This window comes from Melanotaenia boesemani, chromosome 9 (genome assembly GCF_017639745.1).
Source record: "Melanotaenia boesemani isolate fMelBoe1 chromosome 9, fMelBoe1.pri, whole genome shotgun sequence".
NCBI classification, from domain to species: domain Eukaryota; kingdom Metazoa; phylum Chordata; class Actinopteri; order Atheriniformes; family Melanotaeniidae; genus Melanotaenia; species Melanotaenia boesemani.
In genome coordinates, this window is record NC_055690.1 from 33,559,411 (window position 1) to 33,700,545 (window position 141,135).

The 141,135-nt window shown below is 42.1% G+C and overlaps 2 protein-coding genes and 1 pseudogene across 5 annotated transcripts; 1 reads left to right on the forward strand and 2 right to left on the reverse strand.

Annotated features, from left to right (window-relative positions):
* Positions 1-24,148: 24,148 nt before the first annotated feature.
* Positions 24,149-50,799, reverse strand: LOC121646232. Of its 4 annotated transcripts, none has more exons than XM_041995134.1 (10): positions 50,695-50,799; positions 39,255-39,350; positions 38,339-38,448; positions 38,014-38,108; positions 34,611-34,827; positions 33,114-33,223; positions 32,767-32,878; positions 32,243-32,444; positions 25,028-25,354; positions 24,149-24,914 (listed from the first exon to the last, which is right to left on the reverse strand). In XM_041995134.1, exons 2-10 carry the CDS (start codon positions 39,326-39,328, stop codon positions 24,776-24,778), a joined length of 1,386 nt encoding a protein of 461 aa, XP_041851068.1. In that variant the 5' UTR covers positions 39,329-39,350; positions 50,695-50,799; the 3' UTR covers positions 24,149-24,775. The 4 variants fall into 4 exon arrangements, with proteins under 4 accessions (XP_041851068.1, XP_041851065.1, XP_041851067.1 ...); XM_041995131.1 differs by having other exon boundaries at positions 39,255-39,411; XM_041995133.1 differs by lacking the exon at positions 50,695-50,799 and adding an exon at positions 44,047-44,119 and having other exon boundaries at positions 39,255-39,354.
* Positions 50,800-52,338: 1,539 nt separating this feature from the next.
* On the forward strand, positions 52,339-83,328 carry LOC121645546 (annotated as a pseudogene).
* A 10,579-nt stretch (positions 83,329-93,907) lies between these two features.
* LOC121646236 lies at positions 93,908-114,818 on the reverse strand. Its single transcript, XM_041995137.1, has 11 exons — positions 114,810-114,818; positions 114,651-114,694; positions 105,058-105,160; positions 103,463-103,572; positions 103,090-103,184; positions 99,837-100,053; positions 97,704-97,813; positions 97,357-97,468; positions 96,576-96,777; positions 94,417-94,719; positions 93,908-94,312 (listed from the first exon to the last, which is right to left on the reverse strand). Exons 3-11 carry the CDS (start codon positions 105,129-105,131, stop codon positions 94,174-94,176), a joined length of 1,362 nt encoding a protein of 453 aa, XP_041851071.1. The 5' UTR covers positions 105,132-105,160; positions 114,651-114,694; positions 114,810-114,818; the 3' UTR covers positions 93,908-94,173.
* Positions 114,819-141,135: the final 26,317 nt, after the last annotated feature.

The following is a 141,135-nucleotide window of genomic DNA, read 5'->3' on the forward strand; positions in this document are numbered from 1 at the left end:
ATAAAACAAAGGAATTACAGATATTTAGAAATAGTAAAAGGCATCAACTCATAATCACAATAAAATAATAAATTACATTAAAATGATTAAAAGCAAGGTAAGTTAAATAAAGTTAACATGCAGATTTCATGCATAGGCATATGAGGAAACATTGACATTGACCCTACAAACCACAATGAGCTGTGAAAGGGGAGGATTTCTGTAAAATAAGAAAGTGAAATGCTCCTAGTTTCAGTTTTCAGTGATGGCAACACGTCTGTAAAAAGTAGTTCCAGGGTGATGTTCAGCATCTTGTAGCATCCTCTCTTCTTTTAACAACTGTCTGCCAACATCTGGGAAGTGAGGAGACAAGTTGCTTTTTATAAAAGTGGATTTGTAATTTCACCTCAAACATGGTATTTAACATTCTAGAATGCGCTGCTAGGTGGCAGCAGCAATTGTAGTAGCTCTGTTTTTAACTTGTGATTTTTTGCAATATAGCCGTCTTTTTTAAGACATCAGCTGTCAATCTGTGTCTGTTCGGGTAGATTTTTCGCGCTGGTCAGAGGCTGTGCTATACGGGAGATTTTTCTGAATATTTTTTCTTTTTTGCAAGACTTGTTATTGTGAGTCTCCATGGCAACGAGACTTGTTTACCATCGGGATCAACTGATAAAACTCTCCAAACTCAAGATTATCAGTGAAACAACACTTCAAATCCCAACGGAGTTGAAAAGAAAGAGAAGAGGATGCAGGGCAGGAGCGAGGCAGAGAGAAAAACGGTGGCGATTCAAACCGTTTCTTCCAACGGTTGTTATGGGAAACGTGAGATCGCTAGTTAACAAAATTGATGAACTTCAGGTGCTAACCAGGTCTCTTAAAGAATACAGAGAGTGCAGTATTATGTGCTTCACCGAGACATGGCTGCATGAACACATCCCAGACTGTAATGCGTCTGTACACGGCTTCAGGACGGTCCGTGCAGACCGCAATAAACAACTCAGCGGGAAGCTGAAGGGAGGTGGAATTGCGGTGCTGGTAAACCAGCGCTGGTGTCATCCTGAACATGTCACTGTTAAAGAGAAGATCTGCAAAAGAGACATTGAACTGCTAGCTGTGAGTCTCCGCCCGTATTATTTACACAGAGAGTTCACATGCGTTATTCTGGTAGCGGTATATATATTACCTGGTACCGCTCCAGACGCAGCCTGTGATGTCATTAACTCTGTAGTGGCCAGGCTTCAAACACAACATCCAAACGCATTTGTGGCGATCTCTGGAGATTTTAACAACATCTCCCTCTCTGCAACTCTACCAACTTTCCAACAGTTTGTCAGCTGCTCCACCAGAGAAAACAAAACGTTGGACTTATTTTATGCAAATATTAAAAATGCATACAGCTCCTTTGCCCTGCCACCTTTAGGAAGATCAGACCATAACCTAGTTCTTCTCTCCTCCTCCTACAAGCCCATCGTTCAGCAACAACCAGTCATTAGAAAGGCTATTAGAACCTGGTCTAATGAAGCTGAAGATGCTCTGAGAGGATGCTTCGAGGCTACAGACTGGAACGTCCTATGTGAACCTCATGGAGATGGCATCAATGCCTTGACTGAGTGTGTGACAGATTATATTAACTTCTGTGTGGACAGCACCGTTCCAACAAGAACAGTGAGGTGCTTCCCCAATAACAAACCCTGGATCACCAGTGACCTGAAAAAGCTGCTGAACATCAAAAAGAAAGCTTTTAGGGATGGAGACAGGGAGTTATTGAAGTCCACACAAAAACAACTTAAAACACAAATGAAGAAGTGCAAGGAGGACTACAGGAAGAAGTTGGAAAGTAAGCTTCAGAAAAACAATGTGAGGGATGTGTGGTCAGGAATGAAGAAGATCACTGGCTTCGGGATAAAGGAGGATCAGACTGATGGAGGTCTGGACAGAGCGAATGAACTGAACATGTTCTTCAATAGGTTTAGCTCACCTCCTGCTTCAACCCCAACTAGCCACACACCCTCCATGAGCCCACAGCTTTCCTGTCACACCTCCACTCTGTCACCCTGCAGCTCAGTCAAGGACCTGGACACAACCTCATCTCCCTCCACATCAGGACTTCCTGAAACCTCCTCTGCCTCCACCTCCACTCTGTCTGTCTCCTGTAACCAAGTCATGCAACAACTGGTGAAACTGAACCAGAACAAGGCTGCAGGTCCAGATGGTGTCAGTCCCAGAGTTCTCAAGACCTGCTCAAAACAGCTATGTCCGATTCTCCAGCACCTGTTCAACACCAGCCTGAGCCAGAGAAGAATCCCGGTGCTGTGGAAAACATCCTGCCTTGTTCCAGTGCCTAAAAAACCACAACCAGCTGAACCAAAAGACTACAGACCAGTCGCCCTGACATCTCACGTCATGAAAGTCCTGGAGAGACTCTTACTGGCTCACCTCAGCAAGCAGGTGAACACCTTTCAGGACCCATTACAGTTTGCATACCGTAATGGGCTTGGGGTTGAAGATGCCATCATATACCTGCTTCAGAGAGCCCACTCTCATCTGGACCAGTCAGGCAGCACTTTGAGGGTCATGTTCTTTGATTTCTCAAGTGCTTTTAATACGATTCAGCCTGCTCTGCTGTGTGAGAAGCTGCAGAAATTCCAGGTGGATCCCTCCACAACCACCTGGATTTACGACTACCTCACAAACAGACCACAGTTTGTGAGACTGAAAGGTTGTGTGTCTGAGATGGTGGTCAGCAGCACTGGAACACCACAAGGGACTGTACTTTCACCATTTCTATTCACGCTGTACACCTCAGACTTCCAGTACAACTCTGAGTTCTGTCATCTGCAGAAATACTCTGATGACTCAGCAGTTGTTGGGTGTATCAGTGATGGACAAGAAGCAGAGTACAGAGAACTGGTCGGTCAGTTTGTGAAATGGTGCGGTGACAATCATCTCATCTTGAATACCAAGAAAACAAAGGAGATGATTGTTGACTTCAGCAGGAACAAGAACACACATAGAAGTGTTTCCATCATGGGAGAGGAGGTGGAGGTGGTGGAGGAATACAAGTACCTTGGAGTTCAGCTGGACAACAGACTTGAGTGGAAAAGCAACACTGAGTACATTTACAAGAAAGGTCAGAGCAGACTCTACTTCTTAAGGAAGCTGAGATCTTTTAACGTCTGCACCAAAATGTTGCAAATGTTCTACAGGTCTGTTGTTGAAAGTGCAATCAGCTTTGCATCAATCTGCTGGGGCAGCGGCATCAGAACCAGAGACTTGAAAAGAATTAACAAACTGATCAAGAAAGCCGGTTCTGTGCTTGGAGTAACTCTGGAGCCGCTGGAGTTGATCATCAAAAAAAGAATTCTGTACAAGCTGACGAAGATAATGGAAGATCCTTCACACCCTCTACACAACGCCGTGACGAAACAACAGAGTGTGTTCAGTGGGAGGCTTGTTCAAGTCCGATGCAAGACAGAGAGATACAGAAGATCCTTCCTTCCAGCAGCTATCAGGCTGAAGAACAAAGCCCTTAATTAATTAATGTGATTGTTTTAAAAAAAAAAAAAAAAAAAAAAAAATACTACTACTACAATATTGAATTTCCCTTTGGGATTAATAAAGTATTTTCATTCATTCATTCATTCATGGTAATAACCATTAAAGTGACCTGGTTGGTCTCTCTTATTGTTCATAGCTGTGATTTTATTTATCCTGTTTTATTTATTATTAATGGATTGTGTGAATCTTTGTTTTGACATATGCCATTGATAGTCTAACAGACAGACAGACAGACAGACAGACAGACAGACAGACAGATAGATATATAGATAGATAGATGGATAGATAGTTGCAGGCAGTTGGATGTCCCATTTTTTTGCTTCTATGATGCTCCAGATGTTGTGTACTGGTGAAAGGTCTGGAGGCCAGTTCAGCAGCTGGACTCTTCTCCTGTGAAGCCATGCTGCTGTGATGGATGCAGGATGTGGTTTAGCATCGTCTTGCTGAAATCTGTCTGGATGGGAGCAGATGCTGCTCTAAAGCCTCCATGTACTTTTTAGCATTGATGGAGCTTCACAGATGGAAGTTGTCCACACCATAGGTACTAATGCAGCCCCATCCCATCAGAGATGCAGCTTTTCACCTGTCCACTGTTAACAAGCTGGATGCTCCCTCTCCCCTTTGGAAAGCATGGATGCCATGTCCTGCAGACTAGAAAGAATTTCACATTTTCATCCATCTGATAACAGGACAATTTTCCACTTGCCTCAGACCATTTTAAGTGAGCTTTGGTCCAGAGAACACAGTGGTGTTTCTGGATCCTGTTCACAACTGGCTTCTTCTTTGCATGATCGTTCACAATGAAATCCACAAATGCAGGTTAAAGCTCTGTGTTATTTCTGGAAGTAATGACTGAATCCATGCAGTGATTTTCAGTAGAGAATCCTGTCTGTTTTAATGCAGAAGATCACCAGCATCCAGCTTTGTCCCATGCACACAGAGATTCCTCCCGATTCTTTAAATTTTTTCATGAGATTATACACTTTAGATGGTAGAATCTTCAAAGTATTTACAATTTTACATTGAGGAACGCTGTTTTACAATTTTTAGAGCCAGTTTGTCTCAGATTGGTGAACCTCTGTCCATCTTCTGCCGGAGGGACTCTGCGCCTCTGGAATGCTCCTGACAGTCATGTTACTGACCTGTCAAATGCTCCTATAACATCTTGTTGGAGGAGCATGATTTTTATCATTTATCTTTCAGCTTTTTGTTTCCCTTGTTCCAGGTTTTTACAGATGTGTTGCTGCTGCCAGATTCACTATCAGCTCACACCCACTGTGTACTGCTCAGGGCAAAGCAGATAGGGGCGGTTTCAGCCGGTTGCAATCAAGCAAAGTGAGCTCAGCTGTGTCAGCTCCAGGTACTTTACCACACATGGTGCGCTGAAGCGTCAGCCATTGTGTCAGCCCACGTCGGGTTAAGACCACAAAGGGTAAAGACCTGCAAGTCTACCTGCGCGAGTCCACCGAGCAAGGGCACGTGCTTAAACCACCTCACAACTATACTAATGCACAATGTGCTTCAAACCCATCCCTGTCAGATATGGGTACAGACCAAGGCGTGTCACCCATAGACACCGCAATCCGCAAAACCTGTCCTTTCCAATGGCATGCACGTCAGCCACACCCTCTGTTACCTTTGGTCTCTGGAACTGTCAGTCTGCGGTGACAGAATTCATCAGTTCATTGATAAATCTCTCTGACATTCAGGTCCTAGCCCTGACTGAAACCTGGATCCGTCCAGAAAACACAGCTACACCAGCTGCCCTTTCTCTCAATGCAGAATTTACCCAAACACCTTGCTCAGCTGGACGAGGAGGTGGAATGGGCATTCTTATTTCTAAAAAGTGGACCTTTACTTCTGTCTGTCCTATGGCTAACTGCTCATCACTTGAGTATCACGCAGAAAAGGTCTCTACATCCATCACTGCATACATTCTGGTCATTTCCCGCCCTCCGGGTGGCAGTATAGATGAGTTTGTCTCTGAAATGGACATGATTCTCTCTGACATTCCTGATGATGGCACACCACTAATTGTCATGGGAGACATGAACATTCACATTTGCAAACCACAGGCAACTGACTTTCTGGCTCTCATCTACTCTTTCAATCTCAAACTGGTACAGACTCCTCCAACACACAAAGCTGGCAATACTCTTGACTTGGTGCTGACCAGAAACTGCTCCACAGCCAACCTGTCCGTCGCCCCGCTGCATCTCACAGACCACTTCCTGGTTAAATTCTCTGTCTTCCTTCCTCATGTCAATCAAGCGGCTCCAAAAATGGTGTCCTACTGCAGAAACTTGAGATCCCTCAGACCTACACAGCTGTCTGATGAGGTTTACTCTAACCTCCCTTCCCACTCAGACTTCTCCTTACTGTCTGTTAATGAGGCTACAGAAACACTCTGCTCCTCTCTCGCCTCCTCTCTGGACAAACTCTGTCCTCTGGTGTCAAAACCAGCCAGACAAACACTCCCAGTCCATGGCTCACAGAGGTTCTGAGGGAGCACAGAGCCGGACTCAGGGCTGCAGAAAGAAAGTGGCACAAATCAAAAGAGCACACTGACTTGTCTGAGTACCAGCAAAAACTTGAAACTTTCAGATCCAGCCTAAAGGCAGCCAAGATAGCCTTTTATCAGAACAAGATCCGCAATGCTCCCAACACACGACAACTGTTCATGGCGTTTAACTCTCTTCTATCTCCACCACCTGCTCAGCCTCCCACTGTGCTGACTGCAGAAATGTTTGCTTCCTACTTCACTGAAAAGGTCGTTACCATCAGTAACCAATTCACTGAGCCTGACCAACTCAGCCTTACCAAACCAGCTACTGGTGCCTCACTCTACTCCTTCCACTGTCTAAATGAGGACGAAGTCGCTAAACTTCTAGTCAGCTCAAAACCCACTACCTGTCCTCTTAATCCTGTTCCCTCTGACATCCTGCAGAGCATTTTACCTACAGTCAAAACTGCAGCAACTCATATTATCAACTCCTCTCTTAAATCCGGTGTCTTTCCTTCTGCCTTCAAGCAAGCTCGGGTTACCCCACTGCTGAAGAAACCCACACTCAACCAAGCCCAGGTTGAAAACTACCGGCGGGTCTCATTGCTCCCATTCATGTCTAAATTACTAGAGTCTTCAGTCAGGTCTCACAGTTCCTCCAAGACAACAACCTGTTTGATCCATATCAATCTGGCTATAGGCAAGGTCACTCTACTGAAACTGCTCTCCTGTCAGTTACTGATTCCCTACGGCTTGCCAGATCCACTGGTCAATCCTCAGTCCTTATACTGCTGGACCTGTCGGCTGCCTTTGACACGGTCAACCATCATATACTCTTCTCCACACTCTTGGAGCTTGGCATCTCAGGATTTGTCCTCTTGTGGTTTACGTCCTACCTCACAGGGAGATCATTCAAAGTATCTTGGCAAGGGGGAATGTCCAGATCACATGGGCTGACAACAGGGGTGCCTCAGGGCTCGGTGCTTGGCCCTCTTCTCTTTTCACTATACACCTCCTCACTCGGTGCAGTCATTAGCTCTCACGGTTTCTCCTACCACTGCTATGCAGATGACACTCAGCTTTTCCTTTCTTTCCCACCTGACGACACAACCGTCTCAATGTGAATATCAGCATGCCTTGCTGATATCTCCGCATGGATGAAGGATTGCCACCTTCAGCTAAATCTGTCTGAGACTGAGCTTATTGTCTTTCCAGCCAATCCTTCTTTACCGCCACAGATAAGTGTGCAGCTTGATTCAATCACACTTGTGCCTACCTCTTCTACCAGGAATCTTGGTGTCATGGTAGACAACCAGCAGACCTTTAAGGACCGTGTTGCCTCGGTTTCCCGGTCTTGCCGATTTGCTCTCTACAACATCAGGAAGATCAGACCCTACCTGACTGAACACACGACCCAGCTCCTGGTCAAGGCTCTGGTCATTTCACGCATTGACTACTGCAACTCCTTACTGGCTGGCCTGCCTGAATGCTCAGGTAAACCTCTGCATTTATGCCCAAGATGATATTGTGTGATGAAATCATACACTTATGCCCAAGTTGATATTGTGTGATGAAATCATGCACTTATGCCCAAGTTGATATTGTGTGATGAAATCATGCACTTATGCCCAAGTTGATATTGTGTGATGAAATCGTGATCTTGTATTTGAATAAAATGGCTTAAAAAAAAAAATAAAAAAACAAAAAAATCTATATATGCACTGCCTCTAGCACTACATGACAGCACCTGGGTCAAACTGGACTCAAAGCAGTCTGACTATCATTTAATTATGACGTCCCATCTTGTTTGAATTCATGCTTGTGTTGTTCTTACTCTCAAATGTAAGTCGCTTTGGATAAAAGCATCTGCTAGAAAATTCATTTCTCTCTCTTCCCATCAAAAAAAAACAAAAAAAACAAGGAAGCTTTGAGTTAGAACTCAGAATTAAATTCCTTGAGGGCACCTAACATGTCTCCCCAGAAGAACACATACTGAATAATATTAGGAAAGTTAAACTTAAATTTAACGAATTATATAAATCACAAATAAACACAACAAACGAGAATATTGATCAATTTCTTAGAAACATCAATCTTCCAAAAGTAAAACATGAAAATAAAATGGCCTTGGATTAATTTCTTTTTGTTTGTGAACTCCATGACATTCGCCAGCATATGGCCAACAATAAAGCCCCTGGTTTAGATTGTTATCCAGCAGAATTCTACAAAGAATTCTCAACAACGCTGGCAGCCACTTTCTACAATTTGATATTAGAACTCAAGGAAAAACAAAAAATACCTTCAACAACAACACAATAGAGGATGATCTCTCACAGTGGAGGTGCTTACCCATATCACCCATGGGGAGTGTTGCCACACTTAAAATGATACTTCTATCTAGAGTTAACTACCTGTTTTCAGTGATACCCAGTAAACCATCCTCCTGTTGGTTCATGTCACTGGACTCACACTCACTTATACAAATTTCTATGGAAAAACAAGCCATCATGTATCACTCTAAAATATTTACAACAGACTAAACAGATGCCACAGATGCACTTCACAGAGACCTGGCTGAACGACCTCACCCTGGACTCACTGGTACAGCTGGACAGATTTCATCTCGTCAGAGTGGACAGGAATACAAAGGAGAGTTTTGAGAAGAAGGGCAGGGGAATTGTGCTGTTTGTGAACAAGTGGTGTGAAGGAACAACGATGTATCTGGGATATTGAGCTGCTGGCCGTGAGCATCCGGCCCTACTCCCTGCCGAGGGAGTTTTCACACGTTATCACACTAACAGCCCAAACATGGATCCCCTGCAGTTTGCATACCAACCCGCATTGCGGTGGAGGATGCCGTCATCTACCTGCTGCAGAGATCCCTGTCTCCCCTGGAAGATGCTGGGAATACTGTAAGGATTCCCTTTTTTGACTTTGCCAGTACTTTCAACACTGTCCACCCCTCACTGCTGAGGGTGAAGATGGAGAGAGTGGGGGTCAGTGACGAGCTGGCTGCATGGGTCACCAACAACCTCACTGACAGATCCCAGTTTGTGAGGCTGCAGGACTGTGTGTCCGATGTGGTGGTCTGCAGCACTGGGGCCCCCCAGGGAACAGTCCTCTCGTTTTTCCATTTCACCCTGTACACATCGGACTTCACATACTCTACAGAAAGTTGCCACCTCCAGAAGTTCTCCGACGATACTGCCATTGTGGGATGTTTGTAAGACGGGAACAACTGTGAGTGCATGAAGGTCGATTCACCCCACAAGCTGACCGTGTTTGATTCTTTATTTTACTAACACAGGAATCCAATTGGGTCCAGGCTTGATCTCAGAACAACTGTCAGTAGTAGCAAAACTACAGCAAGGTGTCATGATCAGAAGGAGGACCCAAGGAGAGGAACACGCGGTAGGTTAGCGATGAGTGTTTATTTACAATAGTAGAATGTGCAGGCAGGTGAATCCTGTGTCAGGTGAGGTGTGAAGCAGGCAGGCAGGCTAGGCGAGGGACGGGCAGACAGGCTAGGCGAAGAGCGGGCAGACAGGCAGCACAAGTCCGGTGGATGATCCAGGGTGATGAGCCCTGGACAGAACAAGATACCGTTTAGAACACAGATAAAGGGTTTCAGACTTAGATCTGTGCCGAGCTGGTTACCACATGAGTAGTACGATCCAGCAAAGACTAGATGTGATTCAGGAGTCTTTATGCTGTCTTCTGATGAATCGGAACGAGCCTCAGCTGTGCAGCCTAGATTGAAGATGCCGCCTCTCCTCCAAATAAGGGAAGGAGCGGAAGCCTCACCAGTAAGTGCAGGATGCTGACACAAGGACTCTGAACGCATCATGGTATGGCTAATTTCTTAGCTTCAGTGACAGACTCAGACATCCAAGGTGTAGAACGAAGCTCTTTAAAGGAATAAAACATTTAGAACATATAATAGAAAAGGAAAACTTCTTGTCATTTGATATACTCACTTCACAACATGGCTCAAGATATGTGAAGACATGTTAACGTGGCTTAAATTTAATATACTTGCAAACGCCACACTGTGCCTACAAGGTAACTTGGGTGACATTAACCTTGTAATTAACTCTGCACACATAGTGTTCACGGTCTTATGAATTTCAAAGAAAACTATCCTTGTGAACTGGAAAACCATAATTAATCTGTGTATTCAGCAATTTAGGAATCTCTTTCTAGACCACATCAGTACTGAGACAATGTCTGCCTCCTCAAAGAATCAGTTAGCTGAATTTTACTTTCTCTGGTACCCTGTGATTTGCTCCATTATTTAGTGTGGGGGGAGGATTGTGACCTTGTCGCTTTGGGGGTTGGATATTGGTGGTGGTGCCTGGTGGCTGTGGGTCTTTGGTGGTTTCCTGTGGTGGGAATCTGGGCTGTTCTACTGTGGGGGCAGCTCCGTGTCATGCCCTGTCTGGGGTTGTGGAGGGTCTGTAGCTGGGGTCATCTTGTGCAGTTGGGGCGTGGCAGCTGGTGGGGCCTGGGTTGGTGGGTGTTGGCCCTGGGCTGGGTGGCTGGGCTGTTCTGAAGCAGGCTGGGTGGGGGTTCTGGGCTCTGGTGCCTGGGGGTGGCCCCCTTTCTTTGGGGTGGAGGGATCAGTCAGTGCCATAGGGTCTGAGTCTGCTCTGGTGTGCTGCCACAGGTTGGTGCATGCCCTGGTGTTTAGTTGTGGCCCTAATACCGAGGGTATGGCCCAGGGGCATGGGTGGTTTAGGGGTTTGAAGGGGTTTGAGTCAGGTGTGTTGAAGCAAGAAAAATTGAAAACCTGCCGGACAGCAGCCCTCAAGGACCAACTTTGGACACCCCTGTTCTAATGGTTTTTGTGAAGGGTTCACCAGTTTTCAACTGTGATCTATATTTCAGGAGTAGCAGGATGGTCTGAGTGGCTGAGAGGTGGGTGTGGTTTTGAAATGATGTTGCCATAGCATATATCCAGTAGGTTCTGCATTCTGGTTGGGCTTGTGATATATTGCTCTAAATTGGGCAGATGTGTTGTGATGTCACACCTGTTAAAATCCCTAAATATGAATACTGGCTGCTCTCCAGTCAGACTGACAGCTCTGATGTAGCTGTCAGTGATGTTCTCAGCAGCTAGGTTAAAGTCAGGCCCTGGGACATACACTAAGATCACGGTGATCTGGGAGAATTCTCTGGGCAGATATTGTGGTCTGAAATAATGTTTACGACTCTTGGTCTCTCTCACTGTAAGGTTTATTGCCCACTTGCTGTGTTCTTACTGTATCCCTGTCAAAGCGAATGATGTTCATCCAGGTGGACATCCACATCCTGAGAGAGCCATGTCTCTGGAACAGAACAAACTAGGTTGTTTATAATCCGGATCAGACTTCAGTAATGATGGAAGGTCGTTACTCTTGTTGGGATGTGATCGCACATTGGACAGGAGTGGCTACCCAGCAGATGGGGCCATCTAAGTGGCCTCGTTGGTGGCACCCTGTGGTGACTCGAGTCTCAGTTTTAATTACACTTAGTCATCACAACACAAGAAACACAAACAACTGTTGGGAAGGGGCATGCCATGAAGTACATGGTGCGAATAAGGGGAGGAAGGGGGGACTGGTTGATGGTGTCCTGGTTCTTGGGGTGTGGAGTTGGAACATTGGGGTAGGTTCTGGCCCATGCCGGATGGTCATCTGGGGGTCCTGGAACTCCTGATGACTGTCAACTTTGTTTTCCTGGAAAAGGTATGGGAAATTCTCTGTTGTGTTTCTGTACAGGTGTAGCAGGTGGTTGTCTGGTGTTAGGTTGGACTGAAGGGTTGTTGCTTCTATCTACTGTATCTTTGTCTCGTATTTGTTCTTTCTACTTTCCTTTTTACTGTTCTTTATTATTTTCCTTTTTTTCTGTCTCCTCTGGCCAGGTCCAGAAAGATGAAATAAATTCAATAATTCAAATGAATGAATGAATGAATGAATGAATGAATGAATGAATGAATGAATGAATAAAAGTAAATAAATACATACAAGATTTTCAAGAGGAGCCTTATACCCATGAAGCTCCCCTTGACAAAGCAAATTTGTTCGGCACAACACTTCAGTCAAACCATCATTCTACTGCTACCATGCTGGACAAGAGCAGTTTAAAAAAATGAAAAAAATGAAACTTCCACCTGTAAAGTCTGACCAATCACACCACAAGAAGTGTTTGTTGCTGCTCATGATTTTTAGTTTTCCAGGTGCCTCTACAAATTGTCGGTTGTGTTCTCTTAGAGACCTCTAGGGTGTTTTCTGTGTCTTTAAACGTGTAGCAGCTACCCTTCTCCCTTTTTCTATCTTTTCTCTTCCTATTTCTCCTCCATCCATCTTTTTCATGCTGTTTCTCCAGTTCAGTAGTTAGAGGCAAAAACATAATTTTAAATAATAATAAAGAATAACATTTATTCTCTCTGAACCGCTTAGTCCATTAAGGGTTGCGGGTAAGCTGGAGCCTATCCCAGCATTAACAGGTGAGAGGCAGGGCACATGCTGGACAGGTCACCAGTCCATCGCAGAGCCAACACATAGCGGACAAACAACCACTCACACACGCACTCACTCCTATGGAGAATTTAGAGTAATCAGTTAACCTAACATGCATGTCTTTGGATGTGGGAGGAAGCCGGAGTACACGGAGAGAACCCAGGCATACACGGGGAGAACATGCAAACTCCACACAGAAAGGCCGCCGCCCTCAAGGTTCGAACCTGCCCCCAGCCGAGTTTCGAACCAGCGACCTTCTTGCAAACCACCACACCACCGTCTAGCACATTTAAGATTCAAAGCAAGCCTCATATCCAAAAAGCTCATCTTGTTCATCAAATTAGTTCAGCACAATGAGACAGCCAGACCATCATTCTGCTGTCACGATGTTGGACAAGACAGGTTAAAAACAAAATAAAAAAAACAAAACAACTTATATTGTGGAGTATAAAATATGCAAATGTAGAGCCTTTTTTTGTCCTTTCACAGACTGTTCATGATAGTATAACACACCTGCCCAACAAACTGACTGCAGAACACCTCTTGTCACCTCATGTCCAATAAAATATTAGATATTTATTAAATAATATTAATTTGTGATGGCATTATGAAGCTTTTTCTGCTTTTATGAAGCCACTGACGTTTCTTGTTGGAGGTATTTTCTTGGTTTGTTTTCATCTAGATGAATTCAGTAAACTAAGACCTTACAAGAGAGCACACATAATAAAAGGAAAGAATTACAGCTACATGGTCAGATTTGGTGAAAATTGGACTCAACTGCAGTTCTATAAAAACGGCACATAAATGGAGACAGAAAGACGAGTTTATTGTCATCCAGACACTTGCATGCTTCATCCATGTCATTGATTCTGATGTCTAAACACATCTTAGCAGTGGAAAATGATGAACTGGGACAGAGTGGAAGATACTAACCTGCTTAGCAAAAAATAAAACACAACAGGAACTACTACTATTTAAAGAAAAAACAAAGATATGTCTGCCCCTCTTTCATGCCAAAAAATACATAAGTGAGGAAGGAGGGAGAAGTACTGAAGAGTCCTGCTTTACAACACATTCATAAATTTGAACTCATGTTAGTTGAAGATATTTCTTTTGCTGTAAGACATCTGTATAAAGAAGCAGTGCCCTAATGAGGCAAAATAAATCAGCTGCAGTTATTCTTAATTTCCACTAGATGTCAGTGTTGTTCTATTCTTTGCTTCTTTTAGACAAACTGACAGCATCGGACTCGTTCATATATTCTGATCTTAGTTTACTCTCCTTTGTGCCATCTTTGTGTATTTTTTTTCTTTATGCCTTCCCCCCTCTTTCTCTCTCATAAGCCCTTATTTTATCCTACCTATCCATGTATCCTTCCTGCTACTGTACATGCTACACCCACAGTTTTTGGCATTTCCTCTCCTTGCCAACCTTTGCTCTTTTTTTTCTGTCTCCATTTTGAGTCTCTTTGGTGCAGTAGGTTTATGTCACCCTACCTAAAGACTGCTGAGCAGTTAAACAAATGCAACAACTAGATGTTGTGAACACTGTAACCTTCAATACCAGAAGTAAAAGGGAAACATCTGACAGCTTGACAGATTCAGAACCTAACTGAAAGATGACAGGAAAAAAAGTTGTGTTTTCTTAAAGTTATACAGTACCTCACATAAGTGAGTACACCCCTCTCATTTTTACATATATTTCATTATATCGTTTCATGGAACAACACTATAGAAATTAAACTATGATATACAGGACACCAAACTATAAAAACTAAACTTTCATATTCTGTATGTCAAAGTTTAATTTCTATAGTGTTGTCCCATGAAAAGATAAAATGAAATATTAGCAAAAATGAGAAGTGTGTTCTCACTTCTGTGAGATACTTTATAAAATCTAATTAAAATTTAAACAGAAATTTACCCAGTCTGTGCAATGCAACAAGATTGGGTGCAGAACCTGTCTGGCATGAAAGAGCCTGGAGTTGTTCCAAGCTGAGCCTCCTTAAGGAGAGTTCCTGAGCCAGTCCAGACAAGGTTGTCATGTGACATGAGCAGGGAAGATCCAGGGTTTGTCAATGAGATGGAAGGAGGAAGACTGAGAGGAGAAAAAAACAGGGAGGGTAAGGAGTAAATTTACCAGTGAACGCTCGAAATCCAGCAGGATTTACTGAACGAAGCCTTAAAGCACAAAGACTAGCGCTCCGGAGTGTCGGCTTCAAAACAGTTGGAGCCTGTTGGCCCGTCAATCAATCAATTAATCAATCAGACTTTATTGTACACACCTTTTTATATGTAAAACAAAGGGGTTTACAAAATGCAAATGAAAAATAATAATAAAACCACAAATCACTCTTCCACTCCAATCACATTTGTGGGGATCATGAAAAGAAAAGAAAAAAAAAGATGTTCAAAAAATCCTAGATGCAGATAAAAAGCTCTTAGATCATTACAAACGTTTGTATGGGATGCAACAGAATAAAATCAGAAAAAAAACAATAAAACAAATATGCTAAAAAGTGAAACAATAAAATAAAACTAACTCAAAGCAGCACACCAACTGATGCCTTGATTTTTACACAATTTATGAGTAACGATATGGACGTCTTTAAACACATCAGATGTGATTGGATTGTTTATAAAAGGAGCATTCACTAAAGGTTCACTAAAGGTTTAGTCTTTCCAGAAAGAATGGGTCGTGGCTTGGTTTGGTTGAAACTCTATCATCTTTCTCAATGACAGATTGCAATGAACTTTGGTCTTTCAGGATCTACAGAGCAGGATGTTGGGAAAAGATTCAGGGAGTCTGGAGAAATGTCAAAGTGGAAAGGACAAGGACAGAAATCCCTGTTGGATGGTCCGGGGCCTTTGATCATGACACCATGATCAGACACATGTACTTAGGTGGACCAAGAGAGCCATTTTCACTCAGCATAGTTCATCACAGGATCGAGAACCAGAACCAAAAAAATGGATTACACAAGGATGACAGAAATGAACTCTGTGTATAAATAGTTTGCTGGACACCAGCTTATCTTAGATGGAGAGCAAGACCTGTACATTAGCATGCTTTGGTCCCCATGTTCCAAAAAACTGCTGAGACAGTGGGCATCAAGAGAAAACAAAACTGTTAAAGATGGATAATTCCTGAGTTAGTGACAGCCAGGTGGGAGCAATTAGGTAATCGGGACACTCAATGAACTTTCTACAGGGGATGGCATTTCACATCCTACAAAAAGCAGTGTGCAGGAATGTGAGGGAGTAGCAAGCAGTGGGGCAGAGGCAGGAGGTTTCTAGATGGGGGAGAGGTTTATTAATGGCTTGGTGGCTGGTTCCGGGATTGAGTGATCCAACGCTCTCTAAGTATACCTTGAAGGAACGTGTGTTCGCCTAGTGGCATGAGTGTGTTGGTGTTATCCCACTATACTGTGGCCTATGTCCTCTGAGTACTCCTGTTTTGTTTGACAGCAATTTTTGGCCTTGGAATCAGCTGGCAACATTTTGCCATGTAAATCGATCAACGTTGGAGATTCGTGGTTCTCTTCTCATGCATTGGTGACAACTGGGGCAGAACCTGGATACTGCGTGTGTCGTGTGGAATCCCCTGTAGACTCTGATGTCATGCCCAGGCAGGGTTTTCCCTCAAGCCTACACAGATTGGTCAGTGTCCAGAGGTGGAAATAAAAGTGCAAGGCAGGACCTTCCTCTGTATTCTGGACACAGGTGCTCAGGTAACCCTGTTCAGCCAGTCCTTGTTTCAGCACCATGTAAGGCAAAAGCAGGTCCATGCAGGCTGCAGAAATTGTTAGGTTCCACCAATGGACTGAACCTGACATATGTTGACTGTGCCATTCTGGATTTTAAAATTGGGGGGTGCTGGTGCCTGCTAAAGAGGTCGTTATAGTCGAGGACCTGTGCCTCAAGTCAGAATATGGGGTTTCTTGGCATAAATGTTATAGGTCATTTTTGGGGGAAGCTTTTCCAAGATGGACACCTAGGGTTGGCTGCATTTGAATGTATGCAGGTGTGGCGTTCTGGTCTTGCAAAGGGTCGGACAACACCACCCCGGGACTTTCACGAGGGGAAATGCACCAATGTGGTGAACTTACCACCAGGCACCCAGGTTCAATATGCACGAGGCAGAGACAGCAGTTCCAATAAACAGATGAATTTATTAAACAAAAAAAATATATATCAATTAAAATAACCAATAAAACCAAGGGAATAAATCAGGGCTGAGACCTACTTGGTTGGGGAGGGTCCAGACAAAACGAAAAGAAGGGGTCCCAGGAACACCACAAGTGAGGTTAAACAAACAAAAACAAGTTAAATCCACACGACACACAAAGGGGGCACCACCAACACCACTAGAGACACCAATCCACCACCAAAGGCTCAGCACCTGATAAAAGAAAGAAAACAGAGTTATAAAATACTCTCAATGAAACAAAGTCACTAAAAACCACTAAACCACTAAAAAAAGATGACCAAAAGGGCTGCCTCTTCTCTAAAACAGGCATGTGCACGCGTGCACACTAGCTCAGCTAATGGCTGTCAATGGAGGAAACCATTCTAAGTGGTCAGCTGACGGCATCAGTGTCCACAAAGTAGTCAACAGTTCCAGAAAAGCAAGACTTAGCCCCAGCGCATCCTCCCAATGAAGATCCTCCAAGATGACCGCGCCCGAGCAAGGCAAAGCACAATAAAGCGCAGCAAAGCAAAGCAGCAGCGGTCCCCAACAGACCAGATCCGGCACTGCACGGCCACTCCACAGCTCAAATCGGGTGATCCGGGATCAGCGTCAGGCGCCGTGTTGTTACACCGCTGTGTATAACCAACAATCCAGGGCTGCACGTGAGGCGAAGAAATCCACGAGTTATGCAGCATGCAGCATCAGCCTAAAGGATCCGTGAGCTCGATGAGGAGTGCACAGCCTGCAGCAATACCCAATGAGTCTCTGAGACAAAAACCAGAGTGAACAGCACTAGATGGACAATCAAACAGTTTGCAGCGACGGCTGCTAGCTTACCTGCACCATCCAGGAGGGGAACTTCTGATGACGTAAGCCCAGCCACCAGCAAGCGAGAGGCAGCCTGCACGCCCTGCTTGCCTTTTATATGATCACCCCCCCCCCCAGTAATTGGCCGACCAACATGGCAATCAATAACACACGTAACACACGTGTGTCCTGCTACACTGGCAAATACTGAAGGTAAGGCCTGGGAAAAGGATTTCGGGGTGTACCAGAATGTGCTGGCCAGAGGTCTCCTACAGGACTTTCAGGGACCTGCCCGATTGCAGGCACAAGACATGGTTGTCCTTGCTCACCAAACAGATACATTAGTATGGGCATGGGTTCCACAAGCAGCAGGACAGTCATATTGTTGCCTGGTGGAACATTTTTTTTGGGGGGGGGGGCTTTACAACCCACATTCCCATCCTGTGGAACTGTCCTCCTGCAGGCCTCTGGCCAGAGTTTCACAGATCAACCCCACTGATTTACAAAGCCAAAAGGAACTAGTTTGTGGCCAAAAAATGACAATGAGGTGGAAGTAGATGTCAAAGTGGGACCTTATCTTTAGCTAATTATTGATCAGTTATGGATTTTTGTTTTTTGCATGAGTTTGGCTATTGAAATGTGTGGTTTTTTTTTATGCTGGGTTTCATATTTTACTTGCTGTGTTACTAATTGCATGAGAGACACCTGGACATGATTGAGAACAGCTGATTTCAGCTAGGTCCCCACGCCCCCTGACTCTGGATTGGACAATGGGTTTAAGGAGCCTCTCTTAAGGACTGAAGGAGGATGAGCAAGGGGGATGCAGCAGTGGTGCAGAAGTGAAGGAGGACTGAACAGAGACAAAGCTGCACTACAGGCGGGATTGAAGGAGTAAGAGGGAGCTGCACGGACGGCAGGCAGAGAACCAGAGAAGCTGCAGGATTGGCCCAGGCTTTGAGGAGACCACTGCAATGCCTGTCACCAGCTAAGTAGAGGAAAGTGGAAGAGCTTGTGGATACCATAGGCGTGCAACCGCTTTCTTCCTCCTAGAAAACTGCACCAATTAAGTTACGCTTTCTCCTCCCCTTCCCACAGTGGTGTGTCGAGGATATCCAGCCGACAGGGTGATGACCACAGACCCAGGCCAGCTGGTCGAACTGGGTTGTCTCCACTGAGGAACATTAGGAGCACGCTGCAACATTTTCTGGATGCTTGCTAATTTTAGATCAAGGACAGAGGTTTTTTTTTTTTTTTAGTATTTTAGTTCACTGCCTCCACTTGTTTGGAGTTGGTTTTCTTTTTAAAGAGAAGCAATTTTATTAATAAAATTGTAAACCCCGCTCTGTGTACTCCAACAGTGGCAATCCTTTTTGCTGGTATTTAGAAGAACCCTCACACTATTGTGACAGTAGACATTTGTTCCATAAGTATGCACCCCAAGAGTGATCACCCTGCTCTTGACCTTCAAGGTGATGGGCTAGGTAAGGAACAGCAGAGTGAATTGATGGACTTGTTGCAGAAGTGGACTCATGTCTTTGCTTTCCACATGGAAGACTATAGACGAACTACTGCTGTATTGCACTCCATACCCACAAGGGATGCTCCACTGGTAAGATAACATTATAGGCCAGTTCCACCAAGCCTTTATTCAGAACTGCACAGTTTGCTGCAGGGGATGTGGCCAGGGGTGTAGTCAGGGGTGTAGTCATTGAAAGCTTGTGCCCTTGGGCTGCACGCCTTTTAACGAACACACAGACGGTTTTCACAAAGGTTGTCTGGTCCTTAGTCAGGACTGCCTGACTATAATGACTCACCACAGGATGGAGTGGGGCTCTGGTTTCTTAGCCTGCTTGACCCAATACACATAGGCCCTGATCTATTAACGCTTTGCGTGTACTAAAACAGGTGCAGACGGCTTTGCTCCGCTAAAATCGGCCCAAGCTTATCTATCAAAGCCGCAAACATGGAACTGCGTCAGTTATCCTGGCAAAACTGCGCCGCTCTCCACTTTGCGTTTCTGAAGCTACTGCATATGCATTATGGGCGTTCCGGCCAGAAAGTGCACATTAGTGGGAGGAGACTATACAAATAAATCTGGTTTGCGCAGCAGTGGGATTCATGTAGCCCGCAAATAGTTTGCGGTGTTTATGTTTGCTCTAAAAATAGCATTTCTGAAAACCAGGTGCTAATTGGCAAAACAGTATACGCGCAATGGCTGCAGTAATAATTTTAAGGAGGAGGCACAGACACCATGAAAGGCGACTAAGATAATGCATTTTTTTCTATTATATTAATATATTTAGAATGCCAGAGAAGAGGATTGTGGAGACGATCCAGCGTTGCAATATTAGAATTGCTGGATAAGTTTAAAGACTTTATCATGCCTGTCTTTTATTATTATTATTATTATTATTATTATTATTATTATCATTATTATTTCTTTATAGCTTTTAAACCTTTATTATTTCTTATTTGTTCCTTGCATGTTTTTATATGTACAATACCTTGGTTCCTAAAGGTTGTTGTTAGTGTGCCTTATAAATAAATTGAACTTGAATATGAAACTATATTGCAGCATTTCTGGTGACATTTAGATTCTTCCCCTCTAGCTCAGCTAGATTTTTGTTTGCCTCCTCCACTAATATTTCGACTTCAGTTGGCTCGAACTTCATTTTACGTTTTCGTCCACCTGGCTCTCCGGATCCCTCCATGACGAAGCAACAGCGCCGCTAAATCCTCATTTAAATACTGCTGTTTGCTCCGCAAATGATAACAGGAGCAGTCTTAATAGATCAGGCGCTAATCGTAGAAACATAACCAGAGCAAAACTGCGCAGCAAATGTTAAATAGCGCAGCAGTTTTGCCCTCGTCATAACTCAGCCCCATAATTGGCACTCAGCAGTCTGTGAGTCTTTACCATACTCTCCCAGTATACCCAAGACTTCGGGGCTTGTGCCATGTGCTGCCCTCATGCATGGCCAAAAGCCTGGTGGCAACATGTCCACACCTTGTGGCACTCTGAACTAGGCACAACCACCAGGTTTAAAACCTACCCTGTATCTGAGTCTTGGCTAAATCACACCAAGAATCAAAAAGGTCTAGGCTGTCCCATTCTTTCCCTAGCTTCTCCCCACTGGGGGTCAGGCTTGCCAAATCCAGCTGTTTTAAGAGCTTACCTTGCTCCTTTCACCACCTTACACTTAGGAATCTGTCCCCCTCTTTGTTTTTATCAATTGTTGATTTATTGTATTTCAAATGTGGATAAAGCCCCCAAACTGTCAGAAAAAAGATAATTTAGAAATATAAGGAAGGGGGTGCATATATAAGCTGAGGCCTCTGCCCCTACCTTTTGCTTGTGAACTAAGTTTACATTCGTGGTGGTGACCAAGAAATTTATATTAAGAGTTGGGGGGACTTTGTGTGTGTGTGTGTGCATGTGTGTGTATCAGAGAGAAAGTGTAGGCTTTATAAATAAAATGTGAGTGATTGAATCTTACTAACAATGATAGTGATACCTATCCTGGAGTGGGTCATGCCCAGCGGGCACCGAGCGTTTGACACCAGAAGCGAGAGCCTGCTCGGGGCTCGCCTCCCCGCCTCACCGGGTAAGTGAAAAATCGATAAGAGTAGTGGTATTTCACCGGCAGCCCGGGCCTCTCATGTCTCTTCACAGTGCCAGACCAGAGTCAAGCTCAACAGGGTCTTCTTTCCCCGCTGATTCTGCCAAGCCCGTTCCCTTGGCTGTGGTTTCACTAGATAGGAAGTAGGGAGTGGGAATCTCGTTCATCCATTCATGCGCATCACTAATTAGATGACGAGGCATTTGGCTACTTTGGGAGCCATGGCTTTTTTGGCTTAAGCGGTCCACCCTTAAGAGAGTCATAGTTACTCCCGCCGTTTACCCGCGCTTCATTGAATTTCTTCACTTTGACATTCAGAGCACTGAGCAGAAATCACATCGCGTCAACAACCACCGTGGGCCTTCGATGATGCTTTGTTTTAATTAAACAGTTGGATTCCCCTGGTCTAGACCAGTTCTAAGTCAGCTACTAGGCAACCTGCCTACTAGTGTCCCTGCTACTGCTCCTGCTACTAAAAGATTTATTTTTGTCCCCAGAGATAGGAACTGTCCCAGGTTTAAGGGGAAAGAGGGGCATAAGTTTAAGGGAGTGGCTGGAGGAAGCACAGGTGTACATTAGGACATGGCATTTATCAGTTTCTGAGCAGGCCTTTTTCTTGTTTTCATTTTGAAGGTGAGGCCAGAGAAGAAATTAAATACTGTTCCAGATCAGAGTGAGAGGACCCAGTTAAAATAATTTGTGCGTTAGAAGAGTTATATGGATGTTCAGATTCATATGTAGCTATGCAGGAGGCCGCCTTTTCTAGAAAACAGCACGAGGGAAAAACATTCTCAGCTGCTCTGTGGTAACTCGCAGCACTTTCTTTTTTATACTTTTTATTTTATTGGTTCTTTTCTTAAAATGAAACAAAAGGGTATACTTGGAAAACACTACAAAAAAACAAAACAAAAGGAGGGCACATCAGATGCTTGTAGTAAGGTGTTTCATGGCCAGTGATCTATAGATCTGAACAATTAGTAGCATCATCTACTCTTTTAATAAAGGTAGTCCATTTCTGCCATTTTCTGTAAAAGGATGCTCCACTGGTCCTCAGATTAAAAGTCAACTTTTCCATTGCACAAATTTATTCGTGAATACACCATATTGACCGTTTTTTAATCCCTAGTTTTTGCAATACTTGATAGAGAAATCTCCAGTTACAATACTTCATGCAAAGATTAGAGATGTAAATGAAAGGCAGCCATTTGGCACCAGAGTGAATTTGTCCAAACATAGGTCCTAGTTTTATCTGGACCAACCTTGAGGTCCACCATTAAATGATGATATTCATAATGCTGTTTCCTATTTTGTAAAATCTGATGAACTCAGAGTTGTCTTTACTTTTGTACAATAAAGTCAACAGCAAGATTTCTGCTAATTCGAGCAAAATCTTCTGAATCTTCATTCTTCGTGTTCTGTCTGTCACGGATTGGTTTGAAAATGTCAAAATTCCCTCCAATATAATAACCAATCAAATGTTTTGGAGAAAAGTGATCCCGTGTTTGGTTTTAGCAGGGTGGCGATGAGTTTCGCCCATCGCTGTCGTTGGTCGCGCCCCGTGTGTCGAGCCCATTAGTCTGCAGACCTACAAACACAGGCAAAAGCATCACATAAAAAGCACAGAAGCACATCATGTTAATAATTAGGGGCCTGTGATTTTTGGGGGATGGGATAATTTATCACTAATCCATTCATGAGCAGTCTGTGCTCAGACAATCAGACAAGTTCAGAGAATTAAAGACTCATAAATCCTTTATGATTAAGGGAGTACAATTATTCATGTTCAAAGGTAAGTACTGCTGGAAAACAAAAGACAGAGGCTGCTCGCCATCCTGGAATTTGCAGCTTATTTTGGTGTGATTAACTCTGTAGTATAAAGAATTAGAAAGGCTGAGGGAGATTAAGAATCTAAATTTACTTATAAATAAGAAATAAATTTAAGAGGTTTTTTTCATATTATTTCAAAGGAGAAATAGAGCAAGAGACTTCTTTATAGCAGTTTTAGAAAAGCACTGTAACATTGCTTATCGCCATTTCAAAGACTAGCAGTGTGTCAGTATTTCCGCTAAAAGTTTTTTTTTTTTTTTTTTAATCACAGATACAGATTTTTAAAAAAGCTTTTCAATATATTTAAATGCGCAGGAGCAGAGTTATCTGTTTAAGAAAGAAAAAGACGAGTGATGTTGAATGAGCTTTTCAGAATGAAGTGGGAAACGAGCATTAAGAAGCAGAGGTTTAATTTACAAGTACTCCATTATTATCCTTATATAAGCAGCAGATGAAACAAAACTTGTGTTAAAAAAAAAGATTTTTAAAGAAAAACTGACAAACTGGTGTTTTAATCATATTTAATTATTGCAAATCTTTGATGTACAAATCAAAGTGAGTGCTGTGCAAACAATATGCTCCACAGCAATCCTGGAGCACGAACCCAAGCCACAGGTACAGGCTCCAGCAGGCCAAGATCGGCAGCCGCCAACCCTGCCAGGCATTGGCCATCTGGGACGGCCAGAGAGAAGTGCCCAGGGCCCCAAGAGCCCAAAGGCACTGCCACGAGGCGACCCCAAACTGCAGGCTCTCACAGCCCCTGACAGGGCCGGACCCAGAGCTGTCCCCACCACAGAGCGGCCCGGTTCTTACCACGGGAAACCACCAAGAACCCACAACCACTAGTTACTCCCAGCCATTATTCAACCCCCAAAGCGACGAGGTCACAATCCTCCCCCTTTACTAAGTGATGGAGCTAATTACAGGGGACCAGAGGGAATGAAATTCAGCTAACTGGTTCTTTGAGGAGGCAGACATTGTCTCACCACAGATGTGATCTAGTAAGAGGTTCCTAAACTGGTGAATACACAGATTTTTTTTTTTGGTTTTCCAGTTCACAAGGATAGTTTTCTTTGCGATGCACAAGACTGTGAGGATCATGTGTGCAGAGTTATTTGCCATATTAATATCACCCAAGTCACCTAGTAGACACAGTGTGGGGTTTGCAGGAATATTACATTTAATCCATGTTGACATGTCTTCACATACCTGAAGCCAGAACCTGCAAACAGGTGTGCAGGACCCCAAGGCATGGAAGTACTTGTCAGTTGTGTTATTAGTGCAGTGTTAGCAAATATTTGATTGTGACAGACCCATCCTGAACATCTTTTATCCTGTATAATGAATTCTATGAAGAATTTTGAATTGTATTAGTTGCATGTTTGAATTCTTAATCATTTTAAAGGTGTTTAAACATATATGTGACCATTCATCTTTATTAATCCTTGAAAAAAGTCATTTGTTTCATCAATAGGAATACCCCTTCAAAGTACCTACAGATTGTACATGCCATGCTACCTGCTCTATAAAGACATCTGGACACTCTTTGGTTTAAATACTCACGAGAAGGCATGGGCTACACCATGATACACAACATAGAAGATATAAACTTAAAAGTAACATAAAATGCAAAGAAAAAACAGAAACAATAGCAATAAAATGATAAAACAATAAAACAAAAAAAAATAAAAACAAGAAACAAGAAAATCCACGAAAAGACGAGAAGCGGCAGTTCAAAACAAAGACTAATAATTGTTGAAGTACAGTTGTGTAAACACACATAAAGCCTAGCATATGCTGTTCTTTGGTAGAATTCCACTTTCTTTCAGCACCGTATTAACAGCTGGTACAAGGGGTGCGCTGTAACTCAGTAGTCGGCCATCATAAATCAGCTGGTCTGGTGTCAGCCCTACTGTTGACTGGACTCTAAACAGACAGAAGGCAGAGACACAGCAGTTAGAGTTGTGATGCAATGTGACAGAAAATTATTTAAAGCTACTTTACAGCTATCATGTTTCTTTTGAGAGGTATCAACACACCTTGTGTGGTACAGCCGTGCTATGTTCCTATCAACCACAGTACAGATGCCCTCTGGGCTTAGCACTCTGTGAACGGTCGGGGTGAACACAGCTCGGGGACTGACGATGAACTTGTAGTTGTCAAACCAACTCTGAGGACTGGCGGGCTCCTGGTACAGATGAGCCAGGATGTTCACCCCGGGTATGTTTTCCCAGCAGCCTTGTGGAGGCAGTGTTTGTGGGGCAGGAGGAGGCAGTGAGATGTGTTTGGGAAACGCGTTATTCTCAAACTTGTAACACTTGTCGAGGCCGTACTTTGTCTCTAGAAGTGGTAACAGCTCCAACCAGCTGGTGAGAGAAAGGTTTGGAGAGATAAAGCTTTTTAAAATAGCAATATGAAATTTTCCAACATTAAAACTGTGTTTCTGACTTGTTTGATTGACGAGTGACATTTATTATGTACATTCCTGCAGCTGTCATTGCACAGCAGTGTCCCAAGGCTGAGAAATGACACGTCTGGTGTTGTGCCGAAAAAAGCAACCCTGCTGTGAAAAGCACCCCTTTGTGAGAAGCGTAGTTGAAAGCACTTGCCTGTGGACGGCATGTAGATGTGCATACTGCTCATAATCACTACACTTTGTCCTTATCAAGCGCTGTGCTTGCATAATGACAAGAAAGATCTTGAATCTTATGGACACGAAGTTTTCTGCTTTTGTTGAGTGTGTAACAAACTTTAAGAACTCAACAACAGCAACCATTACCAGCCTGTTTAAATATTGTCCTTTTTGCAGGCTGTTGGGTGGGTGTGATAATTTTGTGCATGCGTATGTGTTAGGACTGACAGTCAAACGTTTGATCACCAATGTAATAGTAAAACTCACTGCAGTGATTTATTTTACATAGATCCTCTGATCTTTGCATTTTCAATAAAGCTTATTAAGAAATAGGCACAAATAAATAAACTAAACAAAATTACTTTAACAACAACTTTTAATAACAATATTACTGTTACAGATACAGATTTGATTAATAAAATTAAATAGACAAGTGTCTATGAAGTTTGCTGTGGCGAGTGTCAGAAGTGGTACCATCATGCATGTGTAAAGACACGTCTAGTGGATGAAGAGTATTCGAGCCATGCATGCAAGTAATGTTGGCCGTTGTTTCATGAAAGAGCAAGTTTTTATTTGCCTGGAAGTGCCAGCTTCCTGTGGACACCAGAGTTTTTGCTGGACCCACGTTAGTTTGGGTGTTTTGTGATCAAATCGGCCAATCAGGTAAATATAGTTTTAATGTGTTTTAGTTTTTATATTGTGGTTGTATTTGTAATGTATTTTGTCAGGTTGGGTTTAAAAATTGATTATTCAGTTTGAGTTTATTTAGATTAAATAAATCCAACATCGATTCAGAAAACTTGGAGATTGATTTTTTTTATATGTCCTCTTTTCCGGTAATGTGACCCAACTTTCACGTGACTTTTGAGGCTCTGTGAGACCTTAGCATTTACATAACCAATTTCCTGTGTTGCCTCCCTCCAAAATCAGCATTTCTAGCCAAGAAAATGTCAAATTAATATGTTTTTTTCAATAGTCTGGATTACATTCACCTGTAAAGTATTCAGCGTATTACGGCTGACATTAGCAGCTAAAGCTAAGACCGCAGGCTCTCATATTAGCAGCTAATGCAAAAATCGCAGGTGCCGCCACGTTACACAACAGGAAGGTTTTAAAATGGATCCAATATTCTTTGTAGGTTTTATTAACATCAGTGTGTTATCTGTTATCTGAACATTAGAATATTAGATTGACTCAACTGAATAAAACTGTTTCATCAGGACAAAACAGTTTAACTTTTGTGTGTGTGTGTGTGTGTGTGTGTGTGTGTGTGTGTGTCTTTTTTTTTTTTACATCACAGTATTTCTGTGAATTTGGGAAAATACCGTATTATGTTTTATATTATGATATTTCAGAAATCCATTTAGATGTGTCACATGAGATTGTTAAAGTAATGTGATTACTACCAGATAATTGATTTTGATTGTAAAGGCAGTCAGTGTTTTATACAAATGAGAACCTGAGAACGTCTTTAATATTCAAGAAAAATAAGTGGTTTTACAATTAGCTGAATGAATTGATATTGAATCAAAGCCCTCAGCAGGGACGGGTCTGAGAGGCACTGGGCTGCGTATAATGGGTGACTGGGCGTGTGAATTCAACGCTGCAGGTATATTGTTTTAATGTTTTAGAGATTAAGTTTAAATGTTCTTTTGGTTATGGTAATTTTGTGTTTTGTTTTGTTACAGTTGTCGTGCGTTGCCACCTGCTGTGCTTTTAGAGATTATTTGTAGGTTTTTTGTGTTTTGGTTAGTCCACGTCCAAGTCCTCATTGTTTTCTTTGATGCAGTTGTACGAGCGGATTAAACCATGCAGTGGACATGCATCAAGATCACTTATTGTTTTTGGTTTATGTTTTAATGTGTGATTTGTAAAGAAGAGAAAGGACTATGGTAGAAAATCACCAGGTTACCACCAGGTGGTATATTAATATTAAACTTAAAAAAAGAAATACTTTTTGTTTGTAAGAGGGAGGGGAGGGAGGGGTGGGAACCCAATGGGAAGAAGCAGTACAGGTAATGGATGGATAGATGCTCTATTAGGCCCGAGCACCAAAGGCAGTGCTAAGGCTTATTGAAACAACTCTGTTTTTTCCGTCTTCTTCTTCTTATTATTCTTCTCAATACTCAAATGCATTTTTGGGGACCTGACCATGCTCAAAAACTCACAAAATTTTGCGTACCCCCGGTACACATGTTCTAAATCGTCAGGCAAACAATAAATCCTCTCAGCCATTTTGGGTCAAAGTCGCCATCTTGGCATTTCACTCTTGCTTAAAATCTATCTCCTCCTAGAGATTTCATCGTACTATCATCAAAATTACTCAGGACATTCAGAAAGCATTTGTCTTTAAATTATTAAAAAAATTACAAAACATGAAAAACAAAATTGAAATAACTTCCACATAAAACAACGTATCTGAACCAAAATAGCCACATACGATGCCAGTCCCATCCTGAAGACATCTACATGTCAATAATCAGATTATGAATTGGCCACGCCCCCTGGCGACAGGAAGTCATGGTTTTAACAATAGAGTTTGATAATATTGAGTCCAGTAACTTCCTTTTAATTGACATTATTTAAGCTCCCGTGTCCGTCTGCAATGCTAAATGCATTTACTTATTGGAAAATAAGTTACAAATTACTGTGCTTTTGCTCTGTTTGTCTTTTACTAGGATAACTTTTTGACCAGTTGACAGTTTTTTAAACTAAAATACAGCTGTACACAAACTGTTCGAACAGCAAACAAAGTAGGTAAATACAGACAAATGTAAAATGTGGAACATTTAGCAGCAGAGGGACATTAGGAGAAGAGACACTGAGAGGAAAAAAATGTAACTTAAGGAAAGTAAAGTTTGTCAAAAAAGTGTTTGAAAGTTTTTCTCGTCTGTCTACATTGGAATACATGTATAGTCGACATGTTCTGTCGGACATCAGCAAAGACAAGATTTGCAACGTTTTGGACTACGAAACAACAGCGATGCTAAGGGAGCTTGGACTGCTCTGTAAGCTTGGAATCACACTGGACTTGTCTGCCACTCCTCCCCCAAAAAGGAGGTGTGTGAGGAAGCAGAAGAGGGGAAAGCATGGAGGTATCCGGGCTAGGCTAGCGGCTAATCCAACTCGCCCAGCCACACCATCTATCCTTCAGGCAAATGTACGATCATTGAACAATAAAATGGACCATATACAACTGTTGAGGTCAGCGAATCGGACAGTGTGTGCTTGTTTTCACTGAAACATGGCTGAACAACAACATTCTCGACTCCGCTATACAGTTGGAGCAGCTAAAATGCTACCGAGCGGACAGGGCCCTCGTAAACGGAGGAAAGACCAGTGGCAGCGAGGTCTGTGTTTACATCCATGATGCGTGGTGCCGTGACGCTATAATGTTAAGCCGACACTGTTCATCACTGGTGGAGTTTGTGATCATAAGGTGCTGTCCTTTCTATCTGCCCATGAAGTTTACTGTGAACTTACTAGTTGCAGTTTACATCCTTCCCACCAACAACAACAATAGGAGTGCAGCACTTAATGAACTGTACCAAGCCATCAGTAAACAACAGACAGCACACCCAGACGGCTTCACCATCCTTGCTGGAGATTTTAATCATGCTGATCTCAAGACGGTCCCTTCAAAATTTCACCAGCATGTTCATTTCCCCACAAGGAGAGACAATATTTTGGACCTGGTCTACACGTCACACAAAGGGGCATACAAAGCACCCCCTTCCCCCACATCAGATTCTCTGATCACTTTCCTGTTATGCTAATGCCAGCATACAGACAGAGAGTGAAAGTCACCAAACCAGTTCAGAAGCAGGTAAAAGTGTGGCCAGAGGGGCCTCCTCTGCTTTTCAAGACTGCTTTGACAACAGACTGGGAAATGTTTAAGCAGGCAGCCACTTACAACAACCATATAGACATTGAGGAGTACACAGACACTGTGATCTCCTACATCACCAAGTGCATCAGTGATGTGACCCACACAAAGAGCATCATCACACGGGCTAACCGGAAGCCATGGCCGACAGGGGATGTCCACAGGCTGCTGAAAGCCAGAAACAACACCTTCAGAGCCAGGGATGAATCTGGCCTGAGAACAGCAAGAGCCAACCTTTCCCCAGGCATCAGGAAAGCAAAACAGGAGTACACACACAAGATAACCTCCCACTTCAAAGACAGCAGAGACACACAGAGCCTATGGCACGGCATCCAGGCCTTCGTGGACTGCAAGCCTGCGCAACAGAACTGCTAGGGCAACACTTCTCTGCTCAACAACTTGAACAGCTTCTTTGCACACTTTGAAGCACAAAACAACACATGCCCACAGAAAACCCCACCCCCTCCACACGACCAGACTCAATGCCTGTCTGCCACCAGTGTGAAGAGGACACTCTCCACCATCAACACCCGGAAGGCAGCAGGTCCAGACAACATCCCTGGGCTAAACAACCCACAGAGGATGCATCCTGCTCTGCCCTCCACCCAGCCCTCACCCACCTGGACAAGAAAGACTCACATGTGAGATTGCTGTTCAAAGACGTTAGTTCTGCATTCAACATCATAATACCACAACAACTCATCTACAAACTGAACAAACTAGGCCTCAGTACCTCCCGCTGCAACTGGTTGCTGGCCTTCCTCAGTCAGAGATCACAAGCAGTATGTGTCAGCAACAACACCTCAAGATGCATCACACTGAGCACAGGGGCTCCCAAAGGCTGTGTGCTCAGTCCCCTGTTCTTCACCCTGCTGACACACAACTGCAAAACAACCTACAGCACAAATCACCTGGTGAAGTTTGTGGACAACACAACTCTGCTGGGTCTCATCACCAAGGGAGACGTGACTCACTACAGGAAAAATGTTGATCTTCTGACCACGTGGTGCAGAGACAACAACCTCTTCCTGAACGTCAGCAAGACCAAGGAGATTTGTTGTCAACTTCCACAGCGGCAACATCCAACACCCACCACTGGCCATCAATGGTGCTGCTGTGGAGAGAGTGAGCAGCACCAAATTCCTCTGGGTTCACATCAGTGAAAACCTCTCCTGGACTGCCAATACTGCATCACTGGTGAGGAAAGCAAAGTGGCGCCTCTACTTCTTGCGCAAACTCAAGCCATCACCCACTCTGGTGAACCACTTACCTCCCTGAGGATTTATACATCACCCGTCTCACCCGGAACGCGCACAATTTTAGCGATGCAAGCCACCCTGCATACAACCTGTTCAGCCTCCTGCCCTCTGGTAGGTGGTATAGGAGTCTCCGTTCCCATACCACCAGACTCACTAATAGCTTCTTCCACCAGGCAATTAGGATGCTCTCTCCCCTCTCTACCCTTGCTTGCTGGTACATGCTGTCAACCTTGTGTGACTATTTTACAGTTTAATAATGCAGTATATTTGTGGCCCCGGAAGCTGGTTCCCTTACAGTCACCACTCTCCTGGACTCTGGCTCCCTACGACGATTGCCTCCAGCTCTGAGGCCACCACTGCCCGACGCCTCTAAACATCTAATCCATCAATGGCAAAAACCTCACCCAGCGTGTCCTCCATCTTCAAACTCCACCTTTATCGTTTACCCCTGATTTCCACCGGGTGCATGCGCAGCACTTTACAGCTGCACCACGGTGTCCACTACTATTCGTGGCCATTTTAGTCAATGGTTTTGTTTCCACTGGGTGTACCGCAGTAGCGTCAGAAGCGTCCCAGAAGAACATTGTGGGACAGAGATTTCTGAGAGACACCAAAGTATAAGACATTACAGTAATCCAGCCATGTTGTTATGAAAGCATGAATTACTGTTTCAAAACGCTGCTTTGAAAGAATGTGCTTGGCCTTTGCCAGTTGCCTCAGCTGGAAAAGCTAAATTTCACCACTACACTGATCTGCCTGCCTAGGTTAAAATCGCTGTCCACTTTTACTCCCAAATTTGTGACATCAGATTTACAATACTGTGCCAGAGGACCCAAGTCAACAGGAGAGGACCCACTGGCACCAACACTAAAAACCATAACTTCCATCTTCTTTTCATTAAAATGAAAAAAATTTAAGGCCATCCAGACTTTGACTTCATTAAGATAGAGTAAAAGTTTCTAGGGAATAAGAGTCCTTGCATTTAAAGGGGACATAGACCTGACTATTATCAGCATACAGATGTATGTTATTGGGAAGCACAACTGTGCTTTACAAAGCACTGAATGGTTTACATCAGGGTTAAAAACTTTTCTATTTGGTGCCTATTTTAAAAACAGCTGTTAATTCCCCACTCTGGAACGTTATTATTTGTATTTTATCTATTTTATTTTAGCTTTTATTTCTTTTTCTTTCCCTTCTGTTTTTATTTTTTAAAATGGTTTTTAAAGCACTTGTTATTGCTTCTTCCAAGCGGCTGTAATGCTTTTGTTTTACGTAAAGCCCTTTGAATTGACTTTGAATTACATGAAATCTGCTAAACAAATAAATTGGTCTTGCCTTGCCTTGAATGAAGTACGAGTTGATGAGATTTAGAAATCATTGACTTGGTTATTATTTACATTTTACACAGCATTCTGACTTTTGTGGAATTGTGTTTCTAAAAACTCAACAAGAGACTTCATGAACAAAGATCTACCTGTTGACTGATTGAGGCAGAATGAGCTCATCAATGTCCTGCATGGCCACATATTTGGACCGGTACATGTATCTGTAAAGGCAGTCAGTGAGAGCAGGCATCTGGCCGAAGTAGTGAAGTTCACCAGGACCGCGTTCAGGAGACGAGCTGCGAGACACTTTAATAAACCTGGATAGAGACCAAGGAATCACTTCCAGTAAACCTGAGGAGACAAAGCCAAGTGGTTTTAGATTGTTTACATATCAATCAGTAATTAAATGTAAATATACAAAATTTCTTCCAATAAAGACTTCAGATAAAAAAAAATATAATTTCCGTCCCATTTTTTCTTGGGTTAGCCTTGAGAGTTAAAAAGCTCATTCTAAGCATGGGTGGCTGCACTTTAAACTGAAACTAAGAGCATTTCACTCCTTTTATTTCATGGAAATCCTCCCCTTTCACAACTCATTGTGGTCTGCAGTGTTAATGTCAGTGTTTCCATGAAAAAACACAGTCAGAATATCAGCAGGAAGTAGATACTGGACCTTTGTGTGTGTAGTAGTCCAGTATAAGCTGCGTCTCAGCGCTGCAGTTGGTCTTATAGACGACCACCTTGTTGACTCCCAGTAACTGAAACATTTCTAAACTCTGTACCAGCTGCAACACAACACATATATTCTTATCACAAACTTAATCAAAATATGATCATTCATCTGCAAGACCGTCTTCAAAATTTGGTTTCCTCATTTTCATGGTTGTACGGTGGAAAGTAACAGGGCATGGTCCTTTAGGTTTTCTTCTTTTCTCCATCCTGGTCAATATACTTAAAAACATCTCATTCAGTTAGTTTATTTTTTATAATCATAAATAAGAAAATGTGAGGTGGTCTTACCTGAAGCACGTTGGTGAAATCATACATGGTGGAGAGACAGACAGTGAAGTTATAAGGAAAGGAATCACTCTTGGGATTTTGGTTTTGAATTTTCAGAAAATCAAGTTTATCTAAAAGACCAGACAAAGACAGATTTTGGAAATCATATTTACTTAACTGTGTGTTTTAAAACAGAAAAGAGACATTAAATTCCACAGCTATGCAAAAATATTCTATATTTATATATATTTTATATACACAGCCTTCCATTGGATTATTACTGAATGGATGATGATGTTTCAGCTGCTGTTAAAGTTATTTAACTCTAACTGATGCAGTGAGCAGCTTCTTATTTCTTAAATAAGTGCGAAGACGCATTTCGTGGTCGTGGAAAAGATGTTAATCTCTTTCAGAAGGGTCAGATTGTTGCCATCAAGCAAAGCAAGAATCTGAGGAGGTTTCTGAAAATACTACAACTAGGAACTGTCTAAGAACTGTCCAACATAAACTGGAAGGATGGTGGGGAACCATCATCTCCCAGGAGAAATGTGGTTGGAAAACTATCTTGAATGAAGGTGATCGGTGATGAATTAAATGGTGAAATAAAATTGTGCTGTGATCTTGGGTTGCTGCAGCTGGTCAGGTGTAGGTTCAGTAATGTTATGTGTCCAAAGAATGAGGTTTAGCTGACTACCTGAATATACTGAATGAGCAAGTTAGTCATCTTCCCTGATGGAACGGCCATATTCCAAGATGACAATGCCAGGATTCATGGGACAAAAATGGTTAAAGAATGGTTCAGGGAACATGAGATATAACTTTGACCCATGGCTTGGCCACCACGGAGTCCAGACCTGAACCCCATTGTGAATCTTTGGGATGTGCTGAAGAAGGCTTTGTACAGTAATCTGGATAGAAATAAATGATGTGGCCTTGCAGAAGCTTGTAGAAATGACACCAAAGAGAATTAATGCCATAAACAAAGCTGAAGGTGGTCCAACAAAATATTAGTGTAACTTTTTTTTGGTTGGGCAGTTTAATTAATAAGAATGTATCTTCCACATTATGCTGGTTTCACCTGAAACTGTAATGTAGCAATAAAAATATAACATGAAAATCCATCATCTTGTCATAGATAAATCACCAAGAAACAGTAAATTTACAATTCATGCAGGTGTTGCTAAGATATTTCATCCTGAAACAAAGACCCAACCCTGACTCCTCTTTTTGTCTCAGCCAGTTGGCCCCTCTGTTTTGTAGAGATAAGGCAGCTTTTTCTTTTTGAAGATCAGAAATTAGTAGTTATTGGAGCCATTCAAATGGCCCAAATGTCCCAATTAGGGTCAAAGACTCTTAGATACCTAAAAGACATGGAGCACCATACTTCTGTAAAACAGAGGGGTATGGCCAAGAGGAGGTACAGTATTAGGTTTGATTCAAAATGGTGGTTTAACCATGTGACACATTCCATTGTCAATACTTAATGTCACCTGCAAACCTTCTCTGTGGTTCTAGTACCTTCATCTTTGGGTACAACAGTGGTCACAGCTATATGAGATGGTGTCTGGCAGCCCAAAGGGAGGGGACACATGATGTCGGCGGTCCCGTAGGGAAAGCCAAAGTGATCATTGTTGATGTGGCTGACACCCTCAGAGATGTTCCGCAGCCCCTGGCAGAGTAAGATGCAGATATAGGTTACTGCTTGGCTCCGCAGCACCACTGAAATCACACGAACCTGGAACAAGAAGAAGAATTTTACTTTTAGTACATGGATAATAATAAACCCTTTTCTTAATTTATGCATACCTTACTAGCAAATGCAAATAACTGTTTCCAGAGTGCAGAAAGCGTGGCTGTTAGGTGAACTATGTTTAGCATCATTCTTTACAGAGGAAATTAATGTGATGCTGGACAGATGTTGGACAAGTTTTCACCAGTTTCCTGTGAACAAACGTCAGCGAGCAGCCTGGATTCGTGCTATCTGCTGTACAAACTGGAAGGCAATGCCCTGATACCTGGTATGCAATGCACACTTTGATGTCATCAGACGACCAAAGACGAGGACAAATGCTTGTCTTTGGACATGAAGGTGAAGTCGAGAGACAGTGACTCGAGTAGAAGACAGCAGTGTGTCCATCACTGTGAAATGATCAAGGTATGTACTGGCACCAACCATGTTTACTGCATTTCAGTGAAAACGATACTGACCCACTTCTTCAGTTCATGGATTAAATCTACAGTTGAATGAATTGGCAATCATTAGTTATGTTTACACGGACAAATCCAAATTAAATCCATCTGATCAGATTCTAGCTGACATGTTTACATGGACACTGGATAAAATATCCTATCAGTTGTGTTTTTAATTGATGGAAAGATTTAATACAATCGTAATGTGAGATTGGCCATGGCTACCTGGTGTTTTTTAATTTGGAATCATTTATTCACAATTTAAAAATTTAGAATTTACCACTTAAGTCACTTAAGTGACTGTTTAGTTTAGCACTAAAAAAATCTAAACTACAGTTGCTTTAAACGGCTTCTTGGGCAGATCAGTATAACTTTGGCCATCTCCAATAATTCAGTTTTCCACAGGGTCTTTAGATCCACGTCTTTTTAAGACATTTTACCTAAGTTTAACTTTTAAAGATGATTCATACTGAAAAAAACTGGATTCAAAAAGCCTCCTTTGCCTTCCAGTTGTAGTTGTGTGCAGGCATGCGTAACTTTGTCAAGAGATATTTGGAATGAGTTAAAGATACCCAACAATACAGATGAAACCTGAGTTATTGCCCAGAGAAGTTAGTGGATTGTAAACATTTCTTCAGTGATGTAGAATTTAAAGAAGCTGACATCATTCTGCAAAGCCCTACATTAACTCCTGTACCAAAGGTCACTAATTGGTGGACCACGCCGGGACTTCAAACCAAAGCAGGAAGTTATGATTTACAATCTGGTGGAGCATTTCTTTTTTTACAGGTGCAGGTTTTGTAGTTTAGTGGATGAGGAAACACAGACCATGTAGCTTTGGAGCTAAGTCACCCATGTGATACCACTCAGCTAATCGGGTCTATGCACCCCATCCGATACAACTGCTAGGTCTCTTAAATATATATTACACTTAAAAAATAAAGTCTGAATTTTTTATATTATGATCTTCTAGACCCATTCCTTCAAAAGGACCTCCTTAAATCTTAGTTGAAAACCCATCGTATACAAACATGGTAAAAAGTATTGCTTACACCAAGCTAAAATCAAGTAAAAACATTTGCTATTTAGTTTAATGCCAGCTCATCCTCTTCAGAAGTTGAATGAACATCTACAGGTGAACTTCCTCTTATTAAGCCCACATTTGTTTTCTAATGATGCGTTTTACTCGAAATTGTTCATGCATGTGGTTTACAAAGAAGAAGTAAACACATCAGACATGTAGACGTGAATGATGTGCACCAACAGACTAAGTTGTAGGTTTGCTTCTGGCCCAATCAGGACCATTATTTGAATTTATACCAGACCTTAACAGAAAATTACGGAAGCGTGGAGCTGTCACCCAAATAAAAAAAAAAATCGGACCTTATCACGTTATAACGTGATACTTTATTGTAATAACGTGAAACGTATCACGTTATAACGTGATAAGTTTATTGTAAAAACGTGAAACGTATCACGTTATAACGTGATAAGTTTATTGTAAAAACGTGAAACCTATCACGTTATAACGTGATAAGTTTATTATAAGAACATAGCCTGTACTGAATGCAGATGTTGTTACGACCTGTATTGGAGCAAAATACATTTTATGGAAAATATTCTCATCAAGCAGAAACTTTTCAGTTCTTTTTGACAATGATTAATTGTTCTACTCTGATTTAATGTTGTACAGAAATGTGGGACAGTTATGAGAAACACGTAGGTCACCTGCCTGCGCACAGTGAGACGGTGTGTGTGTGTGTCTGAATTACCACAGAGCAGGCATTCCCAACTTGGGACCTCTTGAGCCAGTGTCCTGCAGGTTTTCAGTATGGTTTATTATTTCCAGAGAAATTCCTAATTTACTACATGGGGATTAAGTTTTACTTCATTGGAGAGATTTGATGAAGCTTGGAGGACACTTGTTGACGTTGCACCCTTTAAGTAGACAGGACCACGTCTTTGTGTCGGCAACTTATTTCTCCCAGTCCCAGCGGTGCATAAAACCTTTATAATTTTCATTTTTATTGTCGGGAGACAACATATTATTAACTGAAAGCAGCGCACACACTCTATTGCCACTCAGACACATGCACGCACCGTCTCACTGCGTGCAGGCAGGTGACGCACCGTGTTGCTTATAACGGTCTTGTGTGCAATAATAAACCAGGTGTAAACCAGCCTCTTAACGACCCATTATTTGAGTCAGGTGTGCTGCAGTATGGACATACTGAAAACCTGCAGGACACTGGCTCAAGAGGTCCCAGCTTTGGGAAGCCTGCTCTGTGGCAATTCAGACACACACACGCACCATCTCACTGTGCGCAGGCAGGTGACCTACGTGTTTCTCATAACTGTCCCACAGTTCTGTACAACATTAAACCAGAGTAGAACAATTAATCATTGTCAAAAAGAACTGAAAAGTTTCTGCTTGATGAGTATATTTTCCATAAAATGTATTTTGCTCCAATATAGGTCGTAACAACATCTGCATACAGTACAGGCTATGTTCTTATAATAAACTTATCACGTTATAACGTGATACGTTTTACGTTTTTACAATAAACTTATCACGTTATAACGTGATAAGGTCCGATTTTTTTTTATTTGGGTGACAGCTCCACGCTTCCGTAGAAATTAAAGTGAAGTGTTGTCTTACAGATTTTGTTGTGCGTTAACTGCATGTTTAGTGATCCTGGAGGGAGTTCTGGGAGTAAAACTCTTCACTGACCTCTTTTTCTTCAGTGCGGTGCTCCAGATAAGCTGATATAAGCAGTGTTTTTGTCTGATTGACTGTCACGAAAGAGGGAGCTTGTCCCAGAGAAGCTGCATCAGAGAAACAATGTTCAATAAACTAAGCTGGAGTTTTACTGCCTTAAAAAAGTTTGCAAGCTTCAAAATTTATTTTGCACACACTGAAAAAAAGTTTAGGTTGACTGCAACAGTCAGTACTTCAACTTCAACTAAATTTACATAATTTATCAGATATAAGATCAAGCCAAAGTGCTTTAAGAAGAAAACAAAATAAAGAACATGAAACATTTGAAAATGAGTACCAGAAGCATCCAGTAGCTTATCCATGTGAACCGAATCATTTTTCTGGGGTGTAGATAGTAGAAGTGTGACTTCTGGTGACGTCCAGCACTTTAAGCTCTCCTGCAATGCCCTGGAAAATACAAAACAAATTACTTCACAAATTACAATAAATTCTATTTTAGCTTTTTACATCATCATGTTCTAGAAAGCAGGTGGAGATGATCTGAGTTTTGTGACATGGTGCATTATCCTGCTGGAAGTAGCATCAGAAGATGCTCCACTGTGGTCATAAAGGGATGGACATGGTCAGCAACAGAACTCAGGTTGGCTGTGCTGGTTAAACCAGACCACGTTGGTACTAAGGCGCCCAAATTGTGCCAAGAAAATATCCCCCACCATTACACCAGCAGCAGCCTGAATCATTGATCCAAGGCAGGATGGATCCATGTTTTCCATGTTGAAATGGAGATTCATCAGACCAGCAACGTTTCTCCATCTTCTATTGTCCAGTGTTGGTGATTCTGTGAATTGTAGCTTCTGTTTCCAGTTCTTAGCTAACAGGAGTGGCCTTAAATAACCCTAAGCCTTAAATCCCCTTTCTTCCTCATTCTGATGCTCAGTTTGAACTTCAGCAAGTCATCTTCACCACGTCTACATGACTACCTGCTGCCATGTGATTGGCTGAGTAGAGATTTGTGTTAAAAAGCAGTTGAACAGGTGAACCTGATAAAGTAGATAGTGAGTGTACCCACACAGTCTGTGATGAGTGACAGGGTGTCTCTTCATGGAAAACATATTTAGCATTCATTCTGAAACTGTAAAATGTGTCTGTACTTTGCCCTTGGTCAGTAGTGACAACTTACTGGAGCTAAAAAATTAGATAATTAGATGTTGGGATTCATTGGTTTCCATATGACAATGATCTGTTCCACTCACTTGTACATCCAGAGCAGGAATGTGGCAGAAAGGATGAGGATGGCAATATTGATGTACTGTCTCAGCATCTTCATTGTAGACCACCGGGGGTGATTGCTGCCTTAGTGCAAAGAAATAACCAGTCAGAGCTGCTGTTGTGGTTCTGCAAAAGATTTGTCTAGAAAACAGAAGTAAATGAGTTATTTTCATTTTCTCTCAGCTCCAGCAGTTCACATCCTTTCAGAGTGTTACAATAAAATGTCTCACATTAAAGAAATAAAGAAACAACCCTCTCCTAAATGGCAGAATCAATGCACTTAATAGAAGAGATTGAATGTGTTCACAGTGGATTTTCAACAAAGGTTGTGGTTTTCTGTCTGTACTTAGAACTGTTCTTGTATTATATTCAAGTATTTCATATATATATATAATTTAACCAGCATTGCCAATTCAGAACCACTTCTTATTTATAAATTACAACATTTTAATCCTACTCAGTGTGTGAGAAATCTGGATGTTCTTTTGACTCTGAGCTGGATTTTACTACACACATCAGAAATATAACAAGAACTGGATTTTAACATCTTAAAAACATCACCAGTATCCGCCCATTTCTCTCTCTTGCCAGCACAGAGGTTCTGATGCATGCTTTTATTTCTAGTAGATTTGATTACTGTAATGCCCTGCTCTCAGGTCTTTCCAAAAAGTCCATTTCAAACCTACAGCTATCTCAGAACTCGGCAGCACATGTTCTGACGAGGACCAGAAGATGGGAACACATAACACCAGTTTTAAAATCACTGCATTGGCTCCCCGTGCATTTCAGGATTGATTTTAAGGTTCTTTTGTAGTTTATAAATGTCTAAATGGTCGTGGCCCTCTTATTTATCAGACCTTTTTTTAAATTATGAACCATTGCGGACCCTGAGGTCCTCTGGTACCGGCCTTTTAGTTGTTCCAAGGGTGAGGACCAAGACATACGGCGAGGCCTCTTTCCATTATTGTGGCCCTCATCTGTGGAACAGTCTGCCAGAGAACCTCAGGGCTGTAGAGACTGTTGATGTTTTTAAAAAGAGGCTTAAGACCTTTTTAGCTTAGCTTTTAACAAAGTTTTATTTGATCTTATTTTATTTTACATAATTTTATTTCAAGTTAATTTATTTTCATTTAACTTAACCAAATTATTTATCTCCGCCCTGAGCCGCCAGCTTACCGTGGTGGAGGAGTTTGCGTGTTCTGATGATCCTAGTGGCTATGTTTTCTGGGGCTTTTTGCCCCTGGTAGGGTCACCCATGGCAAACAGGTGTCTAGGGGAGGGACCAGATGAAGTGTGGCTTAAAGAACCCCTATGATGACAACAAAACCACGGACCCAGGTTTCCATTGCCCAGACTGGGGTCACCGGGGTCGTTCTCTGGAGCCAGGCCTAGAGGTGGGGCATGGGGCGAGTGCTTGGTGGCCAGGCCTTTGCCCATGGGGCCCGGTTGGGCTCAGCCCAAAACTTTGAAGTATTTGTTTGCGGAGACCGTGGCAGTCTGATCCTCAGCTGCAGAAGCTACCTCTAAGGACGTCAACTCTCTGGCGGGGAAGGAGCCTGAGTTGGTGCGTGAGGTTGAGCAGTTCCGGCTAGATATAGTTGGTTTCACCTCGACATCAGGTGAGGATTACAAAGAATGGACAAAATAACTGCAGAACAATTCTGCAGTTTGATGGAAATAAGTATTTCTTTTTTTAATTGAAGGTTTATTGGTGTTGGTGTTAGGAAGAATTTTCCTAACATGTTCATCCTTTGAGCCGGATCTCAATCCCTCTAGACCCAGTGGAGAACTGCCAAGCAGCTGAACACTGTGCACAGCCAGGTGTGGGACCTGTTAAAGACCTCTACCTCGACGTAAGGCAACTAGGGAGCCAGAAGACAGGGGTTCTGACTCTAGTTGTCAGGACAGAGACAAGAATCTGCTTTCAACAAGGAAGATGACAGGAGCAGCTGAATATAAATTGTGTGATGAAAATAAGGTTGTCACTGTGAAGAAGATCTTAAAATTGGGAAACCTGATCTAGTGGGTTTGAAAAGATAACGTCTGAACCAGAGTGAGTAGGTTCTAAAAGAAAGCTGAATTACGTTAAACAAAGAGAGAGATAAACTGCACATTGAATAGAAAAAACAGAAGGTGCACTATCAAAAAAAAAGTTAACAAAATAGTAAAGTATAAATAAAGCAAAGTAAAATAAAATAAAAATTGAGAAAAACTAAAATAAAATAGAAAATATAATTAAAAAAGGGAAAGAAGGTGTATTAAAAACTGAGATAAATAGTGTTCATGATTAAATTTCTGTGGCTGTATTAAAAGAAAGTGGCGTATGTAAGGTCTGGCCACAAGGGGTGATATTGCCACATTTGTGTTAGTTTGGCCAGCAGAGATGTTTGTTTGTCAAATATTGCTTTATGTAGACGACATTCTGTTGGCCTCATGACAGAGACAGTTGCTGAACAGATTCTGTAGCAATACTTGTTTTTTTTTACAGTTTGACTTTTCCAAAACAAGATAGCATTCTTGTCACTCTCCAGACACTTGTCATGTATGGCAATGCTGGTATGAAAACCCCATTTCAGTATAGAGAGATGCACACACTTAAATCCAGCTGCATTATTACCAACATCTGATAACAGAACACCCATGACTACTTTACCAAGAGCACACAGAGTACTTTACCCAGACCAGATTTACTGGACACTGAAATTTAAAAAAAAATATATCTAACTAGTTTGTACATGGCTCTTCTAAGAAAAATCATGAGGGCAAAATGGCTACAGATTATGCAGTGGTTGATTCCAGTCATACCCGAAAAGCAGATCCCTTTCAAAAACATTATTCTGCCCACGCAGAGGAAATTATAGTTTGATTTTTTAATTTTATTTATTTATTTTTTTAACCCTGTCCTGTCCAGCATCCTAACATACAGAACGGTGTCTGTGTGCCATATTTTGCTTGACAGATTTGCTCTACCAGGGTAAACATGTTATATACATGGCTGTCCTTGATATTTTTATTATTTTTATTGTAGTCTTATTTCCTTTAGTTTTTATATGTCCGTGCCGAACCTGACAGGGAGATTGAGAAAGAGGGAAAAAAATGGAGAAAAGGACAGGATAAAAATGTGTAAATAACAGCTGTCTAGGCTGCCTAAAACACACCACAAAAAACAATATAAACTACCACAGTACTACATGATACATAAAGAAAAATAGGATAATGATGATATGAAAAAGTACAGTAGTCATCAAACGTACCTGCAGAGAAATGTACCAACACACAAACATCAGCAACATCTAGTCAGAAGCGGATGGAGAGACGAGCACGTCTGTGAGTATGCACGTGTGAATGTGCATGTGTGGCCATGCAACAAGGAAGAAATGTATACTTGCAAGGGGGCCGTGATCATGCCGCACCCGGAAGCATTAGCGGGGGATGGCGGGAGCCCAAGGCCCCAAAGGCCCAGCAGGTCTACAGAGCACCAAGCCCAGGACGGCCAAAGCAGACAGAGCAGTGGTCCACTCAGACCAGAGCAGAGGGGCCCCCAGACCGGAGCCCCACACATTCCACGTGATAAATCTAAGTATGGCCATGCTAGTGATGTGACGTTCATGAACGAATCGGTTCTTTTGAACGACTCTTTTAAATGAATGATGGGAACCATTTCACAGCTGTGAGCCGTTCATTTGTGAGCCATTCTTTTTATATACAAATTTTTGACACTGCCTTCATCAAATCAAATCAAACTTTATTTATAAAGTGCTTTTCATGCCATAGGCAACAACTAGTTCTTTACATGATTAAAAACATAAGAATAAAAACACTGAATGAAATCTTTCACACAGTCACACACACACACACGCCAATTCCCCCCCACCCCCCTTCCAGCTAAAAATGACTGAATGACAAAATAAATTAATAAATAGGTAAATCAGAAGTAGTACAGTTGAGTAAAATTAAAATAAAATAAATAACATTTGTGACATCATAGAAGTCTGACGTAAAACACGCTCCATTCATGTTGAGCATCTGTGGGCAGAGAGTATTGTTTGGAAACAAATACCGTGAGTTTTATCCAAAACATTGACTAGAATTTGCACTGACTGCAGGTTTATCCTTTTTTATCTATATTTTTCCTATATTTTTTTAATCTTGTATAGCAGATTTTATATAGGTACATATTTTGATTGTTTGTCATTCTTATATATTGTGAAATTTTGTAAGATATTGTGAGAACGAGCCAGTTTTTTGAATGGCTCTTTGAAAGGAACGGGTCCTCAAGATCCAGCTCCCTTCAAAGACCCATAAATCCCATCTCTAGGTCATGCTTGTGGTGAAAAGGTGAGTGTTGGATGCTTCTTGTTAATATAAATGTGTATGTATGTATGTGTGTGTAAGTGTATGAATATGTATGCGTAATGTTGTGTGCCTGTGTTGAATGTTACTAAATGTTCTTGAATTATTAAATGTGAGTGTTGGGTTATATATGCAGGTATTACTAAATGTACTGTGCAGCTTAGCATTAGTGTTATGTGGTTTTGTGAAGTGGCAGCTAGAAAAAAATAAAACAAAAAAGAGTGCAAAGAGAGAGAAAAAGAAGAATAAAGTGGGAGGAAAATGACCAAAAAAGGGGGGAAGTGGGTTAAAAAAAGAAAATTAACCCATAAAAAATAAGTCCATTTTTGTGAACATTATAGACTGGCAGTATTATTGTCTAATGTGAACAAACATTAAACTCTGTGACTTAATCCCAGTGAGTCTGATTAGCATTTATATCACCTGTGCAAAGTGTGCAGCGTGTGGATTATCTGAGGTCAGTAGAGCCAGGGAGTGGTGTTATGGTCACGATGTAGCTGTCCATTGACATAAAGTTTGTCCGCCGAGAAGACAGCACAGGCTCCTCCGTCCAGGAATTTTTTCCTAAAGGGAAACAAGATCTTGAACTAGGTTATCTCTTATGCTACGAGCCTGTAGATCTAGGACTAATTCTTTCATTTTTTTATTCTCCACTTATATTCGGCTTACTCCTTCGGTAAGGCTTTTCACCGAGTCTCTGAGGGCGTTGTTCTCCGTAGCAAGAGCTTCCACCTGCTTTTGGCTTTTATATCTCCTTATGCTGGAGCGCGCACTCATTGCATCTAGCGTTAGTGTCTTCACTGTGCTGCATTTCACCATATAAATTTAACTTAAAATAAACAGCTCGCTTGTTGCTCAAATTATTGTTTGAGGGTTGTTGTTCTGCCAGCGAGGTTCTGCTAAGTTTGACTTAGCTTTTAGCGTGATATATTTTTCGTGTTTTTTTTTTTTTTTTTTTTAGTTTCGCGGTGCAATATCAATTTTAAAGTTTTAAAGACTTGACAACACCCACATAAAACACCAAAACAATTGCTGTATATTATAGTATTATATATCATTAATTGTTATATTATATTGTTTCCTGCCATCACATAATTTGTTCTATAGATACCTTATATCAAACATAATTACTGCAGTTAATATGAGTAAGTTGGGTCTTTATTTACAAAAGTTATCCAGGGGACACAGATTCTGGCATAATGAGAATGTCAGGCGGATCTCAGGAAGAGCCGGACACAAACGCAGGTAACACTGAAGTCAAGCTTTAATAAAGCTTCAAAGTTAACAGAAGATGCTTAGAATGCAAACGTAAAGCAGAATAACACACACAGCAGTAGTCCAGCACTGGGGCTTTTGTAGGGAGAAGACCAGGTGTACACTGATGATGATTGTGATTCACGGCAGGTGTGTCCAAGATGTCCGAAGCTGAGGGATTGTGGGTATTGTAGTGTTGTGGCCAGTGATCAGAACTCAGGTGAAGAGGAGCGCACCCGTGAGGAGGGTGCAAGCATGACAGAGAAGCACTGGCTGCCAGAATCTGTGCCCCCTGTATAACTTTTGTAAATAAAGACCAAACTTCCTTATATTTATTGTCATAAGTATGAATTATCTGAGTAATCTACAAATTAAAAAAGTAATGTTAGGGTATCATATAAGCTATAGGGGACACAGGTTCTAGCAGACTGAAAAGGCTGCCTCCAACTTTAGTGAAGAAAGTCTCAATTTCTTATTTTCTGAAGTACTAAACTATGATCAGGTGTGCAAAACACCTTGTATTGTAACACAGACTGAGCTTAAAAGAGAGAGGACAAAGACTGTATGCACAGAATGATGGTGGAACTTCAGCTACTGGTACCTTAAAAAATACTAAAATTGCAAAAGCTTTCTGGTACTAAGTATTAATCAACTCATGACGGACATAGTGACATAATAATGTTGTTAAGTGATTGTGGAAACTGTGATTGTGGAGGGAAACGTGGGTGATCTGAATTGTTTTAAATATAGAGCTACAGTAATATCGACCCACCCGCGACCCGATCTCAGATAAAATAGATGGATGGACAGAAAGCTAAATAGTAGCTGCAGATGAAAAAATTGAAGCAAGTATTGGGCTAAACGCTATAAGAAACTTGGTAAAACCTTGCTGACACAACAACCATCAAATAATGATTTAAGGAACCTGAACACTGTTTTTTATGTTATTATTATTTTTTACGTGCTGAAATCCATAATAGCGAAGACGTTTAAACGCTACGGAAGGGGTGCACACTCCCACGTCAGAGGATACAATTTCTTTCGGGGATAACTGCCTTGTCACGACACCCAGCATCGAGACTGGATAGCTTCTAGTCAATGGAGATTAAGATATCTGTCGTATCGCTGCCGGTTGGAGAAACTTGGCTAGTCGCTTCAGGGGAATCCGCCGGGCGAACCCTTCTGGAGCCTGTTTTGGAGGCCGATGCCGCAGAGTTGTTGGACTTTCCCATTACGATCCGCTGGAAGCTTTCTTCGATGAAATCCTTTGGGCTGGTGAGATCTTCTTCGCTGTGATCCAGAGTGACCGGGTTGGTGTGGTTTGGAATATCGACACTTTTTATATTATTATTATTATTATTATCCATCCATCCATCCATTCTCTTCCGCTTATCCGGAGTCGGGTCGCGGGGGCAGCTGCCTAAGCAGGGAAACCCAGACTTCCCTCTCCCCGGCCACATTCAACAGCTCATCCGAAGGGATCCCGAGGCGTTCCCAGGCCAGCCGAGAGATGTAGTCTGCCCAGCGTGTCCTGGGTCTGCCCCGGGGCCTCCTTCCGGTGGGACGTGCCCGGAACACCTCACCAGGGAGGCGTCCAGGAGGCATCCTAACCAGATGCCCGAGCCACCTCATCTGGCTCCTCTCGATGTGGAGGAGAAGCGGCTCTACTCTGAGCCCCTCCCGGATCACCGAGCTTCTCACCCTATCTCTTAGGGAGAGCCCGGCCACCCTGCGGAGGAAACTAATTTCGGCCGCTTGTATTTGAGATCTCGTTCTTTCGGTCATTACCCACAGCTCATGACCATAGGTGAGGGTAGGAACGTAGATCGATCGGTAAATCAAGAGCTTTGCCTTTTGGCTCAGCTCTCTCTTCACCACGACAGGCCGATGCAGAACCCGCATCACTGCGGACGCCGCACCGATCCGCCTGTCGATCTCTCGCTCCATCCTTCCCTCACTCGTGAACAAGACCCCGAGATATGTAAACTCCTCCACCTGGGGCAGGACCCCATCGCAGACCCGGAGAGAGCACTCCACCCTTTTCCGGCTGAGGACCATGGTCTCGGATTTGGAGGTGCTAATTCTCATCCCAGCCGCTTCACACTCGCCTCACACTGCAAGCTGAAGATCACGTCCCGATGAAGCCAACAGAACCACGTCATCCGCAAAGAGCAGAGACCCAATCCTGAGGCCACCGAACCGGATCCCCTCCACACCTCGGCTGCGCCTAGAAATTCTGTCCATAAAAGTTATGAACAGAATCGGTGACAAAGGACAGCCTTGGCGGAGTCCAACCCGCACTGGAAACGATTCTGATTTACTGCCGGCAATGCGGACCAAGCTCTGACACCGGTCGTACAGGGACCGGACAGCTCTTACAAGCGAGTCCGGCACTCCATACTCCCGGAATACCCCCCACAGGAGTCCCCGGGGAACACGGTCAAATGCCTTCTCCAAATCCACAAAACACATGTAGATTGGTTGGGCAAACTCCCACGCCCCCTCAAAGACCCCAAAGAGGGTGGAGAGCTGGTCCACTGTTCCACAACCGGGACGAAAACCACACTGCTCCTCCTCAATTCGAGGTTCGACTATCTGACGGACCCTCCTCTGCAGCACCCCTGAATAGACCTTACCGGGGAGGCTGAGGAGTGTGATCCCCCTGTAGTTGGAGAACACCCTCCGGTCCCCCTTTTTGAAGAGGGGGACCACCACCCCAGTCTGCCAGTCCAGGGGGACTGTCCCCGATGTCCACGCGATGCTGCAGAGGCGTGTCAACCAAGACAGCCCTACGGCATCCAGAGCCTTAAGGAACTCTGGGCAGACCTCATCCACCCCCGGGGCCTTGCCACCAAGGAGATTTTTAACCACCTCAGTGACCTCAGCCCCAGAGATAGGCGAGCCAGCACCAGCTACCCCAGATTCTGCTTCCTCATCAGAAAACGTGTTGGTGGGATTGAGGAGGTCTTCGAAGGATTCCCTCCACCGCCTCACAACGTCTCGAGTCGAGGACAGCAGCCCCCCATCCCCACTGTACACAGTGTTGACGGAGCACTGCTTTCCCCTCCTGAGCCGCCGGATGGTGGACCAGAATCTCCTCGAAGCCGTCCGGAAGTCATTCTCCATGGCCTCTCCAAACTCCTCCCACGCCCGAGCTTTTGCCTTAGCGACCGCCGAAGTCGCGCTCCGCTTAGCCCGCCGATACCCATCAGCTGCCTCTGGAGTCCCACAGGCCAAAAAGGCCCGATAGGACTCCTTCTTCAGCTTGACGGCATCCCTTACTGCCGGTGTCCACCAACGAGTTCGGGGGTTACCGCCACGACAGGCACCGACGACCCTACGGCCACAGCTGCGGCTGGCCGCCTCGACAATAGAGGCACGGAACACAGCCCATTCAGACTCAATGTCCCCCGCCTCACCCTGGACTTGGTTGAAGCTCTGCCGGAGATGGGAGTTGAAACTTTTTCTGACGGGGACTCTGCCAGACGTTCCCAGCAGACCCTCACAACAGGCTTGGGCCTGCCAGGCCTGACCGGCATCCTCCCCCACCATCTGAGCCAACTCACCACCAGGTGGTGATCAGTTGACAGCTCCGCCCCTCTCTTCACCCGAGTGTCCAGGACATGCGGCCGCAAGTCCGACGACACGACTACAAATTTGATCATCTAACTGCGGCCTAGAGTGTCCTGGTGCCAAGTGCACATGTGGACACTCTTATGTCTGAACAAGGTGTTTGTTATGGACAATCCATGACGAGCACAGAAGTCCAACAACAAAACACCACTCGGATTCAGATCAGGGGGGCCGTTCCTCCCAATCACGCCCCTCCAGGTCTCGCTGTCATTGCCCACGTGAGCATTGAAGTCCCCCAGCAGAACGAGGGAGTCCCCAGAAGGAGTGCTCTCCAACACCCCCCCCAAGGACTCCAAAAAGGGTGGGTACTCTGAACTGCTATTTGGTGCATAGGCACAAACAACAGTCAGGACCCGTCCCCCTACCCGAAGGCGGAGGGAGGCTACCCTTTCGTCCACCGGGGTAAACCCCAACGTACAGGCGCCAAGTTGGGGGGCAATGAGCAGACCTACACCTGCTCGGCGCCTCTCACCGGGAGCAACTCCAGAATGGAAGAGGGTCCAGCCCCTCTCGAGGGCAGTTGTTCCAGAGCCCAAGCTATGCGTCGAGGTGAGTCCAACTATATCTAGCCGGAACCGCTCAACCTCGCGCTCCAGCTCAGGCTCCTTACCCGCCAGAGAGGTGACATTCCACGTCCCTAGAGCTAGCTTTTGCAGCCGAGGATCAGACCGCCAGGGTCCCTGCCTCTGGCAGCTGCCCAACTCACAATGCACCCGACCCCTATGGCCCCTCCCGTAGGTGGTGAGCCCACGGGAGGAGAGGCCCATGTCTCCCTTTTGGGCTGAGCCCAACCGGGCCCCATGGGCAAAGGCCCGGCCACCAGGCGCTCGCCTCCGTGCCCCACCTCCAGGCCTGGCTCCAGAGGGGGGCCCCGGTGACCCACGTCCGGGCAAGGGAAACCTTGGTCCTTGTTTTTTCATCATCATAAGGGTTCTGTGAGCCACACTTCGTCTGGTCCCTCCCCTAGACACCTGTTTGCCATGGGTGACCCTACCAGGGGCATACGCCCTCGACAACATAGCTGCTAGGATCGTCAGGACACACAAACTCCTCCACCACGATAAGGTGGTGGCTCATGGAGGAGTATTATTATTATTATTATTATAATTATTATTAATTTTTCTCTGTTAGCTTGGGGCGGTTTGTTTTCGGTAGCGCGCCATGTTGATCCTACCAAGTCTTGCCTTCTCAGCCTTCGCAGCCTCTCCGAAATTATAGTTTTAACTGAGGCCTGTAAATTATCTAAATAACAAGCAGTGACTATCTATACTCACAGCCTCCCCCCACTACTCATGTTTTTGATCAGCAGTAATATTATAGGGGAATGATAACATCAAAGGCAAGCCAGTCTGAAATGCAAAACTCAAGTACAACCAGGAAAACCAGTACAACCTCACATTGTTGTGTCTCCACCAGAACCAGTCTGAAATGCAAAACTCATGCAAAAGAAAACCTATGACAAGCAATACAACTTGCTATTTGTATATGTGCCGCTTATACAAATACCAACGACTACATTTCGTTAGGAAATGCCAGAGCTGCAAAGGCAGCTGCACAAAAGCAAACCCCTTTGTTGCTCTCAGACAAAACAATTGATCTACTAACGTTGAAGGACATGCAGCAAGCATCTCCAAGCACTGAAAAGAAACTGTTGAAAAATATTACCTAATCATAATAGACCCTTACTCAACATGGGTAGAAACCTTTCCAGTGTCCCATCCAGACGCTCTAACAGTAGTAAAGATATTGTGAAGAGAAATAATCACAATATATGGCACCCCAAGTAAAATCTACAGCCATAATGAAACTCAATTTGGAAATGATGTTATTTCTAAAAAGAACAAAACAAAAAACAAACAGACCAAAGACTGCAAATAGATTTAAAACATCACTGTGCATCAAAGGGCAGGACTCAAAAACAGACTCAGGAAAACTATGAAGGAGACAGGAAAAAAAAAAACTGGATATCTTGTTTAGACTTGTTTAAACTACACATGCATGTAACACCAAACTCTAAATAGGCCTGACTCCATTTGAAATCATGTATGGACGAAGATAGGCTACCTCGGTTTGAAATGCTCTCATCAGAAGATCAATGTGAACAAGATTTAGTAGATTTCATGATTAAAATGTTAAAGACAAAGTAAGTCCTTAATGCTAATAGAATACCAGATGCCTCCCTACCTTCACAGGACACCAGTGATCTCACTGAAGTTGGTGACGGAACCCTAATCAAGAATATAAAAAGAAAGAATTGGACCACAACCAGGTGGGAAGGACCTTTCCAGTAATTGCATCCCACACTAACCACTGTCAAAAAAGCTGAAATGACATCCTTGATACCTTCGTTCATCTGTCAGATAGTGAAAAGCAAACAACTTTATTTTAGTTTCGGGATCAGGTTTTGACAAGACTGGCATCAAAAGGGAGGCGGGGCCAATAAGGACAACTTGTCCTAAACTCAGTGAAGAAATCAACAGTACTACCGGTCCCTTAGAAAAGACATAATAATAGATTAGAAATGAAGTGGTTACTAGTTTGTTTGTTTGTTTTTTAGATCCTCATTAGCTGCTGTCATTTCACAGCAGCTACTCTTCCTCCTCTCCACAAAATCATTAACTCAATACATCCATTAAATGAAATACATAACATACACCTCACAACCACACAAACATCAAACACAAAGACACTTGCTCATTGTACAAAAATAACATCTATAACACAGAAAGCTAACAACGGCATTGTAACTACATTTCCTCTCCAAACTAAGGAATTACATTATCTCACCACTCTTAAAACAATGTAAAAAACAAGTCAGTAGTTCACTTCTAAACTGACAATATTATTCCTGCCAAGCAATGTTGTAGAAAACTTTACCAAGAGTCTGGAATGAGTAAAAGTATATAAGGTTTATTACAGGAGAAGTATTGAATACAGAATTACTTGCAAGTAATGAGAGTGGTTGTCCTGACTGGCATGAAGTCAAGACTCTGGGGAGGCAAGAGGAAAAACAAGTTCTACATTTCTGTAGAACATTCAGTGTAAACACAATTTATAAATGAATATAGTAAAGGAAGTAATTATAGTTGTGATTGTAATATTATATAGAGAGCATAATAAGTCAAATTTCTTCCACATAAGCATCCTTTATACTGAAAATACTGAATAACACCATGAAAAAATTCTTTTCCTGCTCTTCCACAGAACATTTTCACTTAAGCATTAAAAAGAAGAAAAGCATAAAAATTAAATGTTATAATTTGTTTATGTACAAAACACCCCTGAAATTTCTTCACTTGTTGCTTTAAGCTGTAGCTAAAAAAACACTCCACACCAGAGCACCAGGCCAAATGCAGGCGCTACTGTGCAAACATTTATCATTGAAGGGAACATATTCTATGTTCGGGTTGTTTAGTTTGTACTGATGAGAAAACTAGAAAACACAAATGCTATAGAGAGGAAAACTGAAGCACTGCACAACGTAAGCCTACAGGGTGAAACAGTCACAGTTTTATCAAATATAGTTTAAAGTACAATATGTATATACTATTACACCTCATATACTCATTACAAATGTGCAGGGCTGCAGCAATAGTGTCTGAGGTGGACCTGTTGGACCTGTAGTCATACTGCAGGGGGTCCAGTGTGTCTGGTAGGCAGCTCTGAATGTGGGTCAGCACCACTCTCTCCAAGCACTTCATAATGATCGGAGTGAGGACTACTGGCCTGTAGTCATTCAGGCAGCTAGGGGCTCTTTTTGGGGAGGGGAACAATGGTAGTGGTCTTAAAGCAAGATGAACAGTTCTCTGGTTGAGGGAGAGGTTGAATATGGAGGTGAGAATGTCTGTCAGCTCGTTGCCACATGCTCTGAGTGTTGCTGTCAAGCAGGTGTAAAATGTGATGAGGTCATCAGCAGCTCTTATTACAGAATAAAGTGAACATGCATCACAACAAGAAGGTGCAATATAAATTGTTTACAAGAAAAGAAGTCTAAGAAAAACAAAAAAATATTTAGCATTATAAATATTAAAAAAAGTATATGAATATACTATGTATATATATATATATATATATATATATATATATATATAATATATGCGTATATATATAATTGACAGTGCAAGAAAAACAACCTCACAGGCTATATACATATTTACATGGTGGGATGTGAAGAATATGATGATATTGATACTGTGGGGTATTGCACAGTAAAATATAAATAAATATTGCACAGTATTATGATTATACAGATAAGTTGTACAGTCTGACAGCAGTGGGAATGAAGGACCTGCGGTAGCTCCTTCCTACACTGAGGGTGTCTCAGTCTGCTGCTGAAGGAGCTGCTCAGCCCCTCCACAGTCTGGTGCAGCGGGTGAGAGGTGTTGTCCATGATGGATGTGAGCTTGGCTAACATCCTCCTCTCACCCACCTCCTCCACAGAGTCCAGCGGGCAGCCCAGGACAGAGCTGGCCCTCCTGACCAGCTTGTTCAGTCTCTTCCTGTCCCGGTCAGTGCTGCTCACTCCCCAGCAGACAACAGCGTAGAGGACAGCAGAGGCTACCACAGAGTCATAAAATGTCCTAATGTCAGGTGGGAGGTCAAGGCGACGGGTATGTAATGGTTTGGCTTCTTCGCGTGTGATATTAGGAACCAGAACCACACTGGAGGTCTTCCACAGGACAGGGACCTTCTCCAGGCTGAGGCTCAGGTTAAAGATGTACCTGAGCACCTCACAGAGCTGGTCTGCACAGGTCCTGAGCAGCCTGGGGCTGATGCCATCTGGTCCTGCAGCTTTCCTGTTCTTCAGCCACCTCAGTTCTCTCCTCACCTGGGCCGATGTAAGGGAGAGGGGGGAGGTGGAGGGCAGTGGGGGGCTGGTGGTGGAGTCCATTGGTGTGGAGTGGAGATGGGGGGTAGGTGAAAGTGAAGGTGAAGATGAAGGTGGTCGGGGGAAGGGGATGGTAGACGCTGGGCTGGGGATGTGTGAAGAGGAGGGAGGGGGGGGCAGAGGGAATGGGGTTAGAGTCAAATCTGTTAAAAACAGATTTAAATCATTGGCCCAGCGCTGGTCTCCATCAGCTGTCCCTCTGGCACCACTCTGTCCAAATCCAGAGATCTCTTTCAGCCCTCTCCACACGTCCCGCGTGTTATTCTGCTCCAGCCGCTCCTCCAGCTTCTTCCTGTAGCTGTCCTTGGCCCGCCTGATCTTGTACTGGAGTTCATGCTGAACTCTCCTCTGCTCCTCTCTGTCCCCTGAAATGAAAACCCTCTTCTTCTGGTTCAGCAGGACTTTAGGCTCAGGGGTCACCCAGGGTTTGTTGTTGGAGAAACACCCCACCCTCCGGGTTGGCACAGTGTTCTCCACACAGAAGTTGATGTAGTCCGTGATGCAGTGGGTCAGGCCATCAATGTCCTCTCCATGAGAGCTGCAGAGTGTCTCCCAGTCTGTGGTTTGGAAACAGTCCCTTGTGGAGTAAAGGGACTTTAAGAACAAGGGTGTGTCATCATTTGAACGTTAAATGCAGCTGTTTACAAGTAAATTCCAGAAGCATTGCTAACACGTGTGTAATAGTGGTGCACTGGTAAGCTAAGCTAGTTCACAGAATCTTGCTCTCTGACTTTGCTAAGGTTTTGACATGTTAAAATTGTTTATATGGTTGTATTGATATTGTTGTACACTTGTTTAGATGTGTGTTTCAGGCATGGTCAGCACTCAGTTAACCAAAGGCTAAAGATTAAGGAAGCAGCCATGAAAAGTATTGTGTTAACATGGATTAGGCATAACAAGTGTGATGCTAAAAATATGTTGCTAACTGTGGTTAACATTCACAGATGCAATTTTGATGTAATGGTTGTAGTTTGATGTAATAGAGAATATAATGCTATTACTTTTTTTTCAACCTTTATTTAACCAGATAGAAAAAACCCGTTGAGATCATGATCTCTTTCACAAGGGTGACCTGGCCAAGAGGTCTGCAGCACATCATAAACAGACAAACAAAACAGTATGAGAACCAAAACAAAAAAACAAAACAAGATTAAAACATACAATATCACCAAAGCAATAGCATTTTCAACATAGAGTGTGTGTACTATCCAAGCAATTCAACAACAGACAACGAATTAAGATTTATAACACAGGCACTGTCCAATAGTCTCACTCTGTCTGTCCTTTAATATAGAGCGCAAAGCTCCAAGAGGAATAATTTCAAGAAGTTTCAGTTTGGACTGTAAAGTGTTCCATGCTGTGGGGGCAGCAAAGCTAAATGCTCTTTTTCCAAATTCAGACCTTACGCGTAGAACAGATAAAACAAGTGTAGAACAAGATTGCAAGGCATAGCAGCTGCTTGTTTTTTGCAGTAAAGTGCACAAATAAGGAGGAATCAAGCTTAAGAGAGCCTTATAAATTAGGGTCAGCCAGTGTGCATACCTACGGGCACTCAGAGAAGGCAAGATTGATTTAGCATATAGTTCACAGTGATGGGTGAGATAACTGCAGCCTGTGACAAATCTCAGTGCCGCGTGAAATACAGTGTCCAAGGACTGGAGACATTTGGACAAAGCACTCAAATAAATCAATAAAAAGAGCTATACAATATTTTTTGCTGTCCAGAGCCTCAGTTAAGTCATTTAGGACCTTCAGAGTAGCTGTAACCAGTGCTGTTTTCTAAAACCAGATTGAAATGGAGATAAAATATTATGCGATTCTAAAAATTATTTTAACTGGTCACTGATTATCCTCTCAAACAATTTGGCTAACATACATAATTTGGATATTGGTCTGTAGTTGTTTACATTTGTAGGTTCTCCCCCTTAGGTGGGTAAAAGTGAAGTATCACTGTTTCTTTATTAGTGGTCAAATACTTTATTTTAAATGTAGAAATAATAAATTCTGATGAGAGCTGCCAGTCAAACATGTCTTGTGTCTGCGTCGCTCCACTAACAGATTAAAAATCATCTGTCCACACGCTCCGTGTCACTGGACATGAAATATATTAGTAAATAAAAGATATAAATAATGATGAAAAAATATTTTGACATCTAGAAGTCTCATTTATGGAGTCAAAACATCTGCTTTAATAAAGAAGTATAAGGTTACCATACGTGGGATTAGAGTCTCCAGCATTACTTGTAACAGGGATATGAAATCATTCAGGTTCAGGACCATGGACAGTTCTGTTCAGCACATTGGACAGTTACACAAATGCTGCCATCTGATTGGTTGTCATTCTGTTACACCTATTTGCAGCTGGCCCCGTGGGAGAGTGGGGAATTGAACTGCCAGTCTTCCAATCACTGGATGACCCGCTTTACTGGTGTGGGGAAGGGAGAGCTGGTTGATGTCAAAGGACCTGAGGTTCAGAGATGGAGTGTGAAGTGAAGGAGGCTTGAGTGGTACTATGGAGTAGATGTACATCCATGGTTTGTACAGGTGAGAGACATGGGGACAGAGTTTTAGACATCCATAGCATTTCTTGATAATCCAAATAGGTTAAATCAAGATTTCTGCTCATAATCAGGAAGTGGTGTCAGGAGTTTGAAGATGATGTTGAGACAAAAAAGAATTAAATGTGTTTTTATGAGAAATCCAGAATTTAAACTTATAGATTAGGCCTACTTATGTCTACTTAGGTGGAATGTAACATGGCGCCCGCCGTGGCGAACATGTTTGTTTGCGTCGTCCTGGACCACCGACTTCTTCTTTTTGTGTGTGTTTTTGTGTATACTACACTGCACTGTGTGGTGCAGTGTTTACCTACAACAGACAGCCATTCTGGCAACTTTCGCAGCACGGAGTTTAGTGGATTTATACCAACAGATCTGCAACTCATCGTGCGCACTCATGACGACCACCACCACCACCAGGAAAACAGGTGAGCCAGCTGACCCAAGGAGAGCGATTTGGAGATGCTGCTGCAAGAGAGGCAAGAGGGAAGGGCTCGATGCTAGGCTTAAAGCTCTTGCTATCTGACCACCAATACCCAGCCTCTTGCTGGATAATGTGCGGTCTTTGGAAAACAAACTAGACGAGCTACGTGCCAGGATTACAACACAGCGGGAAACAAGAGAATGCTGCGCTCTAATTTTCACTGAAACCTGGCTCTCAGATAACACCCCAGATTCTGCCGTTCAACTACAGACGCTCCATTCATAGAGGCGATCGGACAGCAGCCTCGGGCAAGGCAAAGAGGGGAGATGTGTACGTGTTTATCAACAACGCTTAGTGTGAAGACGTACGGACTGTTCATCAGCACTGTTTGCCCGATGTGGAGATTTTACCGCTTAAGTGCCGTCCCTTTTATCCACCAGGGGAGTTTACATCTGTGTTTCTGAGCCCTGGACACCAGAGACTGAGGACACACTGCAGGACTGTGTGGATAACATCGTGCCCACCACAAGTCAGGAAGTTCCCCAACCAGAAGCCCTGGATAAACAGTCAGGTATGTCATATGCTGCGTGCTTGCTCCACTGCATTTAAATCTGGCAATGGGACTGAGTACAAAGCTGCAAAGTACGGAGTGAGGAAGGCCTTCAGAGCAGCCAAGAGGCAGTACAGAGAGAAGCTGGATGGCTTCTACTCCACTGCTGAGCCCAGACGCATGTGGCAGGGTCTGCAGAATATCACAGACGACAGGAGCAGCTCCAGTACCATCAGCACCACTGATAGTCTGCTGATGACCTCAACACATTTTACACCCACTGGACAGCAACCCCCCCCCCCCCCCCCCCCCCCCCCCCAGTCATCTCATCAGCCCAGGTAAACAAAACAAAGCTCTGAGGAGGATCAACCCCACAAAGCGGCAGAGCCAGACAACATCCCTAGATGAGCCCTCAGCATGTGCCAACGAGCTGACAGACATGCTCACCTCCATATTCAACCTCTCCCTCAACCAGAGAACTGTTCATCTTGCTTTAAGACCACTACCATTGTTCCCCTCCCCAAAAATAGCCCCTAGCTGCCTGAATGACTACAGGCCAGTAGCCCTCACTCCGATCATTATGAAGTGCTTGGAGAGAGTGGTGCTGACCACCATTCAGAGCTGCCTACCAGACACACTGGACCCCCTGCAGTCTGCCTCCAGGAGAGAGCGCCTCCATCAGGCTGAAGTACGTCACTGAGCTGGCTGTCCAGACTTATGATGGGCTGAGGTTCTGTCTGCCTGCTGTCCTCAATCCTCGCTACCAACCTCAGGGTAGGAGAACCAGTTAATATGTTTTATCTTAGTGCTCACCAAACATGCTCATGTAAAGAGTTTTATTAAAGTTCATCTGGACGTCATTCTGGTGGACGTTGAGACCATTATGCAATTGTGTTTGAAGTAAATATGATGTTTGAAGCCACCACCTTTCAATAAACCAGATGACTCCTAGTTGTCTCCCATGTTGTTTACAGGTAGTGAAGATGTCAGCAGGTGACGTCAGTTCCAGCCTCTCTGGTTCCTTACAGTCTGTCCTTTTCTGCCAGAGTCTCCTCTTCTCGTCCAGTCTTTAAAGTTGAGTCCAGTTGTTCCCTGGAGCCTCTTCAGTACCGTAACACTGATCAGACACAGGCCGTGGTAGGTAGAGTGGTGATGTGTCTGCTGTGTGTGTTTGTTACATAGAAGATAAATAACTTTATGAACTGTGTATTTGTGTTTTTGAACGTCAGGTTAAGTTGGCTGCAGGACACCAGTTTGACAGAGATGTTGAGCTGCTGATTTAATACAAAGATGCCCACCAGCCCACTGCTGTGGTGGAGGCAGGACAGGCCTCTGCAAAGCCTGGTGAGTGTAAGTTAGTCTAGTTATTGGGCCATGTCCACATGGAGATGAGTTTATGTGAATCTGCTAAAGTTTTATATTGTTTAGATGTTTTATCCACATGAAACCAGTGTTTTGGGAGCCTGAAAACTGTAATCTTTAAAACCAGGTTTCAAGGTTAATAAATATGAAAATAACAGCATTTTGTTTACCTGTTTACCACCCATACACATATTTTCCTAAACCAATGGCGCCATAGTCCCAGTTCTCCCTGAACCCATATGCAACACAAACCCTGCCAACAGCTTCAACAACGGTAGAATGCAGTGTTGTGTTTGTGCTGCAGAAGCTACTGAGTATGATGTGGCTTTTACAGCAGACATTTCTTTTTGAAAAAACTTTTTTAATAATTCAGTCAGTTATTTTCTCCTGCAGATCTACCACAGCTCAAATGAATTTTAATCTTTAACTATTGTTACATTCATTAAAATAGATTTGAAAATGTAGATTTGGGGTGATTTTTCCATTCCTCTCATGTTTCAGGTACTCTGATGGGTGATCCAGTGGTGATGGTGAGCCTGTACCCTGAGTTCCCCCAGACTGTGATGTCCTCACTCGCCTCACGTGGGGACTTTGTGTTCTCATTGGATCGTTGGGGAAGTATGGACGATCCCATGAATAACAGCAAGCAGGAAGAAACTTGCATCAGCAGTGCAAGGGTATTCAACAAGTGTAAACTCAGTCATAGAAACACTCATATCTGTCTCAGCAAATTATCATGACTTTTTTCTGTGTCTTCCTTCAGGACACTCTGCTGCTCCTGTTGAAGAGTTTAGCAATGGGCTGCTACTTCAATATCTACAGTTTTGGGTCCAGATTTGAACACAACTTCCCGTAAGTGACTCAGTCCACAAAAATGTGTTTCAGTCATTAATGTCACATGATGATCATTAGATCAGATCAGGTAGTTTGTGTCTCTGAAGGCAGTACGAGTGTAGAGTACAATGAAAAGAGAATGGAGGAGGCTCTGAAGAACGCTGAGATGTAGGCTGATCTGAGAGAAACAGAAATCCTTGAGCCCATCAAACACATTCCCAAGCAGCCCAGACAGGTAATAATGAACGTACATTAATGCTCCAGTCTAACATAGAGGTACTCAGAGTTTGAAAACAGCCAATAACTTTAGTTAACTTTGAACATGCAGCCTCAAAGTTATCCTGATATCCTAATTTCATTCCAAACCAGCACAGCTGTCTCATCTGCAGAAAGAAATCCTGAAGTGATGTTCATGAACGAATCAGTTATTTTAAACATCTTTTATTAAATGAAGGATGAGAACTGAGTCACAGCTGCGAGCTGTTTTTTTTTTTTTAATCTATACATGATTCACGCTGCCTTCACGTCACGGGTCATGTGAGCCATCCTGGGAATCTGATGTCCAACACGCTTCATTCACGTAAACGAATCTATGGACAGAAATTATTGTTCATAAACAAATGCTGTGAGTTCTATCCAAAAGCATGGTGAAATGGGGCCACCTTAAGGAATGGTTACAATGAAAACACGTGCCAAATAAAGTTATTACGTATATTTCAGAATAATTCCCACAGAGTATATATTGTTGGGGTGTGTAAATTTAAATTATTCTGATCCAAGTTACTCCTGATTGAATTCTTTAAAAAAAAGAAAAAAAAAAGAACAAGTCAGTCTTTTGAAAGGCTCTTTGAAAGGAACAGCTCCTTAAGATCCAGCTCCTTTCAAAAATCCATAATTTCCACCTCTAGTGTTTTTTTCTCAGGCACAAGATATGTATAATGACAAACATACCTTTAAAATACAGCAGAAACCTTGAATCAGCATGAATATTTCCTATCCATTAGAAATTCTTTGGCTGTTCTGCTCACACCCAAATTTACACAAACCTTTTTGTGTGAATCTTAAATTTAATTAGTCTCTATTTGTTCTTCATACTTTGCAACACGTGTTACTCAAACAGCAGTGTTACACACCTCTCATGTGATTTTCCTGAGAGTTTTCAGCTCATGTGAGGGTGTGATGTTGTTTCTCTTCCCTTGTTTGTCTTCACTGATGGAGAGGTGGGGAACACCAAAGAAGCTACTGATCTGGTGAAGAAGAATGCAGGTTCACACAGGTGAGACTACAACAACAAGAAGGAGCCAGTCCTGCTCTTATCAATGGGTTGGCCAAGGAGGGAGGAGGTCATGCTCAGTTCATCACAGGGACTGACAGGATGCAGCTAAATGTTAGTAAAATAGACTGCAGCCACATAATTTTACTGGAAAGAAAATGTTATAAGAAATATAAGTAAAGCACTTGTTAACCATCAGGTGATGCAGTCGCTGCAGTTTGCACTGCAGCCAGCTGTGGAGGACATCTCAGTAACATGGGATTTACCAAAGGGAGTGTCAGCCACCGTCCTCTCTCCACCAATCACAGCAATTTTCCAGAGGCAGAGGTCACTGATTTATGCCCAGCTCACTGGACAGGTAGAAACACCACCACGAGTCTTGTTTAAATGGTTTTACTGGCCAAGTTTACACAAACAAAAAAACAAACACATGTATCTTTATGTAAATGTGGGGTGGCAGTAGCTCTGGTGGTAGAGCGGCTCGTTTCATAGGTTGGGGGTTAGAATCTCGCTCACCCAGTCAATCTATTGTTTTCTTGGGCAACACACTTCATCCTACTTGCCTCCAGTGTTGACATCACTGTATGAATCAGTGTTTGAATGTGTGTGAATGTTCGGTGGTCAGAGAAACACTGTTTGTGCAGACGGGTTCAAACACGCCGTCAGTCTGCACCAGGGCAGCTGTGGCTACACACACAGCTTACCATCAGCAGGTGTGAATGAATCATGGATACAATGTAAAGTGGCTTGAAAAAGCGCTATAAAAATCGAATCCATTATTATTAAAGAGATGTGTGTATTATTTTAAGCCTGTAATGATTTCTCAGCGTTTAGAGGCAGCAGAGGGGTGATGGTGAAGTTCAGCCTCGCAGGTCATCCCTCTCAGAACCAGCTGCACTTCCATCTCAAACCAGCAGAGGACACTGGGTAAAGCAATGAGATGATTTTGGTTCTATGTTGGGCATGAAATTAGTCATTGTGAGCATGTAGTTTATGACCTTTAAATGCACCATTTTTGTTCTCTTCTTCTTCTGCCTCCTTCAGATGAACAATCCACAGGTTGGCTGCTCGCACTCTGATTTGCTCCCAGGAGTTGGAGGACAGATCTGACAGAGGACAGCAAGATGAAGGAGTGAAGAAGAAGCTGGTGGAGCTCAGTGTCCAATCAGGAGTCAGCAGTTCTTTTACTGCCTTCATTGGCAGTGGCGAGTCGATTCAAGGACCTCTGACATGCAAAAATATTCCAACACCAAGTACATCTGTTTGTTTCTCCAAAGACTAAATTAGTGAGGAAGAGTCGGTTAGTTATTCCAGAAGCTCTGAGGCCGGATATACTGAGTAGGATACATGAAGGACATCTCGGGATGGAGAAATGAAAAAGGAGAGCGAGAGAGTCAGTGTATTGGCCGGGACTATACAAAGACATTGAGACACTGGTGAGTGCATGTGAAACATAGAAACATAGAAGTAAACAGAGCAAAGAACCGATGTTGATATCTGAAGTGCCTGTTTCTCCTTGGTACAAAGTGGTCTGGACTATTTTTCAAATTTTCCAGAACTGGCCTTACTCATTAATACATCATCAACATGTGTGAATACCTATGCTAAATCCATATTTGCTAGACATGGTATCCCACACATTGTTGGACTGATAATGGACCATGTTTCAGTAGCAGTGAACGGGCAAAGTTTGCAGAAAGATATGAGTTCCGTCATGTTACTTCCAGTCCCCATTATGCTCAGTCAAATGGACAAGCAGAAAAGGGAGTCCACATCCTTAAACAAATGCTAAGTAAAGCAGCAGACAGGAACTCTGATCCGTACCTGGCACTACTGAGTTACCGTGCTACACCACTTCACTGGGGCTGCCACTTCAGTGTCACCAGCTGAACTTCTGATGGGTAGGGCATTACGCACAACACTTCCTAGATACTCGGCACCACACAGGAGGGAAACGAGCAAAACAGACTGAGGAAACAGAAACAGAGTCAAAAGATTCTATGATGTTTCAGCCAGACCACTTCCTCCTCTGGCTAGTAATGACTGTGTGAGGATTGAGGATGCAGATGGGTGGAACACAAAAGGAACTGTGTTGCAGGAAGTTGCTCCAAGATCATTCACAGTGCAAACTAAGGATGGACAGCTTCTTCGACGTAATCATCAGTCTTCTCAAGATGCCACCAGCATCTAGTGAGTCCAAAGATGCTCAACAGGAAATTCCTGAGACCACAGTGCTTATGGGTTGCAATGGAAACATGCCACCAGACAAACCTGAGTTGAGAAGGTCACAAAGGGTAATAAGAAAGCCGGACAGACTGAATTTGTAAAGTGTTTATTTTAAAAGAGAGAAAAAAAAAGAAAAATGTTTAGAAAAAAAAAAAAACCTTTCTGTAACTGTTAATGTTGTGGACTGAATGTTGGTTACTGATGACAGTTTTCTCTTTTAAAAGAAAAAAGGGGGGTGTTGTGATTGATGCTACCGCAAGGGGTCGCTGCCTCCAGATATGGTTACTGAGGGTGGATAGAAGAAGAGGGCCTCAGGTGTATGTAGGCAGTTCGTGATTGTATGTGGAATTGTGTGCATCATGTAATGGTGGTTAGCCTTTGGTAATAAAAGTTCAGAGTAACTACAGCCAGCCTCGACCATCCATTCAAACACAAACACAACAGAAGAAAAATGAGAAAACAGCTATATAAAAACTCAAAATCAGCCTGTACAAAAAGGAAAACCAAGAATAAGTAAACGAGTGATACTAAAGACTGGCCTACTAATCTTTAATACAAACAGAAAGCGAAGCAGCTCCAACAGCAATGTTTATGCAACACAAAATACTGCATACAATTACAAAACACAAAATTACCTAGCCCAACATATTTTAATTTTAACTAAAAACTAAGTATAAATGCAACAGAAAGAGAAGCCAAAAGGGGCTTTACTTATTACCAAACAGAAAAGAAAACAAAACTATTCACCAGTCAGCAAACAGAGAACACAAAGCCAAACAGTTTCAACACTGTTTGAAAACAATACTCTTACTGAACAAATTACCACCTGCCAAGGCACACAGTCACCAAAGTTTGCAAGCCAAGGGAAAACTGTCTGTGCAAAGTTGCCACTGAGTCCTCAGCTGCAGCTGGTTTATATTTCCCAGAGTGTGGCGACGCATTGACAAAAGCAATTACCCAATCAGATGACAGGAGGCGGAGGTGTGGTGAACACAGCCAATCCTCAGCAGGCAAGAAACAAGGGTCTGGTGATTAGAGCCAATCCCCGGTGGGTGATGGCACACAAGTATTTGAATGCAAAATAAGAATGTCATTAGGCACAAGGACAGGCAGCCGCAACAGAAAAAGAATAACTTGTTTTAAAATGTGTGCTTTGCAGAACATTTACTTATACAAAACATAGCACTTCTTATTTTTTAGGCCAACCTGGTCCTCAGCATTGGGCCAAATTGCCTGAGACTGAGCTTCCAAGATTATAAGCAATGTCTTTTCAAAATAACTGTCTCTAAAACTCTTTAAAGTCAAAAAGCAGGATATGTTTTCTAGTATTAGGCAAATAACGCCAGTCATGCAGAAAAACAGACAGTCAAGCATTAAACTGTCAACGCCCAACAACACTGATGCTCTGTCTTGCATCCTTATATCCTTCAAATCAAGTTAAAGCCAATACCTTGTTGCCAGGACTTCAAATAAATGACCCTTTACTGTAATTTTTACTGGCTCACTCATTCTTTTCTACCACCTGCTGGGGAATGATGTATTGGGGTCTTAGCCTTGAACAGGCCTGGACTGGCTCTTCTGCTAATGCTAATGCTTCTGATTTATATAAATATTTGTATACATATTGTACTTTAAACTATATTTGATAAAACTGTGACTGTTTCACCCTGTAGGCTTACGTTGTGCAGTGCTTCAGTTTTCCTCTCTATAGCATTTGTGTTTTCTAGTTTTCTCATCACTACAAACTAAACAACCCGAACATAGAATATGTTCTCTTCAATGATAAATGTTTGCACAGTAGCGCCTGCATTTGGCCTGGTGCTCTGGTGTGGAGTGTTTTTTTTTTTTAGCTACAGCTTAAAGCAACAAGTGAAGAAATTTCAGGGGTGTTTTTGTACATAAACAAATTATAACATACATTTTTATGCTTTTCTTCTTTTTAATGCTTAAGTGAAAATGTTCTGTGGAAGAGCAGGAAAATAATTTTTTCATGGTGTTATTCAGTATTTTCAGTATAAAGGATGCTTATGTGGAAGGAATTTGACTTATTATGCTCTCTATATAATATTATAATCACAACTATAATTACTTCCTTTACTATATTCATTTATAATTTGTATTTACACTGAATGTTCTACAGAAATGTAGAACTTGTTTTTCCTCTTGCCTCCCCAGAGTCTTGACTTCATGCCAGTCAGGACAACCACTCTCATTACTTGCAAGTAATTCTGTATTCAATACTTCTCCTGTAATAAACCTTATATACTTTTACTCATTCCAGACTCTTGGTAAATTTTTCTACAACATTACTTGGCAGGAATAATATTGTCAGTTTAGAAGTGAACTACTGACTTGTTTTTTACATTGTTTTAAGAGTGGTGAGATAATGTAATTCCTTAGTTTGGAGAGGAAATGTAGTTACAATGCCGTTGTTAGCTTTCTGTGTTATAGATGTTATTTTTGTACATTGAGCAAGTGTCTTTGTGTTTGATGTTTGTGTGGTTGTGAGGTGTTTGTTATGTCTTTTAATTAATGGATGTATATAGTTAATGATTTTGTGGAGAGGAGGAAGAGTAGCTGCTGTGAAATGACAGCAGCTAATGAGGATCTAATAAATAAACAAACAAACTAGTAACCACTTCATTTCTAATCTATTATTATATCTTTTCTAAGGGACTGGTAGTACTGCTGATTTCTTCACTGAGTTTAGGACAAGTTGTCCTTATTGGCCCCGCCTCCCTTTTGATGCCAGTCTTGTCAAAACCTGATCCCAGAACTAAAATAAAGTTGTTTGCTTTTCACTATCTGACAGATGAACGAAGGCATCAAGGATGTCATTTCAGCTTTTTTGACAGTGGTTAGTGTGGGACGCAATTACTGGAAAGGTCCTTCCCACCTGGTTGTGGTCCAATTCTTTCTTTTTATATTCTTGATTAGGGTTCCGTCACCAACTTCAGTGAGATCACTGGTGTCCTGTAAAGGTAGGGAGGCATCTGGTATTCTATTAGCATTAAGGACCTACTTTGTCTTTAACATTTTAATCATGAAATCTACTAAATCTTGTTCACATTGATCTTCTGATGAGAGCATTTCAAACCGAGGTAGCCTATCTTCGTCCATACATGATTTCAAATGGAGTCAGGCCTATTTAGAGTTTGGTGTTACATGCATGTGTAGTTTAAACAAGTCTAAACAAGATATCCAGTTTTTTTTCCGTCTCCTTCATAGTTTTCCTGAGTCTGTTTTTGATTATGACATTGTGTCTCTCAACCAGTACTGCCCTTTGATGCACAGTGATGTTTTAAATCAATTTGCAGTCTTTGGTCTTTTTGTTTTTTGTTTTGTTATGTTTTTTTTTTTGTCTTTTTGTTTTTTTTTAGAAATAACATCATTTCCAAATTGAGTTTTATTATGGCTGTAGATTTTACTTGGGGTGCCATATATTGTGATTATTTCTCTACACAATATCTTTACTACTGTTAGAGCGTCTGGATGGGACACTGGAAAGGTTTCTACCCATGTTGAGTAAGGGTCTATTATGATTAGGCAATATTTCTCAACAGTCTCTTTTCAGTGCTTGGAGATGCTTGCTGCATGTCCTTCAACGTTAGTAGATCAATTGTTGTGTCTGAGAGCAACGAAGGGGTTTGCTTTTGTGCAGCTGCCTTTGCAGCTCTGGCATTTCCTAACGAAATGTAGTCGTTGGTATTTGTATAAGCGGCACATATACAAATAGCAAGTTGTATTGCTTGTCATAGGTTTTCTTTTGCATGAGTTTTGCATTTCAGACTGGTTCTGGTGGAGACACAACAATGTGAGGTTGTACTGGTTTTCCTGGTTGTACTTGAGTTTTGCATTTCAGACTGGCTTGCCTTTGATGTTATCATTCCCCTACAATACTACTGTTGATCAAAAACATGAGTAGTGGGGGAGGTATATTGGCTGTGAGTATAGATAGTCACTGCTTGTTCTTTAGATAATTTACAGGCCTCAGATAAAACTATAATTTCGGAGAGGCTGAGAAGGCGAGACTTGGCAGGATCAACATGGCGCGCTACCGAAAACAAACCGCCCCAAGCTAACAGAGAAAAATTATTAATAATAATAATAATAATAATAATAATAATAATATAAAAAGTGTCGATATTCCAAACCACACCAACCCGGTCACTCTGGACTTCAGCGAAGAAGATCTCACCAGCCCGATGGATTTCATAGAAGAAAGCTTCCAGCGGATCGTAATGGGAAAGTCCAACAACGCTGCGGCATCAGCCTCCAAAACCGGCTCCAGAAGGGTTCGCCCGGCGGATTCCCCTGAAGCGACCAGCCAAGTTTCTCCAACCGGCAGCGATACGACGGATATCTTAATCTCCATTGACTAGAAGCTATCCAGTCTCGATGCCGGGTGTCGTGCCAAGGCAGTTATCCCCGACAGAAATTGTATCCTCTGACGTGGGAGCGTGCACCCCTTCTGTAGCATTTAAACATCTTCGCTATTATGGATCTCAGCACGTAAAAAATAATAATAAAATAAAAAAACAGTGTTCAGGTTCCTTAAATCATTGTTTGATGGTTGTTGTGTCAGCAAGGTTTTACCAAGTTTCTTATAGCGTTTAGCTCAATACTTGTTTCCAATTTTTCATCGGCAGCTACTATTTAGCTTTCTGTCCATCCGTCTATTTTATCCAAAATCGGGTTTCGGGTGGGTCGATATTACTGTAGCTCTATATTTAAAACAATTCAGATCACCCACTGAACAGTAAACTATTACACTACAGCCTAAATTTTTTCCCTCCACAATCACAGTTTCCATAATCACTTAACATCATTATTATGTCACTATGTCCGTCATGAGTGGATTACATATGCTGTAACGAAATTCAGACTCGCTGTAAGAAGTTAAGAAATAAGATAGGACACTATTCAGAAAACCTGCAATGATTGTTACACTTCCTTTGGCTCAGTGACTGATATGAAACATACAGGCATGCAGAACTTTGCAGTATTTATATAGCAAATATATAAATGGCATTTACATAGCAAATAGCCTATTTTTGGATGATACATCTTTTACAAACTTCCTTCAGAGAAATTAATACTTAGTACCAGAAAGCTTTTGCAATTTTAGTATTTTTTAAGGTACCAAGGCAGTTTATTTATATAGCACATTTCATGTACAGGACAATTCAAAGTGCTTTACATAAAACAAAGATATTACAGATATTTAGAATAGTGAAAGGCATCAACACATAATCAACACATAATCACAATAAAATAATAAATTACATTAAAATGATTAAAAGCAAGATAAGTTAAAAAAAAAAAAAAAAAAAGTTACCGTGCAGATTTCATGCATAGGCACATGAAAAAAGAAATGTTTTTAACCTGGATTTAAAAATGTCTACATTTGGGGAAAGTTTAATCTCCACTGGCAGTTTGTTCCATTTGTTTGCAGCATAACAGCTAAATGCTGCTTCTCCATGTTTAGTCTGGACTCTGGCCTTGACTAGTTGACCAGAGTCTTTGGACCTAAGAGCTCTGCTAGGTTTATATTCTCTGAACATATCACAGATGTATTCTGGGCCTAAACCATTCTGGGATTTGTAAACAAGCAGAAGGGTTTTAAAATCTATTCTGTGACTGACTGGAAGCCAGTGTAAAGATTTCAAAACTAGTGTGATGTGTTCAGATCTCTTAGTCCTGGTTAAAACTCTAGCAGCAGCGTTCTGGATGAGCTGCAGATGTTTAATGCTCTTTTTAGGAAGTCCTGTTAAAAGACCATTACAGTAATCCAGCCTACTGGAGATGAATGCATGGATGAGTTTCTCTTGGTCTTTCTGGGAGACTAAACTTTTAATTCTGTTGATGTTTCTGAGCTGGTAAAAAGCTGTCTTAGTGACAGCTTTGATGTGGCTGCTGAAAGTCAGATCTGAGTCTATCAATACTCCCAGGTTACGAACTTGGTTGGTGATTTTAAAAGCCCGAGTCTCCAGGTGTTTGCCAATGCTGTCCCTCTTCTCTTTGCTACCAAACAGAATAATCTCAGTTTTGTCTTCATTTAATTGTAGAAAATTCTCCCTCATCCAGGTGTTTATTTGCTCCAGACACTGACACATTAAGTCTATTGGACTGCAGTCATCTGGTGACAGAGACACATAAAGTTGTGTATCATCTGCATAACTTTGATAACTAATGCTATAGTTCTGTAATATTTGACCCAAAGGGAGCAGATACAAGTTGAACAGAAGAGGTCCCCTGGGGGACTCCACAAGTCATGGCCACTCACTCAGATTCATAGCTGCCGATCGTAACAAAATAACTCCGGCCTTCTAAATAGGATCTGAACCAGTTAAGGACCGCTCCAGAAAGTCCAACCCAGTTTTCCAGCCTGTGCAACAGGATTCTGTGATCTACAGTGTCAAACGCAGCACTGAGATCCAACAGAACCAGGACTGATACTTGACCAGAATCAGTATTCAACCGAATGTCATTTAACACTTTGACCAGAGCTGTTTCAGTGCTGTGATGAGGTCGGAAGCCGGACTGAAATTTATCAAGATTTCCACTTTCATTTAAAAAGTCATGAAGCTGGTGAAATACAACTTTTTCAATAATCTTGGAAATAAAAGAGAGGTTAGAGACGGTCTATAGTTGTTCATTATAGGGGCGTATAGAGTCCTTTTCTTTAGGAGTGGCTTTTTTTTTTTTTTTTTTAACCTGTCTTGTCCAGCATCGTTGCAAACAGAATGATTGTCTGGCTGCTGTCTGGTGCTGGGCAATTTTACTCTATCAAGCAGGGATTTATACTACATGTATAAAGTCCCTCTTGATGACATGAAAAACTTTATTAAATCAGACTCTTAATGCTGGACTCGACCGGAGGGGACAGAGAGAGAGAGAGATAGAAAAGAAAGTAGAGAGAAGAGGGAGGGGAGAGAGAGGGACAGAAAGGGTGTGGGGAGTGCGGGTGGGGACTTAAAACATTATACAGGAAACCATGTAATCCATACTACTTGCAACATATATAGCTAAGATCATCCTGGCCAGTAGGTCATTACACAACTAGTTGATAATAGTAACAATAATAATAATCACAATAATAGTAATAATAATAATAGTAGTAGTAATAATAATAAGAGTAAGAGTAATAATAATAATAATAAGAACAGAAGTAATAAAAAAAAAATAAAAAAAAATATGTATTCAAGAACACGCGCAGAGAAACCTGTGTGGATATGCTGGAGAACTCGGCCACACGGCGACGCAAAGACTGTGTGGAGACGTTCAGGGAGGAGTGACCATGCAGAGTGATCATGCAGATGCCACCTCACTTGAACAGAGGCCAGAGTCAGGCCAGCGGTCCCGAGACCCAGGCCACCAGCCCCCCCGTAGGCTACAGATCCCGACCGGTCCACAGAGACGACCACTCGCCCGCCCAGGAAGGCAGCAGCAGGAGACCCCAGCAGGAGCCGCCCCGCGGACACAGGGCACCGGCCCCGGCGGGCCGAGGCCAGCAGTCCCCGACCCCCCCGGGCACCGGCCGCCCGGGACAGACGGGGCAGAGGGCCCGGGCCCAGGAGCGCAGGGACACCCCCCACCCCCACAGACCAAGGGCCAGCACGCCACCCGGGGGGACCCGGCCCGCCCAGACGGCCACCGCCAGAGGCCAGCCCCACACCCCAGCGCCCAGCCGCACACCCCGAGAACCAGTCCTGCCCCCCCCCCCCCCCCCCAGACCAACACACACAAACACACACACTCTCCTTCCACTCCTCCATTCATCCTCCCACACATACACCATCCAACCCTCACATACTCTGTCCTCCCACACACACACACCATCCTTCCACCATCCATCCTTCCACACACACACCATCCTTCCACCATCCATCCTCCCACACACTCACCATCCTTCCACCATAACCTCTCCCACACCTACCCCATCCTCCCACACACACATCATCCCTCCACCACTCATCCTCCCACACATACACCATCCTCCACCTTCACACCTCCCACACACACACACACACACACCATCCTTCCACTACCCATCCTCCCACACATACATCATTCTCCTACACATACACCATCCTCCCTCTCCTACACCAAACATCCACCTTCACGTACCCCATCCTCCCACACACACACACACCACCCCTCCATCACCCACTCTCCCAAACATACACCACTCCCCCACACACACACCATCCTCCCTCCCATACACCATCCAGCCTCCTGCACACACACCATTCTTCCACCATCCATCCTCCCACACACTCCCCATCCCTGCACCATACATTCTCCCACACATACCCCATCCTCCCCCACATACATCATCCCTCCACCATTCATCCTCCCACACATACACCATCCAACCCTCACATACTCTGTCCTCCCACACACACACACCATCCTTCCACCATCCATCCTTCCACACACACACCATCCTTCCACCATCCATCCTCCCACACACTCACCATCCTTCCACCATAACCTCTCCCACACCTACCCCATCCTCCCACACACACATCATCCCTCCACCACTCATCCTCCCACACATACACCATCCTCCACCTTCACACCTCCCACACACACACACACACACACCATCCTTCCACTACCCATCCTCCCACACATACATCATTCTCCTACACATACACCATCCTCCCTCTCCTACACCAAACATCCACCTTCACGTACCCCATCCTCCCACACACACACACACCACCCCTCCATCACCCACTCTCCCAAACATACACCACTCCCCCACACACACACCATCCTCCCTCCCATACACCATCCAGCCTCCTGCACACACACCATTCTTCCACCATCCATCCTCCCACACACTCCCCATCCCTGCACCATACATTCTCCCACACATACCCCATCCTCCCCCACATACATCATCCCTCCACCATTCATCCTCCCACACCCACACCACCCCCCCCTCCCACACACCACACATCCACCTCCACACACCCCACCCTCCCACACACACACACCATCCCTCCACCACCCATCCCCCCACACACACACCACTCTCCCACCCATACACCACCCCCCCCCCCCCCACATACACACACACACACACAAACACCATCCCCCCACCACCATCCTCCCGCCACCCCACGCCGCGGGGGGACAGCCCCAGCCAGGAGGCGAGGAGACACGAGCCAGGCCCCCACCCCCCCCCACCCCGCCCCAGTCCCCCACTCCCCACCCCCAAAACAGCACCTTCCCCCCAGGGCCAGCAGCCAAACCCCCCGGGACAGCCCGCCCACGCCCCGGGCCAACGCGACAGGCCACCCGGCCCGCCCCGCCCCCGGGCCATCCATGGAGACAGGGGCGCTTGAAGACCCCATCCCCCCTCCCCCCCCCCACTAGTGAGGGAATATATTATGTGCTGTTTGCAATTTAAAAAAAAAGAGGGTTAAAATTGGGGGGCAGTAACTGCATTGAGGAGGGGGTGGGGCCACCTGAGCAGTCCCACCCACCTGACCTCGCATGTTCCACCCCCCAAAACGTGTTTGTATGTTGCAAATGTTATTTGTGCTCAGTGACTAAGTGGAATTAAAAGCTGGGAGGCATGCTGCCGCTCGGCGAAGCAACGGGGCCACTATGATGACCCCCCTGCCCCGCCCAGCGCAACAAGCACACCCCCCACGGCCCTACCTGTGTATGTAGTGAAGAGTGGGGAGGGGAGGGGTCAGGAGATGTAGGTCCAGAGGGGGGTAAGCCTCCCCCCTGGAAGACGACCCGCCAGTGGCTTAGGGCGCCCCCGTCCCCCGCCGGCCCCGAAGGGCGTCACAGGCCCAGAGCAGGCACCCCAACCCAGACACGCCACGAACCCCCCCAGGGGCCAGCCACCAGCCCAAGGGGCCACTTTCCTCTTTCTGAGTGGGAGGGGGGCGAGGCGAAGGAAGGGAACCCCAGGCCCCCGCCCCCAACACCCAGCCAGGGCGCCCCCCAGAGGACACGTCCTAACCCCTTGCAAACGCACACACTCTTTTTTTTTTTTTTTTTCTCCCCAGCCACTCACACACACTCTCACACACCTCTATATACCAACACCTCAATACGTGCACATACCTCCACACACACACGTCACGCACATACCTATAAACACACACACCGGTGCCCACATACACACACACTCTCATACCCCTCCATACACATACACCACTACACACACACTCACATACATACCTGCATATACACACAAGCACTTCCATACATACTCACGCCTCCACCCACTCCTTCACTCCTCCACACACACCTCGACCTCCACGTGCACACACTCATATATACATACCTTCACACACACCCACATCCCACATAGACCTCCACACACACACCCGCACACTACTCACACACACACATACACGCACACACCCAGACCTTCATACACACCCACACACACATACAGCACACACGTCCCTCTACACCCACCCACACACCAGCATACCCACAGACACACACACACACACACCCACACACAAACACACCCCCACCTAGGTTCCGGGGCTGCGACCAAGCACCAGGGCACGGACCAACCCCCGGCACGGCACATCCGGACGGGCCCAGCCCCCCCCAGCAGCGGCAGACCCCCCACCCCCAGGAGCGGGGGGAGACCCGACGCCCCAGAGCCCGGGGCCCCCACCCGGCCCACCCCGGGCCCGACCGGCCACCCGGCCAGGGGCCGACGGACACCGACCCAGGCACCCCGGCAGCCACCCCCCACCGCCACGAGGCAGCCCCACCCCGGGGCCCACCCAATGCCGCCCGCCCAGACCGGAACCCCCAGCCGACCCAGCAGCGGAGCAGCCTAGATCCCCACCCAGGAGACAACCGGAGACCTGAAGTCACCAGGGACCCCCCACCCACATCCGCCCCTATCCCAGCGAAGCCGCAATCCTCCACCTACATTAAGTGATGTAGCCAGTCACAGGGGACCAGAGGGAATGAAAGTCAACTGACTGGTTCCTGGAGGAGGCAGACATTGTCTCAATGCTGATGTGATCTAACAGGAGATTTCTAAACTGCTGGATAGACAAATTGTTCTTATCTTTCCAGTTCACAAGAATAGTTTTCTTTGCGATGCATAAGACTGCGAGGACCAAGTTTATGGAGTGTATTCCTATGTTGGTGTCACCCAGGTCGCCCAGTAGGCAAAGTGTGGGGTTTGCAGGAAAACTAGTTTTAAACCATTTTGAGAGATCTTCACACACCTTAATCCAGAACCTTTGGACAGGTGTGCAGGACCACAGCGCATGGATGTAGCTATCAGAGGTGTTCTCAGAGCAGTGTGGGCAGATATCTGATGGTGAAAGGCCCATCCTGAACATCCTGTGTCCTGTATAATGAGTTCTATGGAGAATTTTGAATTGTATTAGTTGTATATTTGAATTCTGAGTCATTTTAAACGTGTTTAAACATATTTGTGACCATCTTTTCTGATCAAAGTTATTAGATAAATCATCTTCCCATTTTGAAGTTGGGAGAGATATCCTGTCTTCTAGCTTTGCAAGTAATCTATATATTTTTGATAATAATATTGGAGTATTATGATTCAGGAATTCTGCTATTCTGACAGGAAGCTGCAAGTCTAACTGTACAGGGGTATACTTCTTACATATAATTGATTTTAGTTGGTGGTACTCTAAGAATTTATTGCTGTTGATTCCATACTGTGAGACAATTGTGTTGAAAGATACAAAGTTTCCATTTTCTATTATCTGTCCTAACTGTTGTATTCCTTTAGTCTTCCATTGAGTGAAGTTTATCATCTTTTTGTTCTGCAGGATGTCAGGGTTGTTCCAGATGGGTGTAAGTCTACATGGAAAGAGGGAAGATCTGGTTATCTTACAGAATTCCCACCAAGTCATTAAGGAAAAACGGATGTTAAGGCTTTTAAAGCACTTATATGGTTTAATGGTTGAGCTGATGAACGGCAGGTCAGAGATGACTAAGTCCTCACACAAAGCCTGCTCCACATCTAGCCACGGCTCATCCAGATAACTGGGTTTGAGCCACTTGGAGATGTACTGCAGCCTGTTAGCTATAAAGTAGTGATTAAAGTTTGGTAGGTCCAGTCCTCCTCTATCTTTAGTCTGCTGTAAGGTTTTAAGGCTGATACGTGACGGCTTGTTTTTCCAAAGAAACTTGGATATGAAAGAGTCCAGAGATTTAAACCAACTGGTGGAGGGTTTAGTGGGTATCATTGAAAATAAATAATTAACTTTAGGTAGAATCATCATCTTAATGGTGGCAACTCTCCCCATTAGTGAGATGGGTAAGCGCCTCCACCGTAAGAGATCATCTTCTATTGTTTTTAGTAGCTGAACATAGTTTAGTTTTGTTAAATCTGATAATCTGGGGGAAATATTTATACCTAAATATCTAATGTTTCCTGTCTGTATTTTGATATTAGGGATGTTTTGTAGGTCACAGTTGATGGACATGGCTGTAGTCTTAGACCAGTTAATAGAATAATCAGATATTGATGAGAACTTATTAATAACTGTGATTGTCTCAGAGAGTGATGTTTGTGAGTTCTGAAGGAAGAGTAATACATCATCTGCATAAAGACTTATTTTATGTTCTATATTTTTGCCCTGGATTCCTTTAATTTCTGTATTTTGTCTAATAGCAGCTGCTAACGGCTCTATGAAAATGGCAAAAAGTGAGGGGGAGAGTGGGCAGCCCTGTCTGGTGCCTCTCTGTAAGCGGAAGCTTGGAGAAGTTTGATCGTTGGTTTTCACACATGCATTTGGGTTATTATATAATATTTTAATCCACTCTATGAAAGAAGGTCCAAACCCAAATTTGTCTAGTGTTGCAAATAGAAACTTCCAGTTTACCCTGTCGAAGGCTTTTTCTGCATCTAGAGAAATGATTGTGGATTCTAGATTATGTAAAGTAGAGTAATCAATGAGGTTAATTAGTCTACGTGTGTTAGTAGATGAATGTCGACCTTTTATAAAACCTGTCTGGTCCGGATGTATTATAAGAGGGGTTATTTTTTCTATCCTTCTGGCAAGAGCTTTACTAATTATTTTCAGGTCTACATTTATTAAAGATATGGGACGGTAACTGGATGGAAGTGTGGGGTCTTTGCCTGGTTTTAGCAATAGTGTTATATTAGCTAAGTTCATATTTTGCGGTGTTTTTTGTTTTTCCTGTATTTCTAACAACATATTATAAAATGTAGGAGCTAGCGTTGTCCAGAATTCCTTGTAAAATTCTGCTGAGTAACCATCTGGACCCGGGGCTTTATTGTTGGACATATGTTGGAGAGCTTTGTGGAGTTCATCTACAGTAATAGGTGCATCTAAATTTATTTTATTTTCATTTTTTAGTTTTGGTAGATTAATGTTGTTTAAAAATTGTTCAATATGTTCATCTGTTGGATTAATCTGTGATTCATATAATGTTTTATAGAAGCTTCTAAACGTGTCATTTATCTTGTCTGGGTCATGGCTGATGTTTCCGTCTTGATCTTTAACAGAGGAGATTGTTGTTTTCTCCTTGTTTGTTTTTAGTTGATTTGCTAAAAACTTTCCAGATTTGTTACTGTGTTCAAAGTTCTCCAAGCGAAGTCTTTGCACTAAAAACTGTGTTTTTTTATCTATAATTTCTTTAAGCTGCAATTTAGTTTTCCTTATATTATTCATTGTGTGCTCTTCGGGGGAAATGCGGTAAGCCTCCTCCAATGATTTAATCCTGAGTTCTAATTCTAAAACTCTTGCTGTTTCCTTCTTCTTCTTATGTGAGGAGAAGGAAATTATTTTCCCTCGCATTACTGCTTTTCCTGCTTCCCAAAGGAGACACGCTGAAGTTTCAGGCATGTCATTTTTTTCTATATAAATTGACCATTCTTTTTTAAAATAATCAATAAACTCAGGATCTTTCAATAAAGAGGTGTTAAATCTCCAGCTTTTACCAATCGGTTTATTATTTTTGTTTCTCAGAGTGAATGAAACTGGTGCGTGATCGCTAATGCTGATTGGATGTATCTGAGTCTCTGAAATGTTGTCCATTAGTGAGTTACTATTTAAAATATAATCTATTCTAGAGAAGGAGTGGTGAACTGAAGAGAAGAAGGTGTATTCTCTTAGTTTAGGATGGTGAGAGCGCCAAGCATCGCAAAGACCAAAATCCTTCATGTACTGTTTGATAGTTTCTGACGACTGCCAGACTCGATGACTGGCTGATGTGCTGCAGCGATCTTGTTCAGTCAAGACTACATTAAAATCACCAGCTAGCACTATTCTGTTATCTGAATAATTCTGGAGTGTAGCAAACAGGGAGTGGAAAAAGGAGGGATCATCTGCATTGGGGCCATATACATTGGTAATACATAATTTGATATTACAAATAGATAATAAAGTTATCAGAAATCTGCCTTCCGGATCCACTACTGTGCTATCTATGTCAAAATTTAGTCTCTTATTAATAAGAGTAGCTACTCCTCTTTGCCTAGAATTATAACAGGCTGAGTAAACATGAGGAAACTGAGCTGTTTGAAGAAGATCTATGGTTGAGTTTGTTAAATGAGTCTCTTGTAGTAAGACAATGTCAGCCTGCAGCTCCTGTAATTTATTAAAGATCTTCAACCTCTTCTCCCTGGAACCGGCTCCATGTACATTCCAACAGACGATTTTTAACATGGTTATTGTGAACGGTTTAATGCTTCATGCGTGTTACTGACGCGTGTGTCTTTGTGCGCCCCTCTTGCGTGTTCGCGCGTGTTTGCATGCAGCCTGATTGCGCGCGTTTGTCCGTATGTTAAATGTCCGTATATGTAGTCTACCTTAATGCATGTTCTCTCATACATAAAAGGCGAGTGTTTATATTTATCATGTATGGTGCGGCTGTGCGTCCTGACGGTTTTCGACCGGCCGCGTGCGCTGCTGATATTACGAGCTGGATTACAATTAACAGTGAAAGCGTGAAAGATAGTGAAAAGTGAGAAAAGTATTTGTGTGAAATATAAAAACAAAACAGAAAAAAAATACATCGATCTAGATGTAGAGGCTGTGGTGAGACGAGCAGTGTGTTCTACTGTCAGTGATCTATAATGGCGAGTTAAGAGTGATCATTTGGAGAGATTGACATACAGCACCTGGGATCAGAAGAGCCACGGAGTGACGTCCGGGTCGCGGTACAGTTGTCCATTAATAAACAGTTTATCCACCGCGATGACAGCGCGAGCGCCATTAGCCATAGATTTCCTTCTGATGGGAAACAGGACTCTCCGTCGGTCCAGAATCTCTCTCGGATATTGGTCGTTTACTCCGAAGTTGGTCCCCTTCAGTTCGCGGCCCTGGTTCTTCACCTGCTCCTTCTGTTTGAAGCTGACGAACTTCGCTACGATGGGTCTTGGTCTGCTGGACCCGGGTTTCCTCCCGCCGAGCCGATGGACTCTGTGAAAGGAGATGTTTTTCACCGTTTCTTCCGGGAGCTTCAGGTGGGTTTTGATGAAGTTTTTCACCGTGGTCTCGGGGTCCTCCTCCGTCTGCTCTGGAATCCCTGCAAATACCAGGTTCTCTCTCATGCTCCGCGCCTGCAGATCGATCACCGTTTCCTTAATCTTCTTATTTTCATCTGAGAGACGGGTCAAGCCCTCGGTGAGGGATTTTACCGTCTCTCTGAGACCGGCATTTTCTGCAGCCAGACTTTCCACCTGCTTCTGGCTGAATTCTAGTGATTCACGTAGCGCCTGGAACTCTTTGTGGAGAATTTCTACCAGACTCAAACACGCATCAAAACTACTGAGTTTCTTATCTATGGAGATCAGAACATCTGTTGAGTCGTTCCCCGTTGGTGAAATAGCTCCAGGTGAATCCTCATTTCGCTGTCTCTTGGATTTAGATGAGGTGGAGGGGGTGGAGGTGTTGTTTGGTTTCCCCATGACGATTCTGTCGTAACAACGATCTATAAAATCTGTCAGGCTGGCCAAATCCTCCCCGCTGTGCTCCAGAGTGTACCTTTTAAAGACACTATAGTCCTACTTTAAAGAATATTTTAATTAGGTTGGCACAAAATATAATCGAATGAAAGTAGAAATGTTTGGGCGCCTAGTTTGAATCTGCCGTCTCCCCCGGAACTACGTCACCTACAGCATTAGCGTCACTTACCTGCCGCCCGTCACTTTAGGAGTGGCTTAATAGCAGCTGTCTTTAGTGACTTGGGAAAAATGCCTGATGCCAGTGAGCTGTTAACTATCAGTAGGAGATCACTTTCTACTGAGATAAAAACTGTTTTTAAAAAGTCGGATGGTATCATGTCCAGAGTGCATGTTGTTGATTTCAAATGCCAAACTGTTTCTTGTAGGATTTTTACATCAACCGTTTTAAATTGCACAGACTACTTTTCTTGTGTGACTGTGTGGAATTAATATTTTGCCTAATTGTTTTAATTTTTTGGCTAAAAAAGTTTGCAAATTGGTTGCATTTCTCAGTGGAAAGGAGCTCAGGGCTTATCTGTATAGGAGGATTAGTAAGTTTTTCAATCATAGCAAACAAAGCGAGAATTGTTGACATTCCTGTTAATCATTTCAGATAAATGCAGCTCTCTGGCCTTGCACAGCTCATTGTTATAGTTACGCAGGCTTTGTTTGTACAGCTCATAGTAAATTTGAAGTTTATTTTTCCACCATTTCCGCTCAGTTTTTCTGCATTCTCTTTTTAGGCTGGTAACCACAGTGGTGTTTCTCCATGGTGTTTTCTGTTTGCTCAAGTTGCTCTTGATTCTTATTGGTGCAACAGCATCCATTACATTCAAGATTTTCAGATTGAAATGATCCAGGAGTCCATCAACTGACTCTGCACTGGTTGTTGGTAACATAGCTATGGCCTCCACAAACTTAGCACTTGTTCTTTCATTAATGTACCTCTTCCTAACCGAGGAGCAGGTTGGTTGGACATTCTGAGTGATCAGTAAATCAAACAAAATACAAAAAATGGTCAAACAAAGCCAAGTCAATGACCGCAACAGAAGAAATATCAACACCCTTTGAAATAACCAGGTCCAGAATGTGACCTTGAATGTGGGTCGGTTGTTTTACATGTTGCCACAAACCAAACATGTCTAATATGGAAGAAAATTCCTTGACATTACCATCCGTCATGTTATCTATGTGAATGTTAAAATCCCCAGTTAAGATGAAATGGTTAAAATCTGTAGAGATAACTGACAATAATTCAAAAAATTCATCAATAAAATTTGCACAATGTCCTGGACGTCTGTAGATGATTAGAAATAGGATTTTAGGAATGCCCCTTAAAGTAAAACTAAAATATTCAAAAGAAGTAAAATCAGCAAATGAAATCTCTTTACACTGGAATGAATCTTTAAATAAGGCAGCTTCTCCTCCCCCTTTCGACATTTATTCATAAAACTAAAATGAGGGGGTGCTGTTTCATTAAATTATCTTTTGTTTGAGTGTTTGGGGGCTTTATCCACATTTGAAATACAATAAATCAAGAATTGCTAATAAAAACAAAGAGGGGGATGGAATCCTAAGTGTAAGGTGGTGAAAGGAGCAAGGTAAGCTCTTAAAACAGCTGGATTTGGCAAGCCTGACCCCCAGTGGGCAGAAGCTAGGGAAAGAATGGGACAGCCTAGACCTTTTTGATTCTTGGTGTGATTTAGACACGACTCAGAGACAGGGTAGGTTTTAAACCTGGTGGTTGTGCCTAGTTCAGAGTGCCACAAGGTGTGGACATGTTGCCACCAGGCTTTTGGCCATGCATGAGGGCAGCACATAGCACAAGCCCTGAAGTCTCGGGTATACTGGGAGAGTATGGTAAAGACTCCCAGACTGCCGAGTGCCAATTATGTGTATTGGTCAAGCAGCCTAAGAAACCAGAGCCCCACTCCATCCTGTGGTGAGTCATTATGGTGAGGCAGTCCTGACTAAGGACCAGACAGCCTCTACCACAGTGAAAACCGTCTGTGTATTCCTTAAAAGGCGTGCAGCACAAGGGCACAAGCTTTCAATGACTACACACCTGGCCACATCCCCTGCAGCAAAGTGTGCAGTTCTGAATAAAGGCTTGGTGGAACTGGCCTATAATGTTCTCTTACCAGTGGAGCATCCCCTGTGGGTATGGATTGCAATACAGCGCTAGTTCGACAATAGTCTTCCTTGTGGAAAGCAAAGACATGAGTCCACTTCTGCAACAAGTCCATCAATTCACTCTGCTGTTCCTTACCTAGCCCATCACCCTCTTCTACTTTCCTCTACTTAGCTGGTAACAGGCATTGCAGTAGTCTCCTCAAAGCCTGGGCCAATCCTGCAGCTTCTCTGGTTCTCTGCCTGCCGTCCGTGCAGCTCCCTCTGACTCCTTCAATCCCACTTGTACTGCAGCTTTGTCTCTGTTCAGTCCTCCTTCACTTCTGCACCACTTAATCTGCTGCTCCCCTGCTCATCCTCCTTCAGTCCTTAAGAGAGGCTCCTTATTACCCATTGTCCAATCCAGAGCCAGGGGGCGTGGGGACCTAACTGAAATCAGCTGTTCCCAATCATGTCCAGGTGTCTCTCATGCAATTAGTAACACAGCAAGTAAAATATAAAACCCAGCATAAAAAAAACCCACACATTTCAATAGCCAAACTCATGCAAAAAACAAAAACCCATAACTGATCAATAATTAGCTAAAGATAAGGTCCCACTTTGACATCTACTTCCACCTCATTGTCATTTTTTGGCCACAAACTAGTTCCTTTTGGCTTTGTAAATCAGTGAGGTTGATCTGTGAAACTCTGGCCAGAGGCCTGCAGGAGGACAGTTCCACAGGATAAGAATGTGGGTTGTAAAGCCCCCCCCCCCAAAAAAAATGTTCCACCAGGCAACAATATGACTGTCCTGCTGCTTGTGGAACCCATTCCCATACTAAGATATCTGTTTGGTGAGCAAGGACAACCCTGTCTTGTGCCTGCAATCGGGCAGGTCCCTGAAAGTCCTGTAGGAGACCTCTGGCCAGCACATTATGGTACACCCTGAAAGCCTTTTCCCAGGCCTTACCTTCAATATTTGCCAGTGCAGCAGGACACACATGTGTTACGTGTGTTATTGATTGCCATATGTGTTGATCGGCCAATTACCGGGGGGGCGATCATATAAAAGGCAAGCAGGGTGTGCAGGCTGCCTCTCGCTTACTGGTGGCTGGGCTTACGTCATTTCCTGTCACCCAGAACTTCCCCTCCTGGATAGTGCAGGTAGGCTAGCAGCCATCGCTGCAAAATGTTTGATTGTCCATCTAGTGCTGCTCACTCTGGTTATTGTCTCAGAGAGGCTGTGCACTCCTCATCGAGCTCACGGATCCTTTAGGCTGATGCTGCATGCTGCATAACTCGTAGATTTCTTCATCTCACGTGCAGCCCTGGATTGTGGGTTATACACAGCGGTGTGACAACACAGTGTCTGACGCCAAGCTGCAGAGGACGAAGGCCTGTCTGTGAAAGCTCCGCGATATGCTGTGCGATCCCGGATCACCTGATTTGAGCTGTGGAGTGGCCGTGCAGTACTGGATCTGGTCTGTTGGGGACCGCTGCTGCTTTGCTTTGCTGCGCTTTATTGTGCTTTGCTTTGCTCGGGCGCGGTCATCTTGGAGGATCTTCACAGGGAGGACGCTCTGGGGTTAAGTCTTGCTTTTCTGGAACTGTTGACTACTTTGTGGACACTGATGCTGTCACCTGACCACTTAGAATGATGTCTTCCATTGACAGCCATTAGCCGAGCTAGTGTGCACACGTGCGTGTGCCTGATTTAGAGTAGAGGCAGTCCTTTTGGTCATCTTTTTTTTATCAGGTTTTTAGTGACTTTGTTTCATTGAGAGTATTTTATAACTCTGTTTTCTTTCTTTTATCAGGTGCTGAGCCTTTGGTGGTGGATTGATGTCTCTAGTGGTGTTGGTGCCCCCTTTGTGTGTCGTGTGGATTTAACTTGTTTTTGTTTGTTTAACCTCATTTGTGGTGTTCCTGGGACCCCCTTCTTTTCGTTTTGTCTGGACCCTCCCCAACCAAGTAGGTCTCAGCCCTGATTTATTCCCTTGGTTTTATTGGTTATTTTAATTGATATTTTTTTTGTTTAATAAATTCATCTGTTTATTGGAACTGCTGTCTCTGCCTCGTGCATATTGAACCTGGGTGCCTGGTGGTAAGTTCACCTGGGGTGGCGTTGTCCAACCCTTTGCACGACCAGAACGCCACACCTGCATACATTCAAATGCAGCCAACCCTAGGTGTCCATCTTGGAAAAGCATCCCCCAAAAATGACCTATAACATTTATGCCCAGAACCCCACATTCTGACTTGAGGCACCGGTCCTCGACTATAACGACCCCTTTAGAAGACACCACCACCCCCCAATTTTAAAATCCAGAATGGCACAGTCAACATATGTCAGGTTCAGTCCATTGGTGGAACCTAACAATTTCTGCAGCCTGCATGGACCTGCTTTTGCCTTACATGGTGCTGAAACAAGGACTGGCTGAACAGGGTTACCTGAGCACCTGTGTCCAGAATACAGAGGAAGGTCCTGCCTTGCACCTTTACTTCCACCTCTGGACACTGACCAATCAGTGTAGGCTTGAGGGAAAACCCTGTCTGGGCATGACATCAGAGTCTAAAGGGGATTCCACACGACACACGCAGTATCCAGGTTCTGCCCCAGTTGTCACCAATGCATGAGAAGAGAACCACGAATCTCCAACGTTGATCGATTTACATGGCGAAATGTTGCCAGCTGATTCCAAGGCCAAAAATTGCTGTCAAATAAAACAAGAGTACTCAGAGGACATAGGCCACAGTATAGTGGGATAACACCAACACACTCATGCCACTAGGCGAACACACATCAAGGTATACTTAGAGAGTGTTGGATCACTCAATCCCAGAGCCACTAAGCCATTAATAAACCTCTCCCCCGTCTAGAAACCTCCTGCCTCTGCCCCACTGCTTGCTACTCCCTCACATTCCTGCAGACTGCTTTTTGTAGGATGTGAAATGCCATCCCCTGCAGATAGTTAATTGAGTGTCCCGATTACCTAATTGCTCCCACCTGGCTGTCGCTAACTCAGGAATTATCCATCTTTAACAGTCTTGTTTTCTCTTGATGCCCACTGTCGCAGCAGTTTTTTGGAACATGGTGACCAAAGCATGCTAATGTACAGGTCTTGCTCTCCATCTAAGATAAGCTGGTGTCCAGCAAACTATTTATACACAGAGTTCATTTCTGTCATCCTTGTTTAATGCATTTCTTTCGGCTCTGGTTCTCGATCCTGTGGTGAACTATGCTGAGTGAAAATGGCTCTCTTGGTCCTCCTAAGTACATGTTTCTGTAATGATCATGGTGTCATGATCAAAGGCCCCAGATCATCCAATAGTGATTTCTGTCCTTGTCCTTTCCACTTTGACATTTCTCCAGACTCCCTGAATCTTTTCCCAACATCCTGCTCTGTAGATCCTGAAAGACCAAAGTTCATTGCAATTTGTCATTGAGAAAGATGATAGAGTTTCAACCAAACCAAGCCACGACCCATTCTTTCTGGAAAGACTAAACCTTTAGTGAACCTTTAGTGAATGCTCCTTTTATAAACAATCCAATCACATCTGATGTGTTTAAAGACGTCCATATCGTTACTCATGAATTGTGTAAAAATCAAGGCATCAGTTGGTGTGCTGCTTTGAGTTAGCTTTATTTATTATTGTTTCACTTTTTAGCATTTGTTTTATTGTTTTTTTTTTTTATTTTATTCTGTTGCATCCCATACAAACGTTTGTAATGATCTAAGAGCTTTTTATCTGCATCTAGGATTTTTTGAACATCTTTTTTTTTCTTTTCTTTTCATGATCCCCCCAAATGTGATTGGAGTGGAAGAGTGATTTGTGGTTTTATTATTATTTTTCATTTGCATTTTGTAAACCCCTTTGTTTTACATATAAAAAGATGTGTACAATAAAGTCTGATTGATTAATTGATTAATTGATTGATTGACGGGCCAACAGGCTCCAACTGTTTTGAAGCCGACACTCCGGAGCGCTAGTCTTTGTGCTTTAAGGCTTCGTTCAGTAAATCATGCTGGATTTCGAGCGTTCACTGGTAAATTTAAACCTTACCCTCCCTGTTTTTTTCTCCTCTCCGTCTTCCTCCTTCCATCTCATTGACAAACCCTGGATCTTCCCTGCTCATGTCTGTCTGGACTGGCTCAGGAACTCTCCTGAAGGAGGCTCAGCTTGGAACAACTCCAGGCTCTTTCACGCCAGACAGGTTCTGCACCCAATCTTGTTACATTGCACAGACTGGGTAAATTTCTGTAAAAATTTAATTAGATTTTATACAGTATCTCACAGAAGTGAGTACACACTTCTCATTTTTGCTAATATTTCATTTTATCTTTTCATGGGACAACACTATAGAAATTAAACTTTGACATACAGAATATCAAAGTTTAGTTTTTATAGTTTGGTGCCCTGTATATCATAGTTTAATTTCTATAGTGTTGTTCCATGAAACGATATAATGGAATATATGTAAAAATGCAAGGGGTGTACTCACTTATGTGAGATACTGTATAACTTTAAGAAAACACGACTTTATTTCCTGTCATCTTTCAGTTAGGTTTTGAATCTGTCAAGCTGTCAGATGTTTCCATTTTACTTCTGGTATTGAAGGTTACAGTGTTCACAAAAGCTAGTTGTTGCATTTGTTTAACTGCTCAGCAGTCTTTAGGTAGGGTGACATAAACCTACCGCACCAAAGAGACTCAAAATGGAGACAGAAAAAAAAGAGCAAAGGTTGACAAGGAGAGGAAATGCCAAAAAATGTGGGTGTAGCGTGTAGCAGGAAGAACATGGATAGGTAGGATAAAATAAGGGCTTATGAGAGGGAAAGACGGGGGAAGAATCTCCAATGAATGGAAAGATGACTAGAAAGAGAGAATCCAGTGGCAGACTGAAGACATAAAGAAAAAGAATACACAAAGATGGCACAAAGGAGAGAAAACTAAGATCAGAATATATGAACGAGTCTGATGCTGTCAGTTTGTCTAAAAGAAGCAAAGAATAGAACAACACTGACATCTAGTGGAAATAAGAATAACTGCAGCTGATTTATTTTGCGTCATTAGGGCACTGCTTCTTTATACAGATGTCTTACAGCAAAAGAAATATCTTCAACTAACATGAGTTCATATTTATCATGTGCTGTAAAGCAGGACTCTTCAGTACTTCTCCCTCCTTCCTCACTTATGTATTTTTTGGCATGAAAGAGGGGCAGATATATCTGTGTTGTTTCTTTAAATAGTAGTAGCTCCTGTTGTGTTTTATTTTTTGCTAAGCAGGTTAGTATCTTCCACTCTGTCCTAGTTCATCATGGATGAAGCATGCAAGTGTCTGGATGAAAATAAACTAATCTTTCTGTCTCCATTTATGTGCCGTTGTTATAGAACTGCAGTTGAGTCCAATTTCCACCAAATCTGACCATGTAGCTGTAATTCTTTCCTTCTCTGCAAACATTTTGGATTTCATGTTGTGTATTTAAGTGTATTTTTTATTATGTCTGCTCTCTTGTAAGGTCTTAGTTTACTGACTTCATCTAGATGAAAACAAACCAAGAAAATACCTCCAACAAGAAACGTCAGTGGCTTCATAAAAGCAGAAAAAGCTTCATAATGCCATCACAAATTAATATTATTTAATAAATATCTAATATTTTATTGGACATGAGGTGAAAAGAGGTGACAAGAGGTGTTCTGCAATCAGTTTGTTTGATAGGTGTGTTATAGTATCATGAACAGTCTGTGAAAGGACAAAAAAAAAGGCTCTACATTTGCATCATTTATACTCCACAATATAAGTTGTTTTGTTTTTTCTTTTATTTTGTTTTTAACCCGTCCTGTCCAGCATCGTGACAGCAGAATGATGGTCTGGCTGTCTCATTGTGCTGAACTAATTTAATGAACAAGACGAAACTTTTGGATATGAGGCGTTCTCCCCGTGTATGCGTGGGTTCTCTCTGGGTACCCCGGCTTCCTCCCACATCCAAAAACATGCTTGTTAGGTTAATTGATTACTCTAAATTCTCCCTAGGAGTGAGTGCGTGTGTGAATGGTTGTTTGTCTGCTATGTATTGGCCCTGCGATGGACTGGTGACCTGTCCAGCGTGTACGCTGCCTCTCACCTGTTAATGCTGGGATAGGCTCCAGCTTACCCGCAACCCTTAATGGACTAAGCGGTTCAGAGATAATAAATGTTATTCTTTATTATTATTTAAAATTATGTTTTTGCCTCTAACTACTGAACTGGAGAAACAGCATGAAAAAGATGGATGGAGGAGAAATAGGAAGAGAAAACATAGAAAAAGGGAGAACAGTAAAAAAAAACAACTGTAATCAAAGCTAAACAGAGAAACTAATCAGCTGCTACAAGTTTAAAGAAACAGAAAACACCCTAGAGGTCTCTAAGAGAACACAACTGACAATTTGTAGAGGCACCTTTAAAAACTAAAAATCATGAACAGCAACAAACACTTCTTGTGGTGTGATTGGTCAGACTTTACAGGTGGAAGTTTAATTTTTTTCTTTTTTTTTAAACTGCTCTTGTCCAGCATGGTAGCAGTAGAATGATGATTTGACTGATGTGTTGTGTCGAACAAATTTGCTTTGCCAAGGGGAGCTTGATGGGTATAAGGCTCCTCTTGAAAATCTTATGTATTTATTTATTTACTTTTATTTATTTATTTATTTTTTAATTAATTAATTTATTTATTTATTCATTCATTCATTCATTCATTCATTTGAATTATTGAATTTATTTAATCTTTCTGGACCTGGCCAGAGGGGACAGAAAAAAAGGAAAATAATAAAAGTAAAAAGGAAAGTAGAAAGACGAGACAAAGATACAGTAGATAGAAGCAACGACCCTTCAATCCAACCTAACACCAGACAACCAACTGCTACACCTGTTCAGAAACACAACTGAGAATTTCCCATAGCTTTTCCAGGAAAACAAATTTGACAGTCATCAGGAGTTCTAGGACCCCCAGATGACCATCCAGCATGAGCCAGAACTTACCCCAATGTTCCAACTACACACCCCAAGAACCAGGACACCATCAACCAGTCCCCCCTTCCTACCCTTATTCGCACCATGTACTTAATGGCATGCCCCTTCTCAACAATTGTTTGTGTTTCTTGTGTTGTGATGACTAAGTGGAATTAAAACTGAGAAGCGAGTCACCACAGGGGGCAACCAACGAGGCCACTTAGATGGCCCCATCTGCTGGGTAGTGTTAGAGAAGACCTTAAAAATGCACAAGTAATAAAGAACAGGTACTTCTTCCCTCAGTATTAAAATAGGCAGGTACTAACTATCCCACTTTCCTAATTAATCAGGTAGTGTTCCACACATTTTCTTTATACCTTTCTCTTTAGGGTTTTCTCCTGCATGTTCTTTGATGGATCAAAATATGACAGACTACTTCTCTCAGTTAACTAATTTATTAATTACAATTGATATGAGAAATGTGCAAATACAGAATTCTGGATTCGTATTATCTGTCCCCTAGACTAAATAATACGGAGTCTGCTGCTGTTACAGTCAGAACTCCCTCTAACTGATTCTGGAATCCTTATATAGGGGAATATACACAGTTTTGCTGACTATTGCTGCAATTGCAGAAGTTGGGCCACATGCAGTCACAGGTCATGCAGATGTCTACCCCCCTCCTTGTGACATCCATCCATTTGGTGGCTTCTTGTGCTCTGGAAAACAGGGACAAAGAAACCATACACAGACAAACAAGGGATCTCCACAGAACTCCAGCTGACCCAGAAATTTCCCTTAAGTGTAACATCTCACATGTTGTTTTACTGGCAACACAGCGTTAGTCAGCCTCTCACATGTTCTTCTCACTCACCCCATATGAAGAGTCTCATTGTTGCTTAAGCACACTGTTAGTAAGATAAGAGATATTCAATATGATTAACAGAGTAAGAATAAAATATAAATGTGGGTGTTGGTTCGGGGGGGGTTTGGGGCTCGCTGTCCTCTGGTCCATCTGGGGTGTCCCCCACGGGGCATGGTGGGTGGGTTGTGTGTGGCGTGACTGTGTGGTGGTGAGTGCCTGTGGGTGCGGCTTGGGGGAGGGTGTGAGTGTGGGGTTATATGGGGTGCAGATTGGAGTAGGTGGGGAGTGGGGGGAGGGGGCCGATAGCACCCTGGTTCCCGGGGTGTGCGGCTGGATCATCGGGGTGTGTGCTGGCCTATGCCGGGTGGCTGTCTGGGGGGGCCTGGTCCTCCTAGGCATGTTGCGGGCCCTCTGCCTTTGGAGGGTGGGGCGGCCGCCTCTGGGCTCCTGGGGCCCTGGACCCTTCGCTTGGGCCGCCCTGGGTGGCCGGTCCCTGGCGGGGCCGGCGGCTGCTGATCTTGGCCCACTGAGACCTGTGCCCCGGGACTGTGGGGGGCTCTTGCTGGGGCTCTCCTCTGCCGCCCTTCGGGTGGGGCTGGAGTCGTCTTCGTGGTGGGGTGGCTTGGGTTGGTGCTCTGGGTCTGCTGCTGAGGGCCTGGGCCTCTGGCCCTGGTCTGCCTCTGGCCTCCGTGGAGGCGTGGTCGCATTTGCGCGATCTCACTCACCACTCTTCATCACTGATCACTCCTTGTTTCTCATGCTCTGCATGCTGACACAGTCACTGAGTTGTCCAGTGGGTTTTAATACTAAGCGATAATTCTTTTTTTTTTTTTTTTGTATTTTTCCTGTGAGTTAGTATCTGGTCGGTGTTATGTCTTTTTGATTTGGTTATTATTTAAAAACTCTTAATGACTAGCAGCCCTGTTTTTTCTGTGTGTGTGTTTCTGCTTTTGTAAAAGTTGTAGGAAATGTTCTGGTGTGTTCATGTACAGGTGTAACAGTTTGTTGTCTGGTGATGGTGTGGATTGAAGGGTCGTTTCCTTCTGTCTGTGATCTTTTTGTCTCCTTTCTTCTTTCCCTTTTGCTCTTTTTGCTATTTTCCATCTTTTTCTGTCCCCTCCGGTCAGGTCCAGCAAGATTACATAGATTCCGTAATTCAAAGTAAATAAATAAATTAATTAATCACATTATCAAGAGGAGCCTTATACCCATAGGCCTCCCCTTGGCAGAGCAAATTTGTTCAGCACGATACAGCAACCAGATTATCATTTTGCTGCTATGATGGTGGACAGGACAAGTAAAAAAAAAAAAACAAAAAAAAAAAACAATAAGCACAGGACTGCCCCAGGGCTGTGTTTAGTCTCTCGCTCTCTTCTCTGCCTACACCAGCGACATCACCTGTAGCAGAGGAGGAACACAACTTTTTAAGTATGCTGATGACAGGGCACTGGTGGCCCACCTGAGCGACAACCAGGTTCTGTCTGAGTACCAGCAGACAGTCAGTAATTTGGTCCAAACCTTCTCTGACGTGTATCTGGAGCTCAGTATTGCCAAGACTAAGGACATGTGCTGTGGGGGCAGAGACAACTCTCCATCACCTCTGTTCACACCCAGCAGCATCCATGGTCAACAGGTGGAGCAGGTTACAGGTTTTAAATATCTTGGAACTTAAATTGACAACTGCCTGTCCTTCAAACAACACGATGACAGTCTACGAAAAAGCCCAACAGCATCTCCACCTGCTCAGGAAACTCAGGGCTTTCAGTGTCAGTAAAGATATTTTAACTGTGGTGTACAAATCACTGATTAAGTCTGTACTCACCTTCAATATTTCCTCATGGTTCACCCACCTCACTATCAAACACAAAACAAATCTCAACCGTGTAATCAATCAGGCCAGTTAAATAATAAACTCAACCCAAACATCTCTGTCTCAACTGAACAGCTGCTCTGTGTCCAGGGAAGCCACCGTGATCACAGAGGACGCCTCCACCCAATTTACACCTCCTTTCAGTTGTTACCTTCAGGCAGATGTTACAAAGTCCCACTGGCCTGAAAAAATGTCTACAAAAGATCTTTCATTTCCTCTGCCATAAATAATGTCAAATAGGCACATGTCATCTGTTGCTCTCTTCCTTTCACTTATCCTTCTCCTCCCACTCATCCTTCACACACACACACACACACACACACACACACACACACACACACACACACAAGGAAACAAACCTCTCAGTCTCACCAATAAACACTCCCCTGCACCTTCCCATACGAGCCCCCAAACCCCCCTTCAAACCCCTACACCTCCCATGCCCCTGGGCCATACCCTCGGTCTTAGGGCCACAACTAAACACCAGGGCATGCACCAACCTGTGGCAGCACACCAGAGCAGACTCAGACCCTACGGCACTGACCGACCCCTCCACCCCAAAGAAAGGGGGCCACCCCCAGGCACCAGAACCCAGAACCCCCACCCAGCCTGCCTCAGAACAGACCAGGGCCAACACCCAACAACCCAGGCCCCACCAGCTGCCACGCCTCAACACCACAAGATGACCCCAACTGCAGACCCTCCACAACCCCCGACAGGGCATGACACAGAGCTGCCCCCACAGCAGAACAGCCCAGATTCCCACCACAGGAAACCACCAAGGACCCACAGCCACCAGGCACCACTGCCAATATCCAACCCCCAAAGCGACAAGATCACAATCCTCCCCCCCACACTAAATAATGGAGCAAATCACAGGGTACCAGAGAAAATAAAATTCAGCTAACTGATTCTTTGAGGAGGCAGACATTGTCTCAGTACTGATGTGGTCTAGAAAGAGATTCCTAAATTGCTGAATACACAGATTAATTATGGTTTTCCAGTTCACAAGGATAGTTTTCTTTGAAATTCATAAAACCGTGAGCACTGTGTGTGCAGAGTTAATTACAATGTTAATGTCACCCAAGTTACCTTGTAGGCACAGTGTGGCATTTCCAAGTATATTAAATTTAAGCCACGTTAATATGTCTTCACATACCTTGAGCCATGTTGTGAAGTGAGTATATCAAATGACAAGACGTTTCCATTTTCTATTATATGTTCTAAATGTTTTATTCCTTTAAAGACCTCCGTCCTACACCTTGGATGTCTGAGTCTGTCACTGAAGCTAAGAAATTAGCCATGCCATGATGCGTTCAGGGTCCTTGCTGTAGTTTTGCTACTTCTGACAGCTGTTCTGAGATCAAGCCTGGACCCAATAGGATTCCTGTGTTAGTAAAATAAAGAATCAAACACGGTCAGCTTGTGGGGTGAATCGACCTTCATGTACTCACAGTTGTTCCCCTTTTACACACATCCCACAATGGCAGTATCGTCGGAGAACTTCTGGAGGTGGCAACTGTCTGTGGAGTATGTGAAGTCCGATGTGTACAGGGTGAAGTGGAAAAAATGAGAGGACTGTTCCCTGGGGGGCCCCAGTGCTGCAGACCACCACATCGGACACACAGTCCTGCAGCCTCACAAACTGAGATCTGTCAGTGAGGTAGTTGGTGACCCATGCAGCCAGCTGGTCACTGATCCCCACTCTCTCCATCTTCACCCTCAGCAGTGAGGGGTGGATAGTGTTGAAAGTACTGGCAAAGTCAAAAAAGGTAATCCTTACAGTATTTCCAGCATCTTCCAGGTGAGACAGGGATCTCTGCAGCAGGTAGATGACGGCATCCTCCACCCCAATGCGGGTTGGTATGCAAACTGCAGGGAATCCATGTTTGGGCTGTTATTGTGATAACGTGTGAAAACTCCCTCGGCAGGGAGTAGGGCCGGATGCTCACAGCCAGCAGCTCAATATCCCAGATACATTGTTGTTCCTTCACACCACTTGTTCACAAACAGCACAATTCCCCTGCCTTCTTCTCACCACTCTCCCTTGTATTCCTGTCCACTCTGAAGAGATGAAATCTGTCCAGCTGTACCAGTGAGTCCAGGGTGAGGTCGTTCAGCCAGGTCTCTGTGAAGTGCATCTGTGGCATCTGTTTAGTCTGTTGTAAATATTTTAGAGTGATACATGATGGCTTGTTTTTCCATAGAAATTTTTATAAGTGGGAGTCCAGTGACATGAACCAAATGGAGGATGCTTTAGTGGGTATCACTGAAAACCGGTAGTTAACTTTATATAGAAGTATCATTTTGAGTGTGTATTCAGTTTGTGTTCTTCTGGGGAGACATGGTAGGTGTCCTCAAGGAAGGAGTTCTAACTCAAAGCTTCCTTGTTTTTTTTTCTTTTTATGGGAAGAGAGGGAAATTAATTTTCTTCTCATTACTGCTTTTCCTGCTTCCCAAAGAACACATGGTTTCTGGCATGTGTCATGGTTTCTGGGTTTTGGTGTGTGTTTGATCATGGTTTAGGATTTTGGTTTTTGTCATGTTTAAGTTCGGTCTTGCTCTTGGTTTATAGTTCTTGGGTTTTATCATGTTAAGTTTCTGTTATGTTCATGCTTTAGGTTTTCAGTTTTGTCATGTTTGGTTTTCCCTCTTGTGTTCCTGTGGTTCCTGTTTCTGGTTCATTAGTTCACTTGGTCTAATTACTCATTCACTTCAGCTGTTCCGTGTTACTCCTCCTGTGCATATATACCCCATGGTTTTCAGTTTGCTCCTGTCAGATCCTTACATGTGGTTCATTCCCCTGTCGTGTGTGGTTCCCTGTCCTGTGTTTCGAGAAATAAACCTTGTCACCAGCAAAGTTCTGCCTCCTGCCTTGACTGCCTGCATTTGGGTCCTCACCTCCGCCCGCTACACGTGACAGAACGTTGTTGTTTTCTAGATATAAGGACCATTCTCTTTCAAAGTAGCTGATAAACTCAGGATCTTTAAGTAATGACGTATTAAATCTCCAGATTCTAGTTGCTACTTTATTGTTCTTATTTCTTAGAGTGAATGATACTGGTGTGTGATGGTAATGGGATGGATTCTGATATCTGACATGTCACTCATCAGCAAGCTGCTAGTTAAGAAATAATCTAATATAGAATAGGAATGGTGAACTGACCAGAATAAAGTGTATTCTGTTAGTGTGGGATGGTGAGAATGCCAAGCCTCACAAAGAACCAAAATTCTTCATGGATTATTTTACAGTTTCTGTGGATTTCCAAACTCATTGACTTCCTGTGGTACTGTGTTTGTCCAATATAATGTTAAAGTCACCGCTTGCGTGCCAAGCCATCCCATGGTAAGAGGCAGTCTCAAACAACATCTGGGACATCTGAAGTTTATCCAAGTGAAGGTTAGTTTACACTTTATATTTTGTTACATCCACGCAACAAAACACATCTCCCACATTTTCGAAAAGCTTGTTACACCTCTGGTCAAAAAACTTAGATCAACTCAAAACTTTATTTATAGAGCACTTTAACACGTCAGTTGGACAAATTCTTGAACCCAGCATAGAAGATATTAATCTAAAAGCCACATAAAATGCAAAGAAAAAACAGAAACAATAGCAATAAAATGATAAAACAATAAAATACTAAAAACACAAGAAAACAAGAAAACAAGAAAACCTAACCAGAAGACCAGCAGCGGCAGTTCAAAACAAAGACTAATAATTGTTGAAGTACAGTTGGGTAAACACACAAAAAGCCTAGCATTTGCTGTTCTTTGGTAGAATTCCACTTTCTTTCAGCACCGTATTAACAGCTGGTACAAGGGGTTTGCTGTAACTCAGTAGCCGGCCATCATAAATCAGGTGGTCAGGTCTCACCCATGTTTCTGACTGGATTCTAAACAGGCAGAGACACAGCAGTTAGAGTGGTGATGCAAGGAGACAAAATTATTTAAAGCTACCTAAAAGAAAGATGAGAGCTGTAGAGAGGCATCAACTCACCTTGAGTGGCATATCCGTGCTATGTTCCTATCAACCAAAGTACAGCCTTTCATTGAGCTTAGCACCCCATGAACGGTCGGGGTGAACACAGCTCGGGGGCTGACGATAATCTTGTAGTTCTCAAACCGAATCTTAGAATCGACAGGCTCCTGGTGCAGGTGAGCCAGGATGTTCACCCCGGGTATGTTTTCCCAGCAGCCTTGTGCAGGCAGTGTTGGTGAGACCGGAAACAAGTTATTCTCAAACGCGTAACACATGTCAACACCGTACTTCTTCTCCAGCAGCGGTAACACCTCCAACCAGCTGGTGAGAGAATGGTTTGGAGAGTTAAAGCTTTATAAAATAGCAATATGTAACTTTCCAACCTTAAAACTGTGTTTCTGACTCGTTTGATGGAACAGTGACATTTATTACGTACATTCCTGCAGCTGTCATTGCACAGCAGCGTCCCGAGGCTGGTGTTGTACCGAAAATAGCACCCCTGCCGTGAACTCACCAACAGCAACCATTACCAGTCTGTTTATATTTATCTAAATAGAGTCGTTTCTGCAGGCTGTTGGGTGAGTGTGATAATCTATCTCTCTCTCTATCTATCTATCTATCTATCTATCTATCTATCTATCTATCTATCTATCTATCTATCTATCTATCTATCTATCTATGTCTATAAAAGGCTCTTTTCTTTATCTGAACCGGGTGACTTTATGACTAACAGGAATTTTAGATCCTATTTTTGTACAAGTACAAACTACATCTCTTTAGAGGACAACAACCACCCTTTGATATTAGCCCAAGCTTTAGCCATTTACTGTTCTGACCTGTAATCAGTGGTTTTCTTATCAACGTGCACTTTAGCAACTCTTTGACTCATGTCTCACCTCAGTGTAAATCTATAATGTATTACTTATTCTCGGAAGAAACAAGTAAACCTGAACAACCTGACAGTAGCTGGAAGGCATGACTCCATAACTCGCCCATGGAAGATTTACGATCTCACAAAGAACAAATTGGACAAGTTCTGGGGAAAAAAAAATCTGAAGCAGAGTGACAAAGGAGGTATAATAATAATAATAATAATAAAGTTGGGTGCACTGACTGGTTTAGGGGAACCTTCCACATGTCTGTCTCTGTCACCCACTTCTTCCTACTTCCCTCATCCTTGCTCTGCAGAAGCCATTCCGGAAACAGTTTCTCTTTTTAATTCTCTGGAAACCCCCCCACATTTCTCTCGCTGCCTTTCCCATCCCTGTCAGGACTCCTGGCTGTTGATCCAGACCCCCTCACGCCCCCTCTTTCTCCCTCTCTTGCTCTCACACTGGCAGGGAAATATGCAAATTCCTCTCTTTCTTTCCTTAATTGATTAATTGAAGCCCAGGCCTATTCAAGGCCTTGTTTGTGTACTGCTCTTTTCTCCCTCGCTCTTCCCTCTCACAACCTACTCTGTTGTTCCTTCCACATGAAGGGGATGCATCTCATGCACTGGGACTAATAACAACACTGTACTTAGGATTACAGTTTGCATCAGAAAGTTTGTAGTTGAACAAGTATAAACGGCTCGGTGTGGTAGCACAGTCATGTCTATCTATCTATCTATCTATCTATCTATCTATCTGTCTGTCTGTCTGTCTGTCTGTCTGTCTGTCTGTCTGTCTGTTAGTCTGTCAACAGCATATGTCAAAACAGAGATTCACATTCACACAATCCAATAACAATAAACAAAACAGGATAAATAAAATCACCGCTATGAACAAAAAGAGTGACCAACCAGGTCACTTTAATGGTTATTACCATGTTTGAGGTAAAATTACAATTACACTTTTATAAAAAAAAAAGAGACTAAACTCCAGAAACTGGTCTCCTCATTTCCCAGACGTTGGCAGACATTTGTTAAAAGAAGAGAGGATGCTACACGTTGCTGAACATATCCCTGGAACTACTTTTTACAGACGTGTTGATGCCGTCAGATTCACTATCAGCTCATATTTTCCATCACATGGTGAAATGTCTCTGTTTCAACATCTGCTATGATGTTTATCTTCTACTGGGAATAAAATATGAGTTGATGAGATTTAGAATCATTACATTTTACACAGCATTCTGACTTTTGTGGAATCGTGTTTCTAAAACCTCAACAAGAGACTTCATGAACAAAGATCTACCTGTTGACTGATTGAGGCAGAATGAGTTCATCAATGTCCTGCATGGCCACATATTTGGACCGGTACATGTATCTGTAAAGGCAGTCAGTGAGAGCAGGAATCTGGCCGAAGTAGTGAAGTTCCCCAGGACCGTGTTCAGGCAACCAGCCGCGAGACACTTTAAAAAACCTGGATAGAGACCAAGGAATCACTTCCAGTAAACCTGAGGAGAAAAAACCAAGTGGTTTTAGCTTGTTCACAGATCAACAGTAATTAACAGTAAATATACTAAATTTCTTTGTAGTAATTATTTTTTTACATTTTGTTAAAGGGTCAAAGGAACACTTCAGATAAAAAAAAAAGAAAAAAAAAAAAGGAATTTTCTCTCCATTTTTTCTTGGGTCAGCCTTCAGAGTTAAAAAGCTCATTCTAAGCATGGGTGATTACAGTTTAAAACTGAAACTAGGAGCATTTCACTTTTTTTATTTTACAGAAATCCTCCCCTTTCACAGCTCATTGTGGTTTGTAGGGTCAATGTCAATGTTTCCTCATGCGCCTATGCATGAAATCTGCATGTTAACTTTTTTTTAACTTATCTTGCTTTTAATCATTTTAATGTAATTTATTATTTTATTGCGATTATGTGTTAATGCCTTTTACTATTTCTAAATATCTGTAATTCCTTTGTTTTATGTAAAGCACTTTGAATTGTCCTGTACATGAAATGTGTTATACAAATAAACTGCCTTGCCTTTCCATGAAAAAACACAGTCAGGAAATCAGCAGGAAGTAGATACTGGACCTTTGTGTGTGTAGTAGTCCAGTATAAGCTGCGTCTCAGCGCTGCAGTTGGTCTTATAGACGACCACCTTGTCGACTCCCAGTAACTGAAACATTTCTAAACTCTGTACCAGCTGCAACACAACACATATATTCATATCACAAACTTAATCAAAATATGATCATTCATCTGCAAGACCGTCTTCAAAATTTGGTTTCCTCATTTTCATGGTTGTACGGTGGAAAGTAACAGGGCATGGTCCTTTAGGTTTTCTTCTTTTCTCCATCTTGGTCAATATACTTAAAAATATCTCATTCACTTAGTTCATTCTTTATAATCATAAATAAGAAAAGGTGAGGTGGTCTTACCTGAAGCACGTTGGTGAAATCATACATGGTGGAGAGACAGACAGTGAAGTTATAAGGAAAGGAATCACTCTTGGGATGTTGGTTTTGAATTTCCAGAAACTCAAGTTTATCTAAGAGACCACAAAAAGGCAAATTTTAGAAATCATAATTACTTAACTGTGTGTTTAATAAACAGAAAAAATACATTAAATTCCACAGCTATGCAAAAATATGTTGTATTTATATATATTATATAAACACAGCCTCCCATTGAATCATTACTGAATGGATGATGATGTTTCAGCTGCTGTTAAAGTTATTTAACCCTAACTGATGCAGTGAGCAGCTTCTCCTTTCTTAAATAAGTGCGAAGACGCATTTCGTGGTCGTGAAAAAGATGTTAATCTGTTTCAGAAGGGTCAGATTATCGGCACCAAACAAAACAAGAATCTGAGGAGGTTTCTGAAAATACTACAACTAGGTTAAGAACTGTCCAACAAAAACTGGAAGGATGGTGGGGAACCATCATCTCCCAGGAGAAATGTGGTTGGAAAAATATCTTGAATGAAGGTGATCGGTGATGAATCAAATGTTTGGTGAAATAAAATTGTGCTGTGATCTTGGGTTGCTGCAGCTGGTCAGGTGTAGGTTCAGCAATGTTATGTGTCCAAAGAATGAGGTTTAGCTGACTACTGTAATGGAAAATTTTATACACACAACCCTTATAGTTTGTGTTCTACACTTTGTATTGTTAAAAACCCTTGGCTTGTGGTTCACTGAGGGAGGAGAATGACTGTGTACCCAAATAAGGATTTAGTGAGCTCCCCTTCCCCCTTTTCTTTTCTTCCTTGTACCAGGCCGTGAGGGGTTTACCATAATGACCTTCGACCTCGATGTTATCAGCTCATGCTCTGGCTCTATATTAACCAAGCACACATGTACCTCCCCAGACTCGTGCAGCCAAAACTTCTTTGACTGTGGGATTCTCATTGCTGATCAGCTCTTAATTAAGTACTTTGTTTGATTCTCACTTAGTGTGTGATCTTTGATAAATAAATTCCACTACAATCTGGCGTTGTCGAGCAGGATATCTTGAGTGACTGACCGGAGGACCAGAACCCGTGATTGCTCATCCTGGAGGATACTTCAGCCCCTGGGTCAGCCTTAACCGTCAGGGGACGCCGGAGGGAATCTGACCTTTGATAATAAAAATTCCACTACACTACCTGAATATACTGAATGATCAGGTTATTCATCTTCCCTGATGGAACGGCCATATTCCAAGATGACAATGCCAGGATTTATGGGACTAAAATTGTGAAAGAATGGTTCAGGGAACATGAGACATAACTTTGACCCATGGCTTGGCCCCCACGGAGTCCAGACCTGAACCCCATTGTGAGTCTTTGGGATGTGCTGGAGAAGGCTTTGTACAGTGATCTAGATAGAAATAAATGATGTGACCTTGCGGAAGCTTATCGAAATGAGACCAAAGAGAATGAATGCCATAAACAAAGCTGAAGGTGGTCCAACAAAATATTACTGTAACTTTTTTTTGGTTGGGCAGTTTAATTTGGATACACTTTCCTATTGGATTTAATGGAAACTGTGTCCAAACTTTTGACAGGTACTGTATATCTACTGTCCTACACCTGTATAATAAAAAGTTATTCTCCATCTGCAGGCTGTTGGATCACCATAATGTATCTTCCACATTATGATGGTTTCACCTGAAATCAGCAATGAAAATATAAAATGAAAATCCATCACCTTGTCACAGATAAATCACCAAGAAACAGTAAATTTACAATTCATGCATGTGTTGCAAAGATATTTCATCCTCAAACAAAGACCCAACCCTGAATCCTCTTTTTGTCTCAGCCAGTTGGTCTCTCTGTTTTGTAGAGATAATGCAGCTTTTTCTTTTTGAAGATCAGAAATTAGTAGTTATTGGAGCCATTCAAATGGCCCAATTAGGGTCAAAGACTCTCAGATACCTAAAAGACATGGGGCACCATACTTCTGTAAAACAGAGGGGTATGGCCAAGAGGAGTTACAGTATTAGGTTTGATTCAAAATGGTGGTTTAACCATGTGACACATTCCATTGCCAATACTTAATGTCACCTGCAAACCTGCTCTGTGGTTCTAGTACCTTCATCTTTGGGTACAACAGTGGTCACAGCTATATGAGATGGTGTCTGGCAGCCCAACGGGAGGGGACACATGATGTCGGCGGTCCCGTAGGGAAAGCCAAAGTGATCACTATGGATGTGGCTGACACCCTCAGAGATGTACCGCAGCCCCTGGCAGAGTAAGATGCAGATATAGGTTACTGCTTGGCTCCGCAGCACCACTGAAATCACACGAACCTGGAACAAGAAGAAGAATTTTACTTTTAGTACATGGAAAATAATAGACTTTTCTTAATTCATGCATACATCAGAAGCACATGTAAATAACTGTTTCCAGAGTGCAGAAAACGTGTCTGTTAGGTGAACTATGTTTAGCATCCATCTTTACAGAGGAAATTAATATGATGCTGGACAGATGTTGGACAAGTTTTCACCAGTTTCCTGTGAACAAACGCCAGCGAGCAGCCTGGATTTGTGCTATCGGCCATACAAACTGGAAGGCAATGCCCTGATACCTGTTATGCAATGCACACTTTGGTGTCATCAGACGATTAAAGACGAGGACAAATGCTCGTCTTTGGACATGAAGGTGAAGTTGAGAGACAGCAACTCGAGTAGAAGACAGCAACGTGTCCATCACTGTGAAATGATCAAGGTATGTACTGGCACCAACCATGTTTACTGCATTTCAGTGAAAACATTACTGACTGACTTACTTCAATACTTCAGTGACTTCAATACATGGATTAAGTCTACAGTTGAATGAATTGGCAATCATTAGTTATGTTTACACGGACAAATATGTCATCTATCCAACTGAAATCCATCTGATCAGATTCCAGCTGGCATGTTTACATGGACACTGGATAAAATATCCAATCAGTTGTGTTTTTAATTGATGGAAAGATTTAATACAATCGTAATGTGAGACTGGCCATGGTTATGCGGTGTTTTTTAATTTAAAATTAATTACTCAGTATTACATAATTCAGAATTAACAATTGTAAGTCACTTTGGATAAAAGTGAATGTAATGTAATAATGTAATGTAATGTAAAATTAAAGTATTCCCCTTCACGTTTACATGGAAATAATAATTCCAAATTGAGATTTACATGGAACACACTTTTAATGGTCTTCATATAATTCTACTTTAGACCTGGGAGTTGGGAAGGTTTCTGATCGGACAGGGGACAGGTGTGACATATTTATGTCTAAAAAAAGGAAACAAACTCCTGTTCATGCTTCTTTTTGTTTCATTTACAACATGGAAGACCACATAATTAAAGCCATTTTTGCTCTAATTTTGATTATAGCTTTGATGTACCAGCATACTGCTTCACTTTGGTCAGCGAGGAGGCGAAGGAAGGTAGAGTACCGTACCGTAATCATAACGGGACAAGGGAATGAGCATGAGCAGAATGACCGGAATTAATTTAAAGCAGAATGATTGTATACATGATTGACTGGATTTAAATTTCATCTGGAATTGTCATTTTCATTTGGAAATCGGTGTTTAAAAGGTCATTTTAAAGAGGATTTAATTTTCATTCTGAATTAAAGAGGAATTTAAACTCTCATGTAAGCATGGCCATTATCTACCATGACCAAAATCTAAACTACAGTTGCTTTAAACGGCTTTAGTGGAGTTAAGCCATCCCTTGTGATACCACTCAGTTGATCAGGTATGTGCACCCCAGCCGATACAACTACTAGGCCTCTTAAATTTATTTCACACTTAATTAAAGCATACTTTTAGATATTATAATCTTCCAGACCCTTTCTTCCAAAAAGACCACCTTAAATCTTAGTTGAAAACCCGTCCTATTACTTCTGGCCACCAGAAGTAATGATTGTGATGCTATTACACATGACATTACATCATTGAAGATACTATATACTCAACTCAACTCAGCTCAACTTTATTTATAAAGCCCTTTAAAACAACCACAGCTGAAACAAAGTGCTAAATGGACAAAGCAACACATAAAGTACAAAAATCAACCAGGAAATAAATAATATCATAAAATATAATAAAATAATTGTTCACTGTTTTTAAAACATTTTAAAACAATAAGCAATTTTAAAAGAATAAACAAATTATAAACAAATAAAACCAATAAGTAAAACAAACCACAGCACACTAAACAGGAACAGTCTCATACTGGGCTGAAAGCCAAAGAATAAAAATGGGTTTTAAGATGAGTTTTAAAAATAGACAATGAAGAAGCTTGTCTAATGTGGAGAGGGAGCTCACTCCACAGTTTTGGACCAGCGACTGAAAAAGCTCGATCCCCCCTGAGCTTCCGTTTGGACCTCGGTACGTCCAGGAGCAGCAGGTCAGCTGACCTGAGGCACCGAGCAGGAGCGTAGGGGTGGAGTAGCTCAGAGAGGTAAGGAGGCGCCAGACCATTTAAAGATTTAAAAACAAATAAAAGAATCTTAAAATGAACTCTGTAGTGCACTGGCAGCCAGTGAAGTGAGGCCAGGATGGGGGTTGTGTGCTCCCTCTTACGTACTTCGGCTAGGAGGCGTGCAGCTGCATTTTGCACCAGCTGAAGACGTGCGAGGGAGGACTGGCTAACCCCAAAATATAAAATATAATAGAAGAGCTGGACAGAATAGAAAGCTGGACTTCAAGGACTTGATAAGTGATCTTGCCAGCAAGAAAGCTTTACGTTGGGTTCTTGGTGAACAAGGCTGAGCAAGGACAGTGATTGTGAATGAGATTGCAAAGCTTGACTCAGCAATAGTGTACCTTTACCACTTCTTGATATCTTATTTTGCAAAGTTCTACCTTTTAAAATGTGATTATTTAATTTTTAAGACGGCTCCCATCTATCGTTTGGTTGTAAATCTCCACTGTGGTTTGCTTGTGACCATATTACATGAGACTTGATTTGTTTTTCCACAGATTATAAATGCATTTCATTTTCATGGAGGTGGCTATTTTGTATTTAAGTTTTGTATTTTAAATAATTGATCTTGAGATAACGTATTGTTTAGGTATTTAAGAAAAGAGAGATGGGTTATTGAATATAAAGTATCTGTCGTTGTTTTTCTTTTTCACAAATATAGGTATGATGGTCAAAATACCATTAAAATTGTTCATTTTATGTATTTCAGTATCAAAATTTTCATGGGGGCCCCACTTCAGTTTCTTTTCATGGGGCTAAAAATCCCTGGCAGCACCCCTTCTTACAGATTTTGTTGTGTATTAACTGCATGTTTAGTGATCCTGGAGGGAGTTCTGGGAGTAAAACTCTTCACTGACCTCTTTTTCTTCAGTGCGGTGCTCCAGATAAGCTGATATAAGCAGTGTTTTTGTCTGACTGACTGTCACGAAAGACGAAGCTCGTCCCAGAGAAGCTGCATCAGAGAAACAATGTTCAATAAACTAAACTGGAGTTTTAGTGCTTAAAAAAAGTTTTTAAAGTTCTAAATTTATTATGCACACACTGAAAAACAGATAAAAAAGCAGAAATTATGGCAGATATCTCAAAATGGAAACATGAAGTTTAGATTGACCATGACAGTCAGTACTTCAACTTCAACTAAATTTACATAATTTATCAGATATAAGATCAAGCCAAAGTGCTTTAAGAAGAAAACAAAATAAAGAACATGAAACATTTGAAAATGAGTACCAGAAACATTCAGTAGCTTATCCATGTGATCCAAATAATTTTTCTGGGGTGTAGATAGTAGAAGTGTGTCTTCTGGTGACGTCCAGTGCTTTAAGCTGTCCTGCAACGGCCTGGAAAATACAAAACAAATTACTTTACAAATTACAATAAATTATTATTCTATTTTAGCTTTTTACATTATTCTGGGGAAGTTTTTGAACCATGACAAAATTTCCCCAAATGAAGGGATGAACAAATTATTCAGTTGGAATTATCCACCTTGTCTTGTCGAGGCAGTTAATGAAGGTGTTTAGGTGGTAGAGTTTAAAACCTGGTTGTATTTGGGTTTAAAAAAACAACAAACAAACTAATAACAACTGCTTTTTAATATTTAAAAATCTAAGCCAATTTAATGGTATCTTTGGGATGCCAGTTTTTATTATTACTATTATTATTATTATTATTATTATTATTATTATTATTACTTCTTCATCTTCTTCATTTTTACGTACAATCAACATATAAACATTTCTTTTTCAGGACAGCCTCAGTTGTTAGAAAACAAGGCTAAAATTAATGTATCAATAGATATAGCACCATAAAGGCCAACCAAAACAACAAAACAGAATTATCAGGTTGGACCCCTTTTACCTCAGGAACTGCTTTAATTCTTGGTATGATAGACTGAACAAGGTGTTGGAAACCTTCCTCAGAGGTTTTCTCTGTATTAACATGACAGCATCACACAGTTGCTGCAGGTTTGTCGGCTGCATCCATGATGAGAATCTCCCGTTCCACCACATCCCAAAGCTGCTCTACTGGACTGAGATCTGGTGGCTGTGGAGGCCGTTGGAGTCCAATGAACTCATCATGTTCTAGAAAGCAGGTGGAGATGATCTGAGCTTTGTGACATGGTGCATTATCCTGCTGGAAGTAGCATTAGAAGATGCTCCACTGTGGTCATAAAGGGATGGACATGGTCAGCAACAATACTCAGGTAGGCTGTGCTGGTTAAACCAGGCCAAGTTGGTACTAAGGGGCCCAAAGTGGGCCAAGAAAATCTCCCCCCACCATTACACCAACAGCAGCCTGAAGCGTTGATCCAAGGCAGGATGGATCCATGTTTTCCATGTTGAAATGGAGACTCATCAGACCAGCAACGTTTCTCCATCTTCTATTGTCCAGTGTTGGTGATTCTGTGAATTGTAGCTTCTGTTTCCAGTTCTTAGCTAACAGGAGTGACCTTAAATAACCCTAACCCTTAAATCCCCTTTCTTCCTCATTCTGATGCTCAGTTTGAACTTCAGCAAGTCATCTTCACCACGTCTACATGACTACCTGCTGCCATGTGATTGGCTGAGTAGAGATTTGTGTTAAAAAGCAGTTGAACAGGTGAACCTGATAAAGTAGATAGTGAGTGTACCCACACAGTCTGTGATGAGTGACAGGGTTTCTCTTCATGGAAAACATATTTAGCATTCATTCTGAAACTGTAAAATGTGTCTGTACTTTGCCCTTTGGTCAGTAGTAACAACTTACTGGAGCTAAAAAATAATTAATTAGATTTTGGGATTCATGTCATCGGTTTCCATATGACAATGATCAGTTCCACTCACTTGTACATCCAGAGCAGTAATGTGGCAGAAAGGATGAGGATGGCAATATTGATGTACATCAACTGTCTCAGCATCTTCAATCGTAGACCACCGGGGGTGATTGCTGCCTTAGTGCAAAGAAATAACCAGTCAGAGCTGCTGTTGTGGTTCTGCAAAAGATTCGTCTAGAAAACAGAAGTAAATGAGTTATTTTTATTTCCTCTCAGCTCCAGCAGTTCACATCCTTTCAGAGTGTTACAATAAAATGTCTCACATTAAAGAAATAAAGAAACAACCCTCTCCTAAATGGCAGAATCAATGCACTTAATAGAAGAGATTGAATGTGTTCACAGTTGATCTTCAACAAAGGTTGTGGTTTTCTGTCTGTACTTAGAACTGTTCTTGTATTATATTCAAGTATTTCATATATATATAATTTAACCAGCATTTCCAATTCAGAACCAGTTTTTAATTATAGATTACAACATTTTAATCCTACTCACTGTGTGAGAAATCTGGGAGTTCTTTTGACTCTGAGCTGGATTTTACTACACACATCAGAAATATAACAAGAACTGGATTTTAAGATCTTAAAAACATCACCAGTATCCGCCCATTTCTCTCTCTTGCCAGCACAGAGGTGCTGATGCATGCTTTTATTTCTAGTAGATTGGATTACTGTAATGCCCTGCTCTCAGGTCTTTCCAAAAAGTCCATTTCAAACCTACAGCTATTTCAGAACTCGGCAGCACATGTTCTGACGAGGACCAGAAGACGGGAACACATAACACCAGTTTTAAAATCACTTCATTGGCTCCCCGTGCATTTCAGGATTGATTTTAAGGTTCTTTTGTAGTTTATAAATGTCTTGGTCCTCTTATTTATCTGACCTTTTTTTAAATTATGAGCCATTGTCCTCATTGACCCAGAGGAGAACTACCAAGCAGCTGAAAACATAAGGTAACTAGAGAGCTAGCAGACCGGGGTTCTGACTCTGGTTGTCAGGACAGAGACAAGAATCCGCTTTCAACAAGGAAGACAACAGGAGCAGCTGAATATAAATTGTGTGATGAAAATAAGGTTGTCACTGTGAAGAAGATCTTAAAATTGGGAAACCTGATCTAGTGGGTTTGAAAAGATAACGTCTGAACCAGAGTGAGTAGGTTCTAAAAGAAAACTGAATCATGTTAAACAAAGAGAGAGATAAACTGCACAAAGAATAGAAAAAACAGAAGGTGTACTATCTAAAAAAAAGTTAACAAAATAGTAAAGTATAAATAAAGCAAAGTAAAATAAAATAAAAATTGAGAAAAACTAAAATAAAATAGAAAATATAATTAAAAAAGGGAAAGAAGGTGTATTAAAAACTGAGCCATATAGTGTTCATGATTATATTTCTGTGGCTGTATTAAAAGAAAGTGGCGTATGTAAGGTCTGGCCACAAGGGGTGATATTGCCACATTTGTGTTAGTTTGGCCAGCAGAGATGTTTGTTTGTCAAATATTGCTTTATGTAGACAACATTCTGTTGGCCTCATGACAGAGAAAGTTTGCCGAACAGATTCTGTAGCAATACTTGTTTTTTAAAGTTTCACTTTTCCAAAACAAGATAGCATTCTTGTCACGCTCCAGACACTTGTCATGTATGGCAATGCTGGTATGAAAACCCCATTTCAATATAGAGAGATGCGCACACTTAAATCCAGCTACATTATTACCAACATCTGATAACAGAACACCCATGACTACTTTACCAAGAGCACACAGAGTACTTTACCCAGACCAGATTTACTGGACACTGAAATTAAAAAAAATATATCTAACTAGTTTGTACATGGCTCTTCTAAGAAAAATCATGAGGGCAAAATGGCTACAGATTATGTAGTGGTTGATTCCAGTCATACCCTAAAATCAGATCCCTTTCCAAAACATTATTCTGCCCACGCAGAGGAAATTATAGTTTTATTTTTTTATTTTATTTTTTTTAACCCTGTCCTGTCCAGCATCCTAACATACAGAACAGTGGTCTGTGTGCCATATTTTGCTTGTCAGATTTGCTCTACCAGGGGGGACATGTTATATACATGGCTGCCCTTGATATTTTTATTATTTTTATCATAATCTTATTTCCTTTAGTCTTTATATGTCAGTTCCGAAACCAACAGGGAGATAGAGGAAGAGGGAGAAAAAGGGAGAAAAGGACAGGATAAAAATGTGTAAATAACAGCTGTCTAGGCTGCCTAAAACACACCACAAAAAAACAATATAAACTACCACAGTACTACATGATACATAAAGAAAAATAGGATAATGATGATATGAAAAAGTACAGTAGTCATCAAACGTACCTGCAGAGAAACATTCCAAGACACAAACATCAGCAACATCTAGTGAGAAGCGGATGGAGAGACGAGCACGTTTGTGAGCATGCACGTGTGAACGTGCATGTGTGGCCATGCAACAAAGAAGAAATCTGTACTTGCAAGGGGGCCGTGATCACGCCGCACCCCGAAGCATCAGCGAGGGATGGGGGGTGCCCGAGGCCCCAAAGGCCCAGCACGTCCACAGAGCACCAAGCCCAGGACAGCCAAAGCAGACAGAGCAGTGGACCACTCAGACCAGAGCAGAGGTGCTTCCAGACCGGAGCCCCCCGGCGCGACGGGGCAGGGGCACCGGTCAGCCCAGGATGACGGCGAGCAGACCCAGTGGACGCCGCGGTGCGGGCCACATGGAGAGCAGGTACCCCACAGGCCCAAGGGCCACCCATTACCCCAAGTTGTTAGGTCATCTAGTGGACTAGAGTTGAGCCATTTTAGGACATATTGCAACCTATTAACTAGGAAGTAATGTTCAAAGTTAGGCAGGTCTGATCCGCCTCTATCTTTCGGCTTATGTAAACTTTTTAAACTGATCTGGGGAGGTTTATTTTTCCAGAGAAATCGGGAGATGTGTGATTCTAGCAATTTAAACCAGGTGGAGGGGGGGTTCATAGGAATCATAGAAAACAAATAGTTGATTTTGGGTAGAACCATCATTTTTATAGTGGCAACTACAGCAAGATCATCTTCTATAGTCTTAAGAAGGTGAATGTGATTAGGTTTTGTTAGTTCTGAGAGCCTGGAGGGAATATTTACACCCAGGTATCTAATGTTACCTGATTGTAAGGTGATGCTGGGTAGATTCTGAAAGCTACAGTTGATGGGTAGAACTGTCCTCTTAGACCAGTTAACGGAGTAGTCCGACAGTGATGAGAATTTATTAATTAGTGTTATGGTCACGATGTAGGAGAGACTGGGGACAGTTGCAACAATTTTTTCATTTCTCTCAGTTAATCAGAAACCATTTGGATTAGACGTGCCAACTTTTTATATGTTGAACTTACATCTGTCTACTATTATCCCATACCATTTAAAGATGAGTACATTTGATATATCGGTCACAGTATTTATTTGAATGGAATAAGTCAGATGTTGCAACTGACCCCAACCATGGGGACGGTTGCAACATTTTAAAAATACAGTAAATTAACTTTAGTTTAGTATTTTGAAAGTATGTATGGTTTTACAATATTGTTTTACGATGATACTTTATAAAATTAATCAAATATCAGTGGAGTTATGTTTGTTTGTGTGGAACAAAGGCCTAACTTGGGTCAATGTGCAGATGTTACAGATGCTATTCAATCTCTCCATATTTAATTGTTAGACAGGAAGAAGAGAACAATTTGCAATGCAACTTTTATTGAACATGTATCTATTGTACAAAACTGCAACTGTATAAAAACAGATTTTTGAACCTTGGGTTTCCTAAAAGGTGAACAGATACCCCAAAATGACACAGCTTATAAATAATAACAAACCCTCCTTCCCCCAACATTTCTGCTGGCTCAATGATTTTTTAACTGGTTCATTCTGAGTCACAGTTGTGGCATGTGTAAAAATCACCTCCACCTGTAAAATCTTTATGTGCCCAGGACTTGCACATCCAGCATCGCAGCCACACTTCCCTGGATTTCGAGTAGCTTTCCAGGCACACAATGCCGACATCTTCTTCCTCTTCAGAGTCTGACTCTTCTCTCTTTCTTTTTGGCTGATCTTTTGTTTTCTTTACTCTTGTCTTTGTGGTTTTCTTTTCTCCGATTCTTTTTTTTTTACTTCTGCTGATGATGTTTGATGCTTCTTCCAAAATACTGAGGGGAACCCCTCTTTCAGTAACCCTCTTCCTCACTCATGGCATACTGAATACCAACATAATACATTTAAAATGATTACTTATTATTATAATTATCATATTATACTATTATAAATTATTAAATATATTATTATATTTTAAAAAAATACTGCTGTGTGGTCTGTTTTGATATGGCTGCTTAGGACTAACTGTCCACAACCTGGCAACTGTGACAGAGCGTTTGCTAGCTAGACACACTGAGTGTGTCTCAAACCGCGCACTTACATAACTGCACTGTAAGGTAGTGCGTAGTGCGCACTAAGCACTACCTTCTGTAGTGCACACTATCGTGGGTAAGTCCTGATCCAAATTGAGCTCTAACGTTTTGCACTTACCGGTAGTGACGTACCAGCTTAGCAGCGCCGCTCTGTTAATATACTTTTTTTTTCTTCCAAAATCACGTTAACATACGTGTTTGCATGTCATCATACTTTTATGCTATTAAATTCCTTTTAAAAGGTCTCATTAGTTAAACAAAGAACCGCGGCCTCCACTGTATTAATCTATCTCAGTTGATAATATAAACCATCAGCACACGTTCATGTGTCTTTGCATGTCTCCCCCATACTTGTTAGTATAAAGTGCAATTTAAAACACTAAAAAACAGCTTTTAAATATGCAAAGACATCTTAACTGAATTAAAGTATGTTACATTATACATCTGTTTTCATTGGTGTTTACACTGATACGTTCACGTCTTTCAACAGGAAACCGATTTTACTAGAAACCATCATTTAAAATATGAAATGCAGTAATGAAGACGCTAAAACAGGGATACAGAAAACATTTTATTTAAACTTTTTATTAAAACATTTCTCTCTTGCTGCCTCCTCTTCTCCACAGCAGCGTCCTAGCCCGCAGGTGGTAAATGCCTCAGTGCCACTGCTGGCTCGGTAGTTTGATGCCACAGTGACCTACGGTGAACACAGAATGGCAGTTTATATAAAAGCAAACATTATTATGTATTTTATGGGTACTTTGCAGACGCTTATCTAAAGTTTTGTACGCTGTACTTCGTCAGCGAAACCATGGAAACGGGCCGGTTCTCTAAACCAGCGATGTTTTCTAATCAGTTTTCAGATCAAGGACCATTTCGTTTACGCCAGAGACCCCGCAGTGCTTAATCTGGAGGTTCAACAATCATGAATAAACATATGGAACCTATAGCATTAATCATTTTTAACACTTATAGCCCATCTACATCCGCGAAATCGGCTATAAAACTGCTAACATTTACGTTGCTAACTCTACTGCAGCCTCCAACAAATGATCAGATCCATAACTGTCATCAGGGATAGAAGAGATAAGAAGCATGCTGCAGTTTATATTAGAATTATGATCAAATAACTTCATACTTACAACAGTTGAAAATACCCTCCGCCTGCATCGGTATCCCTAAGTCGGTGGCTGCCAGCTCTGAAAAACTGGTTGAAAGTCCCTCCCCTTCTGCTACGTCAGCAAGATGGCGTCCGTTTAGTGCATGTAGTGTCCATCATTTCGCACTAGATCTTTGGCCGAGTTTAGGGCAGCATCCAGGTACTTTCAGTGCACTGAGTTTTTACTGAAATTTCTGTGTCAGCGCACTAAGCACTTAAATGTAGTGTTCGAGTATAGAAGTGCGCGGTTTGGGACACACCCACTGTCCTTGACATATGCTAACAATGCGACTTAGAAGTCAACAAAACAATGATTCAACCTAAGTAAGTTTTGATTAATTCATACAAAAGGCCAGGACAGTATGACAAAAACACAGCACTTGAAAAAGATTACTTTCATACCTCCAAAACAAGTTTTTTCCATAAAATGGAGCAGCAGGTGTTAAATGTGACTTCTGTGTTTCTGGTGGGGGGAGGGTCTAACTGAGCATGTGCAGTATGGGTGTTATCACTCTAGCATGTTCCTGATTGGAGGAATAAGACTTGGTGCAACCATCCCGTTGCAACTGACCCCAGTCTACCCTAGCTGTCCATTGACATAAAGTTTGTCCGCCGAGATTACAGCACAGGCTCCGTCGTCCAGGAATTTTCTCCTGATGGGGAACAAGATCTTGCAACGCTCCAGGATTTCTCTGGGAAACTGATCGCTCATGCTGAGGTCAGTCCCATGAAGCTGTCTGCCGCAACGCTTCACCTCTTCTTTTTCTTTGTGGAGAACGAATTTAGCTACTATCGGCCTGGGTCTGCCCTCTGTTTTTTTGTTCTTTTTTTTTTCTATGCGGTGAACTTGATGAAAGGAGATGGCTTTTACCTTTTCCTCTGGAAGTTTCAGGTTGGTTCTAATAATTTTATTTTTACAGCTGCCTCTGTATCTTCCTCCACCTGCTCAGAGATCCCTGAAATAACAAGGTTATCTCTTATTGCTATGCAACTTTTTTTTCCAATCCCTTAATCTTGAAAATAATGTGTATTTTCACATTTTTATTTAGCATATATTAAGATAAGCTCTTCATCTTTTGTTATAAAGTAACTTGTAAAGAGTGGTTCCTTTTTTTTTCATTTTACAAACCATAAAAAGGGCAATGTGTTATTATGTGTTGCTTAAGAAAATAACATCCAGGTTCTATAAACACCACTTTGTATTTGGAAAACAATTTGTTTGAATTTAATTTATTCCTACATGTCACATGATTTTTCAACACGGTAAAATCTAAAGATTAATCTGTCTTTTCCTAGGGTGCAGTCCATCAGGATCAGGATTCCCAGCCAGTAGCACTTATATTATATCCTACCTGTATGTGTTTCCATCTACATATTCCTTATATAAAGCCTCATTACTGCAGCACACATGAGGAATTTATGTTTTCAATTACAAAGTTATCCAGGGGACACAGATTCTGGCAGACTGAGAAACACTGGCTGCCAGAATCTGTGCCCCCTGTATAACTTTTGTAAATAAAGACCAAACTTCCTTATATTTATTGTCATAAGTATGAATTATCTGAGTAATCTACAAATTAAAAACAACTAATATTAGTGTATGATATAAGCTATAGGGGACAGATTCTGGCAGACTGAAACGGCTGCCTCCAACTTTAGTGGAGAAAGTCTCAATTCCTTCCTATTTTCTAAAGTACTAAACTATGATCAGGTGTGCAAAACACCTTGTATTGTAACACAGACTGAGCTTGAAAGAGAGAGGACAAAGATTGTATGCACAGAATGATGGTGGAACTTCAGCTACTGGTACCTTAAAAAATATTAAAATTACAAAAGCTTTCTGGTACTAAGTATTAATTTCTCTGAAGGAAGTTGTATATTTTAAAAGATGTATCATCCAAAAATAGGCTATTTGCTATGTAAATGCCATTTATATATTTGCTATATAAATACTGCAAAGTTCTGCATGCCTGTATGTTTCATATCAGTCACTGAGCCAAAGGAAGTGTAACAATCATTGCAGGTTTTCTGAATAGTGTCCTATCTTATTTCTTAACTTCTTACAGCGAGTTTGACTTTCGTTACAGCATATGTAATCGACTCATGACGGAAATAGTGACATAATAATGATGTTAAGTGATTATGGAAACTGTGATTGTGGAGGGAAACAGTTCAGGCTGTAGTGTAATAGTTTACTGTTCAGTGGGTGATCTGAATTGTTTTAAATATAGAGCTACAGTAATATCGACCCAGCCGCGACCCGATCTCGGATAAAATAGATGGATGGACAGAAAGCTAAATAGTAGCTGCCGATGAAAAATCGAAGCAAGTATTGAGCTAAACGCTATAAGAAACTTGGTAAAACCTTGCTGACACAACAACCATCAAACAATGATTTAAGGAACCTGAACGCTGTTTTTTATTTTATTATTATTTTTTACGTGCTGAGATCCATAATAGCGAAGATGTTTAAACGCTACAGAAGGGGTGCACGCTCCCACGTCAGAGGATACAATTTCTGTCGGGGATAACTGACTTGGCACGACACCCGGCATGGAGACTGGATAGCTTCCTGTCGATGGAGATTAAGATATCCGTCGTATTGCTGCCGGTTGGAGAAACTTGGCTGGTCGCTTCAGGGGAATCCGCCGGGAGAACCCTTCTGGAGCCGGTTTTGGAGGCTGATGCCGCAGCGTTGTTGGACTTTCCCATTACGATCCGCTGGAAGCTGTCTTCAATGAAATCCGACGGGCTGGTGAGATCTTCTTCGCTGTAGTCCAGAGTGACCGGGTTGGTGTGGTTTGGAATATCGACACTTTTTATATTATTATTATTATAATTATTATTAATTTTTCTCTGTTAGCTTGGGGCGATTGATTGTTTTTAGTAGCGCGCCATGTTGATCCTGCCAAGTCTCGCATTCTCATCCTACTCAGCCTCTCCGAAATTATAGTTTTATCTGAGGCCTGTAAATTATCTAAAGAACAAGCAGTGACTATCTATACTGACAGCCAATATACCTCCCCCCACTACTCATGTTTTTGATCAGCAGTAGTATTATAGGGGAATGATAACATCAAAGGCAAGCCAGTCTGAAATGCAAAACTCAAGTACAACCAGGAGAACCCGTGCAACCTGAAATGACTTCCTTGACACCTTCTTTGATCTTTCATATTCTGAAAAGCAGTCTGAAATGCAAAACTCATGCAAAAAAAATAAACCTATGACAAGCAATATAATTTGCTATTTGTAAATGTACCACACATACAAATACCAAGGACTACATTTTGTTAGGAAATGCCAGAGCTGCAAAGGCAGCTGCACAAAAGCAAACCCCTTTGTTGCTCTCAGACACAACAATTGATCTACTAACGTTGAAGGACATGCAGCAAGCATCTCCAAGCACTGAAAAGAGACTGTTGAAAAATATTGCCTAATCATAATAGACCCTTACTCAACATGGGTAGAAACCTTTCCAGTGTCCCATCCAGACGCTCTAACAGTAGCAAAGATATTGTAAAAAGAATATATATATATATATATTATAGCACCCCAAGTAAAATCTACAGCCATAATGGAACTCAGTTTGGAAATGATGTTATTTCTAAAAAAAAAAAACAAAAAAAAAAACAAACAAACAAAAAAACAAAACAAAAAACAAAAAGACCAAAGACTGCAAATAGATTTAAAACATCACTGTGCATCAAAGGGCAGGACTGGTTGAGAGACACAATGTCATAATCAAAAACAGACTCAGGAAAACTATGAAGGAGACGGAAAAAAAACTGGATATCTTGTTTAGACTTGTTTAAACTACACATGCATGTAACACCAAACTCTAAATAGGCCTGACTCCATTTGAAATCATGTATGGACGAAGATAGGCTACCTCGGTTTGAAATGCTCTCATCAGAAGATCAATGTGAACAAGATTTAGTAGATTTCATGATTAAAATGTTAAAGACAAAGTAGGTCCTTAATGCTAATAGAATACCAGATGCCTCCCTACCTTCACAGGACACCAGTGATCTCACTGAAGTTGGTGACGGAACCCTAATCAAGAATATAAAAAGAAAGAATTGGACCACAACCAGGAGGGAAGGACCTTTCCAGTAATTGTGTCCCACACTAACCACTGTCAAAATAGCTGAAATGACATCCTTGATACCTTCCTTGATCTGTCAGATAGTGAAAGGCAAACAACTTTAATTTAGTTTCGGGATCAGGTTTTGACAAGACTGGCATCAAAAGGGAGGCGGGGCCAATAAGGACAACTTGTCCTAAACTCAGTGAAGAAATCAGCAGTACTACCAGTCCCTTAGAAAAGATATAATAATAGATTAGAAATGAAGTGGTTACTAGTTTGTTTGTTTATTTATTAGATCCTCATTAGCTGCTGTCATTTCACAGCAGCTACTCTTCCTCCTCTCCACAAAATCATTAACTCAATACATCCATTAATTAAAATACATAACATACACCTCACAACCACACAAACATCAAACACAAAGACACTTGCTCAATGTACAAAATAACATCTATAACACAGAAAGCTAACAACGGCATTGTAACTACATTTCCTCTCCAAACTAAGGAATTACATTATCTCACCACTCTTAAAACAATGTAAAAAACAAGTCAGTAGTTCACTTCTAAACTGACAATATTATTCCTGCCAAGTAATGTTGTAGAAAACTTTACCAAGAGTCTGGAATGAGTAAAAGTATATAAGGTTTATTACAGGAGAAGTATTGAATACAGAATTTCTTGCAAGTAATGAGAGTGGTTGTCCTGACTGGCATGAAGTCAAGACTCTGGGGAGGCAAGAGGAAAAACAAGTTCTACATTTCTGTAGAAAGACTCTTCCTTCCTGAACACTTTGGGTGGACACACAACTCCAAGAGCTGGTGTCACAACAACCTCACATAGTCGTGTCTCCACCAGAACCAGTCTGACTAAGAGTCTGGGGAAGGACCAGATAAAGGTCATCTTACCCTCGTAGTGAACTTTTAACAGAGCATGTATATAAAGAGAATAAATTTTAAAAGTGAATTAAGGCATAAAGAATAAAAATGTACAATGTAAAAAGTGTAATAAAAGTAATTATAGTTGTGACTGTAATATTATATAGAGAGCATAATAAGTCAAATTTCTTCCACATAAGCATCCTTTATAATGAAAATACTGAATAACACCATGAAAAAATTATTTTCCTGCTCTTCCACAGAACATTTTCACTTAAGCATTAAAAAGAAGAAAAGCATAAAAATGAAATGTATGTATGACGCTCCAACAGTAGCAAAGATATTGTGTAGAGAAATAATCGCAATATACGGCACCTCAAGTAAAATCTACAGCCATAATGGAACTCAATTTGGAAATTATGTTATTCATAAAAAAAATAAAAACAAACACACAAAAAAACAAAAACAAAAAAAAAAAAACAAAAAGACCAAAGACTGCAAATAGATTTAAGACATCACTGTGCATTAAAGGGCAGGACTGGTAGAGAGACAGGCGGCAGTGGCTCAGGCGATAGAGCAGGTCGTCCAATGATCGGAAGGTCAGCGGTTCGATTCCCGCTCCCGCAGTCATCTGTCTTTGTCTCCTTGGGCAAGACACTTAACCCTCCTTGCCTCCAGTGTTGGCATCGCTGGTGTATGAATGTGTGGATGAATGTTCGGTGATGGTCGGAGAGGCCGTAGGCGCAGACTGGCAGCCACGTTTCCGTCAGCTTGCCCCAGGGCAGCTGTGGCTACACACGTAGCTTACCATCACCAGGTATGAGTGAGGAGTGGATGAATAATGGATTCACAATGTAAAGCGCTTTGGGTGCCTTGAAAAGCGCTATATAAATCTAATCCATTATTATTATTATTACAATGTCATAATAAAAAAAAGATTTAGGAAAACTATGAAGAAGATGGAAAAAAAACTGGATTGAAATCATGTATGGACGAAGATAGGCTACCTCGGTTTGAAATGCTCTCATCAGAAGATCAATGTGAACAAGATTTAGTAGATTTCATGATTAAAATGTTAAAGACAAAGTAAGTCCTGAATGCTAATAGAATACCAGATGCCTCCCTACCTTTACAGGACACCAGTGATCTCACTGAATTTGGTGACGGAACCCTAATCAAGAATATAAAAAGAAAGAATTGGACCACAACCAGGTGGGAAGGACCTTTCCAGTAATTGCGTGCCACACTAACCACTGTCAAAAAAGCTGAAATGACTTCCTTGATCTGTCAGATAGTGAAAAGCAAACAACTTTGATTTAGTTCTGGGATCAGGTGGTGACAAGACTGGCATCAAAAGGGAGGCGGGGCCAATAAGGACCACTTGTCCTAAACTCAGTGAGGAAATCAACAGTACTACTGGTCCCTTCATACCTGTCAGCTGACATCACAGACACGTTCCACTGCGTTCGAATGCTTGCCGCTGTGATATTGAGTACCTCCACTGAGTACCTGAACTAGAGATGGGATTTATGGCTCTTTGAAGGGAGCCAAAAGACTGGCTCGTTCTCACAATATCTTACAAAATTTCACAATATATAAGAATGACAAACAATCAATGGCGTGTGTGTGTATACGTGTGTGCGTGTGACTGTGTGAAAGACTTCATTAAGTGTTTTTATTCTTATGTTTTTAATCATGTAAAGAACTTTGTGTTGGCTATGACATGAAAAGCGCTTCATAAATAAAGTTTGATTTGATTTGAAGAAGGCAGTGTCAAACATTTGTACATAAAAAGAATGGCTCACAAATGAACGGCTCACAGCTGTGAATCGGATCCCATTGTTCATTTAAAATTTTCGCTCAAAAGAATCGATTCGTTCATGAACGTCACATCTCTAATTTCTAACCTGAACCACACAGGTCGTCGGAGATGCCGTCAAAATGCTGTGCAGTTGGGTGTTACAAAAAGAAAGGAGACTGAGATATAGCCTTTTATCGATTACCAAAGGAAGAAGAACGTCGTCAGAGATGGCTTTCAGCGATCAGGAGGGCTAACTGGACGCCGACTGCAAGTAGTCGTCTGTGCAGTGTACATTTCATATCAGGTGAGTTTCAATGCAAGCTAGGTTTAGCTTGCTTTAGCTAGCGCGGTTTGACGAGTAAACTTTTCAGAGAATTAAGTGATTAGATTATATCTGATTAGACACTTTGTGCAACAAATGCATTTGATTAGCATTTAATATGAAGATCTTACAACAGAGATAGCAGTTGTTAGCTTAGCTTACATATCGGTCTACAGCAACAAAAGTTAGCTTACACTGCAACAAGCTAAGCTGCTAAAAGACGCTCCTCTGCAGTCTGTGCTGTCTTAATAATAACTGACGATTGCTAAAACAGCAGCGGATATTTTAATCGGTTTCCCTATTGTTTTATTTATGGCCACTTCTGTGCACTAGCAGCATTAACTGAAACCTCTGTCTCATCAGGTGCAAAAAGCCAGAACCCACTAAGCCCAGACCATGTGCCAACAATATGTCCTCATCTAAGTTCTCCCAACAAGCAGAAGAGGATTTATCAAATGGCAAAGTTTGAGCGAACTCAGGCCCTGAAAAGAAAAAGGGCAGTGAGCAGAGCTGACAGAGGAGGGACAGGAAAAGCAGGAGAGGACAGACAGGAGGAGGACAACAGCGACCAGGAGGACCGAGGAGAGGACAGACAGGAGGAGGAAAACAGCGACCAGGAGGACCGAGGAGAGGACAGACAGGAGGAGGACAACAGTGACCAGGAGGGCCGAGGAGAGGACAGACAGGAGGAGGAAAACAGTGACCAGGAGGACCGAGGAGAGGACAGACAGGAGGAGGACAGCAGCAACCTGCAGGACCGAAGAGAGGACAGACAGGAGGAGGAAAACAGTGACCAGGAGGACCAAAGAGAGGACAGACAGGAGGAGGAAAACAGTGACCAGGAGGACCGAGGAGAGGACAGACAGGAGGAGGACAACAGTGACCAGGAGGACCGAGGAGAGGACAGACAGGAGGAGGAAAACAGTGACCAGGAGGACCGAGGAGAGGACAGACAGGAGGAGGACAACAGTGACCAGGAGGACCGAGGAGAGGACAGACAGGAGGAGGACAACAGCGACCAGGAGGACCGAGGAGAGGACAGACAGGAGGAGGACAACAGCGACCAGGAGGACCGATGAGAGGACAGACAGGAGGAGGACAACAGCGACCAGGAGGACCGAGGAGAGGACAGACAGGAGGAGGACAACAGTGACCAGCAGGGGGAAGGGGATGCGCAGCAGAGGAATGACAGGGAGGAGGCTGGATTGGAAATAGATGGTTCCTGTAGTAATGCAGCTTGTCAAGTCACAATTAAAAGATTAAATGAGGAATGTATGAGATTAAACACTGAAATCAGTAAGCTTAAAGGTCAATTAAATTCATTATCTTTCAATCAAGAAAGTTTTCAAGGCAAAGATGAGAAAGTCCATGAGTTAACCGGTCTGCCCTCTTATTGTAAATTGATTGTTGTATTCTCTTTTATATCATCTTTCCTTAAAGTTAAGTCATGTCTATCACCTTTTCAGCAGCTGTTAATGACATTAATGCGTTTGAGGATGAATCTGCCACTTTTCTTTCTAGCTTATTTTTTTTTCATGTATCAACACCACCCTGAATGTAATGTATTTCAGGCTGTGTAACATTGTGAGGTGGCCCAGCAGAGATCAGATTTTAATTAGTCTTCCCATGTGTTACAGAAAGAACTTTAAAAATTGCACCAGTATTATTGACTGTTTTGAAATATTCATTGAAAGACCTAAAGAGATGAGAGCACGAATGCAAACATATTCACAATATAAACATAACACAGTTAAATATTTAATTTCTATTACGCTGCAAGGGGTCATTAGCTTTGTTTCAAAAGGTTGGGGTGGGAGGACAAGCGATAAGTATGTGACAGAGCATAGTGGATTCCTTGACCTGTTGTCCCCTGGGGATGTGGTTCTTGCAGACACAGGGTTTAATGTAGCAGAGTCTTTGGGACTCGTCAATGCACAACTGAAGATACCTGCCTTTACCAAAGGAAGACGACAGCTTCACCCAGAGGAAGTCGAGTCATCGCGGGGACTGGCAGCAGTGTGCATTCATGTGGAGAGAATTATAGGACTTGTAAGGAATAAATACACTATTTTGCAAGGAACTATACCCACAACATTTTGTTATTCAGCCCCAGATTGACTCAGTCCACTAGACAAAATGGTGAAAGTGTGTTTTCTGTAATCTTTGCCCTCCTGTTGTTCCATCAGAGTGACATGCAGAATGAATCATCCCAACCCACAAAGAACTGCAATTTAAATTAATCTGTGAATTTTGTTTAACAATATACTTGTTTCATTATTAAAATATTTTAACATTTTTAAGATTTTACCACAGAAGAGAAACATGTTGCCATTTGTCAATAATGATTTTAATACCATGACACATATAAAATCTCAAGATACATAAGACATTATCAATTCTCTCCTCTTCCCACCTCATCCTTTCATTTCTTTTCCTCTAGCTCTCCTCTCACCTTCCCTCTCCTTTCATCTCCTCCTCTCCCTCTCTCCTTTCCTCCTCCCCTCACTTATACTCTCCTCTTTCTCTCCTCAACTCAGTCTAGATTTCATGTAAAGTAGGTTCAGTAAGTCAGAATACAATCATTAGAATGAAAACATTAGGAAACGTAATCCTTGGGCTAAATATAATAAAAAATAAAGATTCTCAAATGTTAGTTTTTTACTATTTCTGATGCATAACATCAGAAGGTCTCATTTGTTCTGTATCTTCCTGCATTTATAACATTTCCAGACTTTTGGAACCCTTGTCATATGCAAGCAGGACCTGTGAAAGTGTCATTTGCACTGTTTGGATTTGCAGATAACGACATCCTCTGGTTCTCCCTCCGGTTCACCACAGTAGCTTCCTGAATAGCGCTGTTGCTCTGAGGTTGGGGAGACCACTGTGCGTGGTACTGTGTAGTACTTTACCACTGTGCATGGTACTGTGTAGTACTTTCCTACTGTGCATGGTACTGTGTAGTACTTTCCCACTCTGTATGGTACTGTGTAGTACTTTTCTACTGTGCGTGGTACTGTGTAGTACTTTCCTACTGTGCGTGGTACTGTGTAGTACTTTCCCACTGTGCGTGGTGCTGTGTAGTACTTTCCCACTGTGCATGGTACTGTGTAGTACTTTCCCACTGTGCGTGGTGCTGTGTAGTACTTTCCCACTGTGCATGGTACTGTGTAGTACTTTCCCACTGCGAGTGGTACTGTGTAATACTTACCCACTGTGCATGGTACTGTGTAGTACTTTCCTACTGTGCATGGTACTGTGTAGTACTTTCCCACTCTGTATGGTACTGTGTAGTACTTTCCTACTGTGCGTGGTACTGTGTAGTACTTTCCTACTGTGCGTGGTACTGTGTAGTACTTTCCCACTGTGCGTGGTGCTGTGTAGTACTTTCCCACTGTGCATGGTACTGTGTAGTACTTTCCCACTGTGCGTGGTGCTGTGTAGTACTTTCCCACTGTGCATGGTACTGTGTAGTACTTTCTCACTGCGAGTGGTACTGTGTAATACTTACCCACTGTGCATGGTACTGTGTAGTACTTTCCCACTGTGCATGGTACTGTGTAGTACTTTCCTACTGTGCATGGTACTGTGTAGTACTTTCCTACTGTGCATGGTACTGTGTAGTACTTTCCCACTGTGCATGGTACTGTGTAGTACTTTCCCAGAACTTCTCGCAGAAGTTTTGATGAATTGCACTACTCTGCTATATGTCTCACTGAAGAACACTTCATCAAACTGAATGCGCTGAATAAATGTTTCAGTCGGACTCCACACAACAAAGTCACAATACTGCACACCCACAATACGCATTTGTGCTTGAACTTGTGACATGTATTTGTGTTTGGCCTTTAGTGTAATCACATTGTTCTTTTCCATCAGACAGAAATTTGTGTGGGTTTTATAGCTGTTGATAATAGAGCAATCTTTGAGGACAAAGGGACATTTTATCTCAAGCACACCTCTACCATGGCAGACACAGTTAACAATCCCATCTGGTGATGCACCAATCCAGGAGAAAGATGGGTTGATGATGAGGCCAGTTGTCACTTGAAGATCTGTGTGATGATCTCGTATTGCTGTGATGTAATGCATCATTTTGATTTCCCCATCTAGAGAAATGAAGTAGCACATTAATTAGACCGACTACTACTTCCAACAATAGCAAGTTAAAGTTTACTAGTTCACATAAAAAACCTGTACATTAGAACTTATGTATACATTATCTTATTGTAAATTGTACACATTATCTATTCGAGGAATTACCTGTCTTCTTGAAAAAGCAGAAATATAATAAAGGATTTTTGTATACTGAGCTTGCAAAACTTAAGTGTTTGAACTGGAATAATAAGAACTGTTTTACACTGCAGTCTGGCTTATTAATAAAATGAAAACTGTTGAATAAAAATAATCCCAGACTTTAAATTAGTAACGACAGACCAACAGAATCTTGGTAGAGTCAAAATTAACTTGCAAGGAGTTCAATTTAACACAAAACCTGATTCTGTGGGCAGTGTACAGCCAGCTGTAAACCGAAAGAGAGCCAAATGTGAACTGAAGATGCAGTTGTTCAGCCCATTTGTTAAAACTGTGTTATCTTCTCAGCAAGGTCATGTTCATGAGAAAATGAGAAAAATCTGTTATGTATCCACTGACAATATACACACTGTCACAGTTACAGTGTAAGATTCACAGAATATGCTGCAATAGTCTTTAAAAGAAAACAATTGTAACTATAAACTATGATCTTTATTTAAACAATTATAACTATGAAACTATTAACTTTATTGAACTTTATTTTCTTCTAACAAAAACCAACCCTGGGTGACCCTGTTCAGTTACGTTCAGTCTTTCTATACGAACCCCTGTCTTTACCGCACTGCCTCAGTAGAAAACTGACAGGATCGAGGGTAACAAACCCTTTTAATCAAGGATTAAAGCCCCGTCCGTTCTGCCTGCCTCATGGAAGACTGATGCTGTGACTCTGACTGCCCTCTGCTCAAACCACACCTTTCTGGCTGACTGCCCTCTGCTCAAACCACACCTTGCTGGCTGACTGCCCTCTGCTCAAACCACACCTTTCTGGCTGACTGCCCTCTGCTCAAACCACACCTTGCTGGCTGACTGCCCTCTGCTCAAACCACACCTTTCTGGCTGACTGCCCTCTGCTCAAACCACACCTTTCTGGCTGACTGCCCTCTGCTCAAACCACACCTTGCTGGCTGACTGCCCTCTGCTCAAACCACACCTTGCTGGCTGACTGCCCTCTGCTCAAACCACACCTTGCTGGCTGACTGCCCTCTGCTCAAACCACACCTTGGAGGCTGACTGCTCTCTAGTTGCCTTTTCTGTTGAAAGGGACTGCAAAGTGTTTTAAACATTGAAGGTTATTTCAGTAAAATGCAGGTTTTAATGTTGATGCATCTGTTGATATTGACGCTAAGCAAAGTGTTAAAAAAAGATCAATACTCATGCTACATAGGTAATCTTAGTTAGTATACCAATATTAGAAAATTGGAAAGTGCTTTAGAAAGTTGGGAAAGAATGAGACTGCCAGTTGGTCTGTAATACCTCTTGCTCTGTTAGCTGAAGATTGTCAAAGACCTTTTCACTCTCTACTAGTAGTGATGATAAATCAGCCTGTAAACTTGCATTGAGAACAGACTTGTTAGAGGTTGTGGCAAATTCAGTTTGATGGTCTTTGGTATGTATGTGTCAGAGTTAGGGGTGGTGAAACCGAGGCCTCATGAATCATCGAGCCAACTTTGAACCAAATGCTTGAAAATGGCTTCCGGTTCTGAATCATTTGACCAAACCAAAGAGCTCCATCTACTGGCTGTGGGAGTCTGATGTATCAGAAGAACAACGTTGACACCTCACATCTGTCATCCCTATCACAACTTTGAATACGTGTTCAATAAACGATACGTAATCTACCATCTGAGTGAATATTTATTTTCTGTTGTTCATATAAATAACAAGGAGGGGTGTTAGGTAACATTTGTTTAGGTAACAGAATTGTGGTGTAACTTAAGTAAACCAATCTGTGGGAAGGCATGAAGGAAGGAGTGTTTGTGCAGCGTGTATAGTGACTGTGTTAGTGATTTTATACAGTTGTAATAGAATTGTTTATTGTTTTATGTGTCTTATTATTTATGATAGATATTGCAAATGCGTGTTATCGTCTACGTCATGAGTTGTTTTCTTTTGTATAGCTGATCGTTGTTAAATGTGGCACACTGCACATTTATGTACATAGATTATTTACTCAGTTTTTGTTTATCTTCTATCGAGTTTTTTTTTTTTCAAATTGTTTATTTTTATTTTATACTGTTTTATGGCATTCAGGTTGGACGGCAAAGTAAGATTTTCATTGTTCAGGGAAACTTGTTTCCTTACTGTGCAAATGACAAAGACACTTTGAATCTTGAAATGTATTATGAGAAAAAAAACTTTGGTAATTTTGTGATGTGTCATAGATTTTTATTTAAAAACGTATTTTCTGTCAGGCTTCAGTCTGCTCCTCTTCTGGCACACTACCGCTCCAGCTTTGGAGAGGTTGCACCTGAAAGAAACACAAGAACAAAATTGTAATTAACCAAGTTTAAAATCATTAAATTCTCTGCTGATGGTGATCAGAAACCAGCTTGGTGTCTAAGGTCCTGCAGGTGGTGGTTTTTCTCTGCAGCTGTAGACGGAGACGTTTCCTCTGATGCTTCTGGTTGAAGTTTATGATTAACTTTAAAGTCTGCTCTTTGCAAGGCTATTTAAAAAAACATCTATATAAAGAAAGGGGTATTAAGCTTACCTGTGATGTTGAAGGCACCACCTGCTCCGTCCTTCTCTCATACTCTGAGCTCCTTCAGCAGTTACCCTGGCAACGGCGTCTTGCGCAGATGTTTGATTCCCCAAATCTCTAAAAGCTTAATGTGATTCAACATAAGCTCGTGCTGATGTGATGCTTTTCCTAAATTTGTTTTCAAAATGCAATGTCGCACAATCGCTACAGAATCTCCTCTCAAAAACCCGCGATCTCCTCAGTGTTTGGAATCTAAGAGATTGACAAGCCCGGTCCCTTCAAAGATCCCGCTTGCTGCTCGATACGCGCTGATGACGTAACGAGGCCTCGTTTGGTCTATCACGTGACTTTTGGCATGCTGAATCAATGCTCAGAGACAATGCTCGCAACACTTCCGTATCACATGCTCGACACGTGATCGAGCAGACCGCTCGAGCATAACATCCCTAGTCAGAGTGACCCTCGATCACAGACCAAATAGCTGTTCCTTTGGGATTACTATCCTGAACATCACACTCATGCAGCTGCTGGAAGAACTTCATGTACTCATCTTCTGAAAGGACAGGAATGCTGGGTAGATGGTTGGATTTTGAGGGATTCTTTTTGGTCATCGATATTTTGCTCAATTCTTCATACTGGAGTTTAGATGTCTTGCTTGGGAAGACCCAGGCACAGGCCATCTGAGTGCTGGACTGTCCATCTTTGAGATTGACTGCAGCCAGTAGTGCAAACATCAGTGCAGCTGCATGGGAGCATGCTTCTGCTAGTCCAGCTTTACAGCTGCTGCGAGCTGTTAGTTCTGTTCCATCCTCTTTAACAACAACCCAGGGTTGCGTAGGTGTGACATTTATGGCCTGAGGGTGATTCACCTAAAGTGAAAGAATGAAATTAATTAGTGAAGTAGAAATGAAAAAATACTTATCAAGGACAAGTGTATTATTTTAACTACCTAGTGGCAAGTACAACAATTACATGAAATAACTTAAGGTACTAGGCTACGTCAGTAAACATTCACTTGTTACAACAGTAAGGAGTTAGATGCTCGTTCACCCATCGCCTGTAATTCCAAAATAATTTATTTAGGACCTTAACATCACTCTTACACCGCTCTTCAGTCATCTATTGGTAGATTATTTATATCGTCGTTGCCTCCTTCTGTGCAGAGCTAACAGCTACATAGCATTAGCCATTGTTTATATAAAGTCGATCACCAGAACACGACTTACCTTTCCTTTCAGCAAAAAGATCTTCTTGTGTTTGAGATGCCATATTTTCGGGTCAATGACCCAGCCTGCCGTGAAATATCGATAAGCATCTGTGCTTTTAAAAGCTTTCAGACTTTCTCTTGTGTACGAGGATGGATTTTGTTGTGAAAAGAAAACTCCGGGAGCTTGTCAGTAGACTTCAGCGGTTTCTGAAGGGACTCCGTAAGGATCGCGTCCAAAAACAGCTATTTTTCAGTTGTATCTTTTAAATTCTCGGGGATTAAAATGAGAAATATCCATCTCTGCCTTCCGGTGTTTGGTACTGAAAATGGCGGAAATAAAGTGGAATGCGCAATGATATGACACCCCTGAAACGAATCTTCAGAAAAGACATAATAGATTAGAAATTAAGTGGTGACTTGTTTGCTTGTTTGTTTATTTATTAGATCCTCATTAGCTGCTGTCATTTCACAGCAGCTACTCTTCCTCCTCTCCACAAAATCATTAACTCAATACATCCATTAATTGAAATACATAACAAACACCTCACAACCACACAAACATCAAACACAAAAATAACATCTATAACACAGAAAGCTAACAACGGCATTGTAACTACATTTCCTCTCCAAACTAAGGAATTACATTATCTCACCACTCTTAAAACAATGTAAAAAACAAGTCAGTAGTTCACTTCTAAACTGACAATATTATTCCTGCCAAGTAATGTTGTAGAAAACTTTACCAAGAGTCTGGAATGAGTAAAAGTATATAAGGTTTATTACAGGAGAAGTATTGAATACAGAATTACTTGCAAGTAATGAGAGTGGTTGTCCTGACTGGCATGAAGTCAAGACTCTGGGGAGGCAAGAGGAAAAACAAGTTCTACATTTCTGTAGAAAGACTCTTCCTTCCTGAACACTTTGGGTGGACACACACACACACTGACTAAGGGTCTGGGGAACGACCAGATAAAGGTCATCTTTTCCTCGTAGTGAACTTTTAACAGAGCATGTATATAAAGAGAATAAACTTCAAAAGTGAATTAAGGCATAAAGAATAAAAATGTACAATGTAAAAAGTGTGATATAGTAACATTCAGTGTAAATACAATTTATAAATGAATATAGTAAAGGAAGTAATTATAGTTGTGATTATAATATGATATAGAGAGCATAATAAGTCAAATTTCTTCCGCATAAGCATCCTTTATAATGAAAATACTGAATAACACCATGGAAAAATTCTTTTCCTGCTCTTCCACAGAACATTTTCACTTAAGCAGCCACATCAAAGCTTCACTAAGAAGCTTTTTACCAGCTCAGAAACATCAACAGAATTAAAAGTTTAGTCTCCCAGAAAGACCAAGAGAAACTCATCCATGCATTCATCTCCAGTAGGCTGGATTACTGTAATGGTCTTTTAACAGGACTTCCTAAAAAGAGCATTAAACATCTGCAGCTCATCCAAAACGCTGCTGCTAGAGTTTTAACCAGGACTAAGAGATCTGAACACATCACACCAGCTTTAAAATCTTTACACTGGCTTCCAGTCCGTCACAGACTAGATTTTAAAACCCTTCTGCTTGTTTACAAATCCCAGAATGGTTTAGGCCCAGAATACATCTGTGATATGTTCAGAGAATATAAACCTAGCAGAGCTCTTAGATCCAAAGACTCTGGTCAACTAGTCCAGGCCAGAGTCCAGACTAAACATGGAGAAGCAGCATTTAGCTGTTATGCTGCAAACAAATGGAACAAACTGCCAGTGGAGATTAAACTTTCACCAAATGTAGACATTTTTAAATCCAGGTTAAAAACATTTCTTTTCGCCTATGCATGAAATCTGCACGGTAACTTTTTTAACTTATCTTGCTTTTAATCATTTTAATGTAATTTATTATTTTATTGTGATTATGTGTTGATGCCTTTTACTGTTTCTAAATATCTGTAATGTCTTTGTTTTATGTAAAACACTTTGAATTGTCCTGTACATGAAATGTGCTATACAAATAAACTGTCTTGCCTTGCCTTGCCTAAGCATTAAAAAGAAGAAAAGCATAAAAATGTATGTTATAATTTGGTTATGTGCAAAAACACACCTAAAATTTCTTCACTTGTTGCTTTAAGCTGTAGCTAAAAAAAACACTCCACACCAGAGCACCAGGCCAAATGCAGGCGCTACTGTGCAAACATTTGTCATTGAAGATGTTCGGGTTGTTTAGTTTGTAGTGATGAGAAAACTAGAAAACACAAATGCTATAGAGAGGAAAACTGAAGCACTGCACAACGTAAGCCTACAGGGTGAAACAGTCACAGTTTTATCAAATATAGTTTTGTAGCGTTTAGCGTCATTAAACATTAAAGACGTTTAATAAAATTATTAATTCTAATAATTTAATAAGATTATGTTTTTTATGACCTCGGGAGCACCACCTCACAGGTAGCTTTATCCTAATCTAATGGCTGTGTGAACACCATTAGAGAACTAAATTAATTAATTTAATAAATTAATTAATTCAAGCTAGTCAAACCAGTTATCAATCAATCAGTCTCAGGATGCTAATAACGTGAATTCTTAAGTTGAAGAGACCCATAACATGGTTCAAAGGAGGAGTTCACAATAACCAGACCAGTTTAGGATAAATATGAAATATTTATTACTAAACTATAATGCAAAAATGAAAAGGAAATATTTACAAAGGACTTCTCATGGGAAAATGAATCAAACATTGTAAAATGCAGAATATGGAGTTCAAACCAGAATCTTATTTCAATGTGTCAGAATGAATGAAATGTATGCAAGAAAGGAACAAAAGTTAATTAACCTGCGGTGTTAATTAAACTAAGGTTCAGGACTGAAAAAGGATCTCTGAATCCTAAAAGAGAAAGAAGAGGGAAGACTGAATCTCATCTGTTTAAAGCTGGAAGTTTAACTAAGATGTAGAACTGCTACGGTCACTGGCAGACACACAACCATTTCTTGAGCAGATAAGCAGAGAATTGATCCGAGCAGGACTCGTCCGGTTCTGTTAGGATCGAGCCAACTTACGACTGTTGTGGTGACTCTGATGGCAAGTGAGGAAGTTGGCACAGGTGGTTTGGATTTCCAGGAAGGCCAGAAGATGTGTCACGTGGTGGTCCGAAGGTTTGGATCAGGCTGATCTCGGCTGGTGGTATCGATGATGGACAGTGAATGACTTGCGGTGATATAGCAAAAGATGAAAATGTCCAGCTTTAGGTCAGTCCAAAAAGAAACTCTGTAGCACTGGTTCTGAAGCTTTGGTCAGCCTGCGTTAACCAGTTATCCAAAGTAAAGATCAAAATTTAGGATCAACATTAAAAGTCCAAAAGATAAAAACACAACTAAAGAAAAATTAGTTGGAAAAAGGAATGAACTCCGGAGTCAATCAGTCAAAAAGGACAAAAACCATCAATCATGCATCTTGAATGCAGTCACAAAACTTTAGTATCGGGTGATGTACTTGACATCACTGCAAACTTAATTCTCCGGCAGCATCTCTCTCTTTCTCTCTTGCGTTCAGACTAAGTGTCCTAACTCTGGAAAAGAGCCATGTCTGGATAGGAGTTGAAGAGAACTTGGAGAGTGACTCCAAGAGCAGACAACTTGAAGTCAACTTAAAGAATCGAACTAAAAAGGAAGAGAACTAAAATCTTTGTTCTGAGTTCAAAAGTGTTAGTTTGAAGACCCGCACCGTGAAAGGATGTGGGACCATTATCTTGACCAATAACAGTCTTGTGGGCTGGTTTTGGGTCAGATAGCAGATACAGAGGGCTGGTCTGATCACTTTGTAAATTAAACATTTTGTGAATATATCTATATATCCAAGTTAATAAAGCCTTAAATGAAACATCATTAAAATCTAGTGAATCATTGAAAAGACAACAAAATAGCAAGAAGGTTATATCTCACACAAACACAGTAATAAAGTTTCAGGTCACCAATTAATCAAGCTTGTTGATTAAACCTTGTACAAAATGATAATGATTATATGCATGTGCATGGTATCAAGATAAAACACATATGTATATATGTATCTATTTAAATGAACATTTTAAACTAGTAAAAGTATAATATTTTACTCTTCACACAAAGTCTTGGCCTTCTCTGTGCTGGGACACAGAGAAACATTAAATCACTTTATTACCCTCTGGAATGTTAAGATAAATGTTTCTTGGGGTGTCCAGGTGTTCTGTTTTCCAGTTAAGACTGCCTGGAAAAGGGGGGTTTTCTTTATCAGTGAAAGAAAAACACCAGTTAAGAAAGAGACAGTTTCAAAGTGGACATTTTAGATGAAGTGTTGCATCTGGGATCCTTTGGTTGTTAATTAAAAACAAATTTATGTTGCAGAAGATTAAAGTTCAGAAATTTCCCAGATCTCGTAAATAACTTAACGAAGTCCTCCCCAGTCCATGTTGGAGAGAGTCGACCTTTGTTGACCTATGGAGCTGGAAACCAAGTCATAAATTTGAGTCAGACCCCCACTTTGGGAGTTAGAGACTGTTTGTCTGTAAGGAGAAAAATCCTCAAAGATGTTTAATTCAGTCATGATTAAACAAAAGTTCGAATCTTTATTTTGAAGATGCTGGAATACGCTACAGTTTAAAGTACATTATGTATATACTCAATTACATCTCATATCCTCATTACAATTAGAATTCAATAGCAAAAGCTTTAAATCAGAAGCATTAGCATTAGCAGAAGAGCCAGTCCAGGCCTGTTCAAGGCCTCATTCCAGGAAGTTCACCCTTTCAATTAAGACCCCAATACATCATTCCCCAGCAGGTGGTAGAAAAGAATGAGTGAGCCAGTAAAAATTACAGTAAAGGGTCATTTAATTGAAGTCCTGGCAACAAGGTATTGGCTTTAACTTGATTTGAAGGATATAAGGATGCAAGACAGTGTCACGATCATGGGCTGTGTGAGGGTCATGTTCGTCATTTTCTGGTTGTAGTTTTGGGTTGTGGTTCTGTTTTTTGTCATTAGTTTCTGTTTTGAGATCATGGTTTGGGCTTTTGGTTTTTGTTAGTTTTTTCCTTGTGTGCTCTGTGGATTCTGTTTCTGCCTCGTTAGAACACCTGGTCTAGTTACTCATCCACTTCACCTGTTCCCCATTACTCCCTCCGTGTATATATGTCCTTGGTTTTCAGTCTCTCCTGGTCAGATCCTCTTATGTGGTCATATGCGGTACATGTTGTATGGATTATCCCTGTCTTGTGTGGTTCCCTGTCTTGAGTTTTGGGAAATAAACCTTTCACCTGCACCGATTCTGCCTCCTGCCCTGACTGCCTGCAGTTGGGTCCTCACCTCCACCGCAGTGACAGAGCATCAGTGTTGTTGGGTTTTGACGGTTTGATGCTTGACTGTCTGTTTTTCTGCATGACTGGCACTATTTGCCTAATAATAGAAAATATATCCTGCTTTTTGACTTTAAAGAGTTTTAGAGACAGTTATTTTTAAAAGACATTGCTTATAATCTTGGAAGCTCAGTCTCAGGCAATTTGGCCCAATGCTGAGGACCAGGTTGGCCTAAAAAATAAGAAGTGCTACGTTTTGTATAAGTAAATGTTCTGCAAAGCACACATTTTAAAAGAAGTTATTCTTTCTCTGTTGCGGCTGCCTGTCCTTTTGCCTAATGACGTTCTTATTTTGCATTCAAATACTTGCGTGCCATCACCCACCGGGGATTGGCTCTTCTCACCAGACCCTTGTTTCTTGCCTGCTGAGGATTGGCTGTGTTCACCACACCTTCGCCTCCTGTCATCTGATTGGGTAATTGCTTGGCCTTTCGTCATCATATCCGCCGCACTCTGGGAAATTTAAACCAGCTGCAGCTGTGGACTCAGTGGCAACTGTTTGCACAGACAGTTTTCCCTTGGCTTGCAAACTTTGGTGACTGTGTGCCTTCGCAGTTGGTAATTTGTTTAGTAAGAGTATTGTTTTCAAATAGTGTTGAAACTGAATTAATGCTTGTCCATTTAACTGAGCATAATGTGGACTGGAAGTAACATGACGAAACTCATATCTTTCTGCAAACTTTGCAGTTCACTGCTACTGAAACATGGTCCATTATCACTCCAACAATGTGCGGGATACCATGTCTAGCAAATATGGATTTAGCATAGGTATTCACACATGTTGATGATGTATTAATGAGTAATGCCACTTCTGGAAAATTGGAAAAATAGTCCAGACTACTTTGTACCAAGGAGAAACAGGCACTTCAGATATCAACATCGGATCTTTGCTCTGTTTACTTCTATGTTTCTATGTTTCACATGCACTCACCAGTGTCTCAATGTCTTTGTTTAGTCCCGGCCAATACACTGACTCTCTCGCTCTCCTTTTACATTTCTCCATCCCGAGATGTCCTTCATGTATCCTACTCAGTATATATGGCCTCAGAGCTTCTGGAATAACTATCCGACTCTTCTTTAATAACAGTCCATCAACAACAGTGAGCTCGCCTCTAACATGATAGTATTGCAGGCATGAATCTGCTGGCCATCCGTCATCCATGTTCTGAATCACACGCTGCAGTTGTGTGTCCCGTGATGTTGCGTCAGCTATTTGTCTTGACTTCATATCAGACACTGGTAGAGTACTAAACACCATGTTTATGTGATTTTCAATGTCCTCATCTGTTTCACTCGAACAACCTTCAGCAGGCGCTCTAGAAAGGGCATCTGCTAATATCAGATGTTTTCCCGATGTGTATACCATTTCAAAGTCGTACCTTTGCATTTTCATCATCAAGTGTTGAATTCTCTGTGTCATTTCATTCAAGTTCTTTTTAATAATCAAGACTAATGGTCGATGGTCGGTTTCCACAAGGAAAGATGGTGAAACCTGTCTAACCCATAAGCCACTCCCAAGCACTCTTTTTCTATTTGTGCGTATTTACACTCAGTCTTCGTCATGGCCCTAGAAGCGTAAGCTACCGGTGTCCAGTGCTGACCCTCAGCCTGCAGAAGCACTGCTCCTAAACCGTCTTTGGATGTGTCAGTCGAGATCGATCTTAATCTTTTTGCTGTGATCATAATATGCTAAAGCTCGGGCTGTAGTTAAAGCTTGCTTTAGTCCCTGCCACTCTTGTTCATGTTTCGTAGCCCAGTTAAAATCAGCATGTAAAAGCTTGCGTATACATGACGTCTTAGAAGTTAGGCTAGGAATAAACTTGCCTACAAAGTTGACCATTCCCATGATACGCAACACGCCTGTTTTGTCAGTTGTTCTTGACATGCTCAATATCGCCTTTACTTTGTCTTGGTCTGGTTGTACTCCATGAGCAGTAAGTTTGTCTCCAAGGAAAAGAATCTCTTGCACTGCAAACTCACACTTAGCTCTGTTAAGTTTCAGTCCGTATTTCTGCACATGCTCCATCACTTTAGTCAGTCTGTGGTTGTGGTCCTGGAGAGATGAGCCCCTGATCACAATGTCATTTATGTAAACTCTAACACCCTCCAAGCCTTCCAGAATCTGTTCCATCGCTCTGTGGAATATTTCAGGAGCAGATTTTATTCCAAATGTAGTCTCAGAAAGCAGTACCTTCTGAAAGGTGTATTAAAGGTGCAGTATTTAGTACTCTCATCCAGTTTTAGAAGCCTTGTGAAGTGTCAAGTTTTGTGAAGTAGTTGGCTCCTTTCATTTTTTCCATTTTTTGTCATTTATTTAATTACACTGTAAGAGGTATTAAAGCTATTTTTGTAAAATCATATTACAAAAAAATATTAAAAGTGGTAATGTAGATGTTCTCTGATGTTTTCATAAAGACATTGCCAGCGATGTGAAGAACAGGGTTCTACTACTTGTGAGTGAAACCACCGGGAGCATGTAACATAATACGTGCATGTATTGTCCTGCATAACATTGCGACCAGGTGGAACGTCCCTCTGTGACAATGTTGACGACGCACCTGAGCCCAGTATGGAGGTGCCAGCCCGACCTTTCATCAGGATAACAACCAGAATTGGATTACATGATCCAAGCCGATTTGAGAATGCAGATTTCCCCTTTGAACAACCCATTTTCAAGATTTGACCGTATCCAATAACCGAAATCCGATAAGATTACGTTTGAACAACCGGCCCCTGGTGATCTTAAAGTGGATGAAGTCAGTAAAAAAATAATGAAAGATACATACTTTTTACTTAGACTCTCTTAGTGGATCATGCTTCATTATACAGGACATGTGCATTTTAATAATATATAAACAAACAAGTAAATGAAAATAAAAATGTGACATGAAAATACTGAATTTTAAAATTATGAAAAAAGTAAAGAAAAATGACACATAGGTTGTTGGGTTCAGTCAAACCAGAATGCATCATGTGGGTTTTGAGCTTTAAAACATGAAAATTTAGTCCAGTATTATATTGTTTTCCAAAGAGAAAGTAATGAATCTGTTTAAGAGTGTTAGACTGACCACATGCAAGTTTGCTGAATGAAAGTTGATTCTATTCTCATTTACTGCAGGTATAGAAAACACAGATGTTTGCTTCTGTCTCATCTGGTGCTTCACTCATGTTTCAGTGATGCAACCTTGCATTTGATCTTGTGATAAGCTGGGCATTAAGAGGCATTCAGAATAAAAAACAAACAAAAAGTCAGGTAAAAAGTTAAGATTAAAAGTAAAATCAACTCAGGTGTTTGTTCTGAGTGTTTTGTCATTGTTAAATGTTAATTATGGGTATTATATTCACCAGATGTAAATTAGCTTTTTATGTGTGCTGCTACTAAAGTGTTATATTCTGGCTTATATCAACTCTCATATTTAATATTTTTATCCTTTTAAAACACTTTTATAAGTTGACTTTAACTTCGCTTTAATTTACTGCAATGGTAGAAAAATCCCATATGGTGTACGGTTCTACTTACCAGTTAAAGACTCCTGCTTCATTGGTGCTGAACAGTAAAAGATAAAAAATAAACACAAAACAAAACATTAGTGCAGGATATTATAAAACAAATAAAATGTTGGTTTATGGGGCTGCGAAGTTAATATATCTATTGGTATTCAAATATTACATGTTTTGCCTTTTAACATTTATTTCATTACACTGTAAGAGATATTAAAGCTATTTTAGTAAAATCAAATTACAAAAAAATATTAAAAGTGGTAAATGTAGATGTTCTCTGATGTTTTCATAACCCAACTGTTAAGGTACCAGTGTTTTTTACTCTGCCATGGGTAGGAACAATCATACAAATGTCAGTAGTTAAAGACAAGGTTTGAGAGGTGTTGTCAATATTGCAACTCATGCACGCAACACATTACTTTGTATCAACACAAGCGGCCGACGTGTCAAACAAATGCTAGGAATGTGTGGCAGCCATGATATGTACGTGGATGCATCGGGTGCAACCACTACTGAAAACTCCCGTCTGTCCCCATCCATCTGTAATATTGTTTTAAAAAGTTGTTGTTGTAAAAGTAATATTGTTTAAATTATTTATTTGTGCCTTTTTCTAAGAAATGTTTGTTGAAAATGTCAGATGAAAACATTTGCGTGCACGAAATTATCACACTCACCCAACAGCCGGCAAAAATTAAACAGACTGGTAATGGTTGCTGTTGGTGAGTTCACGGCAGGGGTGCTTTTTTCAGTACAACACCAGCCTCGGGACGTTGCTGTACAATGACAGCTGCAGGAATGTACGTAATAAATGTCACTGTTCCACCAAACGAGTCAGAAACACAGTTTTAAGGTTGGAAAGTTACATATTGATATTTTATAAAGCTTTAACTCTCCAAACCATTCTCTCACCAGCTGGTTGGAGGTGTTACCACTGCTGGAGAAGACGTACGGTTTCGACAATTGTTAGGTGTTTGAGAATAACTTGTTTCCAGTCTCACCAACACTGCCTGCACAAGGCTGCTGGGAAAACATATCCGGGGTGAACATCCTGGCTCACCTGCACCAGGAGCCCGTCGATTCTAAGATTTGGCTTCAGAACTACAAGATCATCGTCAGCCCCCGAGCTGTGTTCACCCCGACCGTTCATGGAGTGCTAAGCTCAATGAAAGGCTGTACTTTGGTTGATAGGAACATAGCACGGATATGCCACTCAAGGTGAGTTGATGCCTCTCTACAGCTCTCATCTTTCTTTTAGGTAGCTTTAAATAATTTTGTCTCCTTGCATCACCACTCTAACTGCTGTGTCTCTGCCTGTTTAGAATCCAGTCAGAAACATGGGTGAAACCTGACCACCTGATTTATGATGGCCGACTACTGAGTTACAGCAAACCCCTTGTACCAACTGTTAATACGGTGCTGAAAGAAAGTGGAATTCTACCAAAGAACAGCAAATGCTAGGCTTTTTGTGTGTTTACACAAGTGTACTTCAACAATTATTAGTCTTTGTTTCCAACTGCCGCTGCTTGTCTTCTGGTTAGGTTTTCTTGTTTTCTTGTGTTTTTAGTATTTCATTGTTTTATCATTTTATTGCTATTGTTTCTGTTTTTTCTTTGCATTTTATGTTACTTTTAGATTTATATCTTCTATGCTGGGTTCAAGAATTTGTCCAACTGACGTATTAAAGTGCTCTATAAATAAAGTTGATTTGAGTTGATCTAAGTTTTTTGACCAGAGGTGTAACAAGCTTTTCAAAAGTGTGGGAGATGTGGTTTGTTGCGTGGATGTAACAAAATATAAAGTGAAAACTAACCTTCACTTGGGTAAACTTCAGATGTCCCAGATGTTGTTTGAGACTGCCTCTTACCATGGGATGGCTTGGCACGCAAGCGGTGACTTTAACATTATATTGGACAAACACAGTACCACAGGAAGTCATTGAGTTTGGAAATCCTCAGAAATTGTAAAACAATCCATGAAGGATTTTGGTTCTTTGTGAGGCTTGGCATTCTCACCATCCCACACTAAAAGAATATACTTAATCCTTGTCAGTTCACCATTCCTATTCTATATTAGATTATTTCTTAACTAGCAGCTTGCTGATGAGTGACATGTCAGATATCAGAATCCATCCCATTACCATCACACACCAGTATCATTCACTCTAAGAAATAAGAACAATAAAGCACTAGAACCAGAATCTGGAGATTTAATGCGTCGTTACTCAAAGATCTTGAGTTTATCAGCTACTTTAAAAGAGAATGGTCCTTATATCTAGAAAACAAGGAAGCTTTGAGTTAGAACTCAGAATTAAATTCCTTGAGGACACCTACCATGTGTCCCCAGAAGAACACATACTGAATAATATTAGGAAAGCTGAACTTAAACTTAACGAATTATATAAATCACAAATAAACACAACAAACGAGAATATTGATCAATTTCTTAGAAACATCAATCTTCCAAAAGTAAAACATGAAAATAAAATGGCCTTGGATTCATTTCTTTTTGTTTGTGAACTCCATGACATTCGCCAGCATATGGCCAACAATAAAGCCCCTGGTTCAGATTGTTATCCAGCAGAATTCTCGACAACGCTGGCAGCCACTTTCTACAATTTGATATTAGAACTCAAGGAAAAACAAAAAATACCTTCAACAACAACACAATAGAGGATAATCTCTCACAGTGGAGGTGCTTACCCATATCACTCATGGGGAGTGTTGCCATACTTAAAATGATACTTCTATCTAAAGTGAACTACCTGTTTTCAGTGATACCCACTAAACCATCCTCCAATTGGTTCATGTCACTGGACTCACACTTATACAAATTTCTATGGAAAAACAAGCCATCATGTATCACCCTAAAATATTTACAACAGACTAAACAGATGCCACAGATGCACTTCACAGAGACCTGGCTGAACGACCTCACCCTGGACTCACTGGTACAGCTGGACAGATTTCATCTCTTCAGAGTGGACAGGAATACAAGGGAGAGTGGTGAGAAGAAGGCAGGGGAATTGTGCTGTTTGTGAACAAGTGGTGTGAAGGAACAACAATGTATCTGGGATATTGAGCTGCTGGCCGTGAGCATCCGGCCCTACTCCCTGCCGAGGGAGTTTTCACACATTATCATAATAACAGCCCAAACATGGATCCCCTGCAGTTTGCATACCAACACGCATTGGGGTGGAGGATGCCATCATCTACCTGCTGCAGAGATCCCTGTCTCACCTGGAAGATGCTGGAAATACTGTAAGGATTACCTTTTTTGACTTTGCCAGTACTTTCAACACTATCCACCCCTCACTGCTGAGGGTGAAGATGGAGAGAGTGGGGGTCAGTGACCAGCTGGCTGCATGGGTCACCAACTACCTCACTGACAGATCCCAGTTTGTGAGGCTGCAGGACTGTGTGTCCGATGTGGTGGTCTGCAGCACTGGGGCCCCTCAGGGAACAGTCCTCTCATTTTTTCCACTTCACCCTGTACACATCGGACTTCACATACTTCACAGACAGTTGCCACCTCCAGAAGTTCTCTGACGATACTGCCATTGTGGGATGTGTGTAAAAGGGGAACAACTGTGAGTACATGAAAGTCGATTCACCCCACAAGCTGACCGTGTTTCATTCTTTATTTTACTAACACAGGAATCCTATTGGGTCCAGGCATGATCTCAGAACAGCTGTCTGTAGTAGCAAAACTACAGCAAGGACCCTGAACGCATCATGGCACGGCTAATTTCTTAGCTTCAGTGACAGACTCAGACATCCAAGGTGTAGGACGGAGCTCTTTAGAGGAATAAAATATTTAGAACATATAATAAAATTCATGTCATTTGATATACTCACTTCACAACATGGCTCAAGGTATGTGAAGACATGTTAACGTGGCTTAAATTTAATATACTTGCAAACGCCACACTGTGCCTACAAGGTAACTTGGGTGACATTAACATTGTAATTAACTCTGCACACACAGTGCTCACGGTTTTATGAATTTCAAAGAAAACTATCCTTGTGAACTGGAAAACCATAAATAATCTGTGTATTCAGCAATTTAGGAATCTCTTTCTAGACCACATCAGTACTGAGACAATGTCTGCCTCCTCAAAGAATCAGTTAGCTGAATTTCACTTTCTCTGGTACCCTGTGATTTGCTCCATTATTCAGTGTGGGGGGAGGATTGTGACCTTGTCGCTTTGGGGGTTGGATATTGGTGATGGTGCCTGGTGGCTGTGGGTCCTTGGTGGTTTCCTGTGGTGGGAATCTGGGCTGTTCTGCTGTGGGGGCAGCTCCGTGTCATGCCCTGTCGGGCGTTGTGGAGGGTCTGCAGTTGGGGTCATCTTGTGGAGTTGGGGCGTGGCAGCTGGTGGGGCCTGGGTTGTTGGGTGTTGGCCCTGGGCCGGGTGGCTGGGCTGTTCTGAGGCAGGCTGGGTGGGGGTTCTGGGCTCTGGTGCCTGGGGGTGGCCCCCTTTCTTTGGGGTGGAGGGGTCGGTTAGTGCCGTAGGGTCTGAGTCTGCTCTGGTGTGCTGCCACAGGTTGGTGCATGCCCTGGTGTTTAGTTGTGGCCCTAAGACCGAGGGTATGGCCCAGGGGCGTGTGAGGTGTAGGGGTTTGAAGGGGGGTTTGGGGGCTCGTATGGGAAGGGGCAGGAGAGTGTTTATTGGTGAGACTGAGAGGTTTGTTTCCTTGTGTGTGTGTGTGTGTGTGTGTGTGTGTGTGTGTGTGTGTGTGTGTGTGTGTGTGTGTGTGTGTGTGTGTGTGTGTGAAGGATGAGTGGGAGGAGAAGGATAAGTGAAAGGAAGAGAGCAACAGATGACATGTGCCTATTTGACATTATTTATGGCAGAGGAAATGAAAGATCTTTTGTAGACATTTTTCAGGCCAGTGGGACTTTGTAACATCTGCCTGAAGGTAACAACTGAAAGGAGGTGTAAATTGGGTGGAGGGGTCCTCTGTGATCATGGTGGCTTCCCTGGTCACAGAGCAGCTGTTCAGTTCAGACAGAGATGTTTGGGTTGAGTTTATTATTTAACTGGCCTGATTGATTACACGGTTGAGATTTGTTTTGTGTTTGATAGTGAGGTGGCTGAACCATGAGGAAATATTGAAGGTGAGTACAGACTCAATCAGTGATTTGTACACCACAGTTAAAATATCTTTACTGACACAGAAAGCCCTGCGTTTCCTGAGCAGGTGGAGATGCTTTTTCATATACTGTCATTGTGTTGTTTGAAGGACAGGCAGTTGTCAATTTAAGTTCCAAGATATTTAAAACCTGTAACCTGCTCCGCCTGTTGGCCATGGATGCTGCTGGGTGTGAACAGAGGTGATGGAGAGTTGTCTCTGCCCCCACAGCACATGTCCTTAGTCTTGGCAATACTGAGCTCCAGATACACGTCAGAGAAGGTTTGGACCAAACTACTGACTGTCTGCTGGTACTCAGACAGAGCCTGGTTGTCGCTCAGGTGGGCCACCAGGGCCCTGTCAGGGTTCTTCTGTGTAAACTTAGATGGAATAATTTAAGATTTTGTTGCTTTTAGAAATTCCCACCGAGCCAATAAAAAGGAACTGATGTTAATGCTTTTAAAACACCTATGTGTTTTCATGGCTGAGCTGATGAATGGCAGGTCAGAGATGACTAGATCCTCACACAATGCTTGCTCTACATTTAACCAAGGTTCATCCAGACCGCTAGGTTTAAGCCATTTACAGATATATTGCCGATTATTAGCTTATTAGATTATTAGATCCAGGATCTCTCTCAAATATTGGTTGTTTACGTTTGAAGTTGACAAATGTCTGTACAATAGGTCTTGGTCTACTGGCTCTGGGTTTCCTCCCACCCAGACAATGGACTCCGTGAAAGAAGATGTTTTTCACTTTTTCCTCAGGGAGCTTGAGATGAGTTTGGATGAAGTTTTTCACCATGGTCTCAGGATCCTCCTTCTTCTGCTCTGGAATCCCTGCAAATACTAGATTCTCTCTCATGATCCTCGCCTGCTGATCGATCACCATTTCTTTTACCTTATAATTTTCCTCAGAGTCAGGTCAACGCCTTGGCACTCTGTGAAGCTGGTGTTCTCCACAACCAGTGTTTCCACCTGCTTCTGGCTGAATTTAAGTGTTTTGCATAACACCTGAAACTCTTTGTGGAGAATCTCCACCAGGCTCAAACGTGCATCAAAACTACTTAGTTTCTTATCTCTAGAGATAAGAACATCAGTTGAGTCGTTCCCAGGTGATGAAATAGCTCCAGGTGAATCCTCTTTTTGCTCTCTTGGCCTTGAATGAGGCAGAGGGGGTGTATGTTTGGTTTAGCTTCCCCATAGCACTTCTGTTATAGCACCAAACTATAAAATTAGTCAGACTGACCAAATCCTTCCCACTGTGCTCCAGAGGGTACCTTAAAATACACAATTATCCTACTTTCACCAATGTTTTGATTAGACTGGCAAAAATAAAATTTAATGAATGAATGTTTGAGGGCACCTGGTTTGAATCTGCTGTCATGTAAAAATTACA

What these genes read in the sequence shown, in the direction of transcription:
- LOC121646232 (XM_041995134.1), bottom strand. Translation starts at nt 39,328, where the DNA reads ATGAAGATGCTGAGACAGTACATCAATATTGCCATCCTCATCCTTTCT. An exon ending in ACCGCACTGAAGAAAAAGAG is followed by an intron (nt 34,828 to 38,013) that starts GTCAGTGAAGAG and finishes TTCTTGTTCCAG; the next exon opens with GTTCGTGTGATTTCAGTGGT. An exon ending in ATTTCACCAACGTGCTTCAG is followed by an intron (nt 32,879 to 33,113) that starts GTAAGACCACCT and finishes GTTGTGTTGCAG; the next exon opens with CTGGTACAGAGTTTAGAAAT.
- LOC121646236 (XM_041995137.1), bottom strand. Translation starts at nt 105,131, where the DNA reads ATGCTGAGACAGTTGATGTACATCAATATTGCCATCCTCATCCTTTCT. An exon ending in TTACTGCTCTGGATGTACAA is followed by an intron (nt 103,573 to 105,057) that starts GTGAGTGGAACT and finishes TGTATTTTCCAG; the next exon opens with GCCGTTGCAGGACAGCTTAA. An exon ending in CTGCCTCAATCAGTCAACAG is followed by an intron (nt 94,720 to 96,575) that starts GTAGATCTTTGT and finishes TTCTCTCACCAG; the next exon opens with CTGGTTGGAGGTGTTACCGC.